This window comes from Panthera pardus, unplaced genomic scaffold, assembly GCF_024362965.1.
Source record: "Panthera pardus isolate Hobbes unplaced genomic scaffold, ASM2436296v1 HiC_scaffold_20, whole genome shotgun sequence".
Classification (NCBI taxonomy): domain Eukaryota; kingdom Metazoa; phylum Chordata; class Mammalia; order Carnivora; family Felidae; genus Panthera; species Panthera pardus.
Window position 1 is genome coordinate 2,429,862 of NW_026526766.1, and position 140,265 is coordinate 2,570,126.

The 140,265-nt window shown below is 47.9% G+C and overlaps 1 protein-coding gene and 2 long non-coding RNA genes across 6 annotated transcripts; 2 read left to right on the plus strand and 1 right to left on the minus strand.

The window, feature by feature from the left end:
• Positions 1–4,467: 4,467 nt before the first annotated feature.
• LOC109275546 (uncharacterized) lies at positions 4,468–36,735 on the minus strand. The gene is made up of 3 exons (XR_008424105.1): positions 36,517–36,735; positions 6,377–6,485; positions 4,468–5,672 (listed from the first exon to the last, which is right to left on the minus strand). It is a non-coding gene; the product is annotated as an uncharacterized LOC109275546 (long non-coding RNA).
• A 36-nt stretch (positions 36,736–36,771) lies between these two features.
• On the plus strand, positions 36,772–113,180 carry SPIN1 (spindlin 1). 3 transcript variants are annotated; one of them, XM_053907715.1, is made up of 6 exons: positions 36,772–36,897; positions 73,876–74,085; positions 90,392–90,440; positions 99,587–99,840; positions 104,395–104,628; positions 109,694–113,180. In XM_053907715.1, exons 2-6 carry the CDS (start codon positions 74,034–74,036, stop codon positions 109,891–109,893), a joined length of 789 nt encoding a protein of 262 aa, XP_053763690.1. In that variant the 5' UTR covers positions 36,772–36,897; positions 73,876–74,033; the 3' UTR covers positions 109,894–113,180. The 3 variants fall into 3 exon arrangements, with proteins under 3 accessions (XP_053763690.1, XP_053763689.1, XP_053763691.1); XM_053907714.1 differs by lacking the exon at positions 36,772–36,897 and adding an exon at positions 37,428–37,561; XM_053907716.1 differs by lacking the exon at positions 36,772–36,897 and adding an exon at positions 37,428–37,561 and having other exon boundaries at positions 99,587–99,722.
• Positions 113,181–113,863: 683 nt separating this feature from the next.
• Positions 113,864–121,432, plus strand: LOC109275543 (uncharacterized). 2 transcript variants are annotated; one of them, XR_008424106.1, is made up of 3 exons: positions 113,864–116,874; positions 119,413–119,598; positions 120,527–121,432. It is a non-coding gene; the product is annotated as an uncharacterized LOC109275543 (long non-coding RNA). The 2 variants fall into 2 exon arrangements; XR_002084227.2 differs by having other exon boundaries at positions 113,864–114,835.
• The last annotated feature ends 18,833 nt before the right edge of the window (positions 121,433–140,265 follow it).

Sequence of the window (140,265 nt, forward strand, 5' to 3'; positions counted from 1 at the left end):
GAAGAAGTTATTTCTTCACCGTAAGGGAGAACTTTTACAGATACAGAAATTCACCTCGTTTTTCATTTTTTGTTTGATTTCTGTAGAAGGACTTTTTATGATGGCTGCTGCTTGATGAGAACGTGTCGGGGTTTTAGCACGCGGAGCCCCTCGTGTTGGCTGGAGGAGAGGCCACCGACCTACAGACGCCCCAAAGCCTTTGCTCAAAGCAGTGGGCGCCCTCTCCTAGCCCAGGAGGAACAGTCTCCAGAGCTGTTCCTCCAGCCGACACGACTCGTCCTGGCTGGTGCCTGACCTCCCCTGAGCCACGACGGATGGACTTGGTGTGTGCCTGCATCCTGGCGACCCAAGGGGCGTGGGCCCAGCCTGCTGGTCAGCGTCCACCCAGCGGCATCACACAGCCCACGACGTAAAAGGCCGGGCCCGGGGCTCGCCGCGGCCGGCTCAGGGTCTGTGGCGCGTTCAGTTTGTCATTACTGAAGCTAATTCATCGACACAAGAAGAAACATACCAGGTTGTAAGTCAGCTGTAGACCTCACTCCTTTCCTATCAGGCCGAAAGGTCCCTGATGCCCACAATTCTTAGCTGGTTCATTTAGATCCACATGGCAATCCAAGGTTCCCACCTCACTGACGGGGGACCTTCCCTCCACCCGGCTGGCTCACCCGCTACTGTACGTGCCTTTCATCACTTTATACAGGAAATAAAAGCGGGCCGCCTGGGTGGCTCAGTCGGCGAAGCTTCCGACCTCGGTTCAGGTCATGATCTCACGGTGTGTGAGTTCGAGCCCCGCGTCAGGCTCTCTGCTGTCAGTGCAGAGCCTGCTTTGGATCTTCTGTCCCCTTCTCTCTTTACCCCTCCCCCCGCCAAACAATGTAAAAAACGTTTGAAAAAAAAAAAAAGAAAATATAAGGACTTATTTCTGTACAGCTTTGAGCCTTTTTTGGTGGGGGGGGGGGAGGGGCCCATTTCTGGTTGTAACAAACACCACTATTTCTCGTGTGCCTGGTATTTCTGACTGAAAGTCCCTTAGAGCCTGCAGGCTGGGGAGGAGGTGCCCAGCTGCACAGTTTTCATGTGACGCTTAGACGCGTTCCTCAGGAGTTTCGCTGTGCTCCTACTGGGGGGCGGGGGGGAGGAGGGGGGCACACAGCAGTAAAACTCACCGTGAATTTGGGAGCACAAGCGAGGCAGACACACTCACCAGGACAAAACCTCTGCAATCATCATTTTGTGTTCCTTACCCCGGACCAGACAGCGGGAAGTGCCATGGCGCAAGGTCCTCCTGTCACTGGGCCACCAGGGGAGGGGCCGTCCTGGGGGAGGTCCATGTGGGGCCAGGGGGCTGGGCCGTGTCTCTGAAGGAGGCTGCGTGGTGTCTGTGTCCCCTCTGGCTCCTCTGAAGTGTGACCAAGTCCCTCCCTTTGCACGCAGGCTGGCCCTGGACAGGCCCTGACCGGGAGGGTGCAGAAGTGTGTCTGTCAAGACGCCCAGGGCTTCCCCTCCTCCCCCTGGAGCCCTGAGCACTGGATACAGAGCCACGTGTGGCCAGAGGCCCAGCCGGCTCTCAGGCTTCAGACACCCAGGTGGGGCCAGGTTTCCAGTCCCAGGGGTCCCAGCCCCTGGACCATCTGCCCATTGATGCCACGTGGAGCAGAAGTCCCCCGCTGAACCGTGCCCCCAGCTCCTGACCTACAGAATTTTGCACAAATAAACAATGATTGCTATCTCTGGGTGGTTTGTCAGCCAGTGAAACGGCCTAGTGACCCGATGTAGCTGGGGTCCCAGCAGCCTGGCAGTGAACGGTGTCGGGGAAATCCAAGCGCAGACGGCAGGAGGTGAAGCAGGACTGGCTGGGTCACCTGCCGCACGGGACAATGTTCGCTAACCAGGCCCATGCCCCAGCAGGGCAGTGAGGCTGTCACGGCAAAGAAGGCAGACAGGACTTGGCACCCTGGAGCCTCAGCGGCAGAGGCTGGCTTCTAAAACAGGCAGGGATGCTTGAACGAAGCGAGGACTGAGGTCAGAGACACTGGCATGCAGACTCAGCCTCACAGAGTGGAGGGAAGGGGCCCACAGACCCCACGGAGGATCAGAATGGGTCTTAGCCTAGGAGCTGCATGCGGGTGGGAAAGGTCCGGACCCCGCAGACCGATGGGCTACCGGCTGGAGACAAACCCTTGTGTTTATGGGCAAATGAGGCCCCTAAGGGTTCCAAGAGCATTCAGTGGGGGAAAGAATGGCCTTTAACAAAAGAAGCTGCGCGTGCAATAAAAGTGGGATCTTCACCTAACGCCATACATGAAAATTAACTCAAAATGATTCATAGACCTGAACGTGAGCGCTGAAACCCTCAAACTCCAAGGTCTTTAGGGCCTCATCTCAGGCGATGGTTTCTTAGGTACGATGCCAAAAACACAAGCAGCAAGAGAAAAACAGGTGAACTAGGACCACATCAAAATTACCAATTTTTGTGCTGCGAATGAAATCATCGAACAAGTGAAGACACACCCCAGAGACGGGGAAAATGTCAGCAAATCATACACCCGATAACAGACTTGATTCTAGAACAGACCACAAACTCCCACAACTCAACAGGAAAAAGACGAATAAACCCATTTAAAAATGGCCACAGGATTTGAATGCACATTTCTCCAGGGATGCAGCGGTCCCTCCTTCTCTGCAGGGGACACATTCCAAGACCCCCAGGGCACGGCCGAGACCCCAGACAGCACTCAACCCTGTATGCTCTGTCTTTCCTGTGTTCAGAAGTTGAATATATAAATTAGACGCAGTAGGAGATTAACAACAATAACTAATAATAAAATAGTACAATTGTGACAATAAAGCACGAGAAAAACCACGTGACTATGAGCTGTCTCTCTGCCTCGAGATATCTTACTATACTATACTCACTCTTCTTCCCGTGAGGACGGGAGACGACGAAATGCCCACGTAAGATGACGGTCAGGGTGTGACGCAGGCATGCGGTGAAGCAGAAGCCTACGTTCGGCCTTTTCAAAGTTTTTAATGGAAGTAAAATTCATACGTAATATTAAATGAGTTTCCGCTGTACAGCACGATGATTCGCCGATCACGTACACGAAGAAATGCTCACCACGCTAAGCGCGTTACAGTGCGCCTGACTACATTCCCCGTGCCGTACCTTTCACTCCTACTGACTTTGTGGTGACACTGTCAGAAGGAGGGTCACCAGCTTCAGGACCACATTTGACTTTGGGTGTCTGAAACCACGGCCGAGGGGGTCCACTGTATACATATAGCCAAAAGCTCAGGAAGAGATACCCAACATCGGTGATCACCAGGGAATGCAAAACCAAAACCGCAGTGAAAACTCACTACAAGGGATATAATAAACAAGACAGGAAAACAAACGTTGGCGAGGATGTGCAGAAATCGGAACCCTCCCACGCTGCTGGTAGACACGTAAACAGTGCCTGAGCCTGGGTTGGGGGTTTGGGGGTGAATGGGGATTAAATGCTGATAGGCGTGGAGCTTCTTCTGGGGGAGGGGAAAAATATTCTAAATTTAGACTGTGGCGATAATCTGCAACTCTATGAACATACTACTAAACGCTGAGTTACGTCCATTAAATGGATGAGTTGTGTGGGAAGGGCAGCCAAAGACGCCACCCCACACAGTCCACGCCGGCAGACAGAGTATTCTGAGCTGAAGGCCACGGAGAAGCAGCAGGCACAGGAAGAGCTCTCTGCCCTCCCCCCTTTGCCTAAAAGCAGGACATAAATCTGTACAGGCAGCCTGTGCCCCTCTATACGGGCAGGGAAGGGGGTGAGCCACAGCAGCCCCGAGACGCAGCAGAGGAACGCGGGCTGCAGCTAGCTTCCCTCTCCCGTCGATTCCCTCCACCCCACCCCGCCCCGCTGCTTCCCCCCACCCCAACCCCTGCACTTGCCCCTACCCCACCCCACCCCACCTCCCTATACTCATTCCCATCCCACCTCCCTGCACTTGCCCCCACCACGTGTCGCCGCCCCTAGAAACCCAATGTCCTCCCCGAGTCCTGTCACTTCTCCATGATTTACTGTTGTGCTGTGGACGCACTGTATGAGCGCTTTACCTCTTTGCGTTCTCCATCTCTGGGAGCTCCCAGGCCTGGACTTCTGCTTGTCCCTCTCTGGTTCATCTGTGCTTTGTCGGTCTAACTCAGAGTCCCAGCCAGTGAACGTACAATGTGCAGAGGGAAGGCATTTTCCTCCCCTCAAAAGTATGTGAACTAAACCTCAGCAAGGCGGCTGCAGAAACAGACAAGGCCCAGCCAGCTCCGGAGCCGGCAGAGATGCAGGGGGCTGAGCCATCAGGACTTCACCCTGCCTGGCTGTCCTGCCAGCCCGTCCAGGAGCGCATGGTGAGAAGAGCCAGTCCTCTGCAGGGCTGGTGCACAGAATGCAAGACTTCTAAAAAATGGTTTTCATATAGTCAAAGAAATAAAGGACCTAGACTGCAGTTTTTAATAACATGCTTTTTGTGCAGTATTTACTACACTTTCCAACAAATTGTCGGAGCAGCCAAGCGATGGGGGGGTGGGGGTAACACATGTAGACAGTTACAGCCTTGCCTGGGGCTCTAGGATTTCACTGAATGTGTCGTGGAGAAAAACGTGTCCAAATTCAAATTGGAAAGGCCAGTGTGAACTCACAAAAATAGAGCAAATGTGTTTCCCCCGTGACAACAGTGGGCTCGACGACCACTGGGTGTTTCTGAGTCTCTTCTCCCCCCCACAGAGGACCCAGGGCACGTGGGTCCACGTTTCCAGGCAGAGAAAGCTCATGGGCGGCCTGGAAGACTGTTGTTCCGGGACGTCAGACGTTTGCTGAGGGACAAGGTCTGGAGTATGGGGACTCCCCACAACGACACGGTGATGCTGGGTCTCTTCTGGGTCCTTCTCACGACCAGCCTAAGGATGAGATCAACATGAGACAGATTACAGGAGGGAAAGGAATTCAATTTCGTAGGTAAATATGTATGCGCGGGAGCCCCACGAAGACAGAAGACTCGAACAAGTGACCAAGCAGGCGACTTTCATGCCTTTTAGACAGACGAACGGGGAATTTGTGAACCACTGACAGTGGTTTGGGCTGGGGTCCTAAACAACCGGAGGAGGAGAGGTCTGTTCACACAGCCTCCATCCCTCAACTTCCCACCAGCCTCCTGTGTGGGGAGGGTGCCTCTGGCAGGGGAGATTCGTCTCCGTGGTCAGGAGGGTGGCGTGAGGGAGGCGGTCGGAGTGTCCTTCCTTCGTGGGCTGTTTCTCCAGCATCTTTAATTCAGTTATCAATATGGGGTCATGTATTCTGAACCCCACCAAGGACTAGAGGCTTCTCAAATGTAACGGGTGGAGGGGACTTCCCCCGAGGTTGCCCCTCTCTTGCCCTGTCCCTCTCCTCTCCTCCAGCCTTGAGGTTCATCCAGGAGTCAGACCAAGACCTTTCTGGCCTTGCCTCACAGGCACACCCCCATCCCCGACGTGCCGAGACTGAGCCCCATTCCCGTCCTCATCCTTGTGGTGGCTGAGCCGGTTCTGTTCGCCCACTGCACCAGCAGCCCCAGCCGTGAGGACAAGCCCGGGGAGGCAGGGAGGCCCTCACATGGCACCGACACAGGGACAGCCCACGCGGCGGGGTCTGGGGAGGCTGCATGAACGCAGGAAGCGGATCAGACAATGCGTAGCTCACTTAACAAGCAGCGCACAAAATGAAAACAACGCAGGACCACACAGACCACCCTGGATAAAGCTTGAAAACAGAATGCGGACCAAGCAAAGCTGCTGACTTTGTGACTTCTATGATACCATTCATGTAAAATTTAGAAAAAAACCACAGTGGATTGTATGCATTAAAATAAATCTTTTGTTGGGCGCCTGGGTGGCTCAGTCGGTTAAGCGTCCGACTTCGGCTGAGGTCATGATCTCACGGTTTGTGAGTTCAAGCCCCGCGCTGGGTTTTGCGCTGACAACATGGAGCCTGCTTGGGTCTCTCTCTCTCTCTCTCTCTGCCCCTACCCCACTTGTGTTCTCTCTTTCAAAATAAACATTAAAAAAAAATTTTAAGTGGATGTGTACTATATGACAGCAATGACATCTCTCAAAAAGAAGCACTCAGGTGTAAGTGGATGTTTCATCATAGTAAAAGCTGGAGCACCTAAGTGTCCGTCAGACGGGGATTTAAATTAACTATGGCCCCTTAGCACCGTAGAAAACCATGTTAGCGGCTAAAAAGAACGGCAGACCGATGACTCATGTCTTCAGTGGTGCCTGTGCCCTCTTCACCCCAGGCTCCCTGCCCACACACCCCAATGTGACGCGTGCTGGTGGGCCAGTGGGCCCCTGTGTTCTTACTCAAAGTTCACTGGAAAGATCCCTGCGGGGACATGACCTCCGTCCGAAGCAACAGTGCAAAATGCCACCAGCCACTGAGCCTTCCCGTGACAAACTTCCACAGGCCACCCTGTGCGAAATAAAGAACCTACGGTTTACAAGAGAAATACTTCTATAAAGACTGGGTGGAGGTGGGGTGTGGAAATGATTTGGGGAACCACACAGATGTTCGAAAGTCTCTCACATACTTGGAGAGACTGAGATTCTTCACCACAAAATTAAACCCGGTGAGACGGGGACTTGGTGTTCAGTGGGGACAGAGTTTCAGTTCTGAGAGATTTAAGTGTTCTGTGGGCAGATGGCGGGGGTGGCCGCACAGCCGTGTGGATGCACTTAGCGTCTGCACCACAGGCTTGAAAATGGTTACGACGGTAAGTATTATGCTACCTGCATTTTACTGCAAGGAAAAAACTAAGACATTATGAGAGGGGCGCCTGGGTGGCTCAGTCGGTCAAGCGTCCGACTTCGGCTCAGGTCATGATCTCCCGGTTCGTGGGTTCGAGCCCCGCGTCGGGCTCTGTGCTGACAGCTCAGGGCCTGGAGCCTGGCTTCGGATTCTGTGTCTCCTTCTCTCTCTGCCCCTCCCCTGCTTGTACTCTGTCTCTCTCTCAAAAATAAATAAACATTAAAAAAAAAATACCTAATATTAAAAAAAAGACATTATGAGAGATGAAAACCTAAAGACAGAGAACGGGCCTGTGACGAGTTCCTGGGGGCTGGTCTTGCTGCTGGTGGAAGCTCAGGAGGAGAAGTGGAAATTGCTCAGTTTCTAGTCTGGGGAGGCGGGAAAGGGGCACACGCCCCGGCGGGTGTCTGCGCAGACCAACAGCTGTCCTGGGACCGGCCGCTGGCCGCACCCCCTTTCACATGAGTCCTTGTGATCTGGCCCACTCTTGTTGGGGCTTATACGTGCCAAACGCAGCCCCTGACGGTGCATTCCTGGTGCCGGAGGCCAGAACTCGGGTGCTGGGCAGCTCCTGGCGGAGAGCTCTGCGGAGCGACCTTAGGGGTGATGGAGCACAGCACCACTGGGGGCCTTGTCATCCTGAAGACATAACAAAGAAAAACAGAAGGCTCCTCCCGGGAGGAGGTGCACCCCAGGGACCCCTTCATCAGGGTCTGCGAAGGGGAAGGTGTGTGGGTGATGCCCCAGCACAAGAGGCAATAAGACCGAGCCCCCCCTGTGGCTTCTTGTTCTTCGGCCCCTTGGGAAGTCAGCTTGTGGGCACGAGAGCCGGGGAGCAGGTGCCGGATCCCCCCAGCTCCCTCTGGCCGGAGGCAGGCTGCCTCAGCTGTCCCAAGAGGTGAGGACCACGCACCCCTCGGGGTGAAGGGCAGAGGAAGGTGTGCCTTTGCTCTTGGTGGTGGACAGGATCACTTATTCCATGGACACAGGAGACAAAAGAATCCTTAGCCGTCCCCACTGAAAGAAGTGTGAAAGCTACAGACCCCCCGTTCGTGGGGGACAGAACAACAATTCGAGCAGCCAACCTTCCTCTTTCCTTTCCGCAATCAGAAACTTGAGGCTGGAAAGCTAATGTTTATCACTAATTTAGAGACTCATCTGTGAACTTACATGGATGCTCAGCAGTGTAGAGGGGGAAGAGGCAGCTCCTACCCTAAAGGAGGGTAAATTCTCCTTTACCCTCTGAGTTCCTGGCTGAGACCTGCCCCTGCAACTAAAGACAGATAAAAACAAGTTTATTCATATGTGAACCTCACGTACACGTGGGAGGGACCCAGCTCCCCGGATGGCCCATGCTGCCTCGTAAAATACCATCAAGGAAGACGCTGGGCGGGGAGGCCAGGATCCAGCACAGCCCGCAAACAGGGCTTGAAGTCAGTTCCTTCCCCACCACTAAGACTCTGCTGTGGTTTGGATTCATCCTCTTCCTGGTACAGAGAGGGAGCCAGACAGTGGCGATTTCCTTTACAAAAGGCAACTGTCCTCTACAAAGGGGACTCCCAGATCCTCTCTCTTTTGTTTCTCAAAATCGTCCTCGTGCCGAAGAGGCATCTTTTGGGGTGACGTATTCTGCTACCCTTCAGCAAGCTCTAATATCTAGAATAATCCTGGTAGTTTCCCCCAAATAACTATACATTCACTATCACCTATTGTCTGTGTTAAATAACAAAAATTGAGCTGAGTATTTAAAAGATCAAATTGGCTTTACGAAAATTTGTGGATCCACAGCACCCCACCCAGCAAGTGGATGGGAGCTCTGTAGGACCGCAGAAGAGAAAACATTTTTAACAAGGCAGAGAGGGAGTGGAAGAAAGGAAATTATTAGCAAAGAACGCATTGTTTGGGGCAGGGCCGCCCTTCTGGGGGAGCAGAAGGGGTCTATCAGTGGACCGCCTAGTGCTGACCAGGAAACTGTGTCCACTGGTTGAAGGTCACATTTCTGGGGTTGGAAACTGCAGCCAGGTTAGATAAGTCCTGGCGTACTGACGAGAGGACCCTGACATAAGTGACTCCATTCTGCGCCTGCGGTTTTCTTTTAACAAGTGTATTTTGTTTTGTCGGGTTTTTAACCGATCTGGTATTTATAGTTCGGTTTCCTCAGTGAATAAAGGCTGTGGTTTTAAGGTCACTGACACCTCCCCGCCCCCCCACCCCATACACCAGCTTGTCCCTTCTCTCTTAATTTTCCTTGACAGCTGGGCCCCTGCTTCTTTTTTTTTATTTTAAAAAACATTTTAAAGTTTATTTATTTATTTTAAGACAGAGAGAGAGAGACAACCCAAGTCGGGGAGGCGCAGAGAGGGAGAGAATCCCAAGCAGGCTCCGCACTGTCAGTGCAGAGCCCGATGCGGGACTCAGGACTCACAAAAGGTGAGCTCATGACCAGAGCTAAAGCTGAAAGTCAGACACTTAACCCACTGAGCTACCCAGGCGCCCCTGGGCCCGTGCTTCTAAGCTCCAGGCCAAGGAGAAATCACACTCCAGAAAGATGATCTAAAATGTTAGTTTATGATCTTACACATTTTCTATTTGGTTTGACAGAGACCTTTTGAAGCCATAATGTAAACTGTGCTGGCTTCTCCAGCTAGACCCCGGGACCTGCCCTCTGTGGCTCACCTGCTGTCCCCACCCATCATCTGCGTCCCACATTTTTCCTTAAACTCTTCTGTCCAGCTGATCTCTTACCTCAGAGGACCCGCCGGGCACAACAAGGAAACTGAACGCCACCCCGCCCCCAGCCAAGCACTAGCACCTACCCAGACCAGAGTGAGCTGTGAGCGGGATCCCCACCTGGCACCTGCACAGAAGGACCCTACAGTGACCCACAGAGTGACCGACAGTTCCCTTTACCTCATTATAACCCTAAATTCTTCCCCCCTCCCTCAGGGAAAAGCACAAGCCTCATTTACAGGTACAGTCGTGTTTCCTTAAGAACCACATGAACTTTTATGCTGGCCTTTGTGTTCAGTGAGGAGGCTTCCCTACCTAAATATTCGTCCTAATCCTAAACAAAGGGGACCCATCCACCTTTGCTCCCGGAGTTATTCTCCACGAGCTCCTTATTTGCTGCAAATAAAGTTTCCTTGTGCGAAGGCTCACCTGCTGTAATTTCCATCTGTGACTCACCAAGGAGAGAACTCAACCCTGGTTGGGTTACACTGGATTATATTAACACATCAATTCCCTTTTCCTATATAAATCTTACTTGATATCCAAAAGAGTCTAACTGTAGAGATCACACGTTGCCTGCAAAGGGGCCCCAGGAATGATGCTCTGAACCGTCCAGGGGATCCAGTTCCTGCTCTGGCCCGCAAGCTGTCTCTGTACTTTGTGGGGGTGAAAAAAAAGTCCAGTGTGGGCTTCAGCAGCACCAGGAGAGCCTGTCTGCTTAACTGACGTATCTCCTTAGCAGAAAGACAGTTCTGATGGTGAATCGTATAAGTGGCAGCGACATTCCTACCCGATTTGTGTTTGTTCATCAATCAATCTAGCTCTGATTTCCTCCTTCCTGTCTGTTTGCAGAAGGTTTTGTTAAAAAATAAAGGGGAAGCAGATGAGCACAAATCCAGTCTTAACCAAGCAAGTAGGCCGAGGTGGAGGAGCCCCGGGGCGAGCTGCAGGGAACCGGCGCCTGTGCTGATGTCCCCACGACACCAGGGGCCGACGGACAGACACGCGTTCCCACCCAGCTCTGAGAAAGAAGCGAATTCTTCCCTGCCTACCACTGCCGTCTCCTAAGCGCCCCTTGGCCTGCACCAAAGAAGGAAGGAATTTGGGGGTGAAGCCCCTCTTCCTGCCAAGCACAGACTGGTCACTCCTAGGAATGAAAGGAGAAGAAACAAGCGACTTCGGTTTCCTTCCGCAACAAGCCAAAAGTGTCACCTGATCAAACGGTGAGGAGCTGTTATTCAAGGCCGTGGGGCAGGGGGCAGGGGGCAGAGCCCAGCTGCGGTGCTGCAGGGATGCGGGGGTGTGGGACACGCGGGGGACGGAGGGTGGGTGGGTGGAAAACCACCCACAGGCCCCAGCCAGTTGGGGGGTTCCGGCGAACCCGCCCGATGGGATGCTTGCGGCAGGCGGGAACGTGGTCTGACGTCGGGGTGGGGTGAGGGGTCCGCTATCCGCGCGGGGGAATCCGGGCTAAACCGACTCAGCAGGATTCTTTGTCGAGCTCGTCTTCAGGGGCCGAGCGAGGAGCCTGTCTGAAGGTCGGGCACAAGAGTCCCGGTGAAGCAGCAGATTTAAATCCGCAGACACCGCGTGCGCGCGTGCTTAATTTCGGAAGCGGAGGAGGCGGAGACCCGCGTGTTCCCTCCCTCGTGGCCCGGTGACTTGGGACAGCGAGGGCTTGCTGCCCCGGTTGTCCGGGAGTGCCCCAAAACCTGTTCCAGGGACGAACCAGCCCGACAGATGCAAAAATCGAGACGGGAGTGGGGGTGGGGGGACGCACACACTGGTTCTCGGTTCCACCTGCAGGACCCGCGCCGCGTCCCCACGAGGTCCCGCCCCGCGGCCTGAGCTCAGGGACCCGCGCGCCGTCCCCACCGGGTCCCGCCCCGCGGCCTGAGCTCGGGGATCCGCCCCCGGTCCCCACCGCATCCCGCCCCGCGGCCTGAGCTCAGGGACCCCTCTTTTGTCCTCCAACATTTACGGAGCACCCACTCCGAACCGGGTCTGGAGTCTCCACTGGCCGGAGCCCGTACCTGAGAGGGGGACAGGGCCCTGGAAGGGCAGGTGGGGGAAGGGAGGGAGGCGGAAACCTCAGGCTTCCCCTCCCTCTTTGACCCCCTCCTCCTCCCTAACCACGGGATAAAGCCTCCTGCTGCTGTGTTTAACCCGGTCGGTTCCCCGCGCCCGGACCCCTGCCGACGCCCCAGGCTTAGCAACAGGAGTTTGGTTCGGTGACTGAATAAACGTTTCCTGCTCTCAGGAGGTGCAAGGAGGCCCCCCTTGGTGGCACCGCGAGCTTCCCGCCCTTCCCGCCGCCGGCCGTGCCGCCTGCTCTTCCGTATCCTGGGCCCCCACCCGGCCCCCCGGACACTGATGAGCGTGCCCGGCCCCACTGTGAGCAGAGCGTTAGCTCCGCGGGGCAGGAAAGCTGCTTCCGCGCTCCCTGGGGGGTCTCCCGCTGGGCAGACACTCGAAGGGGCGGCCACCGCGGGGCTCGTGTGGCGTCCGCCCAACAGCCCACCTGTGGGGAGGGGACGGGGCTCAGGAACAGGTGTCCTGGCCCCAGCGGCGGCTGCTTTAGCAGCTTTGTCATGTAGAATCGTCCCCGGACGTCCCGGGAGACACCTTCGCAAATGCGGATTTACCTTCAGCTTTGACGCAAGCAGGGGAGCGGTGGGGAGGGGGGAGGGCGGAGAGCTTGCTTTGGCCTCCGCTGTTTCTCACTTGTCTTCAGCTCAAAATAATCCTTATGCCAAAGTGCCTTATTTGTGGGTGGAGTGTTTTGGTTCCCTACAGCCCTTAATAACCTCAATTAAAAAAAAAATTTTTTTTAAATGTTTATTTTTGAGAGAGGCAGAGACAGGATCAGAGTGGGTTAGGGGCAGAGAGAGAGGGAGACACAGAATCCGAAGCAGGCTCCAGGCTCTGAGCTGTCAGCACAGAGGGCGGGGCTCCAACTCACGAGCTGTGAGATCATGACCTGAGCCGAAGTCGGAAGCTCAACCGACTGGGCCACCCAGGCGCCCCAATAACCTCAAATTTTTAATGGTGGCCAGATGCGCTGCCCAGGTTGGAGGACAGTCATGGCGACAGGGGTCCGTATGGCACCAGTACTGCAGCGTTTAAAATTCCCTCTCTGGGGCACCTGGGTGGCTCAGTCGGTTAAGCATCCTGCTTTGGCTCAGGTCATGATCTCTTGGTTTGTGAGTTTGAGCCTCACGTGGGGCTCTGTGCTGACAGCTCAGAGCCTGGAGCCTGCTTCGGATTCTGTGTCTCCCCATCTCTCGGCCCCTCCCATGCTCATGCTCTGCCTCTCTCAATAATAAATAAACGTTAAAAAAAATTTTTTTTTTTTAATTCTGGTTCTGTCTCTTCCAGCTGAGGAGTTGTGGGTTCTCTTCAGGCCTCAGTTCACTCATTATCCAGACCAGAGGTAATAACTGTCCGTACCTCCTAAGTCTGTTTGTAAAAACAGAATGACTTAGCAATGTGAAATACTTAGCACGTCACCCAGTACGTAGTAAGCACCCCATAAATGCCAGCTTTTTTATTCCTTAGCTACAAAAGGAGTTCAGCAATAATCCGCAGCCACAGGAACCCTGTGAATTTTGGGGTGAGTGTATTCCTTTAAAGGATTATATGTGGATAAGGAAATTTCAATCTTCAGGTGCCTGGCTAGCTCAGTTGGTTAAGTATCTCACTTTGGCTTAGGTCATGATCTCACAGTTCTAGGTTTGAGCCCCGAGTCGGGCTCTGTGCTGACAGTTCAGAGCCTGGAGCCTGCTTTGGATTCTGTGTCTCCTTCTCTCTCTGCCCCTCCCCTGCTCTCACTGTCTCTCTTTCTCAAAAATAAATAAACATTAAAATAAATAAAAATAAAAGGAAATTTCAATCTTGCTGAAACAACGAACTTTATTCAGTCCCAGACAGAAAGCCGCAGGTGAAGAAAATACTGCATGAACACAATACAGGAGGAAGGGTGAGGAGGGAGAAAAGAACTTTGAAAAAAGTATGGTAGAACTTATTTCATTTAAAATGAAACACTACAGCCAGGTGCTGGTTAGGTTAATAATATTGGGAGGTCACTGAATGGCATCTCCAAGGGGCACCCCATAAATTACATACCTGCTGTTCATTGGGATTCTGAACACCTTGAGAAATAGAACAAAAAGGTAGTAAATAGTGATGTGGAAATGTTGGGGTTCATAGTGGGTGGTCAAGAAAGAATTCTAAAGACATTTTCCGTGCAAAAAGGAGGTTTTATTAAAGCACAGGGACAGGATCCGTGGGCAGAAAGAGCTGCACTGGGCACAACTGGGGTTGTGAGGGGTGACTGATTATGTACCCTCAGGTTGGGAGGGGGTCAGGCACAGTGTAAGTCTCTAAGGAATTTTGGAAGCCAGGTTTCCAGGACCTTGAGGGGCTAGCTGCTGTCAGGAAAAGGTCATTTATTACTGTTTCGTAAAAACTCAGTCACGAGATCAGATTTATATCAGGTGGCCCCACGCTTGGAGGATGATTACCAACATATATCTTGGGGGCAGAGATAAAAGAACTTTACAAAGGAATTTTTATACGTTAAAGTAGATTTACAGGATACCAGCGGTCAGGATAATGTCAACCTAAGGTTGCCTTTTGCCCTCAGCAAAGTGTCATCATCCAGGCAGCTGAGCTCCTACAGGAAGGTCACTTGGCCTGTCCCAAGGCCTTGTCAGTCGGCTGGAGGCATAAGGAAATTCTTTTTTCTTTTGGCTTTGTTTCCCACATCAAATAGCACTACCATTTAGTGCTCCTAGGAGTAATGCCCCTCTCTCCCTGTGAGACACTTGCCTTCTGATCCATTTTAATGTGAGGGGTAGCTTGTAAAGAAATTTTGGAAGAAGCTCGCGTTTAGAGAATAGCTAGGGTTCCAGAGAATGGCATATCATTCGGTGCTGAAAAGACTACAGCCAATGCTCCATCCAGTGGGGATGCTGATGGTGGGGAAGCTGCATGGGTGTGTGTGTGGGGGGGGGGGGGGGCTTGTGGAAATCCTTTGTACCTTACCCCTAATTTTGTTGTGAATCCACAGTGCTCTGAGACAAAGTCTGCTTTTATAAAATATACCGAATATGTAAAAGGATAAACTTTACGGCAAAGAGATAAGGTGCATGGTTCTAATGAAATTGCTTCCTTACAATAAAATATTCAATCAAATAGCATTTTTTTTTACGTTTATTTGTTTTTGAGACAGAGAGAGAGCATGAACGGGGGAGGGTCAGAGAGAGAGGGAGACACAGAATCTGAAACAGGCTCCAGGCTCTGAGCTGTCAGCACAGAGCCCGACGCGGGGCTCGAACTCACAGACTGCAAGATCATGACCTGAGCCGAAGTCGGTCGCCCAACCGACTGAGCCACCCAGGCGCCCCTCAAATAGCATTTTAAAAAATAGTTGGTGCTAGTGATGATGCCAACAAGATGGGTTTGTATCAGAAATATATTTCTTTGGGAGGCAGTGAGTCTATACAAGAAGGTGGACTATCTGAACAGCAATCATTTCATAAAACATGTAAATCCGGGGACGCCTGGGGGGCTCAGTCAGTTAAGCCTCGGATTCTGGTTCTTGGCTCAGGTCATGACCTCAGAGTTCGTGAGTTTGAGCCCCACGTTGGGCTCTGTGCTGATAGCGTGGAGTCTGCTTGGGATTCCCGCCCCCCGCCGTGTGTGTGTGTGTGTGTGTGTGTGTGTCTCAAAATAAATACATAAACATTAAAAAAAGAGAGAGAAAAAAGAGTGTTGTTATCAAATTAGCACTAAACCCAAATGTGACAGACAACCCCCTGAAAGCACCTCAGAGGCAGAAGGAAACCACTCTGATCTCACCGTGAGATCAGGACCTGAGCCAAAACCAAGAGTCGGATGCTTAACCAACTGAGCCACCCAGGCGCCCCACAACATTGTTTTCTTTCTTTTTGGCCTTTATGGAGGTTTTCTGGGGTGCGAAAAGATTTTGTTCTCAGTTATATCTCCAGACCACTGGGCAGGAACAACCCCCAGCACACCTGCCCCGGAGCACTGCATATGAGGCCAGATGCTTGGCCCACCCCAGGGAGTGCTCCTCTCCCACCACGGAGGCGGCAGGGTCCTCCAGTGGGAGCTCAGGCCAGTTACCGGCAATCGGAATTTCTGGGCTAGGGCTGGGATATCAACATGTTTTCCTTTGTTTTTCACTTCCCAATAGACTCCAGAGCACACGCACTGCTGAGATTTCCACTCTGGAAGACCAAACAAACCCAACTCTCGCTGGAATTGGAGCCTTCAGCAGAACCATAAGGGAGCCAGGTCTCTAGACTGCCTTCTATTTGGGGAATAATAAGCTGCCATTAATTTAATTTCACGTAACTTAGCTCACAATGAAAAATCCAAGATAGCTACCGTAAGAAAGCGTAAGGGAAGAAAAAAGTTCCTGAAAAGAAAGCAAAGACTGATGCCACAGATAAGCAGGAGAAAAGCAGACAAATGGATTTTTTGTAAGTTCTACATGACACGGGAGCCCACGTAAGGAAGTGAAGACCCACGGAAATGGTTAAGCCTGAGTGTTTTTGCGCAAGGTTTGATGAAGAGTGGACAGTCGTGGGGCCACAAGACAGGATGAGGTGGGAGGTCGGTGTAGTAAGCCAAAATCAAGGTCTGTTCATCCAGATTTTTCTCAGCGTTGCTGCTCAGGGCAAATGGAAGGCACCAGTCATATGAGGGTCTTAAGCCAGCTTCAGGGAAAGGGGAGGTCAGAGAACCCGTCTACTGCCTGTCATTTCTCAAATCCCTTCAGCTTAAAATGTTCAACATGCCCAGGCGCCAAGATACCCTGAGCCCTGTCAGAGGGAATCATTAGTTCAAGCTTTATACTGAAAAATCTAACCATGAGTTAGATTTTTTTCTAACCTTTCAAAGCTTAGAAATCCAATCCAAACTTTATAAGACTGTGGCCCTGTTAAAGAAAAAAATTTTTCTGATTCTTGTTAAAGACAGGACGATGGCAATAGGTGTCCAGACTGTCAGATATGGGCACTCCTGTGCAGCAAGGACGCTGGGGATGTGCAGCCACAGGTCATGGTCATGTGAGGTCGGTTCAGCCAGAACCCCCTTCTGATCTGTGGATCTTACTGTACCCCAAATTTTCCTTAATACACTAGCTGTAACTGTTGCTGTGGCTAGATTGTAAATGTTTGTGGGAAGGGGTTGTAGATATATTGTCAACACCCAGCATGATGACTGGTCCCCAAGATGTTTCTCAAATGTAATGAAACTAAACACAAAGACATACATTTCTGGGAAATAAAATAATAGGAAAGAGAAAGAAAGAAAGAAAGAAAGAAAGAAAGAAAGAAAGAAAGAAAGAAAGAAAGAAAGAAAGAAAGAAAGAAAGAAAGAAAGAAAGAAAAAAGAATTAAGTAAATTTAGACTATAGTTGGTTGATTACAAGGCAAAAAGAAAACTCAGGGGACTCATCATGATTTGTTCCTTGGGTCCCGAGGTCCCTTGCCAGCTGGCCTTCTTCTCTGCACTTTGGAGTCTCACCAGGTTTGTTTCACATACAATGTCCAGTTGTTTTGGTTGTACTTAGCAGGAGGGACAGGGAAACCACCACGACTCACCCATCATGAAGTGGATTGTTTGAATAGCCTTAATTACTAAAGAAACTGACACCATAATTTAAAACTCTCAATAAAGAAATATTTAGAGCCAAATGGTTTCATTGGAGACTTCTACCAAATGTTTAAAGAATGAACCCTAGGGGTGCCTGGGTGGCTCAGTCAGTTGAGCATCTGACTTCGGCTCAGGTCATGATCTCACGGCTCGTGAGTTTGAGCCCTGCATCGGGCTCTGTGCTGACAGCCCAGAGCCTGGAGCCTGCTTCCAATTCCGTGTCTCCCACTCTCTCTGCCCCTAACCCACTCGCATTCTGTCTCTGTCTCTCTCAAAAATAAATAAACATTAAAAAAAAAAAGAACCCTAATCGTACACAATCTATTCTAGAAAACAGCAGAGGTGAGAACACCTCCCAAATCATTTAATAAAGTTTGTATTACCTTTAATACCAAAACCAGATAAAGAAAATACAAAACACGAAACTAAAAAAAAAAAAAAAAAAAAAATCCACAGACCAATATCCCTTATGGGTAGATGTACAAAAATCCTTAACAAAATATAGCAAATAGAACTCTACAGTGTGCTTAAAAATTGTACACCATGACCTGGTAATGTTGGTTCCAGGGATGCAAGACTGGTTCAATGTTGGAAAACCAATCCGTGTAATCCACTACTAACAGCTTTAAAAGGAAAAAGAAGGGACACCTGGGTGGCTCAATTGGTTGAGCGTCCAACTTCCGCTCAGGTCATGATCTCACCATTCGTGGGTTTGAGCCCTGCATTGGGTTCTGTGCTGACGGCTCGGAGCCTGGAGCCTGCTTTGGATTCTGTGTCTCCCTCTCTGTCTGCCCCTCCCCGCTCTTGCTCTGTTTCTCTCTCTCTCTCAGAAATAAATAAACATCAAAAAAAATTTTTAAAGGAAAAAGGAAATCGCGTGATCATATCAATCAATGCAGAAAATGCTTCTGACAAAATTCAACATCTATTAATGATAAAAAATCTCAGAAAAATAGGAGTAAAAGGGAACCTCCTTAGCTTGTATCTTGATAAAAACCTACACATTGAGGCATCTGCGTGGCTCAGTCGGTTAAGGGTCCAGCCCTTGGTTTCGGCTTAGGTCATGATCTCATGGTTTGTGCATTTGAGCCTCACATCAGGCTCTGTGCTGACAGTGCAGAGCCCGCTTGGGATTCTCCCTTTCTCTCTCTCTCTCTCTCCTTCTCTCTGTGTGTCTATCTGTCTATCAATACCACACAGTCCTGATTGTTAGAACTATAAGTCTTGAAATCAAGTAAACTAATTTTCCTACGTTATTCCTTTAGCTATTCTAGCTCCCTTGCCTTTCCATATAAATTTTAAATTTAACATTTTGTCATACAAATTATCTCTCTCAAAACAAATAAATACACTTAAAAAAACACCTCCAACTAACATTATACTTAATAATAAAAGACAGCGATTTCCTTTTAAGATCAGGAACAAGGAAAGGATACCCACTCTACCTCTTATTCAGCACCATGTTAGAAGTTCTATGCAGTACATAAGACAAGAAAAGGATTAAAGGCATACAGATCAGAAAAGAAGAAACAGAACTGTCCCTATTGGTAGATGGTATGATTTCCTACGTAGAAAATCACGAGGTATTAAAAAACCTCCTAGAATTAATACAAAAGTCAACTGTATTTCTATCTACTAACAATAAGCATGTGGACACAATACTACTCAAAATCACTCAAAAAAATATGTACGTGTAAATCTAACAAAACATTATAGGATTTGTATGGTAAAAACTACATTATGCCAATGAAAGAAATAAAAGACCTAAATAAGTGGAGAGACATACCTGTTAATGGATCAGAGAATTTGACAAAATGGCAACTCTACCCAAATCAATACACAAGTTTCATGAAATTCCTACCAAAATCCCAGCAAGATAATTTGCAGATATACACAAGTTGATTCTAAAATTTATATGGAAAGGCAAAGGAGCTAGAATAGAGAAAGGAATAACGTAGGAAAATAAGTTTACTTGATTTCAAGACTTATAGTTCTAACAATCAAGACTGTGTGGTATTGAGAGAGAGAGACATAGATCGACAGAGCATAATAAAGAACCCAGGGATAGATTCACACACATACACCCAAATAATTTTCCATGGAAGTATGAGAGCAATTCAATAGACAAAAAATAACCTCTTCAACAGACAATGCTGGAGCCATTGGATAGCCATGAGGGGAAAAAAACCCAAAATGACTCTGAAACTAAGTCTCATACCATATAGAAAATGCCTTCAGAGTGGATCAAAGATTCAAATGTAAAATGTAAAACTACAGAACTTTTAGAAAAAGATCATAAGAGAAAATCTGCAGGGTCTGGGGCAAGGCACAGAGTTCTTAGACTGGACACCAAAAGCACTGCCCACTTAAGGAAAAATTGGATTAAGTGTGTATTAGCCTCATAGAGCTACCACAGCAAATTGCCACAATCTGGGCTGCTTAAGATAACAGCTGTCTATTCTCACAGTTCTGGGGGCCAGAAGTCCGAAATCCAAGCGTTGGCAGGGTCCCGGTTCTCCCGAAGTCTCTAGGGAAGGATGCTTCCTGCTTCTTCCAGTTGTGGCGACTGCCATCCATCTATGGCTTGTGGATACATCACTTCATTCTCATCCTCTTTCTTCACGTGTCTCTCTCTGTACATGAACACCAGTCTCGAATTTAAGATCCACCTCAATCCAGTACAACCTCACCTTAACTTGATCACATTGGCAAAGACTCTGTTTCCAAATAAGGGCACATTCACCAGTACCGAGGTTAGGACCTCGGTGTACCTCTTTCCAGGGACACACAATTAGACTGCATGAAAATTAAAACCTCTTATTCTGCTAAAGAGTCTGCTAAGAGGGTTAAAAGACAAGCTGCAGAATGGGAGGGAATATTTAGAAACCACATATTCAGAAAAAGACTAGTACCTAAAATACATAAAGAACTCATAGAACAACGATTTAAAAAACCCAAATAATCTAACCAGAAAATGGGTGAAGTCATCAAGAGACATTTCACCAAAGAGATGTATGGATGACAAACAAGTACGTGAAAAGATGCCGTGATGGTTAATTTTATTTAAAAAAAAAAATTTTTTTTTAACCTTTATTTATTTTTGAGACAGAGAGAGACAGAGCATGAATGGGGGAGGGTCAGAGAGAGGGAGACACAGAATCTGAAACAGGCTCCAGGCTCCGAGCTGTCAGCACAGAGCCTGACGCGGGGCTCGAACCCGTGATGGTTAATTTTAAAGATGCTTCGCTAAGCTGTGTTATAGGCTGAAGCGAGCACCCTCCCCCCATCACCACCAAATTCACACACTGAAGTTCTATTCCCCAGGACCTCAGACTGTGACTATATCTGGAGTTGAGGCCTTTAAAGAGGTGATTAGCTTAAAATGAGGCCATTAGGGTGAGTCCTAATCCAATCAGACTGGTATTCCTATAAGAGGAGAGAGTCTGGACACACACCAGGCCACACCAGAGGCACGCGCACAGAGGTAGGCCACCTGCAGCCCAGGGAGAGGGGCCTCCGAAGAAACTAACTTGCTGATGCTTTGATCTTGGACCTCTAGCCTCCAGAACTGTGAGAAAACAAATTCCTGATGTTAAAGCTGCCCAGCCTGTGGTATTTCTTATGTCAGCCCTAGCAAATAAATACCCCATCAGACCCAGATATTTGGTCAAACACCAGTCTAGACGTTTCTGTGAAGGTATAATTTAGATGACATTAACATTTAACTGAGCAGACTTTGAGTAAGTGAGATTGTCCTCCATGATGTGGGTGGGCCTTATCCAATCGGTTGAAGGCCTTAAGAGAAATAGACGGAGGCTGCCCAAGGAGGTGGGAATTCTGCCTCCGGATAGTCTTTGGCCTCAGACTGCAACATTGACTCTCCTGTGGGTCTCCAGCCTGACCTACAGATTTTGGAACTGCCAGCCCCACACTTGTAGGAACCAATTCCTGAAGATAAAGACATCATTAAGTACATATTTGTGTTGGTGCTATTTCTCTGGAGAGCCCTGGCTAATACAGATCACGGCATAATCAGCCATTAGGGAAACGGACCTTAAAGCCACAGGGGGCTGTCAATGCACACCTGTCAGAATGGCCATCATAAGACACTGACCACATCTAACAATGGTGAGGATGAGGAGAAAAAGGATCACTCACACAGAGCTGGCGGGGAGGGAGAGTGGTAGGGCCACTCTGGAAAACCGTTTGGCAGTTTCTTAAAACAACTTAAACCACAGGTTTTATGCAGTATCTGTACTCCCCGGCATTTGTTCCAGAGAGATGAAGACTTATGTCACTCAGAAACCTGCACATTAATGTTTATAGCCACTTTTCTCATAACAGACAAAAACTGGGAACAACCCAGATGTCTCCAATGATTGAATGGTCAGATGAGCTGCAGTGTTTCTATCCCCTGGAGCTCTACTTAGCAGTCACAAGGAACGGAGTATTTCAGCGACCTGGGGGTAACTCCCAGGAGATGGGCCAAAGGAAAAAGACGCTCAATACCAAAATGATACATACTGTGTGATTCCATTTATATGATGTTCTTGACACGACAAATTATCGAAATGCAAAAGCAGATTAGTGGTTGCCAGGGGTTGGGAAGGGGTTAGGGGTGGGAGGGAAGTGAGTGTGGTCACAAAAAAGGAAACAAGGGGAATCCTGGTGGGATGGGAATGTTCTGAATCTTGACCGTACCAACGTCGATGTCCTGATTTTGATATTATACTATGGTCTTGCAACATGTTACCTTGGGGGGAAATGGGGTCTCTCTGTGTTCTTTCTCTCTCTGTTTTTTTTAGAGAAAAAGAGGGAGAGAGAGAGAGCATGCGCGCGCACACAAGCAGGGGAGGGGCAGACAGAGAGGGAGAGAGGGAGAATCTTAAGCAGGCTTTGCACGATCAGCACAGAGCCTGATGCAGGGCTTGAACCCACGAACTGTGAGATCATGACCTGAGCGGAAATCAAGAGTCAGACACTCAACCCTCTGACCCACCTGGGCACCCCTCTCTGTTACTTCTCATAATTGCATTTCAATCTAAAATTGTTTCAAAATAAAAATAAGATATATATAATATATTTTATATACATATATATGATATACATAAGAGATATATATAACATATATATATAAGATGTATATAAGATATATATATATATATATATATATATATGATATATAATACAATTTTAAAATGGACAAACAAGTTGAATCAACCTTCTCCTAAAGATGATATACAAATGACCAATAAGCCCATGAAAGATGTTCAACATCATTGGCCATCAGGGAAATGCACGCCCACACCACGAGATACCGCTTCATACCCACAGGGATGGCTATAATCAAAGACATACTACACTAGGTGTTGTGGGGATGTGGAGACACTGGCCCCTCGTCCACTGCTCGTCCACTTCCTGGTCCTCCAGGAAGGTCCTGGAGGACTGGCCATGGATGGACCACAACAGGAGTGTTCTCTTTCTCGGAAGAGTGGGGTAATGGCACAGACTGTATCCTCTGCCTCACCCAACCATACAACAGACCAAATATAGGAAACAACTCTGCCAACCAGTGGCCCCTGGGTTACTGCCTAGAGAGTTTGATGGCCGTGGAACCGGGAGGGGGCCCAGGTGTAACCAGGGAGTGGTGGAACCCTGTGATTGGGGTGGCCAAGGGAGTTGGGCTTCACAGGGGAGCGTGCTGCGGAGGAGAGATCACAGACAACTCTAGGAATCTGTCTGCAGAGACTTGACCTGGTTCTGGTAAGTGCGAGTACCTGAGGGGACGGAGGCCAGAGAAAGGTCAGTCATGTGGAGCAGCCCTCAAGCTCATACAGTCGAGGGCAACTCACGTTCCACCAGTCAGACTGGAAAGACTCCCCCAAAACAGCGTGTTGAAAAAGGGTATTGTTTTAGCAGTGGGGACTGATTAGTTCCAGAGTAAACAAGTCTCAGAAGGGCCAAATCCTTTCCAGCATCTTCAGTGTGTACCACAACAAAGGCTAAGAATATTCAAAGGGATACAAAAACCCAAAACCAAAACAAAAAACAACAAAACCCAAACCCTGTACCCAAGGACATATTTATGATATCTGTCATGCAATAAAATATTACCAAATATGCAAAGAAGCAGGAAAATATAACTCATGATTAGTAGAAAAATCAATCAATCGAGACAGATCCAGAAAGATGCCAATGTTAGAAGCAGAAGACGAGGGTGTTACGACAGCTGAGATCAATATTTTCCAAATGTGCAAGTGGTGGGAAGGAACGCATGTGTACAAAAGAGATATAGAAAAAAGGACCTGAATAGAAAGATCTTCAAGAAACGAAAATACAAGTCTAGGATGAAAACTACCCCGATGGGATTCACAGCATCTTAGACAACTCAGAGGAAAGGTTAGCCAAGACGGAGCGATGGAAACCGTCCAAAATGTAACCACACTGAGTTGCGGGGCACGAAAGTGGCCTAATATTTTTGTATGGAGGGAGGGGATTTGATGAACACTCTAAACCCAGAGCTCAAACAAACAAGCAGGAACAAAAAACAGCTCAACAACCCCAAGCAGAAGGAACATGAGGAAAATGACTCGAAGCCATATTCTAAGAACATTGCTCAAAGCGAGTGATGAGGGACAATCTCCCTAGTATCGGGAAACATCGATGCATTGGGGGCAGAAAGGTGACCGTGGTGGGGCGGCCGGTGGCCCTGGGACCCTGTGCCTGGAATGCCTGTCCGTCCCCCTTCTCCTCCAGGGCTCAGCTCAGAGCCGGCTCTGGTGAGGGGCACGGACTCCAGACTCGAGGTTGCCGAGGTCCGTCTTAACTCTCCGTGCCTGTGCCTCTAGACCATCTGGGGAGATGAGTGCTTGGACAGGGCAGGGGGGGCAAGGTCTATGAAATATTCCGAGACAGGCCTGGTGATGGAACCAAAGGCACACTGATTTGTTAGATTTTAATATCAGGTGAACGGGCCGTCACAGGAGAAAAGTGACTGTCCTGAAGGGCAGTCAGATGCGAGAGCTTCTGTGTGTCTTAGGGGACACGTTTTTTAGGAAGGATGACTGGGCCCTAGGAAGAAAAGATGGCACATGTAATACTGTCAGAAACAAAACAAACAGGGCCCCAGATGGTGTCACGACACTGGGGCTTAACACCCAAACTCGCTGTGGGCTCGACCTCCCCAATCTTAACCCGCCAGTGAGGAATGTTCTGCACGGCACCAGTGAGGTGATCTGGCCCCTGGGCCCTTGCTGTCCCCCAGATCTGCAGGATGAGACCCTCGCCCTTCCCCTTAAAGGACCATGACCTTGCCTGCAACAGTCTTTTCTTCCTTGTGCTAATAGTTCCGCCCCTTTTCTGCCTACATGATGCTTCCCGGTGGCACAGCTCCCCAGAGGTGCCCTCTGCCTGCTAGGTGGCCGCTGCCTGGTTCCTGAGTGCAGTAAGAAAGCCAAGGAGACCTTCAAACTTACTGGGTTGCATTTTTGTTCTTTAAACAACAGTTTCGGACAAAGTCTGTCCGGCTGTGGTGGTGGCTTCTGGTGTCCCCTGCTCTGATCAGAGCCAGCCTTGCTGGTGGATGGGCTCTCAGGATGGAGGGCAGCTGTCCTCCCCTGGGAGGCCCTGTCCTCAGGCTGAGGAGCGGGGGTTCAGAGAAAGCCTCTCCCGGTGTTTGCATTTTTCAAGTGCCTTCATCTCAAAATAATCAATATTCCGAAGAGGCATATTTTTGGCTGGCGTGTCCTGACTCCTCCGAGAGACCTTTGAATTTGTGTGTGCACAGTTAGGGCCTCAGGAAGCACAGGATCCAAGAACGGTCACTTAAATATGGCCACAAAACGGCAGAAATGCTGAATGCAGAGAGGTTAGCTACTGTCTTAAAGGGAAGTCTGCAGATGGTTATCTACCACATAGAACCTGAGTCATTGGAATGTGGGCTGGGCTGCCCTTTGGCTCGGAAATATGTTCCTCGCATGGAACGGAGGGATTGGACACGGCCTGGGAAGGCGTCCTCACCCACTCATGGCTTTGCTCCCGTCACCTGTGCCAGGCGACACACTCGTGTCTCTGGTGTGTAAATGTATTTCTTTCTTTTTATAAATTTTTTTGAATGGTCATTTACGTTTCAGAGAGAGAGAGAGAGAGAGATAGAGAGAGAGAGGTAGAGCACGAGCGGGGGAGGGGCAGAGAGAGAGGGAGACACAGAATCGGAAGCAGGCTCCAGGCTCCGAGCTGGCAGCACAGAGCCAGACATGGGGCTCAAACTCACGAGCCGTGAGATCACGATCTGAGCTGAAGTCGGATGCTCAACCGACTGAGCCACGGAGGCGCCCCTAAATGTATTTCATTCCAGGAAGATTTGAGAGTAGGTGTGGACCTGCTGACACTAATCGAACACACAGCATTCATATTTTTGTGCGTAGTTGGCATTTAAAGTATTTTTAAAGTGTAAGGATCTGGGGGCACAACGGTCTTGTGATTTCAGTCTAAAATGTGAAAACAACTGAAAGGACTTTTTATTTTAAAAGGTGATCTTTCTCTTCATAAACATTATCAGACCATTTGCAAGAATCTACAGTGTATGAATTTGTGAAGGTTGCTGACTACCCTGCTTGTACACTCTCTCTCTCAAAAACCAAATAATAAATAAAACTTAAAAAAAAAAAAGTGTTTTAACAAAATGAGGGCCACATCTGTCCTTTCTTATCAAGAAAGAGTTGGACACAGAGTGCAGCTGTTGATCTGCAGTCTTGGGGGAGGGGCTGGGAGCAGCCTCCCCCCACCGAGGGTCCTGCTCCCCGCAGGGGAGGTGGCCCAGGGCAGCTGCCACCTAGCAGGCAGAGGGCACCTCTGGGGAGCTGTTCCTCTTAGTGTTCCTCTTAGTGTTCATTGCCTACTGGTCAATAACAAAACTCAATCTAGCAAATCTGAAGATCTAAGTGGCTTAGTTTTTTATTCTTATTAATTTTATTTTTTAAAATTTACATCCAAATTTGTTAGCATACAGTGAAATAATGATTTCAGGAGTAGATTCCTTAATGCCCCTTACCCATTTAGCCTAGCCCATCCCCCCTCCCACAACCCCTCCAGTAACCCTCAGTTTGTTCTCCATATTTACGAGTCTCTTCTGTTTTGTCCCCCTCCCTGTTTTTATATTATTTTTGTTTCTCTTCCCTTATGTTCACGTTTTTGTCTCTTAAAGTCCTCATATGAGTGAAGTCATATGATTTTTGTCTTTCTCTGACTAATTTCACTTAGCATAATACCCTCCAGTTCCATCCACGTAGTTGCAAATGGCAAGATTTCATTCTTTTTGATTGCCGAGTAATACTCCATTATATAGATATACCACATCTTCTTTATCCATTCATCCATCCAAGAGCATTTGGGCTCTTTCCATACTTTGGCTATTGTTGATAGTGCTGCTATAAACATGGGGGTGCATGTGTCCCTTCAAAACAGCACACCTGTATCCCGTGGATAAATGCCTAGTAGCGCAATTGCTGGGTCGTAGGGTAGTTCTATTTTTTAGTTTTTTGAGGAACCTCCATACTGTTTTCCAGAGTGTCTGCACCAGCTTGCATTCCCATAAGTGGCTTTATTTTTTAACGTCTATTTATTTTGAGAGAGAGAGAGAGAGAGAGCATGTGAGATTGCAAGCAGGGGAGGGGCAGAGGGAGTGGAAGAGAGTCCCAACTTGAGGTTCAAACTCACAAACCATGAACTCACGACCTGAGCTGAAATCAAGAGTTGATGCTTAACCGACTGATCCACCCAGGTGGCTTTATTTTATTCTATTTTATATTTGTTTTGTTTATTTATTATTTATTCACTTATTTATTAAATGAATCGGCAACGGCCAACACTCGTCCTAGGGCATAGAGTGTCGGTGTGCAGAGCCGTGAAAGGTTGTAGGAAGAGGTGGGGACAAAAATCCCTCTGCAGAAGAAAAGGACTGTTGCACAGGAGGCTGACTGCAGGGGGAGGGCAAGGGGTCATCCTCTCCGGGTGGCAGACTCCCTGGCCACTGGAAAAGCACACGTCCTGAGTGGTGGGTGAGGTCCGCTTCACAGGAGGGGACGTTGAAAGGGCAGTTAAGATTAGGAATCAGCCCTGGTTTGGGGACTCGGTCAAAGCGACACCATCTTGGGCCTACGGGTTTCCTAACACTGGCTCCCGCAACATCACCATGGGCACGGCGCAGTGCGCGAGCTGGCTTAGTCATACTGAATTGAGCTGACGTCAAAGGCGGAGGGAAAAAGCCGCCCCGCCCCAGACTTTCACGTCCTGATGCGCTCATGCGGAGCACATTCGCACGCGGGGATGTGTGTTCAGAAGGCTCTCAGCTGTGGATCACACGCGCTAGGAAGTCATCTGTTTAGAACATTTGAACCTCCTCGCCTCAAGGGAGGGGGGATCAGAAGAGCTGAAGAGAACAAAATTCTTGGCTTTTTATTTACCAAGTGGGCTTCTCAAGGCAGAGGTTGTAGTTTGAGGCAGAAACGGGAAGTGTTCGAGCCGGGTTTGAGACTCAAATGCCAGTCCCTAAGGAGACCTGGGATTTGGGGATGTGGCAAGAGCAAATGAGGACAGCCCTGCCCTCCTGAGATCAAGTGCTCTCCTCCTCCCACGCCGAGAAGTCTGGTGATGCCACGAAGGATCGAGACACTGAGAGTCAGGGGTGGGACAGATCACGGGGGAGGAGCCTCTCCGTGTTGGTCTTGTCCTGGCCGCCGGCTGCATGCCAGAGAGGTTACCCTGGACGTGTGTTGTCCTCTGGAATGCCAGTGCTCACTGTGTGTGCCCAGACTTTGCTCAGCCTCTCTGGGTCACCCTCACACCCAGAAGAGGTGTGGTGAGGCCCAGCATCATGCCTGGCAGGGACACTAACCTCACACACTGAAACTGAAGTTGGTGAAAGGCCAGCCTTGAAGGCACATTGTGAAAATAACTTGCTGAGGGTCATTGTTTGCTGGCACTGTGGCTCCACAGATTTAATCTCTCCCATTGTATGCTTATTACTCCCATTTTTAAATTAAAAAAGGGAGCCTTTATGTCCTTGAGGCCAATAAGGCCAGGGAAGAGGGTGCGGGGCTCTTTGCTCCAGCCTAGTAAACAAGGTGTGCCCCCGAGGGACAGGGACAACACACACACACGCACCACTCCAGACCCTAGGGAAAGCTTGTTCTGGATTTCTAGGGAAGTCATTTGTGAATGATACAGGCTAATATTTAAACATGATAGAGAATAAACGTAAAAGATTTTGGCTATCTGACAATGAAAACCACGTTAAAAACATGGAGATATGTTTAAAAACAAAGTCAAAATTAATCGTTTCTAGTCCTTAAAGTTATAATCTATAATTCTTTTTTAAAAATGTTTATGTATTGGGGTGCCTGGGTGGCTCAGTCGGTTAAGTGTCTGACTTTGGCTCAGGTCATGATCTCACAGTTTGTGGGTTTGAGCCCCACATCGGGCTCTGTGCCGACAGCTCGGAGCCTGGAGCCTGCTTCAGATTCTTTGTCTCCCTCTCTCTGCCCCTCCCCTGCTCGCACTCTGTCTCTCTCTCTATCTCTCTGTCTTTCTCTCAAAAATAAATAAACATTAAAAAAAATTTTAAGGGGCGCCTGGTTGGCTCAGTCAGTTAAATGTCCAATTCTCGGTTTTGGCTCAGGTCATGATCTCATCATCGTGAGTTCAAGCTCTGCATCAGGCTCCACGGTGACAGTGAGGAGCCTGCTGGGGATTGTCTACCTCTCTCTGTCCCTCCCCTGCTTGCCCTCTCTGACTCTCAAAGTAAATAAATACATTAAAAAAAATTTTTTTTAATGTTTATTTATTTTTGAGACAGAGAGAGACAGAGCATGAATGGGAGAGGGTCAGAGAGAGAGGGAGACACAGAATCCGAAGCAGGCTCCAGGCTCTGAGCTGTCAGCACAGAGCCCGACGCGGGGCCCGAACTCACGGACCGTGAGATCATGACCTGAGCCGAAGTCGGACGCCCAACCGACTGAGCCACCCAGGCGCCCCAATACATTTTAAAAATTAAAAAAAAAAGTTTATTTGAGAGAGAGGGAGAGAGACAGAGAGAGAGTGTGCGTGTGTGCATGAGCTGGGGAGGGCCATAGAGAGAATGGAGAGGGAGAATCCCCAGCTCTGTGCTGTCAGCGCAGAGCTGGGTGCAGGGCTCGAATTTACAACTGTGAGATCATGACCCGAGCTGAAACCAACAGTCAGACGCTTAACTGACCGAGCCACCCAGATGCCCCATAATCTGTAATTCTAAATTCCTAAAGAACAACAAAAAAAAGTTTTCTGAACATGAGATTTTTCCTCTCATGTATTATCTCATCATAGGTAAGGTCTTTCTAACATGGTAAAAACTGAAGAAGTGATATAAGTGATATAAGAATAATAAATTTGTATAAAACTTTTTAAAGCTTTGCATGAAAACAGATACCAGGAAAAAAAAAGGACAAATGAAAAGTTAGGTAAAAATTTTGCTAGCATATGATAAAAGACTAATATTCTTCAATGTGTAAAAAGTTTTTGTAAATAAAGGAGAAAAATAAAATAAAAATCCAAATGGAAGAGTAGACTGAGGCCATGGACAATAAATAAGAAATAACTATCCAATGACTTTTTTCTGTTCGATTCTTTTATTTAAAAATTTTTTTAAGTTTATTTCTTTTGAGAGAGAGAGAGAGAGAGAGAGAGAGAGAGAGCACAAGTAGGGGAGGGGCAGAGAGAATCCCAAGCAGGCTCTGCACTGCCAGCACAGAGCCTGAGTGGGACTTGAACTCATGAACCGCGAGATCATGACCTGAGCTGAAACCAAGAGTCAGACGCTTAACCCACTGAGCCACCCAGGTGCCCCATGTTTTATCCTTTTATTTAGCAGCTTATTTTAAGATATAATTCATGTACTAGACAATTCACCCACTTATACTGTACAATTCAATGGCATTTGAAGGGGAGTATATTCATATCATCCATCACCACAATTCTGGAGCATTTTAATTACCACCCCCCTCCCGCCACCCCACCCCGTGTTGGGCAGTCACTGGTTTACTTTCTGTCTCTATGGATTTGCCTGTTAGGGACATTTATAGAAGTGGAACCATGCCATATATGGCCCTTTTGATAGTTCATGACATTGTGCATCTTTTCCTGTGCTTACTGGCCACTTGCTGATTGTATTGGGAGAATTATCTACTCCAACCCTTGGTCCATTCTTAATTGAGTTGTTTGTTGTTTTATAATTGTAAGTTCTTTATATGCTCTATATACAAGCCCTCTATCCCAAGCAGGGTCCATGCTATCAGTATTGAGCCAGACATGGGACTTGAAATCATGACTGTGAGATCATGACCTGAGCCAAAATCAAGAGTCAGACGCTCAACCAACTGAGCCACCCAAGTACCCCTGTAGGAAGTTTCAAAATTGAGGAGTGTGATTCCTCAAATTTTATTCTTTTTTTTTCAATATTGCTTTGGCTATGCTGGATCCCTTAAATTTGCACACAAATTGGTCAATTTTTGCAAAAATAGTTAGCTGGGATTTTGATAGGGATTGCACTGAACCCAGAGATCAATTTGGGGGGGATCGCAATCTATAAACATTAAGTCTTTTAGTCTGCAACTCAGTTCTTTAATTTCAGCACAACTTATTTGGCAGTTTTCAGGGTATAAATTTGCATTTCTTTTATTAAATTTATTCCTATTTTAGTCTTTTGAAATCTATTATAAAAGGAATATTTTTAAAAAAAATTTTTTTAAAGTTTATTCTTTTTTGAGAGAAGAGAGTACACATGAACACAAATGGGGGGCGGGGGGAGGGAGAGAGAGAGAGAGAGGAAGACTGAGGATCCAAAGCAGGCTCCATGCTGTCAGCACAGAGCCCTGTGTGGGGCTCAAACTGACAAACCACGAGATCATGACCTGAGCTGAAGTCGACACTTAACCAACTGAGCTGCCCAGTTGCCCCAGGAGTATTTTTTTTAATTAAAAATTTTTTTCATTTTTCTTTAAAATCAAGTATAGTTGACATACATTACATGACTTTTCAGGTGTACAGCATCATGATTCCACAAGTCTATAGGCTATGCTGTGCTCCCCACAATCGTGGTATTATCACCATACGACACTATCATAGTACCACTGACGACGTTCCTTGGGCTGTGCCTTTTATTCCTGTGACTTAGTTATTTTGTAACTGGAAGCCTATGTCTCCCACTCCCCTTCCCCCATTTTGTCCGTCTGTCTACCCCATTCCCCTCTGGCAACCACCAGTTTGTTCTCTGCATTTATGGGTCTGTTTCTGCTTTGTGTTTTTAGATTCCACATATACGTGAAATAATATGGTATTTGTCTGGTTTATCATAATACCATCTAGGTCCATCCACAGTGTAGGAACGGTCTTTTTTTTTTTTTTAATTTTTTTTTTTTAACGTTTATTTATTTTTGAGACAGAGCATGAATGGGGGAGGAGCAGAGAGAGAGGGAGACACAGAATCGGAAGCAGGCTCCAGGCTTTGGGCCATCAGCCCAGAGCCCGACGCGGGGCTCGAACTCACGGACCGTGAGATCGTGACCTGAGCTGAAGTCGGACGCTTAACTGACTGAGCCACCCAGGTGCCCCAGAACGGTCTTCTTAATTTCACTTTCAGTTTGCTCATGGCTATTACACAAACCCACAATTGATTGCTGTGTATTGATCTTATATCCTGCAACTTTGTGAACTCCTTTATTACTTCTAATAGTTTTTAGTGGATTCCTTAGGATCAAATGACTTTTAAACACACGGAAAAAGACTGGTTTCTCTTATAATGAGAGAAAGTAAAGTATCATGAGATATGGTTTTGTTCACCTACTACATTGGCCAAGATCTAAAATTCTGGAGGCTCCTGGGTGTCTCAGTCTGTTGAGTGTCCAACTTCGGCTCGGGTCATGATCTCATGGTTTGTGGGTTTAAGCCCTGACCTGGGCTCTGTGCTGACAGCTCAGAGCCTGTTTCAGATTCTGTCTCCCCCCGCCCCTACCCTGCTTTTGCACGTGCACACACTCTCTCAAAAGTGAATAAACATTTTTAAAAAAAGATCTAAAATTCTGATATCATTGTATAGGTTGCAATCTATGAACACATGTACTTCATTCATCAACCCCACTTCCAGGGGTATACCCTACAGCACCTGTCTTCCAGGTTGCACACGGTACTGCTGGCGAGGCACGAATGCTACTTAAAGAGTATGTGGTATGCAGGCCCGTCACTGTTTGATTCCATTTTTGTAAAGTTCGAAAACAGTCAAAACTAATCTGCTGAGAGAAATCAGCAGAGTTGTATTATCCTCGTAACAGTTGATCAAGATCTTTAGGACATGTTTTAAATGAGGATTTTGTCCTTCTTAACCCAACGGTAATACCACCCAATGAAGCAGTAACTCCCTACTGTCGAGTATCCAGTTTGCTGGTGGCTTGGAAGTTATTACTATATTATCCTTCCCAAAAGCACTCCGTTCAGCCCAAATCCTGTCCCGCAGCATTATTATCAGGGCCTTCCACATCGTCTCCTGTATTTCCTGATTCTCTAAATTCTCTCGAGCTCCAGACAGACTCGGCAGCCACCCCATAAAGCCGACTGAACATCTTCAGTCGTCTCCTCCTGGATGGTGAAACTCCCTTGTGTGTGTGTAGGGCTGTACAGGGTTTATTTTGATCCTTGACACAACCTTGTGAGCATAGGTAATGAGAACTGAAACTGCCCAGTGTGCTGGCATTTGTGATCCAGTATTCCCAGAACAGGTCATACCTTCACATAATAAATAGCTGTCGGGTCCTTCCTGCCCTGTAGGAGGTATATTGATGAGGACAGCAGCTCTTGTCCCTGCCATCTAGACTTTATGACAGGGTGGGGAACAGGCAATGCACATGTAAACCAATCAGTGCGGTACGTAAGCACAAACGAGCATCGGTGCTCCAAAGAGAAATGAACAAGGACGTGTGTAAAAGGGAACAGCAGAGAACCACCCACTTGTGCAGGTGGTCATGGGAGGCTTCTGAGGAGACACCTGAAAGCATTTCTTTGCCTGCAGTGTAGAAAATGACCTGGAGGGAGGCAGGAGCCAACCGGGGAGAAAGCTGCACAGTTGACCAGACGGCTGACCTGTGCTCCTGAGGTTTCTCCTGGGGTCACTCTTTCAGCAAACATTTCCCTAGAGCCATGCGAGATTCCCTCCACCGAGCATATTCTTGTGGACTCGAACGTACTGTCCCTTTTTTCTGGTCCCACTGCTGACCGTGTCTACAGGCTCTGGTCACCTCCGCACTGGATGACAGCCCTAGACCTCTGCAGGGTGTATATTAACGTGGCTTTTGGTCAGAGATCTAGCCCCAGTGCCTTATCAGGACCATTGGAGAACAGATGCCTCTGTCCTGGCCAGGCCACCACCTCATCAGGATTCACACAAGGCTGCCTAATTAGTGTAGCCATAAACCTGTAGCCACAGGTGGGAGTGGCAGGGCCAGCAGGAGCTCTGATCTTAAGGACTGATGTGTTAGACATGGAAGAACCCTGAATGTTCCCAGTTCATCAGCCTCGGCCCCCACAGTCTGGGAGTAGCAGGGCATTGGGTCAATTGGAGGAGGTGACCCAGGTGGCCAATGGTGAGAGAGCATCCTTACCTACAAGGTAACTAGCAGACTGTCAAACTCATCCACCTAGTTACACGAATAGAGAATTATTCCTGTGTGTAGTATGCATGATGCGTTTAGAATACTTTTTGCCATGTTCAAGAATTGGATTATTTTATGATAAACGTAACTACTCTGAAAAAGCTTCTGAAGACTGGTTTCCAACGATCACATCAATGTCAGCAGGGTAAGTACACCAATACATCAAGGTCCACTGTGGGTCTGAGCTCACCCCACTCTCCCACCACAGATGTGCTCATCTCTGGGGCAGAAATTCCCTTCTCCCCAAGTGGGAGCCCAGGGACTCAATATTAAGAGACATACGCCTCGTAGAGGTTTGGAACGGTTAACATGCCAATTGATACTTGCCAGAAATAAAGTTCCCGCAGGAGGAAAAATACATGTAGGCTTTTCTGACCTAATCTCCAGAAGTCAAGTGTGGTTGGGAAACTTGCAGAAACTAGCTCTATATTTAAGTTTCTGGAAATGCTTGGTCAATGAGCTGGAAGACAGCAGGGGATGCTTACTTAGCACCCTAGAGATTCATGCGATAACTGGGGCTCCGCCCAACTTTTCCAACCTGTTATTTTGAAAAATTTCAGTTTTCCAGACTCGTTTGCATTGGTCAATGAACCACACACACTCATCACAAAATGTTAGCATTTTTGTTACATTTGCTTTATCTCTCTGTAAAATACATATATTTCTGAACCATCTGAAAGTTGTGGCCACTAGGACTCTTCAAGACAAACCTCCTAAGGACAAGGGCATTCTCGTGACAGACATCGTCACACTGACACATTAAGGATAATTCAATAATACTCTCTCTGAAATACATTCCATATGTAAAATCTTCCAACTGTTCCCCTCATCTCTTTGGTTGCTTCTTTCCTTCAAAGTAGTGTAGGTTCGAGGGTCAGGTGATGGATTTGGTTGCAGTCTCCTGTGTCTGGCCTGATTCCCCAGCTTTTCTCGTTTTCTCCCAATATTTTTGGCAGATTTAATTGGGTGTAATTTTTGACATTCAGCATGCTAATGAGCAAGGCTTCTGAGGGGCGGGGGTGAGATACTTCTGGCAGGAATGGTGGTTGCGTCCCTTGGAAGTGCCACCCTAGCTGACATAGGGTGGCTCACCTCCCTGGCCTGTGCATTGTCGATAGCTCCCAGTGACCATCGCTAGAGGCAAAATTTAAGCCAGGACTTCTCCAGGAGGGAGGGGATGGGCTGACACATTTAGCTTTGCCTGGAGACATTTCTGGTTGTCAAAATGTTGGGGAAGGTGTGTGCTCAGGGCATCTGGTCAGTAGAGGCCAGGGACGCTGCCAAACATCCTCCTTAAAAAAGAATTACTCAGCCTCAGATGTCCATAGTGGCAAGGTGGAGAAACCCAGGGGATGCCACTGCAGTGTTCAACCAGTGGACGCTTCCGCACCTGCCTCTTTCCCGCTCCTCTGGGCTCCTGATGTGCTCCATGCACGTGAAACACAAGTGAAAGCATCAACCCTTCAACACATCCCCACTGGTGAGCACAGCGACACGCTTCCGTATTTGTGTCTAAACTGGCCCTCTAGTTGGCCTGTGAACTCCCTGTGCTCGCCAAGTGTGTCACCTGAGATGAGCTTTAATTGCTTGAGCAGGCACATATCAGTCTTATTTGAGAGGAAAGAAGAAGGTGCCAGTAAAATCCCAGAGGGCATTGCTAACTAGCAGCTCGCTGGGCCGCACGTGAGAGCCTAGTGTGTTCTCCAAAAGTCCTGTCATCCGACCTGACAGCAGTCCGTGAGGCGGTTTACTACGAGGTGGCTGCCCGTTTGCGCTCGAGGAACCAAGTCCCCTCTGTGCCCTGCTCCCTGCTCGAAGACACCTCGCTAGTGGGCGGCCGGGGTGGGGGAGGGGAGAGCTCCGGAGAGTGGAGGGCTGTGCGCACAGAGCTCCAGGGTGGAGTGCGGGGGTGGGGGTTGAGACCCAGTATTCAGCTCCTGCACTCATCTCATCAGGAGTCAAAACTGTTTCTTTTTTCCTTCCTCTCCCCATGCTCCCGCAAACAAACAACAAAACACTCAAAGGGCATCTTGGGTAAAACAAGTCAAACGAGTTCTCGAGCGACCTTGGGAACGCCTGGCTCCCAATTTCGGAGGGCAGCTAGGCTACTTCTCTTGTGTGTGGCGGGGGCTGGGTTCTCAAGGTCACAGGTGGGTGGACAAGGCCCGGGTTCCTCCCCCCCATCCCCGGCGGGACAGAGGTGGGTGGGCGAGGCCCGGGTCTGGTCGGACCGGGACCCGGGTCCGCAGGGCGCCCCTCCCTCGCCCGGCGAAGAAGGTGGGTGGGCGAGAACCGGTTCTGGTCCGAACGGGACCCCGGTCCGCAGAGCGTCCCTCCGCCTCCCGGCAGGGCAGATGGGTGGGCGAGGCCCGGCGGCGGCGCAGTGCGGCCGCGGGTCCGCGCACGGGGAACGGGCCGGGCTGGGGCTGGCGCCCTACCCGGCGTGTGGCCAGTGTCAACGTAGCCACGGCTCAGCCCGCGGACGCCCCTACCACCGTACCCGGCCTCATCCACCCGGGCGGCGTGCGCGCTGCAGGACGACTTACTGCTTAGATCCAAGAATGAGGAGGGCAGGTCCATCCGCGAAAGTCCTCCCACTGAACGAAAACGAAACTTCCCAGGATGCCTGACTTCCGGCGCGAGCCCTGGCGCCCCAGGCTCCCGGGGCTCGACGCCCCGAACACCGCCCCTTCCCCGCGCACACCTGGGGGCCGGCCCCGCGCGCCCGCCCCGGGGCCCCGCCCAGCTGCCCCCGGCGCCACCAGGTGAGAGCCCCGCCCGGCCCCGCCCCGGCCGCCCACGCAGCCACCCGGAGAAAGCGGCGTCGGGCCCGCCCTGCTCCGTCCCGCCCGCCCAGCTGCCAGGTGAGCGGCGCCAGGCCCCATCGCCCACTAGGCCCGTGAGAGCCGCACCAGCCCCGCCGCCAGGTGAGCAGTTCCCAGCCCTGCCCGGTCGCTGGGCCCCTCCCGGCCCCCAGGCCCCGTCCCGCGCCGTCCCTTAGCATCCGCCCGACCGCCGGGCGAGTGGCGCCATTCCCCGCCCGGCCGCCGGGCCAGGTCCAGCTTCGTCTGGCCCGCCCTACCCGCCGCCAGGTGAGCAGCCCCAGGCCCCGCCCGCCGCCCGCCGGGCTCCACCCAGCCGCCGGGCCCTGTCGCGCTCCGTCCCGCCTCTTCCCCGCCTCGCGGCCTGGTGAGTCGCACCAGGCCCAGTCCCGCCTCCCGCCTAGCCCGGCTCCCGGGCCGTGTACCGCTGCAGCGCCAGGCCCCGCCCCGCCTGCAGGTGAGCTGCCCCCGATCCGCTCGGGGCTCCAGGCCGCGCCCCGAGGCCCTCTAGGCTCCGCCCTGCCGCCAGACCCCGCCCGCCGTCTGCGGCGCCTGCGCAGTGCGGCCCGTTGGGCCGGGGCCGGGCGGCGCGGCCGGCGCAGTCGGCGAGCGCAGTGCGCGTGCGCCGTGCGGCCGGGGGCGGGCGGCGGCGGCCGCGGAGCGGAGCGGGGGCGGGGCGGCGCCGTCTGGCTCGGTCGGGCCGGGGCGGGAGTGCGGCGCGGGACGGCGGGGCCCGCGGGCTGCGGACGGCGGCCTCGGCGGCCGGCAGGTGAGGCCCGCGTGCCGCGGGTCGGAGGGTGGAGAGCGAGGGCCGCGAGGGGGGCGCGGGCGGGGCGCGCTGCGGGGCGGCGGCGGCGCCCGGGGAGCGGCGGCCGGGCCGCGGTGCATTGTCCGGGCGCGGGCGGCGCCTGCACAGCGCCCCCTGCCGGCCGGGCCTCGGGTGGGGGGCCTCGGGCTCCGGCCGCGCGCCTTTGTTCGCCGCCCCCGCCAACATGGCGGCCGCCCGGCCCGCCCGGCCGCGGGCCCCGCGCGCTTTGTTCCGCAGGCCTGGGCGCCGGCGGGCGGGGGGCGGCGGGGGCGGGGCGCAGGAGCGTTGCATAATCGGCCGGGCGTGGCGCGGGACGGGACCCCCCCCTCCCGGGCGGGGGGAGGGGCGGGGCGCTGCGGGCTCGGGTCGCCCCCCCCCCCCGCCCCGCCCCCGCCCGGGGCCGCCCCTCGCGCCCCAGCCTCCCGAGTGACCTTGAGCGCGCTGCGCCCCGGGCGCCGGGATGGATGGGGCGACGCAGAAGCTGCGCAGTGCTCGGGGTGGGCTCTGGGGGCCCCGGTGGGAGAGGCCGCAAGGGGGGCGCACCACGCATGTTGACGCAGCGGGGTCGTGCGGACGCGGTGTCGCGTGCCGTGCGCTGGGGGACCTGGGGTCGGAGCGGGAGTTTCCATGCACATCGGGGTGGGATACGCGGGTGGAGGGGCTGCGCTAGCGGGAGCATCAGGAGGCGGCACCGGGCACACTCGAGCGTGTGACGCCACGGCAGCTGGAGACGACATACCTTCCGAGACGTGAACACCTGTAACTTTCCTGTGTTGGAATTTTCTGGAAGGAACTCTGGTCTGGAAAGGGTGGAGGGAGAGGGCTGTGACCGCTTTCCACACAGCTTTTGTTAGGAAATGGAAATCCGGCCTACCCTTGGTGGTGTATCCCGGGGCAGGTTGAGTTTGAGAATGCTCTTAGAGGTTGTGAGCATCCTTTTAGAGGTGGTGACACTTCACATGGGGTCACATCAACCAGGAACCTCCTCAGTTCCTTCCCCCAGCCTTGGCTGATGGTCAGACACCCCGAAATTGGAAGAGCCGGGAGTTTACAGAAACCATTCGTTATCAGACTTGATAACGAGTAAAGGTCGCACAATGTTTATGTCAAAATTACGGATAGTAGGTATTAGTTTCTAGTGAGAAATAAAATAGAATGTTTTTAGTTTTGGTCTTGAGTAGCGAAATGGTTACTGTTAAGATGTTGTGAAATGTGTAAGGTAAAAAAGGCCTGTAGTTCTCTATGTTTAATATATATTTGTCTATATATGTGTATATATTTTTTAAAGCCTTGGATAAATCCCAGAAATTCCACCACTACTGTTTCTGACAGTACCCTTAGTTACCAATTCAGAATAAGGCATTTACTTAGTTTTGGAATATCTGAAGTGTTGTTTAAGGTAGTGTCTCTGTGAGTCTAGGTCTAAGATATACTACAGGAAAAACAAAGGGTTCCTTGGTCACCTAAATTTGGGAAACAGTGCTGTGTTTTGCTCTCTATTAGGGTCACAATTCATTTCATCGAATTAAGGGCCTTGAGAAATACTGCAGTACTGTTCCCATGGTTGGTGGCAGATCTCTTTTTGATGTGTTTTTAATGGAACATTTGTTAACACCCATGAAATTCAGGTGACGATGAAGTGTTGATCATTGCTGTCCATACAGAGCGTGTTAGATAATGGTACCTGTCCCTGAAGTGTGAACTGGGACGTTGATGGGGTTTGTGTGTGCCTGTGCATCTTATGGCAGTATCTCAAATTTGGCTGTTAGTCATAAGATATGAGGATTATTAACTTGAAGTCATAAGTTGAGAAATTTGATAATAGTGTTTTCAGTGTCCGGTGATTTACTTGATTGTCCATCATTTACAGCTTCACTCACTGTACTTCTTAATTGTTAGCAGTTTTTTCTTGGTACATTAAAATTACATGGTAGGGATGCTGTATCTGAAGAATTAATCACATGGGTTATTTAGAGATTAAAAATAATGCTGTTGAGTATTTCTTTTGGTTTAGCTGTTAACAGGATCTTAATTTGCTGAGAAAGAGCAGTTAATACGTATCTACGTAAATACTTGCTTATGTTTATTGATGCTTAATTGAATGTTTTCTTTCCCTGTTCCTTGAATGAGAAGAACTTGGAAGAGGGAATCAACTATTTTGCCCAAGTATGTTGTTCAGTTTGGCAGACATTATGGCGTTGTGAGAAGGCTGTGGGCTCTGGAGTTGGCCATGGAGATAGTGTGGCCTTCAACTCTGCGGTGTCTGGGTGGAAATCCAGCCCCACTCCGTCCTGGTCTGAAGCCACACAACTGATTCCCACTCCCACCCCCGCCACCTCTTGGCCTTTTGAACTTGCCATTTCTGAGTTGTCGCACGAGGCCATCTTGAGCATTAACTGAATTTGTAGAGTTCCCGGTGCAGTCCTGAAATGCAACAGCCCCTGCCAGTCATTGTTGATTTCCTTTTCTTCCTGCTTTTGAACTTTGCATGGTATTTTTAATGTTGAAGTGAACAGTTTGATAAGTTGTGCCCCAGTATTCAATGCAATTTTTAATCGAATCTTTGTTCTTAATAAAATGAGTCATGTATGGGCAATAATACATAAAGATGTGCCCTTGCAGACCTTTCAGTCTGGTGGGGAAGATCTGCCTGCATGTGGTGAGGGAATTTGATGCTGAGAGCATTTGGCGGAGAAGGTGATGCCCGAGAAGGATCAAGAGTATAGAGCAGGAGAGCAGAGAAGGACAGCCACAGCAGAGGTGCGCAGAGAGTGTTTGAGACCATCCTGGATTTGAATCCCAACCAAAGATTGCCCTGTGTTAGCATTTACTCCTATGCGTGTTTATCTGTTAGATGGGATTAGAACACCTACCTCATCAAGTGCAAACTTCTAGGTCCCTGTAGTGGGTGCCCTGTGGGTACCGATGCTGGTGATGATGACATTACCAGTGCTGACACCAGCTGTAGTTTGGCAGGGCCATTCTGTGTAGCAGGAATTTGGGGCTAGGTTTGACGTAATTCTGCATACCATATCCAGGCAGTTGGTGTTTACCCTGTAGGTGGGGAAAGCCATTGGAAGGCATTAAGCAGCATGAAAGGTGGACTGAAGGAATCTGCCAGCGCAGGATCTCTAGTCCAGCCTGTGGGAGGCGGTGGATGAAGTCATTTGGGACAAGGGGAGTCAGTCTGGAGTCACTAGAATGTTGAATGTGATGAGTGTTTTGGGTGGAGGAGGTGGAGGGAGAGGGATACATTCAGCGTAGATGTTTACTTTATCCAAATATTGAGAGTGTAAATGAAGAGACTAGTAAAATATTTTTTATACCATTTTAGGTGTTGTTAGATTGTAGTGTTGTCTTTTACAAAGGCAGAACAACTTTTTAAAAAACTTAGATTGTATTTATAATAAGTTTTAGTTTGTTTATAGTCATATCCTTAGAGCCTACGTGTAATTTTTGGACGTGTATGTATATGGCCTTGTGTGTATCTATAAATGATCTCTGTAGTCACAGGCATGTGAATCTACATGTCCATATGTTTGTACATTACTTAGTCTTATATCTTAAATCATAGTAATTAATCTAGGTCCTGGCTTTGGTATATTCAGTGTTTTAATCACGTAGTCCTCATTCTTTTTCCTCAGCTTGTCTTAACTTGGGCACCATGCAGTCCCTTCAAGCTGGGTGTCTTCCCTTGGTGCCACCCCATTAATCTTTGAACCATTTCTTGCTTTCTGATACCAGATGCTTATGACTCACTTTGTGCTTTCTTTATCAGCCAGTTCTTTCAGCTGCTTTTATTGGAGAGTGGAAGTTAGATACCAAAATCTGGTTCTGTGTTTCCTTATTGCTACTGGGATGCCCCTACTTTCATTAGACAGATGTGGGAAATACATGCAACTTGATTTTGTATTGATATTTCCAATTCGTATTTAACAACTCAGGGTTTTTCCTTTGAGTTCATCCTTTTTTCTCTAACATTGAAAATTTGCATTCTTTGCAACATTACTTCCCTTTGTCCTGCAGTGTAAATGACGTTTGGAAACACCAGTAACAGCATAGTGTTGGTTTGTATTTCATTACAGTCCTTTTTGTTCGTAAAATATATCTACATAAGGATGCACAGTTGACATTTGGAATTATGAAATGATTTGAAAATATTTTCTTTCTGATTCTTACCAATTTGATTATTAATTTGGTTTATTTTCACGAAATCTTTAGTGCTTAATGATTGCGTTCATTTTGTTTAATGTATGTTTTTTCAGTATGTAAAACATTTATGCAGTTCAGAAGCCAAAGCTGTGTTACAGAGGTATGGGCACATCATTCCATTCCTGTCTCCTGCACCGTTCCCCTCGTGCCCCCTTTTTGTTAGTTTCTGGTTTATTCTTCCAGTGTTTTGTTTTTGCAGATACAAGCACTGGCATATTTTTATTTCCTTTCCTTTTTTAAACAAAAGGTAGAACTCAACACTTTTCTGTTTTTTGTGGGGTTTTTGTTCTTTTTTTATTTTAATTTAATACATTCTGGAGATTGCTTTATACAAGCTCTTTTCCATTCTTTTGTGCTTATAGTTTCATAACGGTGAACACAGGTTGTTTGTATTTTATTGCTGTTATATGTGCTGCTGTAGGGAATAACCTTGTAGATGTGTTGTTATTTTGTGTTTTTGCAGGTATAGCTTTAAGATAGATTGTTGGGTAAAAGGTAAACATGTTTGAAATTTTGTTAGTGTCAAAAAATTCCAGTTTAAAAAGGTAGATCTGATTATGTCACCTTTTTACTTAAGACTCTCAGTGGCTTCCCATTGCTTTAAGGACACAATTTCATAACACGACCTCACAGGCATGTGTAATTTTTATCCTTTGTGCCTCGCCTCACCGGCATCACATCTCCCTTTGTTTTCCTTGCTCCAGCCACGCCTGTCGCTCTTCTGTGCCCGGCACCTTCTCCGCCAGACCGCGGGGCACTGTTCTTTTCTTCTGCCTGGAATGTTTTGTTTTGGTTCTTGTTTCGGTTCTTCCAGGTTTTTTTTTTTTTTTTTTTTCTTTTTCTCCCTAAGTCTGTTTGTTTTTGAGAGAGAGAGGGAGAGAGAGAGAATCCCAAGCAGGCCCAGGGCTGTCAGCACAGAGCTCGACGCGGGGCTCATCCCATGAACCTTGAGATCATGACCTGAGCCGAAATCAAGAGTTGATGCTCAAGGGATCAAGCCACCCAGGCACTCCCCTAGTCTTTCTTTAGAGTTTGTCTTAAGTGTCACTTTTTCACGAAATTCTTTTTGTGTGAGTTCGCAGATTTTTGTAATAAGGTAGAATAGTCCAGAGAACTCTGTATATCCATTACCTGCTACCACAGCCATCAACTTTCTGAAGTTTTTGAGTTTTTTCTTGACTTCCCTGTAGTTAAGTTCTCCTATTAGAGACACTGCTGACCTTACTGCTCTTCTCAAAATTATACTGTAAATGAATGTAATGTAATGACTTTTTATTTTCTTGAGAATGTTGAGTTTCGTGAAAACAGAAATTGTTCCTGTTTTTGCCCATGATTAGTTTTCCAGTATTCAGCTTGGTGCTTGGGTCGTGACTGCTCAAACCCGTGCCCTGGGCAGTAGTTGGCCAGGTGCTTTGTGGGTATGTCTGGTCTGCTGTACAGGATGAATTGAAAGTTGTGTCAGTTCTGTTGCCTCTGACTTTGGTGCTGTGGGTGCCCTGCACAAGGTGGGCCCTTGTCCTGGAGCTCACCACACCTGTGGTACAGGGGGCAGGACTCTCTGGGAGCCTGGGGGAAGGGCAAGCCTTCACAGCAGCCTTGCAGGGCCCAGTCTGCCTGGCATCAGTGAGGGCGACCAGAAGAGCAGTGAACGCAGGCTGCACGTGTGTGGCCACAGGTGCTGCACTAGAACTCTCCCGTGGCCCGCCCAAACTAGAACCGGGGATGTGGTTCAGTCTAGCGAAGTTAAAACATTACAAAGCGAAATGATGAGCTCAGGGCTTTAAATTCTTAACTCAGATTCCACATAAGGGACCTGAAAGTTTCTTTGACTGCTGTAAAAAAATTCATCTTGAATTCCAAATTTGTAAGCAGGAGCACTGATGGATAAAGAATGGGATTCTAAGAATTGGATTAGGGACATTCGGTCAGATTCCCATTAAGTTAGAGACCTAAATTCTGCTGGGCTTCCTTTGCCAGTAGAAGCAGCGTTTCTGTCACCTGTGTGAGGAACTTCATCCCCCTTTGCCTGGAAAACCTGTAATTGCCTTCCCTCCCCCAGGGATGATCCTAGCAGGCCCCAAAGTGGGAGGTGCAGTGTGTGACCCAAAAGATAGTTTGGTTTGCCACTGTATAGGTAGGAACCTGGGGAATATTTGTGGGAATGGATCTTAAGGGGAGTGGGATTATGATGGAAGGGACCTGAAGGTTAGGCCGTATTTGTTGATGTGGGCTCATCAGCAGACGTTCTGGATCAGTGTTGTACCTTGAGGGATTAGAGTTCTGGTTGATTGCCTGAAACAAAAGGTGGTCTGTCTAAGCAAAGCTGAGATGCCAAAACTGTTGGTATACCATAGAGGAAGAAGGCATCCAAAGGCTTAGGGAGATTGGAATGTTGTGACAGGCCTGGTCACCCACTCTGGGAGGATTCTGTGCTCATGCCTTACCCTGCAGCTGCAAAGGGAGCCCCAGGATCCTAGAGGGCTCTGGTCACTGTTAAGGTCAGAAATCACAGTGGGAACTGCAGGATCCATAAATGGTGGGGATAGTTGCATCCTAGAGTGGCATGTCTGTGGAATGGTCTTAATTTAGAATTAATCTTGGTGGGGCGTGCCTGGTCGGCTCAGTCAGTAGAGCATGTGACTCTTGATCTTGGGGTCGTGAGTTCAAGCGCCACCATTGGGTGTAGAGATTACTTAACAAAAAATGTTTATAAAAAGAAAGAAAAAAAAACCTAATCTTTGGGTTGCAACTACTAGTAATTTCTTCGGTTTACTCTGGTGTTGTTTAATCCACACCAACTGTGGAATTGCCATTCATGTAACCATGTGGTCACTAGAGTTGTTTTTTTATTCACGTATGAATTGTACTTTTCATGGCTCTTCATTCCATTTTTGATGAATATTGGGTTGTTCCTGGTTTCAGACTGTTGGTTCAAGCCTCCAAAGAGCCAGAAGACAGCAAGTTTGGATCACATTTAGATGTAGCAGAGGAAATACATGTGAGGGTGCTGTCAGCACCTTGCTGGTCTGTTGCATATGGAAGAGAAAGAAATAGAGAATGTTTGGTAGGCAGAGTCTGGTGACTGCAGTGTAGTTTTAAGAAAGTTTAAGCAAGGCCAGTGAGGAGTCTTCCAGCCAGAGCTGGGAGTGACAGGAGTCTCTTGTCCTGCAGGAATAAGCCTGCTTTAGTATTCTGCCTGTGGCTGATCTTTGGCTAGAAACAGCCTGTGGGAAGTGTGGTCCTGGTGGGAAGGGTGATGGTGAGTTCAGAGTAGCGCACCTCCCCAGGGTAGGTGATTCAGGAGGCTCATTTTCGTGGCTGTCACGGGATTCACGAGCGTGGACTTGATGTGAACATTCAGGTATGTGTTTCTTTTGCATGCTTTACTGTTCAGTACACTCAGGAGTAGAATTGCTGGGTCGTATGTTCTGTCCAATATTAGTAGATAATGCCAAACTTTTCCAAAGTGGGTATACCAGTTTCTATTCACACTACGGTGAACAAATCCTTGTTGTTTTACATCCTCACCAATATTTGGTATTGTTGGTCTTTGTAATTTTAGATATTTCAGTGGGTGTATGGTAGTATCTCATTCTGGTTCCTGAGTTAGATGTGGCCATGTATTTATCTTGGTCAGTGAAATGGGAGCAGAAGAGAGTCATCACACAAACTTTAAGAGCAGTAGTGAGATTTTCCATATCCCTTTCCTCTTGCCAGTGATCATGTTTCCAGATGCAGCTTCCTACCGTGCTGGTCTTTTATGTGTCTATAGTGGGCAGAAAGCAGAGGGAAGTACAGGAAGGGTGGGGTGGAGAAAAGAAGAGGAGTGGGAAGGCAGGGGTGGGAAATGGGCATTATTTTGTGTTGAGTTTTCTTAACTAAGGTTTCTGGGGTTATCCTTACAGATAAGTCTTTATTTTTAAGAGCAGTTTTAAGTTCACAGCAAAACTGAGCAGAAAGTACTGAGTTCTGGATCTCCTGATCCCCCAGCCCCTGTCCCCAGCCTCCCCCATTATCAATATCCTGCACCAGATTGAACATTTGTTTGTTACAATTACTGAACCTGTGTTAGCACATCATCACCATTCTGAGTACATAGTTTATGTTAGGATTTACTGTTGATGGTGTATACTCTAGAAGTTTTGATAAATATGTGATATATATCCATGATAAGAGTCATACACAGTAGTTTCACTACTGTGATAATACTCTGTGCTCTACTTATATTTCTACTGTAATTCCATTGTAGCCAGAACACTAAAAGCTTATGAAAATTTTAAAGCTTGCTTTATGGCCCAACATATGATGAATTTTTGTAAATATCCAGTGTGTGCTTGGAAAGAATGTGCTTTTGCATTTGTTGGATGCAGTGCCTATATTTGCCAGTTCAACTTGGTTAGTCATGTTAAATTCTTCTGTGTCTTTACTTGTTTTTTCTTTCACTCTACTGGATGTATCGATTCAAAAGAGAAATGTATTGATACCCTGATCTTGCATTTGTCTGTTACTTCATAGTTCTGATAGTTTTTGCTTTATATATTTTGAGGATATGTTGTTAGGTGCATACATGTTTATAGTTGTATATATTCCTCATCAGTTGAGTCTTATAAAATCATTGAATGTTCCTCTTTGAGAAAAAAGTATTGTTAGAGATAAAGTTTACTTAGCTGAATATTAATATAGCTGCACTTTTTTTTTCCGGTTAGTATATGCAGTCTGTTATCTCTTTTTACCCTTTATTGTCATACTTTTCTGTGTGCTTATATTTTGAGTGATTATTTTGTCAAATGTATAGTTAGAATTAAAAAAAACCTAGTCTGACAATATTCCTTACGTTTGGAAAATTCAGTCTGTTGACGTTTAACAAAATAACTGACACAGTTGGGTTTAAATCTTAATACATGCTTTCTCTTTATTAAACTTGTTTAATGTGCCCTTTTCTCTCTTGTTTTTCTTTGGATCCTTGTTCTTTATTTTTTTGTTAACTTGGAGGTTATTTTTTAATGTTTATTTTTGAGAAGGGGAGGGGCAGAGAGAGAGGGTGACAGAGGATTTGAAGCCGGCTCTGTGCTGACAGTAGAGAGCCCAATGTGGGGCTCTCCCAAACCATGAGTTCATGACCTGAGCTGAAGTCAGATGCTTAACCCACTGAGACACCCAAGCGCCCAATTAACTTGGAAATTATTTAAAACCTGCATCTTTGACTTCTCAAAATATAATATTTGGGTATATCCTCCATTTCCTGGGCACTTAAACTCCATTTATCTCATTTTCATTGCAACTATTGTGCTGCTTTAGTTCTGTATCTATTTTATCTTTAAAATATTATTCTATAATCAATAGTTATTTAGATTTATCCTTTTTATTATTCTTCATTCCTTCCTGTAATTCCAGTCCCCCATCTTTGAATATTTTCCTTCTGCCTGAAGAATACTTTGTGTTTTGCACCTGTTGTATGGCTGCTAAGAGTGAATTCTCTGATTATGTTAGCTAAAAATTTCACAAATTGATTTTGAAGGATAGTTTTGATGTGTATAGAATTTCCTAACTTGTTTTTCTTCTGAGGCATTGAAAGAAGTTACTGAATTACATCTTCAGCTTCATTTTCTCTATGAGATGTATGTTGTCAGTTTAATATTTGCTCCCATGAGTGGAAACTGTCTTTTTTTACTTAAGACTTTTAAGACATTTTTGTCTTTGGATTTCAACAATGTTACTGTGATGTGTCTAGGTATATACTTATTTATATTTTGTTTTTTAGTTCTTAGTAAATATGTACTAAAGTAATTTTCATTCTTTTGAAAAGTTCGTAGACACCATCTTTTAAAGTTTTTCTACTTCCTGCCTCCTTCTGCCCCTTCTAAGAATCCACCGGAAGCGTATTAGACCCTCTGAATTTCTTTCTTCTTTTTAAAAAAAATTTTTTTAAATGTCTTTATTTTTGAGACAGAGAGAGACAGAGCATGAGCAGGGGAGGGGCAAAGAGAGAGGGAGACACAGAATCTGAAGCAGGCTCCAGGCTCTGAGCTGTCAGCACAGAGCCCGTTGCAGGGCTCGAACTCAGACTGTGAGATCATGACCTGAGCTGAAGTCGGACGCTCAACCGACTGAGCCACCCAGGCGCCCCTCTTTTGTCTTTTTTTTTTTAATGCTCATTTATTTTATTTATTTATTTTTTTAAATTTTTTTTTTTAAGCGTTTATTTATTTTTGAGACAGAGAGAGAGACAGCATGAGCAGGGGAGGGGCAGAGAGAGAGGGAGACACAGAATCGGAAGCAGGCTCCAGGCTCCGAGCCATCAGCCCAGAGCCCGACGCGGGGCTCGAACTCACGGACCGTGAGATCACGACCTGAGCCGAAGTCGGACGCCTAACCGACTGAGCCACCCAGGCGCCCCTTTTTCTTTTCTTTTTTTTTTTAATTTTTTTTTAAGCGTTTATTTATTTTTGAGACAGAGAGAGACACAGCATGAGCAGGGGAAGGGAATGCTCATTTATTTTTGAAGGAGAGACAGAGCATGAGCAGCGGAGGGGCAGAGAGAGAGAGAGAGAGAGAGAGAGAGAGAGGGAGAGAGAGAATCCTAAGCAGTACAGAGCCTGGTGCAGGGCTTGAACTCACGAACTAGGAGATCATGAACTGAGCTGAAGTCGGATGCTTAACCGATTAAGCCACCCAGGCACCCCAACCCTCTCAGTTTCTTACCTTCTGCATGCTTCATTCTGGATATTTTCTTCTGATCTCTCTTAGTTCGCTAATTTTTAATAAGATTAGGCTACTGTTAATGTCTCCATTAAATCTATTGTACTTTTTTCATTTCTGGAAAATTTGGCTCTTTGATAGTGTCAAAGGTTCAAAATAGCCAGAGTAAGACCAATGAATAACTGAAGTAGTAATTAGTAAATGTTTGGTGCTCACACACCAAAATGACCGTTTGTAAGCGGTCAAATCAGAACATAGAATGAGGCTTACAGGTATATTGTTATAAAGAAGCTTACATAGTGAGAAGGCAGTGACTTTATTCATAGAGATTAGTTATGATGTTAGAATTCTCTTAAATAATATGGAATCAGTCAGTGGTTGCCATGTATCAACCTTGGGAAACCGTTCAAGTTTTGCTTGTAATTTTTAGAGGCACAAGAAAGTAATGATCCAAGTCAAGTTAGCCTTGCCTGGTAAGCTGCATTAAGCTTTGCCTGCATGAGTAAACTGGTTCTGTCTGCATGGGGGATCCTCAAGGCTGGTCTTTGCCTGTCCTTGATTTTAACAATTACATCCTTTTGGTCATTGGCTTAGGCTGAGAGTATGACCAGCTATTATACTGTTATTCTTGATTACTACCGCTGAAATAGGCAGAAGAATAAGCACATTTGTTGTTTCCATTAGAGTCATCAGGCTGGAGGCCATGTAGTCACTGTTGTCATTATTCATGTGATTGTTTTTGATATCATCCAGTTGTTTGATCCTGATGGATACCATTTGTCATGTGAGTGGCTGCCAACAGGCATTTAAAACCTTCGAGAGAGGGGCGCCTGGGTGGCTCAGTTGGTTAAGCATCTGACTCTTGATCTTGGCTCAGGTCATGATCTCCTGGTTTGCGAGCTCAAATCTCACATCAGGCTCTGTGCTGACAGTGTGGAGATAGCTTGCGATTCTCTCTCTCCCTCTCTGTCTGCCCCTCCCTCATGTGCATGACTTGAGTACACTCTCTCAAAAATAAATAAATGTTAAAAAAAAAAATAGTTTTAAAACCTTTGAGAGAATATAGTGAGGAGAACAAGAGCCAAGGATTGAAAAATTCCCCAGAGCAGGGATTCCCAGGAGCTAAGATTTAACCAATCAAATAAATGGGCTATAATTAGATTCAGGTTTTACCTAAGTCAGTTTACACTTTTTAAAAAAATAATTACATAGGCACAACATAATGTCCTAGCAAACACCTATCCTCAAAATATGTAGGACAGGATGAACAAGAGGATATTGTATTTCAGGGGGTGGTGTTGGAGGCAGGTTTTCCACCTAAATTTGGCCTCTGTAAGATGTGAGTGATCAGGTAATTGAATGAGGCATTTCTTTGGTAACAAAAGAAAAAGGTTAGTAGTTCGAGCAAATTATAAATTCAGTTTTCTAAGTTTGGTGAGTAGCTAGTTAAGGTTTCTAAATACAAGGTTCTGAGCATCTTCAGATGGAGTGAGGGGCAGGCAGTGGCGAGCTGACAGATGTTCCTGGTTTGCAGTGTGAGCGTCCCTGGTGGTCTTTCTGAGCAGCCACATAGCAGTGGCATGAGGACTGTCTACACATGAACAATTGTAGTTACTCTGAAGTTTATATCAGGTTGTCCAGCTTTAGTTTATATGGCTTCAAGAAAATTAATTTTAGTTTTGTAGTGATTCCATGTCAAAAAAGTGGGAGAAAATTGGAAATGTTAGAGTTCTAGTCAAATAGTGGAGGAAACTAGAATTTGGGAACCAGTTCAGTTTACGGGTAAAAAAACACCTCAAAGACAACAGACTACAATCTGACATCCAGAAAGGTGTATTATTCAATATTATTTTTATCTTTATAATTATTACTATTTCTGTTGAAAAGAACAGGAAGACTGATTTTTCAAATTAAGTCTAGTTTTGATAAACTTGGCTTGATTATTTACATAAGTGCAGCAAAAATAGTAACTTGACCATAAAGGCTCTTTTCAAATCCACTTGGTGGAACTGTTCGTAAGGAGTCTCAGATTGAACTTTGAAAGTCTCTCTCAAGGGGAGCCTGGTGTCTCACTCAGTTAAGTGACCCACTCTTGGTTTTGGCTCAAGTCATGATTTCATGTTTCGTGGGTTTAAGCCCTGTGTCACGCTCTGTGCTGACAGCATCGAACCTGCTTGGGATTCATTCTCTCTCTCTCTCTCTCTCTCTCTCTCTCTCTCTTTCTCTCTTTCTCTCAAAATAAATAAACATTAAAAAAAAAGCTTTTAAAAATAAAACACCTTCTTTAGGCTAAAATGTTCAGCTGAGGACTTGTCTAATTGTTTCCTGTTACAAGGAGTAAGGAGAACAGATTCTTATTGAACTCACGCAGAAACCTATATTGTCAACCTTTGTTGTAAAGATAAACTTTATGAAATTGCTCTTAAGCTATAGATAAAGAGAGGAGAAAAGGGAGTCCTTTAAATCGGTAAAACAAAATATTAAAGAGCTAGCGATGTTTGAAATGAAGTCATAAAAATTAACGATTATCAGCTCATTTAGTCTTCTGTAATTCTTCATCTTTTATTAGCAGTTTTATGAATTCATCAGTTTTCACTTCAGAGTTTTAGAAATTCTTACTCTCAGTTCAGTTTTATGATTTTAAGAGTTTCAGAAATCTTTATTGTAGAGTACTCGTCAGGGTCTTTTCCATGAATCTCCTCGAAGATAAAGCATTATTGCAGGTACAGGTTTCTAAAAACATCAATAAAACAATAACTGTGATAAAAGACTTAAAATTTGGTGGTGGTTAAAGATCAGATGAGATGTTAGAATGTAATTGACGAGGGGTTTTGGTTATTTTTGTAATATACAGTTTTTAAAGATAATAGCAGGAATTATGACTTATAATGTGCCAGGATGTTTCAGATCTTTAAAAGTACTTATTTTTGAGAGAGAGTTGGGGAGGGGCAGAGAGGGAGAGAGAGAATCCCAAGCAGGTCCCAGCACTGTCAGGGCAGAACCCCACATGGGGCTTCATCCCATCAACTCTGAGATCATGACCTGAGCCGAAATCAAGAGTTGGATGCTTAACTGAGCCATCCAGGCTCCCCAGTATTACTTTTTATCTGATAATGCTTCCCATGTAATTTAATATAGCCATTCCTTGTTTTATCATGATTTGCTTTATTGTGCTTCACAGATAGTGTTTTATTTTTATTTTTAAGTGTATTTATTTATTTTGAAAGAGAGAATGAGCTAGGGAGAGGCAGAGGGGGGACAGAGGCAGAGAGGGAGACAGAGGATCCAAAGCAGGTTCTGCGCGGATACCGGAGAGCCCGATGTGGGGCTCAAATTCACGAACTGTGAGATCATGACTTGAGCCGAAATCAGGCATAACTGACTGTGGCACCCAGCTGCCCCTGCCTTTTTTTTTTTTTTTTTTTTTTTTTTAAAACAGATTGAAGGTTTGTGGCAACCCTTTGTTGAACAAGTCTGTTGGTGCCTTTTTTCTCTTTGTTGAAGATTTTATTTATTTTTATTTGTTTTAATGCTTTGTTTATTTTAAGAGAGAGCATATGCAAGTAGTGGGGGAGGGGCAGAGAATGAAGGAGAGAGAATCTTAAGCCTCTCTGTTGGCAGCACAGAGCCCAGTGAGGGGCTCAATCTCATGAACCATGACATCATGACCTGAGCTGAAATCAAGAGTTGGACACGTAACCTCCTGAGCCACCCAGGAACCCGAGAGATTTTATGTTTTTAAGCAATCTGTACACCCAACGTTGGGCTTGAACCCCCAATCCCAAGATCAAGAGTTGCACGCTCTAGTGACTGAGCCATTCAGGCACCCTGGCGCTGCTTTTCGAACAGTATTTGCTTACTTCATGTCTCTGTGTCACATTTTGGTAATCCTCACAATGCTTCATACATTTTTATTGTGGTATTTTTGTGTCGTGATGTGTGTGACCAGTTAATCTTCAATTTTACTGTTGTCATTGTTCTGGGGCACGACGAACCACGCCCATATAAGATGGTCAGCTTTAAAATGTTTTGTGTGTTCTGACTGCTCTATTTGCTCGCTCTTCCCCTGTATCTCTCCCTCTCTTCAGGCCTCCCTGTTCCCTGAGACATAGCAATATTGAAATCAGGCCAGTAAATAATCCTACGGTGACCTCTTCATGTTCAATGGAAAGGAAGAGTCACATGTCTCTCACTTCCAATCACAAGCTAGAATCGATTATGCTTAGTGAAGAAGGCATGTGAAAGCCCACATGGGCTGAAAGCTAAGCCTCTTGTACCAGTCATCCAAGTTGTGATTGCAGAGGAAGTCTTTGAAGGAAGTTAAAAGTGCTACTCCAGTGAACACACAGATGATAAAGTGCAACAGCCTTGCTGCTGATAGGAAGTGTTAGTCGTCTGCGTAGATGATCAGACAGCCACAGCGTTCCATTCGGCCAAAGATTCACCCCGATCAAGGCCCTAACTCTTCAATTCTATGAAGGCTAAGGAGGTAAGGAAGCCTCACGAAAAAGTTTGAAGCTGGTGGAGGTTATAGGTCTCAGGAAAGAAGCCGTTTCTGTGACCTTAAAAGTACAAGGTGAAGCAGCAAGTGATGGAGAGCATCTGGCTGAGAGGATTAGTGAAGATGCCTCCACTAAACAACAGATGTTCAGTATAGGTGGAACAGCCTTCTAGTGGAAGAAGATGGCACCTATGACTTTCACAGCTGGAGAGAAGTCATCGCATGCCATCAGACACCGACTAGTTTGAGGGTAATGGCAGGTGGTAACTTTAAATTGAAGCCAGTGCTCATTTACCATTTTGAAAATTTTAGGGATCTTAAGAATTACGCTAAATCTACTCTGCCTGTGCTCTAGAAATGGAACAACAGAGCGTGGGGACAGCACATCTATTTATAGCATTGTTTACTAAGTTTTTTTTTTTAATGTTTATTTTTGTGAGAGAGACAGAGTGCAAGCAGGGGCAGGGCAGAGAGAGAGAGAGAGAGAGAGAGAGAGAGAGAGACAGAATCTAAAGCAGGCTCCAGGCTCTGAGCTGTCAGCACAGAGCCTGACATGGGGCTCAAACTCATGAACTGTGACATCATGACCTGCGCTGGAATCAGACGCTTAACCAGCTGAGCTACCCAGGTGCCCCTATTTCCTAAGTATTTTAAGCCCACTGTTAAGACCTGCTTAGGAAAAAAAGTTCCTTTCAAAATATAATTGCTCATTGACAGTACACCTGGTCACCCAGGAACTTTGATGGAATGTCCAATGAGGTTAATGTTTTCATTCTGGTAATACAACATCCATCTGGCAGCCTGTGGATTAAGGAGTAATTTTGACTTTATTGTCGAAGAAATACCTTTTGTAAGGTTATAGCTGCCATAGATCATGACTCCTCTGGTGGGTATGGGCAAAGTCAACCGAAAACCTTCTGGAAAGGGCTCACCATTCTAAACGCCATTAGATTCACAGGAAGAGACCAAGATGTCAACATGAACAGGAATTTGGAAGAAGTTGATCCCAGCCCTCATGGGTGGATTTGAGGGGTTCAAGACTTCAGTGGAAGATGTGGTGGAAACAGCAGGGGAACTAGAATCAGAAGTGGGGCCTGATAAGGGGATGGAACTGCTGCAGTGTCATAAAACTTGAGCAGGTGAGGAGTTGCTGCTTTTGGATGAGCACAGAAAGTGGTTTCCTGAGATGGAATCTACTCCCGGTAAAGATGCTGTGAAGATTGTTCAGATGACAACGAAAGATTTAGAATATGACATGAACTTAGCTGGTAGAGCAGCTGGCAGGGTTTGAGAGGTTGGAAAAAAGTTTCCAATTTTGAAAAAAGTTCTGTGGGTAAAAACGCTATCAAACAGCATCAGTGCTGGAGAAATTGTTCCTGAAAGAAGAGTCAGTTCAACATGGCAAACTTCAGAGTTGTCTTGTTTTCAGAAATGCCACAGCCGCCACCTCCCTGCGGGGTCAACAGCCATCGGTACTGGGACAAGACCCTCCACCAGCAAAAGGTTACATTGTTAAATTAATGTTTTTCTTTCCTCATTCAGAATTTGATCTGGGGAAGTTTCTTAAAAATGTCAAAGTATTTAAAATACTTGATCAGACAGGATCATGGGTCTGTGAAGCAGTACTTGGTTGTCCAGTCAGTGGTGGTGAAGAGATTTCAGTGCTAAGTACGTGTAACCCCCCCCTCCCCAAATTTAGCTCTTCTAATAGAGAAGATTCTGTTATTTTTCTAGGGAATAAAAGACGTGATAAAGATAACATGGAACACAGGAAGTTGTTCTTTGAAGATATTACATTAAAGGCATGGAAAAATCTTTGATTATAATTTCTTATGTAAGAGCAGACCAGTAGTCTAAGAAAAAGCTTTGTCTATATAACAGAAACTAAATTCTAATCTTGTACTAGGGTTCTTTTGATATTAAAATTCTTTTTTTTTTTTAACTGAAATCTTAATCTTAGCTTGACCACACATAAAATTTCTAAGATTTCTTTTCCACAACCCTACTACAACTTTCTATGTCTGCTTAGGTTTTGCTCTGTTTTTTGTTTTTCTGTTATTTATTTATTTATTTTTTCTTATTCTGGGATAAGGATAAAAGTCCCTAACATCTTTTAACAGCAGTGCATCTCCATTCCTCATATCTTTTTTCTTTAACTGAAGTCCTACATCTTTTTGTATAGTCACTTTTTTTCATCCTTATTATTTCTAGTAGTACAAATGTGTGTAAAATACCTTTTTGGTAGTTGGCTGGGAAAATGCCAGAGTGGGAGGATCTGGAGCTCCTTCACATGGATACAACGAGGTAACACTCACGATAACCTAAATAGCCCAGAAATCAACGTGCAGATTGGCAAAACAGACTCCATGACTAAAGGTCGTGAACGTGCCACATGAAAGAAGGTAGGAAGGGTGAAGATGTAGTCGGGAGCAAAATGGACACTGTGGTGGGTAGAGAGCTGGCAGCAAGGAGGAGGGCAGAAACCAGGTTGCCCAGAAACAGGGAGGACGAATCCCAGTAATATTTGCTTTTGAAAGCGAGAGGGGCCAAATTTCATAAGTTCTTACAATCAGTAGGACTTAAGGCCTGGGATTTCAGTAGGCTTGGGAGAGCCTGAGGGGTGTTAGGAAGCAGAATCCCCCTCCTAAAAGAGGTAGCATGACCAGCAGCCTGAGCAGGTGCAGTGTGGAAACAGTAGATGGAAAAACAGTGGTGGCGGCCGGGAGGGAGAATGGTTTGCTCAACTCAAGAGTGTGGCCTGGGGAGACAGGGATCACAGGGAGACCTCCCTGGGGACAAAGGAGCTGACAGGCATGCTTTCTCTCCCCTGCCCCCCAGAATAAAAAATGGCCACCTGTGGGAATCAACAACCTAATTTGCTTGTGCCAACACCTATCCCCACCCTCCACCATGTTTTGGCAAATCCATCCTTCCCAGTCATGCTCCCCTTAGTCCCAGTGCTGTGGGCTCTTCCCCTAGAAGACCAACACAAACCTGGTCAACTCCCGACCCACACATTTTGTGGGACCTTAGTTCAGGTGCACATCTCATTTCACAAGTGGACCACCCCTGCTCACAATAGGGGCACCAAACTGCTCACAATAGGCAAATAGGCAGAGAGCCTCTGCAGACAACTGGACTGAAGGAAAAAGTGGCCAAGACATCGCAGCAGGGCACACGTAACACAGGAGATACTCCCCGAAGCTGCAGGCCCTGGGGAGCAGGGGACCCTGTACTTCAGGGCACAATAGGATTTCTTCATAAGGCTGTTACTGAAAAGAGAAAGAGAAGTAACCGATTCTCCTAACACAGAGACAGACATAGAAAGTCAGGCAAGATGAGAAGACAGAGAAATATCTCCTAAATGAAGGAAAGGACCAAACCACAGCAAGAGACCCGAGTGAAACAAGTAGAAGTAATGCTTGGTGGGAGTTCACAGTAATGATAACAGTGATATTCACTGGACTCGAGGAAAGAGTAGAGGACTTCAGTGATATCCTTAATGCAGAGATTAAAAAAAAAAAGACCAAGAATACAATAAAAATAAAAATGCACTGGGGAGTAAATAGGTGAGATGAAGCGGGGGAACAAATTAATGATCTGGAACACAGAGTAATGGAAAGTAATGAAGCTGAGCCAAGGAGAACAGAAAATTATGCAACTTGAGAATAGTCTTAGGGAACTCTGACTCCATCAAGCATAATATCATGTGCATTATAGGGATCTGAGAAGAAGAAGAAGGAGAAGAAGAAGAAGAGAAAAGGGAGCAGAAAATATATTTTGAAGAACTAATAAATGAAAATTTCCTGAGTCTGGGGAAGGAAACATACCCAGATTTAGGAGACACAGAGATCCCACAGAAAAATTCAACCAAGAGTGGTGCACACCAAGACACAATTACAGTAATTAAAATGGCAAAAAGCAGTAGAGAAAAAAAATTAAGGGGCGCCTGGGTGGCTCGGTTATAAATACCCAACTCTTGATTTTAGCTCAGCTCATCTCGTGAGTTTGAGCCCTGTGTTGGGCTCCCTGCTGACAGCGTGGAGACTGCTTGGGATTCTCTCCCCTCTCTCTGTCCTCCTGGCCCCTGCATGCATGCTCCCTCCAAAAAAAAAAAAAAAAAAAAAAAAAGCACTAAAAGAAGACCATTGTATGCACGGAAACAGCATAAGGCTGTGAGCAGATTTTTTTCTAGCAGAAACTTAGGCCAGAAGGGAGTGGTATGACGTATTCAGAGTGCTGAAAGGGAAGCTTCTGTAGCCAACAATACTGTATCCAGCAGGATCATCATTCAGAATAGGAGGAGAGCTAAGAAGTTTCTCAGGCAAAAACTTAAGAGTTCATGATGGGCTCAGTAGCCAGTCCTGTAAGAAATAGTAAAGGGGACTCTGAGTGGAAAGGAAAGATCATAAGGGAGAGCATGAAAAGTAATAAAAACCCCCAAACAGTAAAAATGAATATTTCCGTAAAAACCAAAGGATTCATATAATGATGTAAAATATGACACCGTATACTTAAGATGGGAGAGCAGTAAAGAATGGGTTTAAACTTAAGTGACCATCAATAAAGACTGCTACATGCAGAGGATATACACAAGCCTAATGGTAACTACATTCAATACCCAGTAATAGATATGCAAAGACTAAAGAGGTCGGAATCCAAGTATATCACTAAAGAAAGCCAGCAAACCATGACAGAGAGCAAGAGAAGAATGGATCAGAGAAAATCTATAGAAGTAACCATAAAATAAGCAAGAAAATGGCAACAAATATGTATCAATAATTTCTTTGAATGTAAATGGACTGAATGTTCCAATCAAATGACGTAAGGTGATAGAGTGGATTAAAAAACCAAGACCCATCCGTATGCTGCCTACAAGAGACTCCTTTCAGACGTAAAAACACCTGAAAGTTGAATGTGATGGGATGGAGAAACTTATCACGCAAATGGATGTCAGAAGAAAACTGGGGTAGCGATCTCATATCAGACAAAGTAGATGTTTAAGACAAAGACTGTTACAAGAGACAAAGAGGGACACTATATAATAATCAAACGGACAACCCAACAAGAGGATAGAACAACTATATGCACCCAGTGCAGGAGCACCCAAATACGTAAAAGTTAATAACAATTGTAAAGGAAGTTACCGATAATAATACAATAGTAGTAGGGGACTTTAACACCCACTTACATCAATGGACAGGTCATTGAAACAAAATCAACAAGGAAACAGTAGCTTTGAATGACACACTGTGCCAGATGGATTTAACAGACACATTTAGAACATTACATCCTAAAACAGCACAATACACATTCCTTTCAAGTGCATTGGGAACATTCTTCAGAATAGATCACATATTAGGCCACAAAACAAATAGCAACGAATTAAAAAAAGTCGAAGTCATACCATGCATTTGTTTCTGACCACAATGCTATGAAAGTAGCAAGTAACCACAAGAAGAAATATGGAAAGAGCACAGATAAATGGAGGTAACGCAAGATGCTACTAAACAATGAATGGGTCAACTGAAAAATAAAAATAAAAAATTACATGGAAAGAAATGGAAGTGAAAACACAATGGTCCAGAATCTTTGGATCCAACAAAAGTGGTTCTGAGAGGGAAGTTTATAGAAATATAGGAGTATCTCAAGAAGCAAGAAAAATGTCAACCTAACCTTACACCTAAAGGAGCTAGAAAAAACAAACAAAATGGAAACGCAGCTAATGAAAGACAATAAAGATTGGAGCAGAAATAAATGATGTAGAAACTGAAAAAACAATAGATCAGTGAAACCAGGAGCTGGTTGTTTGGAAAGATCAACAAAATTGATAAACCTCTAGCAAGGCTCATTAATAAAGAAAAAAAGGACCCAAGTAAACAAAATCAATGAGAAAGGGGAAATAGCAGTCAACACCACAGAAATACAAACCATTTTAACAGAACATTGTGAAAATATATATGCCAAGAAATTGGACAATTTAGAAGAAATGAGTAAAAATTTCTAGAAACATAATCTACCGATACTAAAGCAGGAAGAAATAGAAAATTTGGACAGACTGATTACCAGCAAGGAGATTCAATTGGTAACCAAAAAACTCCCCCCTAAAAAAGTCCAAGACCAGATGGCCTCACAGGTGAATTCTACCACTTTTAAAGAGTTACTATCTATTCTTCTCAAGCTGTTGCAAAAAATACGAGGGGAAGGATAACCTCCAAATTCATTCTATGTAGCCAGTATCACCCTGATGCCAAAACCAGATAAAGACACCAGGAAAAAAGAGAACTACAGGCTAATATCTCATTAATACAGATGCAAAAGTTCTCAACGGAATATTAGCAAACTGAATCTAACAATACATTAAAAGAATCGTTCACCATGATCAAGTGGGATTTACTACCGACATGCAAGGGTGGTTTGATATTTGTGACAGAATCACTGTGAAACATCACATTATCAAGAGAAAGAACAAAAGTCGTATGATCATTTCAGTGGGATGCAGAAAAATCATTTGACAAAGTATAACATCCATTCATGATAAAATCCCTCAACAAAGTAGGTCTAGAGAGAACATAGCTTCAACATAACAAAGACCGTATATGAGAAACCCACAGCTAATATCCTCAGTGGGGAAAATTGAGAGCCTTTCCCCTACGGTAAGGAACAAAACAAGGGTGTCCATTCTCACCACTTTTATTCAACATAGTGTTGGAAGTCCTTGGCACAGCAATCAGACAAAAATAAAAAGATATCCAAATTGGTGAGGAAGAAGTAAACCTCTCACTATTTGTAAGTGACATGATACTATTCCTAAGACTCCACTGAAAAGTACTAGATTTGATAAATGAATTCAGTAAAGTTTCAGGATATAAAAGCAGTGTACAGAAATCTGTTGTATTCCTGTACACCAATAATGAAACATTGGAAAGGGTAGCTAAGAAAACAGTCTCATTCACAACTGCACCAAGAAAAATAAAGTATCTAGGAATAGACTTAACCAAAGAGGTGAAACACTTGTATTCTGAAAACTGTAAAACACTAATGAGAGAAATGGAAGATAATGCAAAGAGAAATGGAAAGGTTCCATGCTCATGAGTTGAAAGAACAAAATTGTTGGAATGTCTATCCTACCCATAAGCTATCTACACATTTAGTGCAGTTTCTGTCAAGGCACCAATAGAATTTTTCACAGAACCAGAACAGTCTAAAATTTGTGAGAAACCACAGAAGACTTCAAATAGCCAAAGCAGTCTTGAAAAAGGTAAACAAATCTGGAGATACCACAATTCCAGATTTCAAGTTATATTACAAAGTGATAGTAATTAAATCAGTATGGTATTGGCATAGAAACAGATACATAGATTAGGGGAACAGAACAGAAAACCCAGAAATAAACCCACAGTTACATGGTCAGTTAATTTTCGACCAACCAGGAAAGAATATCCAGTGGGAAGAAGACAGTCTCTTCAACAAATAGTGTTGGGAAATCTAGACAGCAACATGCAGAAGAATGAAACTGGACCACTTCTGTACAACATATACAAAAATAAACTCAGTGCATTAGGGACCTAAATGTGACACCGAAACCATCAAAATCCTAGAAGAAGAAACAGGTAGTAAGTTTTCTGACATTAGCCATAGCAATGTTTTTCTAGATATGTTTCTAGAGGGAAGGGAAACAAAATCAAAAATAAACTTTTGGGACTACATCAAGGCAAAAAGTTTCTGCACAGTGAAGGAAACAAAACTAAAAGGCAACCTATGGAATGGGAAAAAATATTTGCAAATGACATCTGGTAAGAATTAGTATCTAAAATATATAAAGAACTGATATAGCTCAATACCCAGAAACCAAATAATACAATTAAAAATTGGGCAGAAGAGCTTGGGTGGCTCAGTCAGCTAAGCATCTAACTTTGGCTCAGATCACGATTTCAGGGTTCGTGGGTTCGAGCCCTGCACTCTGTCGGGCTCTTTTCTGATGGCTTGGAGCCTCGAGCCTGCTTTGGATTCTGTGTTTCCCTCTCTCTGCCCCTCCCCTGCTCGTGCTCTGTCTCTCAAAAATAAATGTTAAAAAAATATTTGGGCAGAGAACATGAACAGACAGTTCTCCAAAAAAGACATCCAGATATTCAACAGACACATGAAAAGATGCTCAACCTCGCTCATCGTTAGGGAAATACAAATCAAAACCACGATGAGGTATCACCTCATACCTGTCAGAAATAAAAAGCACAGGGTAAAATAAAAAGCACAGGAAACAACAAGTGTTAGTGAGAATGTGCAGAAAAAGGAACACTCCTGTGCTGTTGGTGGGAGTGCAAACTGGTGCAGTCCCTGTGCAAAACATTACGGAGGTTCCTCAAAAAGTTAAAAATGGAATTACCACATAACCCAGTAATTCCACTACTGGGTATTTACCCAAAAAGTATGAAAACACTAATTTGAAGGGGTGCGTGCCCCTGACGTTTATAGCAGCATTTCCAACAATAGCCAAACTGGAAGCAGTGCAAACGTCCGTTGACTGAGAAATTGAGGAAGATGTGGTAGAGATATGCAATGGAATATTACTCAGTCACCGAAAAGAATCAAATCTTGCCATTTGAATAACATGGATAAAGAGGTACAGAGTATTATTTTAAGTGAAACAAATTAGAGAAAAACAAATATGTGATTTCACTCATATGTGGAATTTAAGAAACAAAGCAAATGAGCAAAGGGAAAAAAAGACACAAACCAAGAAACAGGACTCTTAAGTATGGAGAACAAACTGGTGGTTACCAGAGGGGAGGAATGGACGGGATGGAGATTAAAGGGCACACTTATCATGATGAAAGAAAATTGTATACATACATACATACATAATTTTTGCTGACAGTTGCAACTTTTTTAGTTCAAGATGTTCGCAGTTTCCTAAATTTAGGACTCTTCTCTAGAAAAGAAACTTGCAGGGCAGTTGTTACAGATTACAGGTTTATTCTTAGAAGATAACAAAAGTGTTTATATATTACATTGAATGAGTACAAATTCCTTGTACATGATAGGCTTGAAATGGATCAGCTGTTTTTTGGAAATGGCAATATGAGATTGTGTCTAGATTTCTCCTGACACTGCTCTGCCCGAGTGGTAGTGACAGGACAGGTAGGGGCCACAAGGTCCCTCATCATTGCTGAGTGAAGATTTGAAAGGGGATAGCAGAGCTGTAAATATCTGGGGAGCTGTTGCCAGAATTCACAGACTTCACAATTCAGTTGGCCCTCGAACAACAAGCGTGAACTGTTCGGGTCCTCTTACACGCAGATGTTTTCCAATAATTACTGTACTGTGAACATGTTTTTTTCTCATGACTTTAAAAAAAAATTTTTTTTTTTTAAACGTTTATTCATCTTTGAGACAGAGAGAGCACGAGCGGGGAAGGGGCAGAGAGAGGGAGACACAGAATCTGAAGCAGGCTCCAGGCTCCGAGCTGTCAGCAAGAGCCTGACGCCGGGCTCAAACTCACGAACTGAGAGATCATGACCTGAGCTGAAGTCGGACACTCAACCGACAGAGCCACTCAGGCGCCCCTCTCATGACTTTTAATGACATTTTCTTTAGCTTACTTTATTGTAAGAATATAGCATATGATGTAGGTAATGTATAAAATGTGTTAAACCGACTCTATGTTATTGGTAAGGCTTCCAGTCAACAGTAGCTATTAGTAGTTAAGTTTTTGGGGAGTCAAAAGTTATATGTGGATTTTCAGTGTTGCTGGAATTCAGTGTCCCAACCCCAGTGTTGAAGGATGAATTGTAATAATAAGAAATAGGAGGGGTGCTTCATTGGCTCAGTCGGTTAAGCATCTGACTTCAGCTCAGGTCATGATCTTATGGTTCATGAGTTAGAGCCCTGCGTTGGGCTCTGTGCTGATAGCTCAGAGCCTGCAGCCTGCTTCAGATTCTGTGTCTCCCGTTCTCTCTGCCCCTCCCTGGCCCACACTCTGTCCCTCTCTCAAAAAGAAAGAAACATTAAAAGAAAAATAAGAGATGTTCTTTTACATAAAGATTGTTGCCTGGCTGCAAATCTGGAAACACAAGGCAAGAAAGTATGAGCCTATCAGAGCGTGATTGCAGCCTGGCCTTTCTTGGGGGGTTATCACTATGTGTGTACAGGACTGAAAGAGTGGCTCTTGTACTGATCTTTCCAGGTGGCTGTACAGACCTTTTTGTGGCTCAGTGTACTGTGGTTTGAGAACAGTGGCTTTCAAATATACTGGATCAATCCACAGCAAAAAATACCATGTTTGGCTCAGCATGCATATATGGAGCATGTGTATATACACTCGATAAATAACTAAAATAAAAGCTTAGTAAACTGACATGTATTTCCTTTTTTCAGTGTATGGCATGCATGCATGCTTACAATTGAGATCATGACCTAAGCCGAAATCAAGAGTTGGCTTGATTTCAGACTCAACCGACTGAGCCACGCAGGCACCCCAAAACTCTTTCCCTTCTGAAAAACTTCTTTTTATCCATGGTTAAGTGAATTCATAATCTGCTTGTAAGTCATAGATAAATTGAATATATCTTTGTCCATTTATGTGTATAGGTAGCTACAATAATGTGTATATTCTCTGTTTATTTTTTTTATTTTTATTTTTTTTTAAATTTTTTTTTCAACATTTTTTATTTATTTTGGGGACAGAGAGAGACAGAGCATGAACGGGGGAGGGGCAGAGAGAGAGGGAGACACAGAATCGGAAACAGGCCCCAGGCTCCGAGCCATCAGCCCAGAGCCTGACGCGGGGCTCGAACTCACGGACCGCGAGATCGTGACCTGGCTGAAGTCGGACGCTTAACCGACTGCGCCACCCAGGCGCCCCAATTCTCTGTTTAAATAAATGTTAATCACACCAAGGATCTGTGACCGCAGTTTGAGAAACAGGAAGTCACAGATTACTTCATAGTAGTAAAATTAATTCTGGCAATATCTTTCAGAGGTAGAAATATATCACCTCTGTGTCATGCACATAGGCATCGTAAACGTGCAGATAGGCACAAACAGATGTTACGGCTTTGGTTTTGAAAGATTTTAGTCATGTCTCAGATATAAAAGTGAAAAGAATAGTTGGACCCAGATTGTGTTTTTGGCAGCTGGACTAAGTTCAGGTTACTTGCTCAGATGGCCAAAGAGTTTACTAAAGACTTTTTATTTGTGTGCAGTAAAGACCCTTTTAGAACAGTTACAGAAGTCACTTTGTGTTTTAGGAGCTTCTGCCTACCAGTCCAACAGCATTCCATTGTCTCCCAGAAGCTTGGGGATCCACCGGCCTCTAAGGGTGCCCCTTAAGGTGGACTTCCCTGAAGCAGTTTCCCTGCAGTGGTTGTTAAATTCCAGATTACCCGAAAGTTCACCTGTTTTTCAAGAAAGGCACAAGAGCCTGGTCCACGGGCCAGGTGGGACCTATTTGCCTTTGGCGTTCCTGAGATGTCCTGTGAGGGGCCCGAGTTGCCAACAGCTGTTCCAAATCTCTGGGAGTCACGTGTTTCCCCCTCTGAACAGAATGGGTGACTTAAAGTTTCAACAAAGGGCAGTAGAAACCAGGAAGCAGGGCAGAGGCAGAAAGCAGCTGTTCATAGGTCGGTTGGAGAACTGAGAAGCCGGAGAGACTTAACATTCTAGGGAGGAAGCAGGGAACTCCATGGGCTCCAAGGGCACCAGCACCTCTTTGCTGTCTGGCTTGAGTCCCTGGGAGCCTTCTTTGCCTTCCGCTCCTGACACCTGAAATGTCAAAAGCTCAAACTAGCTGAGGACGACCAGTGGTCATAGCAGTAGCAAGTAGAAGATTATCGTGCACACACCGAAACCGCAGTTTGCAAACTGGGAGACTCGGGCCAGAACATGGAGTGAGGCTTACGGGGCGTATTACAGAGATGCTTCTCTGGTGATAGAATGTTCTTAAGTGATAGCGAATTTGGTCAGTGGTTCACGTTTTGCTTTTGATTTCCAGAGACACAATTAAGAAATGACCCAGGTCCAGTCAGTCTTGCAAAATAATCTAAACTAAATTTTGCCTGCATGACTAACTGGTTCTCTCTGCTCCGGGAACCTCCAAGGCGCTTTGCTGTCTGTCCTTGATTTTACAATGGTTTTCTGCCAGTTTTTCTGTTAGGTCTTATCCTTCGGAGCATAAATAATGCTGACAGCTGTTTTAGTTTCCATTTAGTAATTACATTGATTTCTGTACCTTTCCCCCAGCTTACTTTCAAGTATGATTTTTGCGGGGTGCCTGGATGGCTCAGCCGGTTAAGTGTCCGACTTTGGCTCGGGTCATGATCTCGCGGACCGTGGGTTTGAGCCCCGCGTCGGGCTCTGTGCTGGCAGCTAGGAGCCTGGAACCTGCTTCAGATTCTGTGTCTCCCTCTCTTCTGTCCCCCTCCCCTTCTCGTGCTCTCTCTGTCTCTGTCTCTCAAAAATAAATAAACATTAAAAATTTAAAGTATGATTTTGCAACTCCAAATACCTGGCAGCTCTGTGGGTCTGCTTTTTTCTTTATTTGTTGTTTCTGCCAGTTTTTGTCTCCTTGCGGGCTAGTTTATATGTGTGCGTGCGCGTGCGTGTGCACATGCAGTACCTTCAGGGTTGTTGGGAATAGTGTGGAGTCTGGACTGGTATTCTAGGGAAGATTTATGCTCGCTTCTGCCAGGCATCTGAGGGGGTGGGCAGTCTGGGCTCCCCTCAGCTCAGTTTTAGGAGCGTAGATACTCCACTCAGATGGCACTTCTCAGCCTGGAGTCCTGCCATCCCCCAGTTCCTGAGAGCGATTCATGATCCTGGCTCCCGGCACCCTTGGCTCCCGGCCCCTCCTCCCCTTCCTGGTCCAAGGTAGCCCTCGGGCTCTGGTCTTTGGCTCCTTGCCTCGCAAAGCTGTCAGCCTTACAGCTGCCCCTCGACACTCGGCAGCTGCTCTCAGGGACCCAGGCTGTCCCGGATGTGGGGTTTCCCTCCCTAGACCCTGTTTCTGCGTGCTGCTGTCCAGTCCTTTACGCTTTTGAACCTGGGCTCCGTGTGTGTGTGTGTGTGTTCAGGCTGTTGTCATGGAAGTCTTGAGCCATACCCAGAAGTTAAGAAAACAGCGGAAGAGAACCCTGTCTCTTGGGCGCCCCTCCAGTGACCGCTTCCTGGCTTCTGGTATGTCCACGTGTTCCAGGCTTCTCGTAGACTTCCTACACCTGACCTGCAAGCGGCCCTGGTTCCTCATCGTTCTCGTCGGGGTATCTAGGTTTCTGTGATTTTCTAGCTTTCAGGAGAATGTTCTCGGTGACTAGTCCCTCCCCACCGGGACCTGTTCATTCTGTCTACAGTGCCTGCGCGTGGCCTTTAAGGGATTCAGAGGTACCCCGTGCCCATGGTTGATACAGGGGTGGTTGTGCTGTGGGCCTCTTGGCAGTCTGCTGAAGCCTGTGGATACCTTCCGGTAGCATTTCTGAATACGGTAAATAAAGTAGAGGGTATCGCAGTAGAAATCAGTGATACTTAAATGGTTATAAAACTATGAAAACAAATTTAACAGTCAGATAAAATTTTTTATTTTAGGATACTTAAATGATGGCTTTTGATGCTCTTCAAAAAAATAATTGAAAGTGGTCTTTGACATGTCTTCCTTCATGTATCAATCAGCAGATCATCGGAGAGCAGCGTAGACCCGTGTGTCCCTGCAGCACAGCCTGGTGCAGCAGCTGCGCAGGTGAGGTCAGACAGCACAGGCGAGGCGCTGCCCTCACTGCAGCCCCCGGCCCCCTGTGGCTCCGACCAGCCAGGTACAAATTTGGGGGTTCCCACCGCCCGCTTTGGTGAGTCACTGCAACATCTTGAAGAATTCAGGCGAGCGCCGTGCAGGCATCCTTCTTCTCACTGAGTGTCCCTTCTTTGTGCCGTGCAGATACTGTGTTCTTAACAAATCGAGGTCCTTCGTCTCACTGAGTGTCCGTCCCTTCCTCGTGTCGGGCAGATACTGCGTTCTTACAAATCGAGGGCTTGTGGCGGCTCTGCTGAGTGAGCACCGCCATATTTGCTCACTTCTTGTCTCTGTGTCCTGTTTTGCTGATTCTTGCAGTATTTCAGAGTTTTTCTTTGTGTTTGTTATGGTGATCTGTGTTCAGTGATCCTGACTTGCTGAAAGCTCAGATGATGGTTAGCCGTTTTTTGGCAATAAACTTTAAGCGGAGGTATTGTTTTTTTTAGATATAATGCTGTTGCGTACTTAGTGGACTACAGTATAGTGTGAACGTAGCATTTTTATGCGCTGGGGAACAAAAGAGTTCTTTGACTTCTGGTTGTCTGGATGGAATTTGCAGGATCTCCCACGGTGTGCCTCTACTCCTGATTACAGTTCTGTTAGATCCAAATCAGGACCAGCCTTAACTAGAAACCCACAGGGTGAGGTCTGGGAGGGTCTGAATGGGCAGCTTGGGGTTCTCTTGGGTGGAGTCAGGAGCATCGCCTACTTTGCCAGTGGTTGTGTAACTGTTGGCGGGGTTGGAGCACTGCTGACCAGGGAGTCCAGCTCCGCGTCCAGAGTTTTATTGGGGTTCCTTTATGTAAGCATGGTTGACGGATCGTTGGCCATCAGGTTGAATTCGACACCTAGTCTCTGTCCCTGGAAGTTGGGCTGCCATCATGGGGTCGGAGCTCAGTCCTGTAGTGACATGGTTGGTCTTTCTGGTGTGACCAAACCCATTCTCAGTCACCTTGTTTGCATGAGTGATCAAGGGGTCACCATGAATCACAGAGACTGCAGAAGCTTCAAGGATTTAAATGTATGTTTATTTTAGAGAAAGAGAGCAATAGCGTGTGCAAGTGCTTGAACAGGGGAATGGATGAGAGAGAGAGAGAGAGAGAGAGAGAGAGAGAATTCCAAACAGGCTCTGCACTGTCAGCACAGAGCCTGACACAGGCTCAATCCCACGAACCGTGAGATCATGACTTGAGCTGAAACCAAGAGTCAGACGCTCAACCGACTGAGCCCCCTAGGCACCCTGAGAAGCTCCAGGGATTTAGAGGAACCTCCCTGGAATTTGGACCAGGGCTGGCTTGGCTCTTTGTCTTGCAGTATTACTGGTTCTGTTTTCACAGTTGGAGGAGCGCTGACCCGGCAGCCAGTCTGCTCTGGTCTGGTCCGTCCGGTCTGGTCTACGGCAGCCACGTGGCATAATTTAAAGTGTTGATGAGCTTACAAGCTACTTTGAGATCTGCAGCACGTGCAGTGGGATGGACAGACAGCGTCCTGCTGAGGAAGTCCTGGGTTCTGGCCACACTGTGTTCCTCACAGGCATTCAGGGTGGACTGAGGTGCTTTCAGGTGAAGGTTAGCAAAGTGAAGACCGACATTTCCCCCGTCCAGATTCATGACACCTGTGCATTGGTCTGTGCTTCAGAGGTCCCCGGATTGGAATGTGGTGTTTGGGTGTGTAGTGATTTAGGCCATTCATTTTGCCTGTATTGAAATGTGAGAGTTTGGGGCTCTGGAGGCCTTCAGATATCCCTCAGTATTCTAGCCAAACGTTGGGTGATTCACAGTGGCTTTATTCACTTTGAGCCTTCTATTTTAGTCTTGAGGTTTGAGTCGGGGACAGACAGCCTGCACTAGAGGCCTCTGTAATGCTGTTTAGTGCCATGCATTGGACTATCTAGTAAATTCTAGGAAGTAGATTTCCAGTCAACCTAGGAAGGTTCTGAGTTGTACTCCACTGGGTTTCTTTCCATATTTACAAAGTCTAAAACTAAAACCGCTGGTCCTTTTTCTCTCTTAACATTCTATTGCGAAAATTTCTGGGTATATAGTAAACTTGACCGAGGTTGAACATTAATCTGTTTTTAAAAATCACATTTTAGAAAGTAAGTTACAGACCTTTGAGCACGTACAGTAAACCTGTGTTGTCGCCAGTTCCAAACTTGGCTTTTCGCTTCCCTCTACTGTTCTTTTCCCCAGACTTTTTTTTTTTTTTAATTTTTTTTTAACGTTTATTTATTTTTGAGACAGAGAGAGACAAAGCATGAACGGGGGAGGGGCAGAGAGAGAGGGAGACACAGAATCGGAAGCAGGCTCCAGGCTCTGAGCCATCAGCCCAGAGCCCAGAGCAGATCTCATGGACCGCGAGATCGTGACCTGAGCCGAAGTTGGACGCTCAACCCACTGAGCCACCCAGGCGCCCCTTCCCCAGACTTTTTAAATGAGATTTTCTAGACACAGAAGAGTTGAAACTGTAGCTGCGTTGTGTCATATGCACACCCTTCTTTGAGGCCCATTCGCTGTGTTGCTGTACTAACATTTTTTGTGGAGCCATTTGAAAGCTTGCAGTAAATTGCAGACGTCGTGACGCTTCTTACGATAGGGATATTTTTCCTTGTAACTATATTGTAATTAAGAAAATTACTTCATTTCTTTTTTCAGGAATAGAATTCAGTGATTCATCACTTACATAAAAGTGTTCATCCCAGCCAGTGTCCCCCTTAATGCCCCTCACCTCTTTAGCCCATCCCCCCACCCAACACCCTGACAGCAACCCTGTTTGTTCTCTTTAAGACTCTTTAAGAGTCTCTTATGGTTTGTCTTCCTTTCTGTTTTTATTTTATTTTTTTGTTTTGAAAATAATTTCTCTTTTAATATTTAGACTCTTCAGAATTTAGTGGTATAGCATTTTTCACATAAATATTTGTGGTAATACACACTCCTTCTATCTGTGTTGAGCCATTTGTGACGACCTCTTTAAGACCGCTGTATTTTGGCCACTAGTGCTCCCGTTTGCTTTTCCAGTAGTGGTCCAGGTGTTGGGACCTAACATCTTTGCTTAGTTTTGGAGATGTATTTCTTTTTTTATAAATAGCACTGTTGGGTGGTAGCAGCTGGCAGCAAATAGTTTGATAACGTAATTTCTATTTTATGTTTATTACTAACTATACGTGAAATGTTGAAACAGTCATTTCTTACCCTTTTTGGAAATAGGATATATAGTGTCATTGATTTTTGTGGTGTTTTCTCTTCCTTTATGGAAGCAGTCTATATGTTTATTGGTAAAGTAGGAGGTTTATCTTAGCAGCGCCCCTTGCAGTCTGAATGACTGTGAGCCAAGCTACTTTAACTTCATGGGGCAATTTTTAAGTTTCTAGAGTAGTGTGGTCACTGTGTGTGCCTCTTTGGGGTTGTGAGGCATCTGGGCAGGTGCACGCACAGCAGTGTGTCATGCGCGGTGTGTATCCTGGGACATTTATTTTTCTGTGAAACCATTTGTGAGAATTGTGTGGTACCCTTTATGATTATTAATTACAGAAGGAGAATCTTGAGTTTCAAACCTAATTAATGGCACATTTTATTAACAAATTTTTTTTTTAGTGTTTATTGTTAAGAGAGAGAGAGACACAGAGTGCGAGCGGGTAGGAGCAGAGAGAGAGGTTGACACAGAATCCGAAGCAGTCTCCAGGCTCCGAGCTGTCAGCAAAGAGCCCGACGTGGGGCTCGAACTCACAGGCTGTGAGATCATGACCTGAGCTGACGCTTAACTAAGTCACCCAGTTGCCCCCTAATGGCACATTTTAAAGATTGTTTAGCAAAATTGCAAGACTGGAGAGTTGGCTGTATTTAGTAGAGATGGATTTGGCAAAAGAAAATCCAGGATTTTGTCTTCCCCAACTTTTTATTAAGAAAATTTTCAAATTAAATAAAAGTTCAAAGACTAACATTAGCATGCCTGTCAGATTCAGAAATTTGTAGTTTGCTGTTTTCACTTTATCCTATGTGTATTTCATTTTCTTTTCCTGAGGTATTTGTACTTCCCTTGCAGATATTAAAGCTGTCTGCGTCCAAAAATCTCAGCACGCATTTCCTGAGGGTGACTGTGCTCGAGTGCGCCCTCAGTATCACTGGTGTGTGCTCCCACGGTGTCCTCCCCCCTGTTTACATTTCTCCACTTGCCCTAAGTGTCCTGTACAGCGTTCCCTTCCAGACCGTGTCCTCGGGGTTCACATCTCTGGCTGGAAGAGTCCGTGGACGTTTCGGAGGGTCTGGCCTGCTTGTCTTGCGGGCACTTGAGTGTGGCTCCCGTGTCACCTGTTTACTGTAAACTGGAGGTTGGTCTGGAGGCTGGGAGGTGTGCCTGTTTGCGTGGGCCCTGCAGGGATGTCCTTCCCCACTGGTCTTCACCCCGCAGCGCCAACATCTGCCAGGCCTCTCCAAACCTAGCACCACCTTTTCTCTGTCTTTTGACAGCATTTTCTGTAAATACTTGCAAGAAACTTTGATAATTCCCAGTCTCCTGGAAATAATGAGATTTTTCTGTCTCAGCAGGTAAAGTTTTTTAAAAAAGGTTTATCTGCAATTTGTCTTCTTTACTAAATTAACCACGTTAGAGTAACATGATAAGGTAAAGGTGGTATGTTTAAAAGTTTTTTTTTTTTTTTCTTTTCCCAATAAGTTTTGCCCTTTCCAGTCAAGAGTGAGATTTTGTTTTAGGAAAGTTTTTTGAAGCATCATATGGTGAGTGTGGGGACAGCACAGTGTTTGTGTGAGTGAGAGCTCAAGAGTATGCCTCTCTTGCTTGGGCTCTCTGTTTCTGGATAAGATTAGGCAGTTGGAATATTAACTGCAACTGATCTAAAGTCTTGCTTTCTTATGTTCAGAAAGCCCCCTGTGTAGCCTTCCCCCCTGCGGCTGTGCCTTGCACGTTTTAGAGGAGTGACAGGTGGAACACGCTCACCCTGGGGACCGCAGCGGGGACTGGCACCAGGGGAAGCTGGGACGTGCCCGTGAGGAGGGCACACTTGGAACAGGAGCAGGCTTGGCCTCCCATGTTGCGGAACCAGTTAGTGCACTGGGCTCCGACCTGCTGATGTGTGCACGGTACAACGTTCCCCGGTCTTCGAAGTGATTTTGTGAAGAGCAGCAGGGGTCCGGTGCTCTCCATTTGGGAAACGGTACATCGGGTGAGGGGGGAGCAGATGGGGCAGAAGGGAACGGGGGGCGCCAGTCAGGGTCAGGTGGTGGTGGGAGCAGTCCTCTCTGGTGTGTGGGGGGCGTCCCCCTAGCAGGTGGCCACTCGCCCGCCCAGGCGGGGACTGTCGTTGGATGCTCACTCCCGGTAGGAGATTATAAGTTTGTTGGCCTTGCCTGATGGCTTACGATGTGGGCACCGTAGGAGGGGGCTGGGTCAGGGTTTTGCCAGGAGAGCGAGTGACAAGACAAGAAGAGTAAGAAAACGGAGGAAGGCAGGGGAGGAGCTGTCGTGGTGGATGTCCGAGGAATCAGAGTAGTGAGGAGGGCACTTAGTCCCCGAGGAAGACCGTGGACAGTGGCACGGTGGTGAGGCCACGGAGGGAGGGAATGGTGGCAGCCAGGAAGCGTGGGTGGGCATGTCCGTGTGACGGAAGGGGACGATAGAAGGTGGATCGAAGGTGGTTGAGGACGTTGTGGTTCTTGGTGATGAGAAGGTGCGGGCTGTGACCCTGGAGGCGTGGGGGCTGGAGGGGCAGCTGTTTTGAAGCCATGATGTCCAAGACCTGAGGGGTGAGCCGCAGAGTCCTTGTTGCCGAACACGGAAGGGGAGAGTGGGCCCTGGGCCCCCGGGTGGCTGGAGGACCGGCTGGCAGGGGCTTCGGCCCGGCCCGTGGGCTGCATTCGGCCTCCTGGAGGTGGGCGGGGTCCTGCAGGGCGGGGCTGTCACGTGACAGTTGCCAAGGGAGCCGGTGCTGCGGGCGCTGAATGAGGTCGGGGAGCAAGGCTGAGCGGCTGAGAGTGGACTCTGGGAGACGGGTGGTAGCCACTTGTCGGGCAGCCTTGGACGGCGAGGCGGGCAGAGCCCGGAACCTTAGAGGGGAGAGCCTCGTCCAGAGACGGGTGCTGTGTCCTCGCTGTGTGTGCCACCTCTGCCCTTCCTGAGCTCCACACAGTGAGCACAGCCTGCAGGGTTCCCCGGTGAATTAATTCTCAGATCCTGTCATTTTTGAGTCTGTCTTCCTCGAATAGTGAGAAAGCTTTATATTAGTTAAGAATTTTTAGCAGTAAAACGGACTCTTCTCTCCTCCACCAATTAGGCTTTTTAATTTTATTCTATTCTGTTGCATTTTTGTCTCTAGAAAATGAATTCAGCGTGGTCTTCAGTTAAACCTGTGAACACAGGGCTGTGGTTGTGCGCGTGAGGACTGAATACGCGAGAGCCGAAAGCAGTCCTGTGCGTCCGTGCAGTTTGCAGTAGATGCTCTTGTGGTCTGGAGAATGCGTGTCCCCACACGAGTTTCGTGCAGACTGACCCTGCACCGGAGTCACATTTGGTTTGCAGGATAAGCTGCTTCCCTAAGATGACTTGACTGTCGCACGGGTGCAGAATTTGCTGGTCCCTTCCTCTGGTTTCTGGAAGCCTGAGGGGCCTAAAGGGCACCGCCGGCTTGTCGGCTGTTCTCTTGCCCCGGCGGCCGGCCTGCTGACCTGGTGCCCAGCTGTGCTTCGGACCTGAACTTGACTCCTGTGCTGCCCCTGCTCCGGCTGTCCTGGCGCCCTTCCTCCCTGTGACCGCCACCCCCTCACCACCTCCGTGGGCTCGGTCTTTGTGTCCCGTTGAGGAGACGGGCCATAGCAGTGTCTATGGTCGCTGACGCCCTAGCGTCCGCCTTTCACTGATCCTGGCAGCAAGGGGGTGTCGGGGTAGGGTGAGGGGCAGGTGCACCCTCCGCTGCCTCCCCCGTGTCCTCGGCTCGCGGGTCTGAGGAAATCAGGCTGGTCGCTTCTGGGCGGGGCACTTCATAGCTGACGTCGTGTTTAAAATTTTACGTCAGCTGGCGGCTCGCTTGTGTGAATGCTCTAGTAACGAACTATTACTTCACTGTTTTTACAGAGTCCTTATGTTCACACATGTCTCTGCTGAACTTGTAAAAGAGGCACTTGGATGATGGACTGAAAGGAACGTTGAGAGTCCGTGAAAAGTTTCAAATCGGAGAGTTTTCAATTTTCACCCTAGTCCGGCAGCTGTGCTGCTCACGTACATACAGATGAATGAAGACCCCATTCGGGAAGACACCTGGCCAGCGGTCCAGAGCGGATGCAGGTAGGCGGTGGGGCCCGGCGTTCTCCAGTCAGCGTGCCACCGTGGGGACCTGCGCGGATGCGTCCGCACGGCTCCGAGGGTTGGCTGTTCTTCCAGCCCCGTGATGGCCAGTGTGTCGTACACCTACGTGTGGAAAAACAGGTTCCTTGTTTGAAAGGCAGGGACGAAGCTAGTATTTTTCTCCGCGGTCTTTTGCCTCCTGCAGGTTGGACCTCCAGCAGATTCGCCAAGCGAAGCGTAAATACCCGCTTAATGGGGTTGTAATCAGGAGAGGATTTGTCATTTCTTTTTGAAGAAAGAAGTGAAAGGGGTTTGACTAGAGGAGTAGGAGGTTTAGGGTATTTATAGTAGTTTTGATGAAAAAAGCTTTTGTATGTTGAGTTGGAAGAACTTTGTTGGAATGAAAGGGATGGAAATGAGACAGATATTTAATAGAAATTACTTCCTACTTTGGTGGCCCGCAGTTGGTGCAAGTGGAACAGAAGGTTAGACTTTGCGTGATTTTTGCCCTCCCCAGAAACCAGGATAATACAGGGTGCACTGTGGAATAGTTAAGTCCTGCTTAGGACCTGAGCTCTTCTCCATGCCAGAAATAAGTCTGTCGTAACATTTTAAGATTCTTTGATGAATGAATCTGAGAATCATGCTAGCAAAACTAATAAACCTACAGAATGGTTGCTGTTTGATTTAGAACTGTTCCTTGTTTTTATTAACCATAGTGTTTGGAATTCCTTTGTAGAAGAGCCACCGGGATTCACATTTTTAAGTACCCCTTTTCTTTTAGTTTCGTTTCTCATTTGTGAAGATAATATGGATTCCGGTGTTCGGCATTTGTCAGTGGGATTACTTTGGGCCGAGATGACAGACTGAAGTGTCAGCCAGCTGCCGGTGTGTTGTTCAGATCCGGGCCCTCGCGGCCGCGTAGACACAGGTGCACGTCGCGTCTTCTCGAGCCCTGGTTCTTACCGCCTAAGCGGGGTGTGTTGTGGTGTGTACCTGCGGAGGTTCTGAGGACGAATAAATGAGCTCGTGTGTCGGGGCGCAGTTGGGTGCCTGGCACACTGTAGCTGTTCTATGGAAAAGCATTGTTATTGTTGATCATGGTGTTTACAAGAAAATATTTTTATTTTAATTGCGAGAGTTGTTGTCAGGTGTTTTGTTGATCAGTGAAACCTCCCGTGTTTCTGCCGTTTGAAACGGTAATTCATTTTCCAGAGTTCTTTTTATGCGCTCCATTCCAAATTCAGCACTCCTGTCTTCTTCCTTGATTTTGAAGTCCTTGTCAGGTGGGCGAGCAGATTACAGCGGTGGGTCGCGGGGTGCCCGACCCCGTGGGGTCGCACCCCGTGCGACCTTCGGGGTGCACGTGTAAGTGCCCGAAGGATCTAAACTGAGATAGGCTCTTGCTCTTAAGGGAGAGATTGTTAATCCTAGCCAGTACTTTGATCTTGTGTTTTTCTTATTTCTTGGCAGTTTTAAGAGTGTGTGGTATAGGCTGAAGACAGAGTGGGTACTCTGTCCCAGGTGGCCCGTTAGATACGTTAACATGAGACCGTGGAGTCTCTTACTGTTCCCAGCTGTTGTGTGGTGTTGTTCGATTTTGGAAAATTGCCGATCCCTTGATCAGTATTGTTTATAAAATTGTCTTCAACCATTCTTTCCATTAACATAGACCAAGGCTCTGTTGCTTTTAAACTCCTATGTCAGTTATGAATGTGCCCATTTACAAATAAAGAAAATTCACCCAAAAGGGGGGGTTCTCTTTCTCCTGCAGCAGGAAACCCAGGTAGGCCTTCCAGGGTCGGTACGGTGGCTCAGCTGTGACCATAGGCTACTGCCATCTCAGAGCTTACAGCTGAGAACCTCACCGGGTAGCCTTTCTCCTCCTCTGTGGGCCTCTAGGGAGCTGGACTAACCCGAAGGCCCCCAGAACAAGTGTCCCCAGAGAAACCGGCACAGCTGCAGGGCTCTCCTGGTGAAGCCTGGAACCTTGGTGTGCACACTAGCTGACTTCTGCATTGCATTCCTGGAGGTCTTCCTGGGGGCGGACCCAGGTTCAAGAGAGGGAGCCAGTACTGTGCTTGATGGGGGGAGGGGCTGCGGGGGGGAGGAATCTGAGATCATGCCTTAAAATCCCCACAGCAGTAAATAGATCAGTAGGCGGTTCCCAGTTCGGGGATCTATGTTTGACAGAGCGTGGGTGATCAATAACAATTTGAAAGTTGAATATTTGTGTGCTCTTTATGTATCTAGTTCAACATATTAGGGATTTCTATTTTTTTTTTTTAATGTTTATTTTTGAGAGAGAGAGAGACAGACCCAGCATAAGCAGGAGAGGGGCAGAGAGAGAGGGAGACACAGAATCCGAAGCAGGCTCCAGGCTCCGAGCTGTCAGCACATAGCCCGACGCGGGGCTCGAACTCATGAGCCATGAGATCGTGACCTGAGTCGAAGTCAGACACTTAACTGGCTGTGCCATCCAGGCGCCCCAGAGATTTCTGTTTTAAAGTAAGTTAGGTTTATCTGTGTAATTCTGTTGGAATTTAATTGGTTACTGAAGTAGTAATTTATGTACACCTAATGACATTGGACAGCAAGTCCTATTATGTACTGTACTGTTACATATATATAATTATATATATATATACATACTATACGATTTTTCATGTGTTTTTTTTCCCCTAAAGTCAGGCTCCATTTTTTTACTGGTTTATCCAAGGTTTCCGTTTTTCTCCTTTGTGACATAGTTTAATCATACTGATAGGTACAGGGAATGGTAATGATACATAACCATGTACATAATGCTCAGATTTATTTAGCAACTACTTTTGCTCTGTTTAATTAAAATAATTTTAAAACTTTGATTTTACTTTCATCCAGTTGATAAAAATTTATTGTTGAAAATGTCAAGTAGTGCCAAAGACTTCTAACAGAAAGCAGGCCCTCTGTTCCTTCTGATATTTACCTTAAGTGTTCGTTAATACTATGCGGAGACAAATTTCTCTGGATTCTGACAGTGCTGAACCAAGTAAGGCAGTGCGATGACTTTTTTTTTTTTTTTGGTACATTTTATTTTCCCTGGAATTTAGCCATTTCTTAATTTTTTCATATTTGCTTAAATTTGTTTGCAACTTGGTCTCTCAAACCATCCAACAGCTTTATAAAACTCCGTGTACTATGCCACGTGGCCAGTGCCACACATGGCCCATCTGTCCGTGGATCCCCAGAGACTCTTCTCGCGCTTTCAGCTCTGTTGTCATCTGAGCCATGTCCTCTAGCTGCTGGTGCCCTGTCGTCCTTGGAACTCCATTTTCATCTCTGTAGCAGGATCCTCGTTGTTTGTGCTCGCTGTGCCTCCGGTGTTGGTGTGTGCTCTCGCCCAGGAAGAGGCTGTGTGGCCTCAAGCAGCTTTCGGAGTAGACCGTGAACGAGTTGGTGGTTAAAGTGTCAGGTGGAACGTGTCGTTTATTCCTACTCTCGACTTTTCTGCACGTGTGAAATTGTCTCTGATACGGTTTTCCAAAAGTGCACCTAGAAGATGAGGTTCTTTCTGAGACCCTGCATCAACATTGTCTTCATGCTGCCCCCGTGCTGGCGGGGCCCAGGATTCTAGGTGGAGGCCACTTGTCATTCAGAATTCTCCAGGCCTTGCTCCGTCTCGCCTTCCAGATCTCAGTGCTGCCATTGGGAAGTTGGATGCTGTTTCCAAACCTGTCTATGTGTCCAGTGGTCTTTGCCTCTCCTCTAGAAACTTCTGGACTGCTGCTTTATGTGCTATGACCTGTACTGCAGTGAATGTCCAGTTGGGTCTTTTTCACTTGGTGACATTTTCAGTCAGTCCCCCCACGGGGGTTCAGAGATCCTTCCGATGGTACCCATCCTCTCTCTCTGGCTGTATGCAGCTTGGATGTTTTGCTTCTCAGGTTGACCTTTTTTTCCCTAAACTTTGCCAATTATTCATTCCCATTTTTTCATTCTTAGGAAGTCACTGACTTTATTTCCCAGCCTTTTAAAAAGATTTCAGTAAGGGGCGCCTGGATGGCTCAGTCGGTTAAGTGTCTGACTTTGGTTCAGGTCATGATCTCGCGTTCGTGGGTTCGAGGTCCACGTCGGGCTCTGTGCTGACAGCTCGGAGCCTGGAGCCTGCTTCGGATTCTGTGTCTCCCTCTCTCTCTGCGCCTTCCCCACTCGCACTCTGTCTCCCTCTGTCTCAAAAATAAAAATAAACGTTAAAAAAAAAAGATTTCAGTAAGCGTTCTAAATTTCTAGGAGCTCTTTTTTGTTCCGTTTGCTATTTCATAGATGCAGGTAGCTTATACTTCTGAGGCTATAAATTGCATTTTTTAAAAAGTATATTTTTTAAAGTTTATTTATTTGAGAGAGAGAGCACGCATGCACAAGCGAGCAGGGGAAGGGCAGAGAGAGGGAGAGAAAGAATCCAAGCGGGCTTTGTGCTGTCATTGTGGAGCCTGACATGGGGCTCAAACCCACGAATCATGAGATCATGGCCTGAGCCAAAATCAAGAGTTGGTCACTCAACTGACTGAGCTATCCAGGTGCTCAATAAATTGCATTTTTAAGAAGACTTTCTTGGGGCACTTGGGTGGCTTAGTCGGTTAAGCATCCAACTTCATTCAGCTCAGGTCATGATCTCTGTCTTTCTCTCTCCCATTCATGCTCTGTCTTTCTCTCTCTCTCTCTCTCTCTCTCTCTCTCTCTCTCAAGTAAAAATTAAAAGAAAAACTTTAAAATGACTTTCTTGAACTAGCTTGGCCTGTTAGGAATGTCTTTGTGTTGATTTGCTTTTTAAGTCTGTTTCGCCTGGAAGTTTTCCTTAAATCTCTTAAGATCCGAGGTGGATCCTCTAGCAAGGCACAAAAAAGTTGTTTGGAAGCTGCATAGGTAAGGGAAGTGCTCTCTCTTGAGCTTATCACTTTTGCTCAGCAGCAGGGACAGGGTCTCCTTGACAGCCTCCCAGGAAGATCTCACAAGAGGCAGAGCTCCCACAGGGAGGAATGAGTGAGGTGGCAGGGCTGGGGGCCCTCAGTGTGGTGTGGACGAGATTGGTGAGGGTTCCTAATTTGAACAGGTTGCTGGAACAGACATGGGTCTTTGTGTTTGGGAAATCAGGGTCCACACAAAGCTGACCGCTGGTTACAGGCACATCTTGGAGGCGTTGGAAGTTCTGTTCCAGACCATGATAACGCGGATGTCCCCGCACAAGAAGTCAGATGAATGTTTTGGTTTCCCAGTGCATATAAATGTTATGTTTACACTGTGCAGTAGTCTGTTAAGTGTGCACTATGTCTGAACAATGCACCATAGTGTAATCAAAAATGAGTTTATTGCTAAAAACTGCTGACCATCAACTGAGCTTTCAGCGAGTCAGAAGCACTGATTCCCTGATCACTGTAACAAATATAAAAATAATGAGAAGGCTTGAAATATTGTGAAAATTACCAGAATGTGACAGAGAGACATGAAGTGAGCAAATGCCTTCGACAAAATGACGCTGATAGGCTTGCTTGACACAGGATTGCCTTCGGTTTGTTAAAAAACGGAGCATCTGCAAGGACACTACAACTACAGCAAAGCGTGATAAAGGAGGTGTGAGTGTTTTGGAAGATGGGTCCCAATGAGCTTCTGCTAGAACAGTTTGAGTGTATGTGGTTTTGTTACCCATCACGGTTTAGTCCAGTTTAAGTAACTTCTGTGAGTCATAGAACAGTTAATTTTGTAAATTATGGCTCTACTTCTTTTCACATTTCAATCAACAAATAGATGCAGCACCTAGTAAAGGGTCTCGTTCTGTTTTCTATTGGAAAATCTGTGATCCTCAGATGAGTGATGCCACCCACTTCCAGTGACAAACTGCCATCGGCGCCCAGTGACTATAAACATGCCTACCTGCTCCTCTGTCACTCTTCTGCTGAGCAGCGTGCGGTGACCACCCCTTCGCAGCGCGTAGAGCGCCTACTCCCGTCACAGCTCAATAGTACCTTGTATTCATTTATGCTTAGTTATTTGGACATTTAGGTTGTTTCCACTCTTCTGTATTAGAAATGATGATACTGCAGTGAATAGGCTTGTCTGTTTTGCCAGTGTGTCATCACTGGGATAGGTTTTTAGGAGAGCTGAATTAGATCTTACATGCATACGTGATTCTGTGAGGTGTTCATGGGCTTTGTACCATGCTGCCTTCTTACCAGCAAGCGGTGTGGAAGCGTGTCTCTCTCCCCCATCTTGCTTCTGTAGTGTGTTGTCAGCTTATGAATCTTTGTTCGTCAGATGGGTGACAAAGGAGTCTGTAGTTTCATGTGTGAGGCCTCTTTGGCCTGCCTTTTTCTGTTCTTATCTCCAATTTTCTTCTACCTTTAGAAGCTCTTTTACTTAAAACAAATTTTTTTTAATGATTATTTATTTATTGAGAGAGAGAGAGAGAGAGAGAGAGAGAGACTGAACACGAGTGGGGGAGGGGCAGAGAGAAAGGGAGGCAGAGAATCCCAAGCAGGCTCTAGGCTCTGAGCTGTCAGCACAGAGCCTGATGTGGGGATTGAACCCACAAACTCTGAGATCATGACCTTAGCTGAAGTTGGACGCTCAACCAACTGAGCCACCCAGGCGCCCCTTGAAGCTCTTTTAAAGTTGGAGTTACTAGCCTTTGCCCGTGATATATTTCTTACACTTGCTCCTGTGTGGTGCCAGCTTCTGGGAGACCACTCTCCTTAAGTCCCTGGCCTCTTACTCCTGTCTGCATGGGTCTCATCCTGTATCATAGATGTCATGCTGGACTTAAACATCTCTGGTTTCTCGGATCCTGTGTGTTTATGTTGCTTTTCTGTCTTGTTTTCTGGAGAGTATCCTCCAGTTACTTCCAGAGATTTGTGGGAGGTGTAACTTTTGAGCCCATACATGAATGTAAATGTCTATATCCTCAATTGGTAATTTAGCTGGGTATGGAATTCAGGGTTCAAAGTCATTTTACTTCAGCATTGCAGGTATTATTTTCTGTTTAGCTCAGTGTTAATGATGGAAGAATAAGTCTAGTACCTCTATTTTTTTAAAAAGTCCTTTTTAAAAAGAACTTTGCAAAAGGACTTTTCTTTTTTTCTAAGTTTTTTTTTTTTTTTTTTTTTTGAGAGAGAGAGAGAGCGCGCGTGTGCACAAGCAGAGGAGGAGGAGCAGAGAGGAGAGGCAGAGTCTCAAGCAGGCTCCGTACCATCAGCACAGAACCCCACGCGGGGTTTCAACTCACAAACTGTGATATGACCTCAGCCAAGATCAAGAGTCAGATGCTCAACCGACCGAGCCACCCAGGAACCCCAGGACTTTATTTTGCATAAAGTAGTTTTAAGTTCAAGGCAAAGTTGATCAGAATGTACATTTCTTGTATATGTCTGGTCCCCTCCCCCTCAACGTCCCCTACTAGCCACATCCTCCACCAGATAGTACACTTGTTACATTGGCATGCCCACATTTACATGTCATGATTGCTCAGAGTCCATTGTTTACTTTGAGCTTCACTCTTGGTGCTGTACGTTCTGTGGGTTTTGACAGATGTATTCAGATCCACCATTCTCGTATCATTCAGGGTAGTTTTATTCCCTGAAAATCCCCTATTCTCCAACTATTCATTCCTTTTTCCCCCAACCCTTAGCAGTCACTGCCTTTTATTGTATCCATAGTTTTGCCTTTCTTAGAATGTCATCGAGTTGGAATCTTACGTAGCTTTTTCACATTGGCTTCTTTCACTTAGCAGTATGCACTTAAGGTTCCTTCTGTCTTTTCATGGCTTGATAGCTTATTGTTACTGAATAACATTCTATTTGTTGACACGCCATGGTTTATTTATCCAGTCACCCACTATAGGACATTTTGGTTGTTTCCAAGTTTGAGCATCATAGAATGGAGGTGCTATAAACATCCGTGTGCCCAGGTTTTTGTGTGAACATGTTTCCAGCTTCTTAGGGTAAATACCAAGGATCATAATTGCTGGATCATATGGTAAGAGTATGGTTAATTTTGTAAGAAACCACCGAACTGTCTTTCAAAATGGCGACACCAATTTGTATTCCCACCAGCCATGAATTAGAGTTCCTATTGCTTCACATCCTCTCCAGTGGTTGGTGTTGTCAGTGTTCTGGATTTCAGCCATTCTGTTAGGTGTGTCGTGGTGTCTCCTTGTTTTTAGTTTGCATTTTCTGGATGACATATGATGTGTAGAGCATCTTTTTGTATGTGTTTTGCCATCTCTACATATATCATCTTTGGTGTTAAGGTGTTTGGCCCATGTTTTAATCAGGTTGTTTTTTCTTGTCGAATTTTAAGAGTTCTTGTTATATTTTGGTTAACAAGTCCTTCAGATATGTTTTTTTCCAGGTGTTTTCTTCTTCTGGCATGTCTTCTCATTTTCTTGATAGTGTCTCTCATAGAGCAGAAATTTTTAATTTCAATGAAGTACAGCTTATCAGTTAACTTCTTTCATGGATTATGCTGTTGGTGTAGTATCTAAAAAGTCATAACCAAGGTCATCTGGATTTTTCCCTGTGTTGTATTTTAGGAGTTTTATAGTTTTTCACTTTACATTTAGATCTGTGATCCATTTTGAGTTAATTTTTGTGAAGGATGTAAAGTCTCTGTCCAAATCCGTTTTTTTGTAGGTGGATGTCTGTTTATTCCAGTACCATTTGTTAAAAAGACTATATTTTCTCCATTGTATTGCCTTTGCTCTTTTGTCAAAGATCAGTTAACTATATGTGGGTCTTTTTCAGCGTTCTTTATTTGTTCTATTTGTCCATTTTTAAAGAGTCAGTACCACATTGTCCTGATGAGTGTAGCTTTACAGGATGTCTTAAAGTTGGGTAGTGTCAGTTCTCCAACTTTGTTCTCCTCCTTCAGTATTGTGTTGGCTGTGCTGGATCTTTTGCTTCTCCCTATAAACTTTAGAACCAGTTCATTGATATCCACAAGATAACTCATTAGGATTTGGATTGGGATTGCACTAAATCTATAGTTCAAATTGGGAAGAACTGACATCTTGACAATACTGAGTCTTCCTGTCTATGAACATGGAATATCTCTCCATTTAGATATCTCTCCATTTAGATATCTTTCATCAGTTTTGTAGTTGTCATGTTGATTTTGTATATGGGGTCTGTAGTGATGTCTCCTTTTTGATTTCTCATGTTAGTGATTTGTGCCTTCTCTCTTTCTTGTTAGTTATCCTGGCTAGAGATTTATCAATTTTGGTATTTTCAAACAATGATCTTTTGATTTCATTGATTTTTCTCTGTTGATGTTTAAAATATTACTGATTTCTAACTTTTATAACCGCTTTTATTTTACATTTAATATGGTTTCCTATTATAATTTCCTAAGGTGTAAGCTTAGATTTTTAATTTTAAATCTTTCCTCTTTTCCAGAACATGCATTCAGTGCTGTAGATTTCTCTGTAAGCATTGCTTTCCTTGCATCCTACAAATTTTGCAAAATGTATTTTACTTTTCATTTAGTTCCAAATATTTTTAATTTGTGTTGTGATTTCTTCTTTGAACAGTGTATTTAGAAGTGTGTTGCTTAATCTCTGAGTGGGAATTTTCCAGCTATTTTTCTGTTATTGAATCTAGTTTGATTTTATCGTGGTTTGTGAGCAGTTACAGGATTTGTTTATTTATTAGCTTTTTTAAAATTTATTTTTGAGAGACAGAGAACGAGCAGGAGAGGTGAAGAGAGGAGACACAGAATCTGAAGCAGGCTTCAGGCTCTGAGCTGTCAGCACAGAGCCTGACGTGGGGCTTGAACCCACGAACCATGAGATCATGACCTGAGCCGAAGTTGGATGCTTAACTGACTGAGCCACCCAGGCGCCCCTGTTCCTTTAATTTTAAGATGTATTTTATGCCAGAATGTTGTCTTGCTGAATGCTTCTGGGACCTTATAAAGAATTTGTATTCTGCCGTTGTTGGATGAAGTGGTCTATTGATGTCAGTTATATCCAGTTGATCAGTGGTGGTGTTGGGTTTGTGCACTCAGTGATTTTCTGCCTGTTGGATCTGTCCATTTCTGATAGAGGGTTATTGAAGTGTCCCACTGTGTAGTTGTACAACTTTGACCTCCCTTGATTTGATATTCTGTTGTGAGGTACATACATGTTAAGGATTGTTGTCTTCTTAGAGGATTGATTGCTTTATAATAATGTATCTCTTAAAATTTTTTTAACATTTATTAATTAAAAAAAAAATTTTTTTTTTTTAACGTTTATTTATTTTTGAGACAGAGAGAGACAGAGCATGAACGGGGGAGGGGCAGAGAGAGAGGGAGACACAGAATCAGAAGCAGGCTCCAGGCTCTGAGCCATCAGCCCAGAGCCCGACGCGGGGCTCGAACTCACGGACAGTGAGATCGTGACCTGGGCCAAAGTCGGACATCTAACCGACTGAGCCACCCAGGCGCCCCATTTATTAATTTTTTGAGAGACAGAACGTGAGCAGGGGAAGGGCAGAGGGAGAGAGGGAGACACAGAATCCTAAGCAGGCTCCAGGCTGTGAGCTATCAGCACAGTGCCCAACACGGGGCTCGAACCGATGAGCAGTGAGATCATGACCTGAGCTGAAGTCGGACGTTTAACCGGATTGAGCCACCCAGGCACCCCATCATAATCTATCTCTTTATCCCTGATGACTTCCCTTGCTCTGGAATCTGACTGAAATTAATGTAGCTACTCTCGCTTCTTTTGATCAGTGTTAGCATGGTATATATTCTTCCTTCCCTCTATTTTTAATGTAAGTATGTATCCTTAAAATGGATTTCTTGTGAGAAGTGTACAATATGGTCTTTTATTTTGATCCACTATGACAGACTTGGTCTTCTAATTGGTGTACTTAGATCATTGACGTTTAAGGTGATTATTGGACTAATATCTGCTATATTTGTTACTATTTTCTATTCATTGCCCTTGTTCTTTTACTTCAAGAGACTGCCCTAGAGTCTGCAGGATCCTTTTACAACTAATCCAGTTCACTTATGCGTGAGCTATAATCATCTAATACATTGTTAATATTCTGGAAAAATGTTACCATTTTTGTTAAGAAAGATGGTCTTTAATGATCTTTATGTAGATTCGAGTTTTTCAACTCATTTTCTTCTCTGAAGAATTTCTTTCAACATTTCTTGAAGTACAGGTCTTCTGGAAACAAATTCTCTTAACTTCTGTTTGTTTGAGCAAGTCTGTTTCTTCTTTACTCTTGAAGGTTAGCAGAATACAAAATTCTGGGTTTTTAGTTTTCTCTCAGCACTTAGATACTTCACTCCTTTCTGCTGCCATGCTTCCTGAGGAGAAGGCGGATGCAATTGCTCTTTGCTCTGCTTCTCCATCCATAAGGCGTGTCTTCCTCTGGCTGCTTTCAGGAGTTTGTCTTTGCCCTGGATTTGCGCTGTGAATATGATACGCTTATATGCGGTGTTCGGGCATTTATCCTGCTTGGCGTTCTCTGAACTTCCTGTGTCTCTGGTTTAGCGTCTGACGTTAATCTGGGGAAATCCTCAGTCATTATTGCTTTGACTGTTTTCTTCTGTTCCTCTGTCTCCATCTTTTCTTCCTGGCATTCCCCTTGTACATGTTACTTCTTTGTAGTCGCCCCACGGTCCTTGGATATTCTGATTTGTTTTTTCCTGTCCTTTGCTCTGCTTTTCAGGTTTGGACCTTTCTGTTGGCGTGTCCTGCGGCTCAGAGACTCTTTTCTCAGCTGTGTCTGGGGCTCACTGGATTAACGTCTGCTCTGTTTCTTACTGTGCCCTGTTCCTTGCCCTGTATTTTCTTCTACTTTCTCTCCCACTTTTCCCTGCTTTTTGTAGTTTGGATTGCACTTTCTCCATCATGAGTCCCTCATACATTCTTCATTTCTGTTCTGGTGTTTTGACCTCTGCCGTCTTTTTTTTCCCTGGTAATTTCTACCTTTCTTTTTACATTACTCATTTTTTTCTTGCACGTTGTCTACTTTTTTTCATTATAACGTCTAGCTTAATTTTGACAGTTACTTGGAATTCTTGGAATGATCGTTCCACCACCCGTCATGCCAGAGTCTGGTTCCTGTGCTTGCTGTCTCTTCAAACCGTGTTGTTTCCTTTTTCATGTGCTTTATAAGTTTTTGACCAAGTTGGACAGGATGTGCCAGATGAAAGGAGCTCACAAGCCTTTAGTGACCTTCGATGGGGCGTGGGGGGCGGGATACATTCTGTAGTGCTCTAACTAGGCCTCGTGTCTTAATGGGTCTGTGCCACTGGCTGACCCTCGTGTCCTCCTCCTGTCCGCTGTGGGACAGGACCCGCGGCAGCTGGACTTTTAATCTCCCTGCCCTTGGGCAGGGATTGGGCTCTTGGGGATGGGCCTTGTTAAGAACCAAACACTGTGTTCTGTCTCTGAATGGCTACTTTCTCCCCTCCCTCTACTGGGGGCTGGAGGGGAGTTTTCTCTCCCCTTCCTCCCCCACCTCCCCCACCACCCCCCCCCCCCCACCCCTTGCCTGGAACTGCGGCACTCCCAGAGGTGAAACCCGGGAGCACGTGGACCCTCCCTCCCTTCCTGCCAAGATTGGCCACTGGGGGCTGGGCCCCAACTTGTGGGCGCGGAGGCTGTGGGTCGGCTCTTCCACCTGCTCCCCCCCCGCAGGCTCTGCCCGAGGCGCCGTGTGGGTCCCTCTGCAGGCCTGTCTCTGTTCACCCTGGGACTCCTCCTCTGGCCACTTGAAAGATTCCTGATCTTGTGCAGCTTCTCCCCTGTTCGGGCAGAGGGAGGACTCCGCTCCTCACGTGCAGGCTTCGAGAGCTCCCGCTCTCCGTGTTCGTGCCTCTGGCGCTGTGTGGTGACTGTGAAGGCCTCGGTGGCCTTGAGGACCGCCGTGCGTCCTCCTAGTCCATCTGCAGAGCTCCGGGGTCCTTGCACATGTGGTGGTGCCCCCAGCCTGGAGCGTTTGCACCCAAGGGGCCGTGTCTCTACGAGTGTCGATGCCCGTTCGCCAGAGCAGAGGCTTCCCTGGGAGCGGCTCGCTCCTCTCCGGTGATCTTGCCACAGCCCTCCTGTGGCGGGAGAGCGAGCCCCGTCGGGACACGAGGTGACAGGTGGGCCCCAGCGTTGCCTGGCATGTGGGGGCGGGGGCAGACAGGTGCAAGGCCGGCTGCCCTGTCCCAGTGAGCTCCATGTGGGAGGCAAGGCGGCCCTGACACCAAGGGGGTAGGGTAGTTTCCGTGGACCCCCAGCGATCCTGTACCGTCGGGTCTGTTTGCCTGTCCGCTCTCCTCATCCTGTCCACCCCAAGCCTAGAGACATTCCGGGGTGACGGCGGCGGGGCGGGTGGGGCGTTCAGGAAAGTTTGGTGTCCTTCCAGGCTGTCTGCCATTGTCTGTGAGCTGTCTGCTTGTCTGCGTGGGGGTGCCCGGGCCGCTGGGGACAGCGGGGAGGACGGCGCTGGGCACCCGGGACCTGCCTGTCTCACCGTCTTCATGAACAGGGACAGACAGCCCTGCACTGACCGGTTGGCCATGTGTCTGCTTGTTCGCTTCACTTTGGAATTGTAAGTGGAAGTAAGGAAGTGTGTGTCAGCATGCACGCTCTCAGGGACGGCCGGGGATGGCGGATTTGCAGATAACCCCGGAGCCGCCTTCTTCCAGTCAGGGGACCGCTAGACTGAGCTTGTGGTCACACGTTCTTTGTTTTCTTTATATTTTGCTGCCTAGCGTGGATTTTGATCACTGTAGTCAGGGGTGCTTTTGCCGCATCCCACGGATAGCGTTTCCAGTTTGATTTTCTTCAAGGTCAAATTTCATTGTGATTTTGTCCTTGAACTGTGGATTAAACAAGATTGTCGTTTAATTTTCAAAAACGGGTGTTTCCAGATATTATTAATTTCTCTTTCCCTTCTGACGTGGTAAGAGAACAAACTTCCTAGGAGTTCACGTTGTTGTAAGTGCATGGAGGGTTTGTGCTATGGGTAGCAGATGGTGTGTCTGAGTGAACATCTCAGGTGAACTTGGGGGAAAGAAACCCGTGTAGGCTCTTTGTGGTGTTCTGGTCTTCTGCGTCCTGTCTGATTTTCCACCCACTCCTTACTTCCGTGACTGAGAGAGGAGAGCTCACATCTGAATGTCTGATTGTGGATGTGTTGATTTTTCCTGTCAGGGCCGTCGGGTTTTGCTTCATGAACTCCAGTGTTCTGTACCCAGTGCACGTACCGTCAACCTGTTAAATGTGCCGGCTTCTTGATTGACTCTTACCGTTTTGAAATGTTGTCTTGATCCCTGATAACTTTGTCCTGAGGTTAATTTGTGTGATGCTAGCAGTTGTCCCATCCTTTTTTACATAGTCTCTGAATTCGTGTTTGGACAGTCTTCATCTGATGCCATTATCTGTACCGTTGAGGCTAGAAGCTCCTTTGGCCGGAGATAGTGCTCTGAGTCCATGAGTTCTACTCCACTGTCTTCTGTTTGGGCTCACGCTCTTTCTGGCAGTGGATCTGGAGCCAGTATTGTCTTTGTTTCTCTGTGTTGTTTCTTTTTTAAATTTACTGTTTATTTTGAGAGAGAGAGTGTGTGTGTGAGCAAAAGAGGAGCAGAGAGAGAGGGTAAGACAGAATCCCAAGCAGGCCCCGCAATCTCAGCACAGAGCCCAACGCAGGACTCGAACCTGTGAATCGTGAGATTGTGACCTGAGCCAAAGTCGGACGTTTCACTGACTGAGCCACCCAGGCGCCCCTGTTAGGCTGCTTTAAAGTATTTCACCGGCCACTGGTTTCCAGAACTGTGATTAGGATGCGCCCTGGCAGGTTCATCCTTGTTTCCATCCCACGTGGGCGTGGCTGAGCTCATTGGCTGTGTGGCCACGTGGCTGTGTGCGCACCACATCTGGAGAACTCTCTGCCACTGCTGCTTCTAGCTCTTTCTTCTCTCCCGGTGTGCTCCTCTCTTCGTGGGTGTGGTAAACCATCCCATTTGCCGTGTGTCAGGCCAGTTGACACCGGCTGTGAGGGTCCCCACGGCCGCTCCTGCCTCCACCGTCTTTGGGTCTGGTCCGCTGTTAACCGTGTCCACTCGTCTTCATTTCAGATCATGTGTTTTCACCACTTTCATTTATTTCTTTCCTTTTCTTCCCCACATTTTTCTGTTTTGAGTATTGTCTGTCGTCCTTTATATATTTGAGCAGATTATAGCTCTTTTAACATCTTTGCTGTTAATTACATTCTGGTTGTAACCCCCTTGGCGTGGGGTATGGTCTGCCACTTTCCTGCGTGTCGAGTGGCCTCTGTTGGGGTGTGGGCCATTTGAGACGTGTGGTGGCGCAATGGGACTGTGTGGCCGTGCTCGGACTTTGTTCTGGCCACCAGATGCCCGGGTGGGTCTGGAGCAGCCCTCTTGCTGAGGGGTCACCTCTGTGTGGTTTTTACCAACTGCCCTACGGGTTTGAAGAGGTGGCTGGCCGGACTTTGAACAACTGCCATCCCTTTCCACCCCCAGATGTTTGGAGTCCCTCTGAGACCCCATTCGCCAGCACTCTGCGCCCCCCCCCCCCCCCCGCCCCCGCCCCTTTGTCCTCCCAGCCTGGGGCACAACCATCCCATTCTCCTTGCTCCCCTGTGGGCCGGGTCTGCACATCACTCTGAGACCGCGGGCCGGGCGGGTGCACAGCCTTCTGGTGCTGTGGTCCTGTGTCTCAGCCGTGTGGTGCCTGGGTCTAGGTGTCTCACATCTGCCCGCTTTCTAGTGGCTTGTCGCAGGAAGACAGCTTCTGTAACTTAGTACTTTACGGCCAGATTGTCACTTATGTTGTGTTTTTTGTTCCATGTGATTTTGGGTTTTTTATGGCAGATCTGGGGAGATGAGCTGTTGTCCTTGCTATCTTATTTTCCTAGAACCCCTTTTATTTCCTTCTTAACAATGAAATAAACAAATGACTTCCTACAGGTTGGCTCTTTATGGCTTATTTTCATTTCATCCCTTTTTTTTTTTTTAATGTTTGTTTGTATTGAGAGAGAGGCACACACACAGAGCCCTAGTGGGGAAGGGGCAGAGAGAAAGGGAGACACAGAATCCGAAGCAGGCTCCAGGCTCTGAGCTGTCAGCACAGAGCCCAATGCGGCAGTCAGACCCATGGACCATGAGATCATGACCTGAGCTGAAGTCGGACGCCTAACCGACTGAGCCACCCAGGCGCCCCATTTCATGCTTTGCATAGCAGTTTTTTAGAAGTTCATTTTTTCCAAGGTCTGAAGTATTTTTGTGTCTAGTTTTTATTGACTTATGCTCACTTCTCTTTTAGGCCATGCTGGTGTGTCTGCAAGCATGATGAAGAAAAGGACGTCCCACAAGTAAGCAATTCTGAAACTTGCTTTTAGATAACAGGTTGTGGCCTTAGGTGACGGAGGACTTGAGATGCCATTGTGCTGCCCTCTTCTCTGTGCTGAGCAGGTCATGCCCCCTGTCTTTGGCCTGGCCTATGGCTGCCTAGGCCTGTCCTTCCATTCTTGAAAGCCTCCGGGCGATGATTTCCCCTCCAGCTCCCAGGGGTTGCGCTGTCTGCCGGAAGCCCCAGTGGTGAGGGCGGCGCTCTCCCGCTTCCCTCCTGGGAAGGGCTGCGTGCTCTCGGCATGCAGGTTCTTGGCTGCGTCTCGGATGCGCTGCTGACAAGGAGGGCCTTGTGGCCAGAGGCCTTAGCTCCTGCTGGAGGGCCTGAGTAGTATGCCGACAGCTGCTTGCTCACTGCTTTTCTACATTTTCAAGTACATGAGAAGCTTGAAATCTAGAGAAAGAATATGCCTGTTGAAAGATATTTTAAAAGGCTGTGTATTTCAAGTGACCAGTATAAGTCCTAAATTCTGTAGGTACCAGAGCGAACAAGCCACTTTTCCCTCCCTTTAATCTTTGTGTATGACATAGTTACGTTTACAAAGAAAATTGAGGTACTGTCTTAAATAAGACTGTGCTTGTACTGAGTTACATATTTGAATAGATTGCACAAGTACCCACCGGGTCCTGGTCACAGCTGCTGCACCATGGGCGCTGCTCTAACAAGTAGGTTCTGATCGTTTGGTCTTGATCGTAGATTGTTAACTACAGACCAGGCCCTCTGACCCTAGCTGGCACCTCCCAAGCCTCGCAGTATAGCAGTTCTTTCCAAATTGTTCATACCGAAGTCACCACCCTGTGTGGTCGAAGGGCCCAGGGCGCCTTGGCTGCGATGGCACATCTGGATGACGTTAAACACGCCCTTCCGTAATGTCGCTGATCCGAGCACACGTGCCTCCCGTGTAAATGCGTGCATGCATAGCGATGTAAATATTTGTCAGGTTAGGTTCACGAAGTGTCCTACAGTGTAAAACTTCACAGTGTAAAACAGTGTGAAGTTGAGGTCTGTGTGTCCCTGAGGGTTGATAAGGCATTTCCCAGATTTCATTGATATGCCCATTACTAATGTTCATGGTTCTGCCATGCCCACCGAGCTGGTAATCTACTGTATCTCCACTCATGTTGCACCATTGCCATAAGTAATCAGCCATCTCTTGGCCCAAGTGGGAGGTAACAAAACAAATACAAGCTGTAATATCAGGTAATGATAAAAACTTAGTGGGGAAGAGAAGCAAGTTAGATGTTGATTTGCAAGACCATAACAGTTCATGCAAAATAGATTTTACCAGTTAGTTTAAAATAACTGGCTTTCAGAGTGTAATGTGCATTCAGTTTTACCCATTTTTACACATTCCTGGATATCTCTGGTTGGAAGTTCCTTTAGTTAGGATTTCAGGCATTCTTGGGTTTGTGCGAGGGTTTCACATGCCTGCTCGTAAGCACTGCTTTCCATGGACTCGTGGCTCTGATGTGCTGGTAATGCCGCCACCACCCCCCCCCCCCCCCCCAGCACAATGAATAAACGCCTATCTGTTAAAACTTCTGAGAATCTGCTCCCCTGTGCTCTGCAATGCAGGGAGCTCAGTCGGGTGCTTGTTTCAGTGAAAACAAGCTTTCAGTAGACAGCCTTGAACTTGGTACCCTGTAGCCAGAAGGCGCCACGGGAAGAAAGGACACACTCTCAGTCCTGTTCGCCTGTCTTCTGATCTCTGTGCACATCTGAAGACGGTTGGAAAGAAAGAGTCTGCACGTTTCACAACAGGTGGCCATTGCTCACTGCCTCTGGATGGGCCCACAAGGCTGGTGGCGAGGCCCCTGGGCGGGAGCTGACTCGAAGCGGGGAGCTGGGTGGTTCAGCTGGGCGTCTTGGCACGTTCCTCTGTCTGCCTGGGACCCTGCTTACCGCGTCTAAAAATCCTGGTCTGGACTGGAATGGTGGGGCGTCAGCTTTTCTCTATAGACCAGGCTTTCTGCCAGCAAGATGTTTATGGAAACCACGAACAGAAAAGCAGACCCGGAGCCTCACTCTGCCCTTGCTGCCTCCACTGTGGCCCAACAGCGAGCGAGGAAAGGCACAAGGGACCCACCGCCTGCAGCCGCTGACCTGTGGCCTCGTCTCCTCTCGCCTCCTGTGTTTCTGGGAATCTGAGCAGTAACTGCACGTGTGGAGGGAGTCATAGGAGCTCCAGGGGACGAGTGTGGCAGCCCTGTCCCCGTGGGTATCAGCAGGACTCAGAGTTGGGTCCGTGGCAGTGGGAGCATTGCTGCAGCAGACCAGGGACATTGTGTAGCCACATCTTGTTCTGGTTTTTAAAGTGAAGGCAGCACACTTCCATGCCTCCTGCCGACCAGGCCCCCCACTACATTTTGGGAACAAGTTGGTAGGCAGGCCTTTCCCAGCTTTGCAGGACGTCGTTTGGGAAATGCATCTATAGGGAAAGTGTATTTGGCCCTTGAACAACATGGGATCAAGCAGCACAGGGCCACCTGTGCCCGGATTTAAGTACGGCACAGAACTAACTATGAGCGTATTTTCTGTTCCTTGTGATCTTTCTTTTCTCTTTCTCCTTTCTTTCTTTTCTTCTTTCTTTCTTTCTTTTCTTCCTTCCTTTCTCCCTCCCTCCCTTCCTCTCCTTCTTCCTTTCTTTCCTCTTTCTCCTTTCTTTCTTCCTTCCTTTGCTTTCCTTTGCTTTCCTTTGCTTTCCTTTGCTTTCCTTTCCTTTCCTTTCCTTTCCTTTCCTTTCCTTTCCTTCTTTCCTCTTTCTCCTTCCTTCCTTCCTTCCTTCCTTCCTTCCTTCCTTCCTTCCTTCCTCCTTTTCTGCCTGCCTTTCTCCTTTCCTTTCTTTCCTTTCCTTTCTTTCTTTCCCCATTTTTGAGAGAGTGAGGACGAGCAGGGGAGGGTCAGAGAAAGAGGGGGACAGAGGATCTGAAGATAGTTTGATCTGGGGCTTGAACTCATGAACTGTGAGATCATGACCTGAGTAGAAGTTGGATGCCTAACGGACTGAGTCACCCAGGTGCCACCCCCCCCCCCCCCATAATTTTCTTGATGATATGTTCTTTTCTCTGGCTTACTGGATTGTAAGAGTACAGCAGAGGTTACATACAGTGTACAAAGTGTGTGTAAATCGTTCATGTAATTGGTAAGGCTTCTGGTCAAGCTATCAAGTTTTGAGGGAGTCAGAAGTTATACTGGGGTCAACACCCTGACCCCTGCTTTAAGGGGCAGCTGTGCATCTTGAAGGGAAGGTAGAGTGGGGGGATCTCAGGCGAGACTAGCCGTAGCGGTTCTTTGTTGCAGTTTTCAAACAGAAATCTGGTTCTTTGTCTTCGCTAGTTGGAGTAGTGGATGCCTTTCCATTTCGAGGCACTGTCAGAAAACACGACGGGTTTTGGTGTTTGTTTAGAGAAATGGACCAGGGCTGTTACACACTAAATAGAGGGATTTCCAGCCAGTGCTTTCCATTTGTTAAATCACAAGTACCAGTCACTGACCGCAACAGTGACAGAGACAACTCCCCTCCTCCTCCCCCTCCCATCCTCCTTGTCCCCCCTCTTCCTCCTCTCCCTTCCTCCTCCTGGAGTCCCCGGCATGGGCTCAGGTACTTTTCATGGCACCCCTGTCAAGTAGGAACCCTGGGCCCTTTGATACAAGAGGTTAACTGACCAGTTTGGGGTCATGCAGCTGAGAAGTGACTGAGCCAGGGCTCCCAGAGGGGACAGCAGGATTCTAGAGCACATAACCACCACACTGTGCTTCCTCGTGGAGTGGTTGCTTGTCTCACATTGGAAAAGCAGGTTACACACACAAAGTAACAGTGAAGCAGGCATCTGCATGAAGTGTGGTGCTGTCTTAAATTGGACAAAAAGAATAATACTTTTGAATCGACTTTTAAGTGCTTTTTACACCAAGGAAGTGAATAGTGTATTGGAAGGCCTTGGCATTGGGAGGTTGCCGCAGACAGCTCTGGCATTCTCTGGGACAGAGTAATGAAAGAACCCATAGTGTGTGGATGGAACCCCGACTCCCCATCTTGTTTTTATATTGTCATTTTAAGCCAGCAATGGCAGTATCAGCTGTACAACTTTTATTAAGCAACAGGAACCAGAAAAACTTTTCTCCTTACTGGTGTGCATCTTGTAAAAAGACAATTATGTTGATACAATCAGTAGTTTCTTCTGAAATGTGCTGCAACACGAGTAAGGGAACTGCTCTTAGAAGACAGTACTAAATAGAATAAGGAAAGTGTCAGTAATTAATTTGTGCAACATAGTACACGGTGCTTGAGTGGCATTTCCTGGTTCACGGCAGAATGGTGCTGGTTGAAGCTGAAGAAGTGTGGTCCCTTTAAATACCGACCACCAAAATAAGATCTTCCAGTCCCGGGGAGGAGGATGTGCTTTGAACACAGAATCTCTTTTCTGGGTGACAGAACAATTAGCGGGGTGTGTTCCAGACTTCCTTAAAGTGTCCGGCAAGGCACAGAAAATGCCCCTGCAATCCAGCTTACCTTTTAGGGAACATGGGTACGTGGAAACTAGTGTTGGTTTTGACTGGTGTCCCCTAAGGTATGGTGCCTGGGGCAGCGGCGGCCCGGAGCGTGTGCTGGAAGGTCTGGGATCGAGGAATCTGGGGCCAGGTCCGGGCCTTGCCCACACGCTCCGGGTGGTCGCTCGCCTGCCAGTCTCCTCCGAGGCCCATCTGAGAGCTACTCGGGCTCCTGGGGAAATCCGCTCCTGTCGTACAGGGAGAGTGGCTTTCTGCCGAGGGGTTGGCCGGCCCCGTCTGCTCCCTGGGGAATCCCCGTGGGCGTATGAGAAGAGCCAGTCCCAGTCGTGAGGACCAACAGCAGCGCGTCCCTCCACAGCCCGGGGGCCTGTCTGTTGTTTCCAGAGGCGGCTGTGGAGAGAACCAGCAACGCGCTCACAGGCGCGTACCTCTGGCGTTCTGTGCTGTCCTCCTCGAATTGTTCGGATCGTGACTCAGTGCAGCCCTTTATTTGCGCGTGGCGGCGAGTTCAGCCGTCCTCCCGGAGCGAGGTGTCTGCCGTCCGCGTGCGGCAGCGCTGTGTGTGTGTCGGCCTCTGGAGGCTGGGCCTGGAGAGCCCCCTAGACTCTTCGCAGGGACGCACACGAGCTCGAGGGCTGTTACGAACACGTGTATCCAGGGAGAATGTAGGTCCGCAGCGCCATATTCAGGCAGCCCTTAATTTCTTTTAAGTTTGTTTATTTCGTGAGAGAGACAGAGCGAGCAGGGGAGGGGCAGAGAGAGAGAGAGAGAGAGAGAGAGAGAGAGAGAGAGAGGGAGGGAGACCGAGAATCCCAAGCAGGCTCTGCTGAGAGCCCGGAGCCTGCTTTGGATTCTGCGTCTCCCTCTCTCTCTTTGCACACCCCCACCCCCGCTTGCGCTCTGTGTGTGTCTCTCTCTCTCTGTCTCTCAAAAAAAAAAAAAAACCAAAAAAAACAAACATTAAATTAAGCTGAGCTGAGGAGCTCTCTGCCACTTTGAGTTGAAAAGGAAGCCCTCCGAAAAGTGCGGATCCAGAGTGGACCCTGGAGTCTGTACAGGTTGGAGACTGCAAAGGCTGGCTGCAGCCGAGGTGGCCGGAGGAGAAACCAGCCGTGGAGGAGGTTCGCCTGCCCCTCGTCTCCGTCCCAAGGCTTCTGCTCGCTCCGCTCCCGGCCACTCTGCAGCCCCCTGGGTCACTGCTGCTTCTCCGATCCCACACCTCCTGCTCAGACGTCGGGGCCCAGCTGGGCCTGAAGAAGTACACCCATGCTCAGACGCCGTGGTCTCGGCTGGCACGGAGCACAGGAACGCCGGCGACTGTCGGGCACCTGAGGAGCACTGACCGCATGAGAGAGGGTCACACACGGCGGGAGAGCTAACCAGGAGTCTGCGGGCGGCACCACCGCACCCAGACGAGGCCGACCCGCAGAACTCACAGAGGAATCGGGAGAGGAAGCGAACGTTTTCGCCCGATATAGGAAGGCTTGTTAATTAAAGAGACACGGTTCAGGAAAAGGTGAAGAAACATTTGTTTCTTATCTATCGGTTCGATAGGCTGAAGTTCAAGCCTGTACGTTTTACCTAATTCAGGAGAGCTTGGTCTGAGGCTTTCTGGAAGGTGAGCAGTGTCAGGGGAGTGGGATCATGGAGGAGAGCCGGGAAGTGCTGTGTTCCTCTGCTAAGGAAGGGACAGTGGGTGAAGGATCCAGAATAAATGTAAGAGAGAGGCACCTGGCTGGCTCAGTCGGTTAAGCGTCTGACTCTCTATCTCAGCTCAGGTTAGCTCACGATCTCACAGTTGTGAGTTCAAGTCCCACGTTGGGCTCTGTGCTGGGTGTGAATCTACTTCTTGAAAAATGAAATGGGGTGGGTAATTTTGCACAGCTGTCTTTAGATTGGTCAACTGCTAGTTGAGGGGTTGAATCCAGGATAGAAGCTCTTCTGGTTGTGATCTGTATTCTCCAAAAAGCCAGGACCGTGGTGATTGTGTGCCTGTGCACGTACGGAGAGAGATCAGAGGCTGGTGTGGCAGCTCCGGTCCCAGGGCAAAATTGCTTCCTGTGAGAACACTTCTTCTTAAGACCTTCAACTGATTGGATAAGGCTCAGCTACATTATGGTGGGCCATCTGCTGATTTACAGGTTGCCTTTCTAGAAAAATGCCTTCACAGAAAACATCTAGGGTAATGATTGACCACATAGCTGAGTACTGTGACCCAGCCAGGGTGACAAATTTAGATAAACCATCACACTGGCAGAAATGCTGTATTTGCTTATAATTTTGGTAGTAATGGTGGAATGTTTGTGTGAATTAGGAAACGGTGCATGTGACTGCATTCCTTAGTCAGCGAGGTTGGGAATCAGCCTGTGCCTTTGCTGTGAAGAAAGCCTGATGCTGTACACAGCATGTATCGCTGGGACTTCTGCTGAAATCTCACAGATGGTAACTGGTTGTCTGAGGAGACACATGATGCTGAAGATCCCTGTGCTCTCCCGGCAATACGTAAGGGCTGAGGTTCGTGGTGTCTGCTGCTGAGTTCCTGGGCGGGCAGCGCTGACGTGAGCTCTTGGCCCTGCCTCTTCCGTGCATCCAAGGGAGGGCGATTGTCCCAGCTGCTCTTCTGTCCGGCGGGTGGCCCTGCCTTGCGCACCCCTCTCTTTCCCTTTCCTCGTGCAGCCGTGGGGACGCACCCAGGGCCGGCGGGGGGCCGCCGTGGGGCCGCCGTGGAAGCTCCCGGGCACTCCTCGGTTCTCCGCAACCATCCTGTAACCTCCCGGGCCTCTGCGGTCAGTGTGGAGGCCTTGGCTCACATTCCCCTTGCCGAGAACCGTAAACTCTGCTGTCTGGTGGCCCCAGTGTCACTGTCTCGTTCTCGCGTGATGTGGTCCTCGTGCCTGGATGCCCACGAGATGTTCTTTTCCTTAAAGAATTTGTCTTAACTGGAGGATGTTCGCGTCAGAGGTGGGGTCTGTTTTCCCAGGGCTGCCTGTGCACACGGGTGTTGTTTCTCTCGGGGTTTTCCGCGAGTTGCGTCAGTGTCCTAATGTCCTACAACAGCTAGGAGCCCGTGTCCATTAGTCACACCTGTGTCGTGTCCTCCCAGGCGGGCCCCGCCGCGTCTGTTGGCCGTGCGCCTCTGGGTTAGTCCTCGTTTCTGAAACGGCTTCCTTTCTGGTTCTCACTCCCGGCTCTGGCCTCTGGTGTGTCCCTGGCTGTGGGGAACGGTTTCCATCTCCCTCCCTTGTGGGCAGATGGCCTGTGGGTGTGCCTCCCGACTGTTCCGTGTCATCCATGTGCGGCCGTGCCACTGTCCTCTTGGGCCCCATGTGTGAGGAGGGCTGTGGCTCCCTGGATGGCCATCCCCTGCAGAGCTCCGAGCTCCTCTGTCTCCGCAGGGCTCTGTGGGGTCTTCCCTTCTCAGCCCCCCCGCCCCCCCGCCCCCGCCTTGTCAGCCTGTGAACCCCATCCTCCTGGAAGGCAGGTCTGCTGGGCGCCTGCAGAAAACCCGCTCAGAACCTTGGGAGCCCTTTTCCACCCGATGTGAGCAGTTTTCCATCTGGGATGATCTCCCTCTTGCTGAGGAAAGGCCTGCGCCAACAGATATGGACCTCATTGGGCAGCCCTTGAGGTTCCTCTGTGTCACACTCCCTCTAGATTTACCAGCTCGCCTCCTTGAAAGTCCGTACATCGTAGCTTTAAATATCACAGCCTAAAATAAATTGTTTTTTTCAAAGTTTGTGTGTATGCCAGTCGCTTACGACTTTCGCTCGTGGTGTAGACGAGAGATCTCTGCCCACCGGACGTTCTCGGCTGAGCACGTGCAGTGCCCCGGGGCCTGGCCGTCCTCTCTGTCCACGCCCAGCTTGGTCCCTTGTCCGACTCCTAGGTGGAGCCCAGATGCCTTCCCTGATACCAGGACCCACGTGTGCTGCTTGTAAACGTTGCATGTAGATTTTCCAATTGTTAATAATCTGGAAAGAATGTGGTTTGGTGTTGCTCCAGTAATTTTTGATAATACATTAAGTGTTTGTCAAAATTCAAGTCTTGTTTCAAGTTACAACTTCAAAATTCAAGTAAGAGTCTGTTTCCTAGAGAAGTACTAACGGTGTAATGCCTGGATGCCAGCCGGCCTGGACTGCTGGTTAAAGAGAAGTTAAAGGTCTAGTTTTTTCTCCTTCATTAAGGTGGTGGGGGCTCATTATGTGGGCACCACAGTGGGTGAGATTGAACAGTTGCACGTTTCTGCTTGACGAGAAGCGGGTTCGTGTTCTGTAAAGCCGTGTGCATGTATGCGTATTTTATGCGGTCAGCCCTTCTCTATCTATGATTAACTGAGGTCACTGTGAGTTGACTGCAGTAATAGAAACTCACAGTTGAGAAAGCGATGCTCGTGTTCCATATCAGGGTGAAGTTGCTGTGGCAAAGTGCTGTTCCTGCGCCTGCCCACAGGGCGCACAGGGAGCAGGACGTGTGCACACGGTGACCCGGAGGGCCCCTGGGGGCGCCTGGACCCGGAGAGCATGCTCGCTAGCAGTAGGGTTGGGGGTCGGGGTGTGTACTTCTGACATGATACCTTACGTGTGTTATGTGTGAATGCAGAAAACATCGGAGCAGTGTGGGGCCGAGCAAACCCGTTTCCCAGCCCCGGAGGAACATCGTAGGCTGCAGGATTCAGCATGGGTGGAAGGAGGGGAATGGCCCTGTCACCCAGTGGAAAGGAACCGTTCTGGACCAGGTGCCTGTAAATCCTTCTTTGTATCTTATAAAATACGATGGATTTGACTGTGTTTATGGACTAGAACTTAATAAAGATGAAAGAGTATCTGCGCTCGAAGTCCTCCCCGATAGAGTTGGTAAGTTCTCTTTACTATTTGTGTGTTGTATTCTTTTTTTTTTTTTTTTTTTTTTTTTTGTTGTTGTTGTTGTATTCTTTACAAATGATTGTCGAAGTGATTGCTTTGTGATTATTCTTTTGCATTATTGGTATTTTTATTTTTCCTGGAGTGCAGGCACTCCCGATATACTCTTAAGTCAGTCATCTGAAACCACAGTTCAAGTCAGGGGTGTAAAGATGTGTGAAATGATTGCTGAACAAATTGACAAACTGATAATTTCTAACATTATTTCCCACGTTTTGCTCACTGTTCATGTGGACTCTGATGGGTAAGAATGTTTTCTTGTTAGCTCATATCTTGTGTACCTCTTTCATCAGATTATAGTAGCTTATGCACTTACTTTAGAATCCTTATGTGAAGTATATCTTTCATTGTGTGTTATTACATAAGTGATAACTGTATTTTCAGCCAAAATTCAAGCAGCCCAAACCCGTGGGCTTTATTCTGCATTCTTTAGATGGTTGTTTGCACAATGTGGAAATGAACGGCCCTTTCTTTTCTTAAATATTGTACAAATATGTCCCCTTATATAACTTAGTTCCTTAAGGCTTAAGGTGTCAGTTAAATAATAACGACTGATTATATTTTTAAGGATAAGGTGAAATACCATTTCTAGGATGAGTAGGACGCACCCACGTTAACGTTACTTTCTTAAAGAGTGTTCACTTTGAAGTGCTTTCTTCTTACCACGGCCATGCTGCTCGTGCCTGAGCGCTGGTTGATGCTTTTGGAATTGTCTCGAAAAGCCTCTATGTTAACAAACCCAGTCTCGGCAGATGTGGACTTGTGGGTAGAAGTGTGGGGCCAGATTGTCAAGAGGGGAAACTACTCTGTCCCCTTGTCCCTTTGTCCCTTTGTTTTTGCCATTGTGTTCTTGGGACACACGTGCTTCCCTAGCAAGTTAACTCTTTGCCAGAGCAGCAAGTTTTCTGCTTGCCTTCCCTTTAGATGACGATGCTAAGTCTATATTTATCCCGTGTAAATACAGTTCTGTTTTTGCAGAAATCTTCATGTCTTTATTATTATCAAAGGTAACTGTGTAATGTTACATCTCTGGCATTTGTCACGTCTTTACCTGTTCTTGGTGCCACTGGACCTTCCTCCTTCCTCACGAGGCACATCCTCTGTTTCCTCTTGATCTTGACGTTAGCCTATTTCCAGTGTGAGAAACTAACATTGAAGAGTCTTACCTTCAGGTTTTAAAAAAATACCTAGACTTTCAAATCCATTGTTTGTACTAAGTAATTGTCGTGTATCCTTTTTCTGATCTAGATGTTTAGTCTGTCCCTTTTGGGGTGAGACTGCCCTGCCGGCCTGTGTGAGCTCTTCTGTCATCATAGGACAGAGGAGGTCATTTCCTCTTGGTAAAAACGTGATTTGATCAAACCAAGATACCCCCAAATCTATAAGTATCTCTGGTGATGGACTTGAGTTGCTTAATGGTTTTCTTACTGTTTCCAATAGGAGATCAGGCTTGTTTTTGTAAAAAGCAAAGCATTTTAAAAAGGAAATCCAAAGGCATCTATGCAACCCAGCAGTATTTCACGTGCTGAATTTAATGAGTAGTTAATTCTGGTACTTCTCGCATGCTTCATTCTGGAAGATTATCTGCCCTTCGCTTACGTTCCACATAGGAAGGAAACCGTCTTTCACGATCAGCTTAAGGTTATACATCAGACTGTACTTGCAGTTTTGTTTGTGATAAGCTAAGGAGGGGACCCGGCCTGAAGGCCTGTGGTGGCACAGTGTATGGGTGCCCCATGTGTGGTCAGGGGCCCTCGAGGTCAGGAGGCTTGTGACATCGGTAAAAACACAGAACGTGAAATTTACTGCCTTGACCATTGTTAAGTGTTGAATTCAGTTAGTGTTAACTACATTCAGGTTGCTGTGGAGCAAATCTCCAGAACGTTTTCATCTTGTAAATCTGTCGCTCCGTCCCCCACCTCCCCCCAGCTCTTCTACTTTCTGTTTCTGTGAATTGGGTCACATTAGATACCGTTAGATAGAATATTTGTCTTGGTGACCACTTCCTTTCCCAGCATAGTGTACTCAGGGTTCACCCACGTAACATGTGACAGCATCTCCTTCCCTTTCGAGGCTGAGCGCTACTCATCGTGTCTACCCCGCATTTGGCTCACCCATCGCTCTGCTTGGGTTGCCTCCACCTTTTGGCTGTTGTGGATAGTGCTGCCATGAACATGGCGGTCAGGCACTTCGGGCCCCTGCTTTCCTTTCTTTTGAGGATAGTCCTGGAAGCAGCATTGCTGGATCATGCAGTAATTCTGTGTTTAATTTTCTAAGGAGCCCATGTACTGTTTTCCACAGTGTTTGTAACATTTCACATTCCCACCCACAGTGCACAGGGCTCCAGTTTCTCTATATCCTCAGCAACACCAGTTGTTCTTGTTGGTTTTGATTTGCATTTCTCTGGTGATTAGTGATGTCGAGCACCTTCTCATACGCTTTTTGGCCACTTGTCTGTCATCTTTGTAGAAATGTCTGTTCAGGTCCTTTGCCTGTTTCCCAATTAGGTTATTTGATTTTGTTGAGTTGTAGGAATTCTTTACATATTTTGGAGATAAGTGAGTTTTAACAGAACAGTGTGACAGGTTTACTGATAATGATTTCAGATTCTGCATGCGGTTAACCTTTAACAAGCTTGTTGAGCTGTGATGTAGTGTCACAAGAGTATCTGGAATTATCTGACAAGACTAATAGAATACTCCCCCTTTTCAACAACACATCTTTGTGAGGCTGGGTTTTATATGTCAACCAGAAGAGCGTGTAACAGATGCTTCAGAATGCTGAAGCCGATAGGAGAATCTAGCTTTCCTTTTGTGAAGTTAGACATTGAGAGATTTAAACAAATATAAAATCATCCCGCTCTTCTTACTAAATCTTTCTTAGAAAATATGGTTATTTTTTATTAAAAATGCTTTATGTAAGTATTTAAAAAATATTTTTAGACTTACTTGTAATTTCTAATAGCAGATTTTGGTAGCTATCCGTGTAAAGAATTGCTCTTTTAGATCCTCAAAAATTATACAGGAGTCCTGAGATCAAAAAGTTTGAGAACTTCTGAAGAAACGCGAGTGGGCTTTTAGTGCACGCTGGGGAATTTTGTGTAATTTTGGATAGTTATTGCATATGTAAGCAAAGAGAAGCACCATATGTGTTTAGAGTGTCCTTCTGATAAAATTGGCTAACAGTATCTTCAGAAATTCTGTGTTCCTTTGAATTTTAACAGAAGTAAAAGCACTTATGAATGAGTAAAATAGAAGTGCTTTTTTTTTAAAAGACCGTTGTCTAAAATGCGAGGACCAGAGAAACCTTAAAATCATTAGGACCTTCTGTAATTTTCCCAGTATTAAAAACAAGTTAGGTTGTGATTTTCCACCTGCCCCTTAACGAACACGGCAGGGCCGTCGATTAATTTGTACGGCGGGTGTTGGAGTGTGGTGCTCTTGGTATCGGAAAGCAGACGGAAGGGGTCTGTGCTTGCCTCCCGGGTGCCCGGGCCAAGCAGGACGACTGCCGATGGTGGGGAATGCCATTAACGAATAAAGCCGGAGGAGGCAATGGTCTCGGCAGGGCTTTCACTCCTGATCCCGGAGAGCCCCTGGGAGGAGACCGGGAGGAGGAGGAGACCGTGCAGGCAGGGCCCTGGCAGGAGGCAGGAGGGAGAGGGCGGCTGGGCCGGCGCTGAGAAGCAGTTACTCAGATGCTGAAGTGAAAGCCCTGGGGCGTTCCAAGCGAAAGCACAGCCCAGTGTGGTGTAGCGCCCAGGAGCAGTTGGCTTGCTGTGGAAACAGATTATAGACCCAGAGGAAGACCTCAGGCCTGGGGTAGGGTGACCTCTTAGTTTGAATAACTGCCCCGTGGTCACGGAAGGTGTTACCAGAGGGAAGGTGGGTGAGGAGTGCGTGGGAATGCTCCTGTTCTGCAGCTCCAGGCAAGCCTAGAATTGTCTTGAAGTTTTTGTTTTGTTTTTTTTTGTTTTAATGTTTTTATTTTTGAGACAGAGAGAGACAGAACATGAATGGGGGAGGGTCAGAGAGAGAGGGAGACACAGAATCCGAAGCAGGCTCCAGGCTCCGAGCTGTCAGCACAGAGCCTGATGCGGGGCTCGAACTCACGGACCGTGAGATCATGACCTGAGCCGAAGTCGGATGCTCAACCGACTGAGCCACCCAGGCGCCCCTTGAAGTTTAAAATAGCTATTAAACCTACCAAAACCCACTGTATACCTCGAACGAACCATTGAAAGTTCTAATTTCAAGGTACCGCACCAAGAGCAGTTGAGTTCGGAAAACAAAAAAGAAGGAAAGCAGGTTCTTGCAGTGACTGACCTGGGACCCCCAGAGCCTGCGGACTCCAGTGGGGCCTGGGCGCCAGCCCGCTGATTCTTGTGCCGCTCACACGTCAGGCCGTCACCTCGTGTGAGTTCAGTCTTCACACACAGTACATGTCGGTAAGATCCTGTGTGAACCGCTGTCTGCTTCTTGTCCCCAGCGAGCTCTCGAATCAGCGATGCGCACCTGGCCGACACGATGATCGGAAAGGCGGTGGAGCACATGTTTGAGACAGAGGATGGCTCCAAGGACGAGTGGAGGGGGATGGTCTTGGCTCGCGCCCCTATCATGAACACGTGGTTCTACATCACCTACGAGAAGGACCCCGTCTTGTACATGTACCAGCTCTTAGATGATTATAAAGAAGGCGACCTTCGCATCATGCCCGATTCAAGTAAGTGTGGATTGTCAGCTTTTATTTTTTAATTCCAAAGGAACTTGAATTTTAGAACAAGATATTTGATTAACTATTTTTTGTAGATTCATCTTTCTTACTTTGATTACTAGGGTTAAGGGATGATTCTTTTAGTCTTGCACCGAGTGTAGATGGTGAAATTTTGCACCTTTTGCCAAGACTAACGTGCTTTCTGTGTAGATCTGTCCTGGATTGTGGATGTGGGGGTGAATGGAGCATGTAACACGGGCTCCTTCGTGAGTGGCTTCCTTCACTCAGTGCAGTGTTTTCAGGCTCCTCCGAGTTGTAATGTGTCGGTGCTTCATTCCTTTACTGGCCGAGTGCAAGTGTAATCTGTGCGTGTGTATCCACCCGTCTGTTGATGGACGTGTGGGCTGTCGCCCGCCTCTTGCTCGTTATGAAGGATGCTGCTATAAACCTTTGTGCGCAGGTTTCTGAATGGATGTTTGCCTTCCATTCTCCTGGGTGGACACAGAGGTGTGGGACTGATGGGTCTGTGGTTACTGCTGTGTTGTGTGGGGGACCACCGGACTGATTCACAAGGCCACTGCACCATTCTGCACATGCTCCGACTATGTGTGATGGTTCTGATTGCTTCACACCCTCACCCCTTTGTGTTACCTGATGTTTGGCTCTGGCTGTCCTCATGGTTGCAAAATGCTAGCTCGTGATGGGTTTGGTTTGCATCTCCTTGATCGCTAGAGACATCGGGCACCTTTCCCCGTGTTGTTGTGTGTCTATTTCTGTGTCTTCTCTGGAGAAGTGTCTGTTCGCGTTGTCTGCCTGTTCAGTCAGGCCACCTGTCTGTCACTGACTTGTCTGGGTCTGTGTTCTCAGTGTGGGTCTCCTGACACGTCGGACTTGCAGACACTTTCTCCTGTTCTGTCGGTTTCTTTTTGCTTCCTTGATGGTGTTCTTTGAAGCCCAGAAGTTTTAAATTTTGATGAAGTCCAATTTATTCTTTCTCCTGTAGCTCGTGCTTTTGGTGTTTTCTCTGATAGTCTTTGCCAAGTTCAAGGTTCTGAAGATTTACCTCTTTGTTTTCTTCTAAAAGTCTTGTAGGCGTCGCTCTTACCTGTGGGTCTTTACTTCTTCTATTTAGGTCTTTGATACATTTTGAGCTAACTTTTACGATGTGGTGAGAGGGTCCATCTTCATTCTCCTGCACGTTGTCTGAGCGCCATTATTTGGAAGGACTGTTCCCTCCCCTGTTGGGTGGTTTTGCCGCCTTGTTGAGAGGGAGTTGACTGCAGACGTGTGGGGGGTGCCGCTGGGCTTCAGCCCTGCTTCGTCGCCCCAGGCTGTGCTTGCGTACGTCCGGCGCTTGGTCACACTGCTCCGGAGTCAGTGTGGACACTGGGAAGTGTTGAGCCCTACTTTGTTCTTTTTTCACCATTGTTTTGACTCTTCGGGATCCTTTGCGATTTCATGAATTTTGGTATCAGTTTGTTAATTTCTGCAAAGCAGTCAGCTGGGATTCATCCGGGGATTGTGTCGAAGCTCTCATAACTTGGGGGGTAAGTGCCGTCTTGACACCGTGACGCCTTCTGACCCACGAGCATGGGCTATACTGCCGTTGCTGAGATTTAAAGATTTCTATCAACAGTGTTTTGTAGTTTTCAGAGTAGAAGTTTTGTACTTCCTTTGTGAAATTTATTCCTAAATATTTTGCTCATTTTGATGCTACTATGAATGGAACTATTTTCTTAATTTCATTTTTGGGTAAGCCTTTTCTTTTTGAAAGTACTCTTTAGCCTTTCTTCCAACACAGGGGTGCCTGGGCCTGAACAGATGGGGCTGGCGGACGCATGATACATGAGCGGTGTGACACCCATCTCTGTTGCTGAGTTCTGCCAACGAGCCAGTCAGGGAAACTGCTCTGACGTGTGCTCATCTGGCCCTGACTTTCTGCCTTGTGTACATTTGCCACCGGTGGTAACAGGAAGTATTTAAATAGCAAGAACTTAATTCTCATGAGAGCATTCTTTAAAAGCATTTCTCTGGCCTGGGGCACCTGGGTGGCTCAGTGCATTAAGCGTCCGACTTCCACTCAGGTCATGATCTCGCGGTTAGTGAGTTCGAGCCCCATGTCGGGCTCTGTGCTGACAGTTCAGAGCCTGGAGTCTGTTTCAGATTCTGTCTCTGTCTCTCTCTCTCTGCCCCTCCTCCACTCATGTTGTCTCTCTCAAAAATAAACATTAAAAAATTAAAAATAAAAGCATTTTTCTAGCCTATATGAAGTTGATTTTTAATTTTTTGGTAGAGAAGTATCCCTGTTAGAGCTGCTGTCTTGTTGATGGAAACTGTGAAGGCGTTTGCACCATCCCCAGTGTCTCCCAGCCCCTCTTTCCCCCCCAGCGTCTCTCCCCTGTTCGCTACGTGCATTGCGAGAGTGGAAATTAAGTTACCATTGGAACCCGTGGTGATGCCCTGCTGGGGCGGCCTCTGCGAGCCCCTCACCTCTCGGCTCAGTTGCTGTGGCATGCCTGGTAACCCCACACTTGGAACTTTGTGGACGTGAAGTGCCCCTAAAGCGGGGCGGGCCCGTGCCGCTGCTGAGGAAGAAAGGACTTCCGCCTCGGGTTCGGCATCACTTCCCTGCTCAGATCGGATAGCGTCATACTTTGATGTTGTGTCGCGCGGTGGTCAGAGTAACAGGGTTAGGATTGCGTCCTCGGGCAAGAGGACCTGCCGCGGCCAGTGAGGTGGACCGTCATTAGTGCAGTTGGGCACCCAGGCCGCCAGCGGGCTGCGCGGAGCTCCAGGGCCAGACCCGGGCTACACAGAGAGGGGCTCGCCTTGCTCGGGCCCTGAAGAGTTTTCTGGAGGTGGAGTTGGAACCTCCCAGCCCCATCCCCTGTGTCTTCGCTGCTGGAGGGGACAGTTTGCTGTCCTTCCGAGTGCACTCGGGGATGCCTCGCAGCCCCTATGTGCTCGGGACGGTGTTCTCCAGCACTCAGGCTTTCGGGGGGTGGGGGTGCTCGTCTGAGAGGTGCGCTGCCTCCACGGTCCTCAGAGATCCTGTCATGGCCGGGCTGGGGAGGGGCTTCACTCGGCACCTGTTTCCAGAGCAGAAGTCTCTTATGTTGAACCTGGGCTGGGACGATGGTGTGCAGTGGAATGAGGTGGAGGAGAAAGACACTTTAACGATTCGCAGGAAAAGACCAGGGAGAAGTTTGAGCAGCGTATTCTCGCCCCCCTGTAGGTGTTGTCTGCTCTGAAGGCCTGGTTTGAAGGAACTCCAACTTACTTTTAAGAAGTTTTGTGGATTTAGGTTTTTCCCTGGACTTTTCCTTGGTGTGGTCCTCACCTCCTCAGGCAGTCACAGCTGTAGTTAAACACAAGCCTCAGGGATTTCTGGTCATGATTTTCAGAATCCTTCACATGTTATGGCCTGAGGGTGGGAGGGGGCAGCAGAGTGTTTTTGTAAATAAAGTTTTATTGGCACACAGCCACACTTTTCATCTGTATATTCTCTGAGGCTGTTCTCACTTGATAAGGCAGAGCCGAGTAGTTGGTACAAAGACCACATGGCTTCAGTCATCACATATTTATTGTCTGGCCCTTGAAGAAAAAGTTTGCTGACTCTTGGGTCTAGATAATCAGGATGAATTGGGAATGTTAAGTTTTTTAAAAAAATTTTAAATTTACATTCAAGTTAGCGTATATAGTGCAATAATGATTTCAGGAGTAGATTCTAGTCTTTTATCCTCTATGTATAACACCCAGTGCTCATCCCAACAAGTGTCTTCCTTAATGCCCCTAACCCATTTAGCCCATCTCCCCCATCCCCAACCCCTCCAGCAACCCTCAGTTTTCTGTATTTAAGAGTCTCTTATGTTTTATCTCCCTCCCTCTTTCTATATTATTTCTGCTTCCCTTCCCTTATGTTCATCTGTTTTGTATCTTAAAAGTCCTCATATGAGTGAAGTTCTATGATATTTGTCTTTCTCTGGCTAATTTCGCTTAGCATAATACCTTCCAGTTCCATCCACATAGTTGCAGATAGCAAGATTTCATGCTTTTTGATTGCTGACTAATACTCCGTTTGTGTGTGTGTGTGTGTGTGTGTGTGTGTGTGTGTCTGTGTATACACACACACACACACACGCCACATCTTTTTTATCTATTCATCCATTGATGGACATTTGGGCTCTTTCCATACTTTGGCTATTGTTGATAGCACTGCTATAAACATTGGGGTGCATGTACCCCTTCAAAACAGCACACCTGTATCCCTTGGATAAATACCTAGTAGTGCAATTGCTGGATCATAGGGTAGTTCTATTTTTAATTTTTTGAGGAACCTCCATACTATTCTCCAGAGTGGCTGCACCAATTTGCATTCCCACCAGCAGTGCGAAAGGGTTTCTCTTTCTCCACATCCTCGCCAACATGTTGTTTCCTGAGTTTATGTTAGCCATTCTGACAGGTGTGAGTAGTATCTCGTCATGGTTTTGATGAGATTTCCCTGATGATGAGCAATGAGTGATGTTGAGCATTTTTTCATGTGTCTGTTAGCCATCTGGATGTCTTCTTTGGAGAAGTGTCTATTCGTGTCTTTTGCCCATTTCTTCACTGGATTATTTGTTTTTTGGGTGTTGAGTTTGGTAAGTTCTTTATAGATTTTGGTCTTTACAGACCAAGTCTTTATCTGATATGTCATTTGCAAATATCTTCTTGCATTTCATTGGTTGCCTTTTAGTTTTGCTGATTGTTTCCTTTGCCGTGGAAAAGATTTTTATCTTGATGAGGTCCACATAGTTCATTTTTGCTTTTGTTTCCCTTACCTCCAGAGACCTGTTGAGTAAGAAGTTGCTGCAGCCAAGGTCACAGAGGTTTTTGCCTGCTTTCTCCTCTAGGATTTTGATGGCTTCCTGTCTTGCATTTAAGTGTTTCATCCATTTCGAGTTTATTTTTGTGTATGGTGTAAGAAAGTGGGGGGAATGTTAAATTAAAAAAAATTATTATTAAAATAGACCTGTGAGTTGGTACATACTGAAAAATTGACTTCAAATTCTTTTTCCTCCCCTGTTTACTGCAGATGATTCTCCTCCAGCAGAAAGGGAACCAGGAGAAGTTGTGGACAGCCTGGTAGGCAAACAAGTGGAATATGCCAAAGAGGACGGCTCTAAAAGGACTGGCATGGTCATCCACCAAGTGGAGGCCAAACCGTCCGTCTACTTCATCAAGTTTGATGACGACTTCCATATCTACGTGTACGATTTGGTGAAAACGTCCTAGATGGCATCATGGACTTCGCCAAATTTGTGGAACTATTAAATGTATAATTTGTAGACATAAAGACTTGATTGCTTTCCAGTTTAATGAAAGCTTAAATGTCCCTGCGAACCCACAATCTCTGCCAGCAGAACTGGTTTTGTTCCGAATAGTACAAATTCATGTGAACACAAAGCATTTTGTGTAAGGAACTCCTTCCTCTTAAAAGAAGTCTGTCTGTCTGGAGGGGAGTTAACAGGCAAGTTTGGTACAAGTTAGGCTAGCCCCATAGTCATTTCAAACTGTAGTAGATCTTCCCCACTTCCCCGCCACTGTTGCGCTCTCCGACTCTGCCGCCACAATGCAAGCATAGTTTGGTATTTTTGTTATTGCCTTTTTTGAGATATGTATGTATCTATATCTACCTATCTATATCTGTGTGTGTACATATGTAATATATACACACACATAGATCTGTGCGTGCGCACACATACACTTAATTGGCAGTCATTTCTTTGTGGATTGGGGCGGGGGGTAAATAATATTCTCCAGTTTAACAGGAGTACTTGTCCGAAGTCAGTCATACTTAGCATATTACTGCTGCTTATTTAAAATTAAATGTGGGCACAGGAGACACAGGGATGTTCAGCTTGTTTTCAAAGTCAGAAGTTCAGACACCTTTTCAGTCTGGAGGCTTTAAACTGTGAGTCCAAACATGAATCATTGGTGAGCAGTTGCTGGACCCACATTAGGATTTAACAAAACAGGAATCTGGGTAAAAAGCTGCCTTTAATTCTAAGCTTTGTAAATTTTTGTTTACATTTTTTACTGTACTTTTTTTTTTTTTTTTTTTTTTTAAAGCAAAGCCCAGGTACTTGGTCCACACAGTGTGATGCAGGCGTATTTTGGACGGCACATCTGGTCTGTTATTTGTACGAGTCCGCAGTCTGCATTCTAGTACATGGATTTGAGAGGCAGCAGTGCGTCAGTGGTTTGTGTGTATGTGGTAAGTTCCTGGAAGAACCTAGTGGTTTCGTATTAGAAGTTCAAGTTGAAGAATGGCATTGCTACCTTCCAACAAGTTCTCTGGGACACTTTTTTTTATTACCGTTCTTACTGATACGTGATTGTGGTCAGAAGGCTTTCCCCCCCGGCTTTTCCCCACAAAGAACATCTAGACAGATGACAGCTTCAGTCCCCTGACACCTTCTGTGGTGCTGTTACGGTCTTGCCCCCGGTGTGCTGTGGATGTGGACGCTCCCCGTCCTGTGGGCCCTACCACGTCAGGGTCCGTCACCGCACCAGCTTCTGTGGCTTATTCCCGCAAGGTTGTTTTAACCGAAGTAGAACTGCAGAAGTGGGGGTAGTGGCGGCATGGCCATCTGTCGCCTTGTGTCGGATGAGCCCTGATGGTTCGGCAGCTAGGAGAGAGGCAGTACGTGACACCAGTCTCCTGCGGAGGTTGGAAACCTTCCCTGCATTTTGGGCAGAAGGTTGAGTGCATGTGTTGTCAGTCCAGTACGAGAAGGCCACGTGGCCTCAGCGTTGGAGATCCTGTACCTCAAGGCCTCCCCACGTGTGGTTCGTGTGGCCCCCGCTTTTGCCTTCGGGAAGTCCGCGTGCCGTCGCGCTGTTGGATGGTAGCCCTGCACCCCATTCTGGTGCAGCGCCCGGTGTCCGCGGTGTGTGGCGCGCCGCGCCTCACCTCGGGCGGCGGCCGAGTGCCTGGTCTCAGACGCTCCTCCTGCTCGGACAGGTGTCCTGCTGCACGTCTGTCACCTCTTTTCCTGGTGGCTCTTCTAAGAGTCCCTGCATGTGAATCTCAAGGCTGAGCCCGGCTCCCCGAGCGCCAGTGGACAAGTGTGCCCGGAGGGTGGGTGCGGCCGGCGTGTGCGCGGCGTGAGCGCGGCACAGAGGCGTTGGGCTGCAGAACCGGTGTCCTCTGGCAGCATCCGGCGGGGCGGGTCCGTGGAGGCGTCTCCGGCATCACTTACTGACTTGCTTTGTGGTTTTTCTGCAAGTACCCTTAGCACCTTCAGTACCACACGGTCTGCCGCTCTCCAGACGAATGTGACACGTGATTGGCGTCCTCATTTTAGTCAGCGTTCCATGTATTGCCGTTAGGGCGGAAGGAAGGGGAAGGGGTTTTTTGTTGTTTTCTTTTATTTGCCCCATTCTCTTTTCTTTCGGCGGCTTAACTCCCACTTCTGTGGTGACTGATCCCACTCCTTTGCCCGGGATTTCAGGCTTCGTTTTAGGCTCACGTTTCCGATCTGCATGCATTGCTTGCCTTTTCCTGGTATTGGGATGTTGGTTCCTTGTTCTGGGAGCCCAACATTAGTTTCCAAAATTATCACGGGACTTGTGACCGCACAAGACCTGAACCTGTATAAAATGTCCTGGCCTTCCTCACTGACCTGCTGTAGTGTTCTTGTGTCGTGTGCGTGTGACGTCTGGCTGCCACGTGAAGCTTCAGAGGAGAACCTTAAGCGCAGACCATCCTTTTTTGCATGCTCTATTCTAAGTAGGATGTTCAATGTAACTAACTGAACTTGCATGTGAGAGATATTTAGGTTTTTTGTTTTCTATCTTTGTTTTTATTTGTTTTCAGCTGTCTGTATATTTGCTTCCTGTGCTGTTGTAGTGGTCGTAGGATACAGATGCACTGGTGAAGCAGTGTAGTGCCAGCAGAAGGTGATTTTCCAGCCCTGTCTGTCGTGCAGCATTTGAAGGGACTGTGCATTCTTGAAACTCTCACAGTTACTTCTAAGCCAGAGTTCATTCCTATTATTGTTTTACGTGCCAAACCCCGAAGTGCATTGGGCTTGAATCTCTGAACGCTGTGGACCCATTAGAAGACTGTTCTGATTGTCACAAATTGTAGTGCCTGAAAACATTCTTAAGCTGATTGTCTTAAAAAAAAAAAAAAAAAAGAAAAAAAAAAAAGAAAGTTCTCCAAAGACAAAACAGGAACAATTATTATAACAGAAAATAATTATGGTTGAAATGTCTGTGGTTCCTTGGAAATGCTGCGCTTTTTGTATTTTCCACCGTTAGTGCAGTTTGAACGAATGTGTATAGTTCAGAGGTCTTCGTGTTCGCATTTTAAAATTAGGTAAATGACCTCATCTTTCAAGCTTGAATTCATTTTTAATTTTAATTTTATTTTATACAATGTGTAGACAGTTCCCTGTTCTCTGCATTTAGAAGTATAAACAATATAAATCTGTTAATTCTGTAAGTAATTTTTATAATTATGATGTAACTCTATCCTATCCTTAAAACATTTAAAATAAACCCTTTATGTGCAACTTCTGACTGTAAATTTTGTGCTCATAAGCAAAATGTGATGTGTTAAACCTGCTTCTGAAAAAGTTTTTAAAGTTTTACTTTAAGATCCTTTCACCACGTGTAAATGTCAGATATATGCAGAGACAGAAAGAAGTCCGACTTTTACTTGAATGGTAACACTCAGTAATTCCCGAGGGGAGAGGGGCAGTGATCAATATCCCAAATACATTCACTAGTCCAAAATATTCAAGTTTGTGATTCGCCGTTAATGAGAAAATTTATCATAAAATTTTAAACTGAATTGTTTTAAATAGAATTAAATAATATGTATTTTATACTTTCACATCTAGTTCTGCTTTGTATATTGCCTGTAATGCTGTTAATACTTCAGTACCAACTTCAGTCTGTAGGAGGAAAGCCCCATGTCTTGACAGCAGGGACGAGGAAGCACATAGGTAATGGCCTAATGGCCGGGACGGGTGCGTGTTGTGTTTTATCTTCTGGGCGATTATAATCAGGAAGAAAGTAGATTCACAATGTGTCTGTAATCACATTTGTTTTTTGCTGTTTCCCTATTGAGTTGGGCCAAAGGATCTTGTGATTAAGGCTGGGGTGGGACAGGCCACCTTCTCACTGCCAGAGTTGGCTGCAGGAATGCCCCCCCCCCCCCCCCCCCCCCCCCCGCTGGGTGGAGGCGCCCGCCCACCCCCACCGGAGGCCGGATCTCGAGTCTTCCTCCTGCCACACCTCAGCCTTTTTGTGCTACTGCACGTGCAGCTCGGGAAGTGTTTTCCCTACAAATGACAGCAAGTCTCATCAGAAGTTGATGGTCGCTGGCTGCCGTCTATAGGCCAGCAAGCGGGTCTGCACGGCTTGGAGAATCATGGGTGGGCCTGCTGGTTTGACTGCTCTCGGCATGGCCACGGCGCTGGCGGTGAGTAAAGCGTGACAGATGCTCTGAAGTCCTTGGCCATTGCCGTGTGAGACTTCTGATGGGGGGAGGGGAGGCACACCTTTTCTCCGTGGTGCCGATGAGGAGGGCGTGGAGGCCACGTGTCTGGTCCAGGAGGATCACCAGCCTCAGTGCAGGGATCTGAAGGACCCAAAGTCCAGCCATCTCTGTGGCTAGTTTTGTACCCTTGCTTCCTAAGTGAGGGCAGGAAGTGTTTTCTTATTTTCCAATTATGCTGAAGAAATATAAATTTCCCTCTCGAGATTGTAGAAACTATTTTATAGTTAAAGATATTTTAAATACGTCATTACATTCATATTCTTACAAAAGCTGCATTTCTTATGCCCACAGAACACCACAACCTCACACCTAATTTTTACAGTAATTGGTTTGTTCTGTGTCATATGTTTGTACGGTCTTAGGCTGCCGAGTCTCAGAGAATTAGGTGAGTGAGTCTTTGAGTTATTTCTGTGGACTTTGTCAGATGGTCTCTGTCTGCCCTCTTACTCACTGTGAAACCCTTCAGCTTAGTTGACTCAGCTTTTAGGGTTATTGCCTTGGCACATCATTTTGCCTAAAATTGACCTTGCATTCTTTCTGCTTAGTTTTTATGCGAGGATGCTGGACCAGGTGGTGCGTTGATCCCTGCCAGTCCAGGCGACAGTGACACTGGAGTGCGGGCACTGGCTCGCGTTTCGTTTTTGTGCTGGCCGTTCCCGTTGGGTGAGTAGGCTGCTGACTGCAATGTGGGCGCATCCCGCCGCCTCTTACCCCTGTCCTCCATCACCTTCAGTCTGTGCTCTGGACTTGGGTGCTCCTGGAGCATGGCCCAAAACAGCGCATCAACTACCCAGGGCCCTTCACTGGATCAGACATGCACGTAACTTCCAAGCTGTCTGTGAGTTGGAAGAGCTGTGGCAGGTACAATGTGAACAGGACAGACTCAGGCCTTCCACAAACGTCAGTGCTAACGTAGAGCTGCTGAGGGGTCCAGGTTGAAGTTTGCGCTCTGAATGGACTTTGGGGTGTAGACTGCGAAAGTGGCTCTAGAGCTTTGCCTTGAATTTGTGTTCTGAAGGGTGTGTGCGCAATCTGGTAGCTTCTGCCCAGGAGTGTGTGTGTGTGTGTGTGTGTGTGTGTGTGTGTGTGTGTGTATACACGTGACATGGGCTGGGTGTCCCCACCAGGGAGTTGCAGAGTGGCTCTGTCCCTAGAGGTGGTTCTTCACTGGGGACTCTGCGTGTCATGTATGGGGACCTTATTTTAGCAAATGTAGCTTTGGGTTGTCCTGTAAGGCTAAGGTCCAGTTGTCTCAAGCCCTGGGTTTGTGTCCTCTTCAGAACAGCCCTCAGGGGAGCAGGCATTAGGGACTGGAAGATTGGAGGGGATGGAACCCATGGTCTGTGTTGTCCTGCAGCTGGAGGGGAGACTGACACCTGTTACCGGGTGTCCCTTTGCTTGACTCACACACGTTCAAAAGGATACTAATGTGTGTCAGCTGTCCTCACTGGCCCTCTCTCTGTTTTACTGAGTGATTGTTTTTACAAGGGTCGTGCTCTGAGTCATCACGCATGTGGTGGGCCCCTGAAGGGAGTGTTTGCAAGGACACTGCATGCTGGTGTGTTCATTGACTCAGGTGGCTGCAGCAGATGCCAGATGGGACAGGGGCATTTAAACCACAGACCCTGTCCTTGTGCTGGTGGCTGGAAGTCTGGGATGCAGGCGTGGGTGGGGCCGGCTTCCCCTGAGGCCTGTGTCCTGGAGTGTAGATACTGTCTTCCTCCCGTGCCCTCACGGGGTTGTCCCTCCATGTGTATCTGTCCTGATCTCCTCTGCTTATAAGGACACTGGTCACACTGGGTCAGGTACCTCCCATATAAACTCATTTAATGCAGTCCCATTCTGAGGTCCTGGGGGTCAGGGCTCCAGCTGGTGGTTCAGGGGACACAGTGCAGCCCATAGCCCTATATTCAAATTTGGGTGGGCTTTCTAACAAGGAAAATAAATCTTATTGGCAGGGCATTGTTTTTTATTTTATTATTTTTTAATTGTAGAGAGCAAGTGGGGCAGAGAGAGGGAGAGGGAGAGAAGGAATCCCAAGCTGGCTCGACACTCAGCACAGAGCCTGATGCAGGGCTCGATCTTATGACCCTGGGATCATGACCTGAGCCAAAATCAAGAGTCAGACACTCAATCAGCTGAGCCACCCAGGTGCTCCGGCAGGGCATTACTTTTGACAGACTGATTATTTTTAAAGTGGCCCTAATGTTCTCTTTCAATATAAAAGGGCGGGTAAATTTCATGCCCTGGAAGGCGGGGAATCGCAGAGCTCTAGGTGTGGCAGCTGCCTCCCTGGGCGCACTTGGGCACGTCAGCTCACCCCTTCCCTTGCTCTCATGTGTGAGTGGGAGCCCTGCCTGACTCCCTGTAGATGCGCCTGTGTCCAGCGCAGTGCAGACTGGAGCCTGACGCGGAGGGGATGCACTGAGTCGTGCAGGGCCTGCCTCACACAGATGGCTTTGTCCCTCAGGCCTTGCCATGTTCCGCTCTCCTTTGTTGAGTTCCGCTCACGCTTTCTGGGTCCTGTGATGTCAGCAGGGAGGTTCTCATTGGTACTTTCTCCAGAACACTGGCATCTCCCAGTATCCCCACACGTTGTCGTAAAGCACTGTTGACGTGTCAGCGGGGTGTTCTACAGTTTCTGTTTGATCGTGATGGAGAAGTAGACTGTGACTCTGACCTTTGTGAATAAAGGGACGCACGTGAGTCTGCTTGTGTTCTCAGCGTCGTCGTGGGGGGTCCTCTACACCCTGCTGTGCAGGACCCGGTCGTGGGGGTCCTTCCTGCTTCGAGAAACGTGGTGTGGTGGTGGTTCATTGTCCATTGGCGGCCCGGTTGGTTGTAATGTAGAAAGCAGGTCTTCTTCCAGAGCGTCCTGCAGCCACACAGGGATGCCGTGTTCTTTAGATGTCCCGGGAAGAGTAGCTGTGCTGTGCAGGGGTAGGGTGGAGGCATGGTGATCCTTGCCTCGTCCACCCAGAGTTGGGCCTGATGCACCGTGAATTTCATCTCCGCTTTGCTTCTCCTTTCTACTATAATCTGAAATTGCCCCCACCTCCCCAAACTGGAGTTTTAAAAAGTTGATCAGGTTTCTAGGGGAAGAAAAATTTGCAGGTGTTAAAACTCACCTTAGTTTTTGATTTCCATCATTAAGTTTCTGGTGTGGATGATTAGCGTTGGTCTAAGGGAAGCTGGTTGTGTTACTTAAAGTATCACAGATTTTTACTCCGTTTTAATGTGCGCCCCAAAGAAATAGCCAGCAAGATACTCAGAGGAGAGACTGGAGGCTGGTGCGTACCTGCATCTTCCGCGGAGTGCGGGCTCCAAGAGCACATTCTTGTCCTGAGGAAGCAGATACTGGAATGTTTTAGAACTTGCGGGTCTCCATCTGGAGGAGAGGGTTTAATTGAACTTCTTAAGACGGGCATTTCAAACGTTGCTGCCCTGCGAATCTTTATTACAACTTAGAAGCAAGTTAGTTCTGACCTAATTGAGCTTTAATGCTGTTCAGTGGCAAAAGCGTACGTTTTCTCTAGTCTGTTGTGTAAATGTGGACATATACCAACAACTGCATAAGGAACAAAACGGGTATACTTACTTAGTCTGAAAGTCCCCCATCCTTTAGTTGTGAATTTTTAAGCAGTGCCACGGGAGATGGCTTTTCTTCCAGATGACATGGGTGTGGTTGCCACCATCCCAGAGCTGTGACCCCCAAGGGGCAGTTGACCAAAACTGCTCCTAAACCTTGTGGTCACTGGTCTGTGATTAAGACATGCCAGTGTGTGTGGTTACATGGTGCTGTGATTGGGGGAAATGCAAAGTGTGGTGCCTGGCCTTCACGGGGCCAGTTTACAAGGCCCCAGGAGACCAGCCTGGCAGGGTTTGGGGTCTGGTCTCTTTTCTCTGTTTGAAAACGTCTCTGAGCCCCAGCATCTCTCCCTATATGGTTTATTTTAACCTCCAAACTTCTCATTTGTTTATCCAGAATAATACTACAATTTCCCCTTTCTTTAAAGCACTCAGGAAAGATGATCAGTGTTTGCAAAAATGCGTCATCAGTAAGTGACAGTGTTGTGTGCACAGTGGTCAAGCTCATGCCTGCCCTGAGGATCCCTGCATCAGGCTGTCCGCTGATCACCTGGTCAGCGAGCTGCCTCGCACCCCATTATGTCAGGGTGCTGGCCGATGAGCCCGGGGTCATGACAGCATTTGTTACTAACCAGTGTCCTCCCTGCTGCGCTGTGCTCCCGGAGGAGCTCTTGTCCTCTGGCTGTCGCTGGGGCAGTTTACTTCTCTGTGCAACCAGAGAGCGGCATGGGACACAATGCAAAGCGCAGATTGCCGCGTGTTCTGGGTTTGCACTGTTCCCAGTTGTCCAGCAGCCATGCGAGCGAGCATTCAGAGTGCGGAGTCCACCAGGGCCGCTGGAGCAGGGCCAAGGCCCGGGCCTTCTACTGGCCGCCTCCCAGGGCACGTGCACACCCCTGCAGCTTCAGTGTGGATCCCAGAGAGCTGTCCTGCCATTTCCCGTTTACCATCAGAAAAGTCCGAACCCTTTTTCCTAGTTTCCGTGTCTACGTTATTCGAAACATCCTAAAAGTATGTGTCTTGTGCTTTCCCTGTTTATCAGTAGTTTATGTAGTTGCCACACTGAGCTGGCCGTGGGGTGAAGAGCTGTGTGATTTCGGCTGGACACCCATCCTGATGGCAGCTGCTGAGTTAGCAGGGCTCCGTGGGGTTACCTCCACTCCTTTGGAAAAAAGACCAGCCTTCCCCTTCTGATGGGATATTGTTCAATTTGGTGGATTTCAAAAACATTTAAGTGTTTTGAAGAAAGAAAATGGGACTTTTGAAAACCAAGGCACTTTGATGTTTTCCTGATACTCTGGAAGGAATTGTAGGTTTTACTTAGTAGTTTACATGCCAGTTCAGCCCTGAACTAAAGGTAAATTAGAAAGTTTTTGAAATTGATTTTAGAGGTCATCATAATCATCTGCTTTGTTCTGAGACTAGTTGTTAATTTTTCCAAGAAAATGAAGTTCCTTTTATTACTAACTAAACATACTACCAGAATTCCTCTGCACTTTGTGAAAATATAGTGTCTGTAAATAAGGTAAAATTGTCATGTCTTTTTTTGGGATCCTTTTTAAGGATCATGTTAATTCAGTTTTGCGCTTGATTTGTTTCTTATGATGTTTAAAGGCAAGATTTTAAGAATCTTGTGTCTTGAATGTTTTCAGATGGGTTAAGACCTAGTTCCCTGGGAAGTACTATCTAGAGTATCCTTTGAAACAGTTCTGGGTTCGAGTGACTTGAGAAGAAAATCCTCCCAGTGGGACATAGACGGAAGCACTTTGCTGGAAGAAGGAAAGTCGTTCATGCAGCACTGGGGCACCTGTGAGTGTTGGACAGAATGCTCGGAACAGGTGCGTCCCAGGCTCACCCGGGATACCACCCTTAGTGCTCCCTGCTCTGGTCGGCCGAGTGCTCAGCTGAGACCGTGTTGGAATTGGGAAGCTCCCCAGCTGTCCCATTCTCTTTCAGGGGATCTGGCCACCGGCCAGCATTCCCATAACATCGTGGTGGGCGTCCCGGGCCACCTTTGTGTTGGTGCTGCGACGTCTGCGGCACGGCCCAGGCCGGTAGCCAGTGTGAGTGTAGTCCCTGGGAAGATGGCCGTGTGGTCAGCGGGGCACAGAGACAGAAGGTGGGAGATCCACCTGCCCCGGTGGCTGCTCGGCCTCCCTCAGGCCACTGTGTCCCTTAGGCTGTCAGCACTGAACATACTTATGAAGGCCATTAAAATGGTCGTCACAACCCCAAATAAGCCCTTCCAGAAAACTTAGTTGCTACCTTCCCGTCTGTGAAAAGTGGCTTTTATGTGCTTTTGCCTTAGTGTCTGACATGGTGCTTTAAGCTGTGGACTCCTCTGAGGCAGACGGGTTCAAGACCCAAGATATAGGAATTTACTGTACGTAGATGTTGTTAATCATCAGAAGTGAATGATCATTAAAAATGATCAGCAAGAAGGAGATGCTAACCCACCTGGGTCCAGTGTTCCCGATCACAGTGTGAGGAGGTCTGGGTGAGGCATAGTGAAAATGCAGATCCCTGGACTTCACAAGTGCACAGACATCAGGGCCCAGGAAACTGCAGTCTAAGAAAACTCCTGAAACACAGAATAATTTGATGCACATTCATGTTGGAGACTTGCCATCATGGGTCTCAGGGCCACTTAAAAGTCACGGGTTTGGTTTTTTAGTATTCGCAGAGCTGTATCTCTGGGATGATGAGGCAATGCTTTTATGTCTCTAATGACTGTGACCTGACTCTTCCTCTGTTTTTAACCTCCAGATTACGTTTTACATCAATACAAGAATCTTATTCTTAAAGGACGTTGGAACTCTGGAAATGGCTCAAGTTGCGAATGCTTTCCGCGGTTGCTCAGATTATCGGCTTGTGGCATTCCTGTGTTAAGCCGTCCATGAGCCAGGCTGTGGGTTCCCCTGTGACCTCAGCCAGGCGGCCCTGGTCTGCTGTTGGCCTTCTGGATGGAGAACCACCCTCCGGCATCGGCACCCTAATGATATTGATGGCTCCATCTGAAACAAAACTGCCTTCTAGATCAGCTCTGTTCTCTTCCTGAAAGCCTAACTGCTGAGTTTTAGAGCAACGCAGGAAGAAAACCTGAATGGCCGGTCAGAAGGAACCCCACACCAGAATGATTTTTATTCGCAGATGCTCTTGCATCCTTGTGTTAACATAACCCTGGAAAATGGATTGATGTTGCCTTATGACTTTGGAAGATATGTATTATTTATTATAAGAAACAACTACTTTATTATAGGAACAAAATAATAGTATTTATCACAGTGCATTTGTCATCTACCCTTGGAATTTCTGTGAGTAACCACCTTATCTGTGTGTTTCACAGAATTGATGTTTGTCCGTAAGAGGGTGGAACTCAACCCACAGACCATCCCAGTTATGACTTGGGTGTGTGTGTGCAACGGCATAGTACCCAGTGCATCCATGTTTACTCTCCAGAGAGCTCACACCAGCCTGCTTCCTGGACTGTGCAGAGAAAGAGAGATCATAATATGCTTAATGTGACTTTCCAGTATATGCGATACAGAGTTGAATTAGTCAGCTATAACAATCTTATGTTTTATATTAAATTCCTTGCTACCCTCCTGGAAGGGAGTTTGACTATAGCAAAAACTATAACAAGTGATCATCAAAGAAGTGTTTATAAATTGATTATTACTTCCTAGTAAGCGTTAATCACAACACGGTACCTCAAAAATCTATGAGATGCAGCTACACCATGCTTAGAAATTTATAGCTGCAAATACTCTGTTAAAGAGATTTTAAATCAATAGTCTAAGATTCTACCTTAAAAAAATTAGAAAAAGAGAAGCAACAGAAGTCCAAAGGAAACAGAAGGAAAGAATAAAGATTAGTGTGGAAATCCGTGAAATAGGAAACAAAAACAATGCGGAAGAATCAACGAAACCAATAGCTGGGTCTTCAAAAAGATCCACAAGTTTGGCATACTTTGAGCTACAGTGACAGAGAAGACATGAATTGCCATTACCAAGAACGAAAGAGGGGACATTACTAACAACCTTACAGAAGTTAGGGTTGTAAATAAATGCTGTGTACAACTTCATGCCAACACACTGGACAAGTCAAATGAGATGGAAAAATCTTAGACACAAGCTACCAAGATGTAGTCAAGAAGAAATGGAAGGTTTTAGTAGGCTTTTAACAAATTGAAACAAAGCCAAGGGCCAGATGGCTTCACTGGTGAATGCCACCAAATGTTGACAGAAGAAATCATGCCAATCTTTTCACAGATTTAGAAAATAGAAGAGAGGTATACTTACTAGCTGTGTGCTCTGAGGCTCCTATTACCTTGATAGTAGAGCGAGACAAAAACGTAATGAGAATATTGTGGACCGGTATCCTTCATGAATTCTGAGTATAGCTACAGAAACTTCATCAACTCTAGTGACACACAGGCACATCTCTGAGATACTGCAGGTTTCTTTCCAGACCACTCTAATGAAGCCAATATCACAATAAAGCGAATCAAATGAATTTTTTGGTTTCCCAGTACATATAAAAGTTACGTTTACACTGTAATCTGTTAGTGTGAAATAGCATTATGTCTAAAAATAGGTACATACCTTATTTAAAAATACTGCTAAAAATGCTAACCATTATCTGAGGTTTTCAGGGAGTTCTAATCACTAATCCCAGATAGCCATAACAAATATAATAATAATGAAGGTTGAAATACTGTAAGAATTACCAAAATGTGCTGCACACATAAGAAGTGAGTAGATGCTGTTGAAAATGCCGATAGACCTCCGATGCGGGGTTGCCACAAACCTTTGATCTTAAAAAAAAGCAGTACTTGTGAAGAGCTATAAACAAGGTGTCCCTGTATAGAATGGTTAAGGTACATGACCAAGTGAGTTTTAATATCAGAAACCAGATGTATTCATTCCATCATATTAACAGAAGACAGAAGGCACAAGTCAGCTCAACAGGTGGGAAAAAAGCATTTGACAAAATGTAATACCCATTCATAATAAAAACAAAAAATGTGGGAAAGGAGGGAATTTTCTCAGCCTGATAAAGAGCCTCCATAAGAAATCTACAGCTGGGGCACCTGGCTGGCTCATTCCCCGGAGCGTGCTACTCTTGATCTCAGTGTTGTGAGTTCAAGTCCCAAGTTGGCCGTAGAGATCACTTAAAAATAAAATCTTAAAAACAAAAAAATCTACAGCTAACATCGCACCCAGTGATGGCAGAATGACTGTGTTTCTCGTAGGATCAGGAACGTCAAGGGCATCCACGCTCATCCTTTCTACTCAACATTGTACTGGAGTCCAGTGAGAACAAAATAGTGAGCATCCAGAGAGAAAAGGAAGAAAAAGTTGTTTTTATTGCAGATGACATGATTCTGTGAAAAATCTTAAGGGCTAATGAATTCAACATGATGGAAACCTAGATCTACATGTAGATGTCAACCACGTTTTCCTATATACTAGTGAACTTTCTGAAATGAAATTAATTCTATCCATACAACATCAAAAAGATTAAAGTACTTGGGAATAAATTTAATACAAGATCGTACACTGAAGACTGCAAACATTAGGGATTTCATGTTCGTGGGTTGGAAGACTCATTGGTTATTAATATGGAGATCGTTCTGAGAATCCCTGCAGGCTTTGTTGCAGAAATTAAGCTGACCCTAAAATTTGTAGGGACATACAAAAGCCTCCCAATATTCCCAAAGGAATAGTGAAAACAAAATTGGATAAAGTTCTTCCTGATTTCAGAGCTTCCTGTAAATGTACCATAATTAAAATAGTGTGTTAGTGGTATAAGGATCTGTCTAGATCAGTCTCTCTCTGGAATTACAAATGAGAATCCTGAAATCAGCACTTAACATTCACGGTAAGTTGACTTTCCTCAGAGGCACCAAGGCAGCTCAACAGGGAGAAGAGGAGTACATGAAGCTGGAAAAATTTGATACCCACATGCGGAAGGATGTAGTTTGGCCCTTTACTGTATACAAATACTAACTCAGAGTGCCCCATGGACAAACCTGAATGTAAGGGCTAACACTGGAAAACTCGGAAGAAATCCTAGGTGAGAGTCTTCATGACCCTGGGTTCGCAGAGATTTCTCCTATACTGCCCCCCAAAAGCGAATCCATAAAAGGCCGGGCTGACACGTTAGATGTCACCAAAGCCAAAAAGTTGTATCCTGAGCCACTGTGAATGAGAGAAGCTACAGACTGGGAGAAGTGTTGGCGGATCATGTCGATAAAAGGATCGGTATCCAGAATCTAGAAGGAACGCTAACAAGACGGCCCAAGTGAAGATGGGAAGGAGTTGAGTCCGACGCTCCTCTAAAGAAGGCGTGCGAGCACCGGAAAGAGGTGCTCAGCGTCCTCGGTCCCTGGGGAAAAGCAGAAGAGAGTGGGGTTGCCGCTTCTGCTGGGACAGCTGTCCTGTGCAGGACAGGCGGTGATGGGTTGAACGTGGGAAGGACAGCGTCGCCGCTTGCTAAAAAGTCACAAAGCTGAGACCCTAGTTCCTAGGGGCGTACCCGTGAGGACCGACCCGTCTACAGAAAACACGCGAACCGGTATTGGCATTTACAGCAGCCCCAGGGTGGACGTGGGGCAGCTTTCCGGTGGCCACTGTGCAGGGGGGCAGCGTGGCCTGTCGTGGGGTGGAGCCCTGCTCGGGGACGGCAGGATGTGGCTGGAGGAGCCTCAGAAACACGAAACCTGAGAGGAGCAGGTGGGAACGACCACTTACCGGGTGATTCCGTTTCTGTGTAAGGGCTCGAGGACGGAAAAGGAGACGGAGAGCGGACTCTGGGCCGAAGGGCTGCGCTGGGAAGGGGGAGCACCTGCTGGTGGGCGCGGGCGTTTCGGGGTGAGGGAAGGGTCTGCAGTTAGATCCTCGGGACCCCCGTCACCCCCGCCACAGGGGCAGGCTTCTCGGCCGTGCTGTCCTCCCGCGGCCGCGTGGGCCGGGGACACCCTCTCTCGTCACGAGAGAACCCCAGGACAGGCCCGTGGCACCGCGGGTGAGAGAGACGGTGAGGAGACGCGCTGCGGGGCCGCGAGCCACGGGCGGGGGCGGGGGTCCCGGCGGCCGGCTTCCCCTCGTGGCCCCGCGGAGGCACGAGGCACGGCACGCGCTGCTCACGGGGCGGGGGCGGGGGCGGGGCCGGCCTTTGTCCTCCGGGAGCCGCCATCTTGGGCCGGGGCGGCGGCCCGGCTGCTGGCGCGGCTGCGACCTTCCGACCTTCGGTCCCGCTGGAACCTGCCAGGCCGCCGCGCCCGCCTCCTCGAGTGCCCTCGGGGGGCGTCAGGCAGGTGGTGGCCGAGGGCCCGCGGCGCCGCGAGCGAGCTCGCCGCGGGCGGCGCTGCGGAAGAGCGCTTGTGAGGCGACGCCGCCGTCCGCCTTCCGCCTTTGCTACCCGGCGTCTCCGGAGTCCTCCGTGATACGGCTGCTCGGCGGTTGCCGTGAAGACCCCGGACTTGGCCGTGTGTCTCTGAGTGAGTGTCTGTCTCGGCTGAAAGCGGTTCGGCCGTGTGGTCGCGAACCTGGAGAGACCAGCCTGGCGCTCCGGTTTTGGCGGAGACCGCGGGGGAGGAGGCTGCGTGTCACGCACGGCCGCCGCGTGTCGCCTGCGGACGGCCTCCTGCGGGAGCCTCAGCCCTGACCTGCTGGCTGCTCTGGCCTTGGGTTTCGGGCAGGGGGACAACCGTGTGCGGGACGGGGACGTGGCCGGCGTCCCTGAGCTGATGGTCTCCCTTGGGTTGGGGGCAGGGGGACGCCGTGCGGGACGCGGACGTGGCTGGTGTCGCCGAGCCGACTGTGTCTCTGCGCACAGACGTGTCTCTAGCCCTGGACAGAGTAAGGCCCCGGGGAGGAGCGGGCCGTCCGTCCACCTTAGGTCATATCCGATGGTGACCAGTGCGGCCTGTGCGGGGTTACCTCTCAAGGCCGGAGCCCCTAAAGAATTAGTGTCCTCCTGAGAGGGGCTCCAGGGAGCGCTCTTGCCCACGCACCATGCGGGGACAGAGGTCGCCATCCCTGAACCTGGAAGAGGTCACACTCTCTCTGGACCTCAGCCTGCAGAGCTGAGAAGCGTGATTCCACCGTGCAAGCCCCCAGCCCAGGGAGTCGTCACGGCCGCCCGCACGGGTGAAGTCTCGCTGCGGCGCCGTGTGTTCCCGCTGGGAATCTCACGGTGACTCCCAGGTGGCGGTGGGCCCCCAGAATGTCTTGTAGGAGACCCGGACCCGCGGGGAGGGTCTTTCTCTGAGCGCCTGACATAGGGCTCTGCCCCAGAACCTTCTGTGATGAGTGGGGCATGCCCAGTGCAGTGGCCACACTGACTTCCGGGACCCTGCCCGGGGCTGACGAATGTCGTGGCTCTGTTTGGGCATTACCGACCTTGTGGCGTGCGGCTCAGAGCGGCTGTGGTGGCCCGTGCAGGTGAGGCACTGGCAGTAGCTGGCGGTCGTCTGTCTCCTTGCTGTTCTGGAGCTGCACAGGCGGGCCTCACATACTCGCTGGTGTGTGTGGTAAACTCCACGCCTTCAAAAGGCAGGCATCTGTCTCCTTCCCGTTTCTCCCCTTCGGTTCGGCCAGACTTTTCCAGGGGCTTCGGTTCAGGCACGAAGGGGCCTTATTCTGTGACGTAAGAGACCCTCCCCCCTCCCCCCCACCGTTTCTGACCGTGAGCCAGCAGGGACCCTGTGCAGACACGACCCTGGGGGACGGTCCCGGTGGCCACCTGCAGCAGAGGCAGTGCATTCTCAATGCCTGGGGAGCAGGCCAGCTCAGGGCCACCCCCGCCTGCCCACTGGCTGCGCCCCAGATGACCTTGAGCCCTGAGACCACCCGAGGCTGGGCTCCCAGGGTCCCAGCCCCACTGTGAAGAATGGTCTCGTTGCCACCTATTCCTTACTTCCCTCTGGGATTGTCCACGTGGAGGCAGACTCGTGCCGAGGGCTCCATGGCTCTGTCAGGCACAGCATCAGACCCAGAGCAAACAACAGTGCAAGCCCCATTCAGGGCGTGGAGGAAATGGAACCCCATCTGTGCCGTTCAGCCCCTGACCTAGCTGTGTTTGGGTCTGAGCAGTGTATGAGTCCCTTGGGAAACCTTTGATATCCCAGGGCCTACCTGTGGCAGTTGTGGGAAAGACCCCCCAGGATGCCTACCTTCAGGGCAAGGTGACAGTGGCGGTGCCCCCACAGGACTTGGGCCTCAGGGAGCATCCACCATGAGGGCCTGACCCTAGGCGTGTCTGCTTCTGCCCACCTGCCCTTTGCTGGCCCAGCCGCTGGCCGGACTTGTGTGAGCGCGTGTCCTGTGTTCATGGTTTACAGAGACAGAGGCAGGGGGGCACCTCTTGCCAGTGAAGAAGTGCACGCCTGAGGTCAAGGGTCTGTCCAGTTGGGGACATCCACCTGTGGAGGGCAGTGCAGGGGTTGGTTTCTGTCCTATGCATGTGCTCACGCTTGCCTGTTCATTGTAACCTGATGACCGTCACTGTCCATGCAGCTGACTCTCGTCAGCTGTCACTGTGTCTTAAGTACATATTTACAAAACAAGCTCGAACAGACAGCCTGGAAAGTTCTGATCTCTCTCTGAAGACGGGATGGTGTCTTTTACCCCCAGGTTGTACAGTCGATGCACGTTAGAATCAGTCGTGATTTTTCCTGTTCTTTGCCAGTCCCAGAGATTGAGGACAGGTGTATGTGCTCACTCGAGTGTGCATGTGTACAAGATATATGCAACCATGTGTTTAAATGTGCATGTGTATGTGTCTGTGTGCATGTGCATGAGCAGGTGAATGAATGAGTGTGTGAGCATGGGTAGGTGAGTGTGCACGGGTGAGTGTGTGTGTGTACGTGTGGTGAGGGCCTGTCTCTGAGGACTGGGGGGTGAGAACACAGGTGGAGGAAGAGCAGGCCAGTGAGGAGGAGGACAGAGTGCAGGCTGAGATGCGCAGATTGGGGCCAGGCACCCAGAGAATGGATTGTTTCCAACTAGGCCTCTGTTGAGACAGTGTGTGTGTCCAGGGGTGCTCTGGACACTAGGGGGTGCTGCACACAACGCTCCTGGAGGTAGGAAGTGCATGTTCGGATTCAGTGGGTCTGTTGCGAGCATTTCTCACCAGCTGCAGGGGCAGCTGCCATTCTGGGAGTGGCCGGGTGTGTAGACGAGGGGCCCCCAGAGAATCGGGAGACCTGGGGAGGCGGCCAGCCTCCAGAGCTGTTGTCAGGCCAGTCGAGTGAGACTCCTGGAGGCTGAAACGGCTTGTGGGTGAGGGTGGGGAGGCTGGGCCTCCAATCTGCCAGAACACTGGAACCCACCCCCTGGGGCTGGGTGGGGGAGCCTCTGTGGAGTAAAACTGCGGCAGTCACCAAGATGGACACTACCTCACCAACCACGTTAACTAGTGACCATGTGGCTGCTTAGAAAGCAGTCACCGGGCCTGGAGGACAGGTAGCCTCCACTTGGAGGGCACAGCCTAGTAGGAAGAAGCCGGGGCCTGAAGACAGAGCTGTGGAAAGGCCCTTCCCCTGAGCGTCTTTTCTGGGCAGCCTGCTGGCCAGCCTCAGGCCCTGGGAATGCTGTGGGGTGAGTGTGCACCCCACACTTCATGGTCAGCAGTCAGAGCCTGGAACGTCACAACCAGAGGTCAAGCACAGACGTATGAGGGCCTCCCTCGGGCCTGCACCCAGCTGGCGGTCTTACAGGGGTGTCCCTGGGTCGTGGGCACTTGGCTGGGTCACTGTGGTCTCTGCTGTGACAAACAGAGTCACCGTCACTTGTGGGAGCTCAACAGTACCAGTCAATGTTATAAGAACAAAGAAAACAGAATATCTTACTATTTGCCGGTTACTTTTCCAGACACATTGCATATTTTCTCACGAAGTCTTTATAGCAGACGCTACCTTCTCTTTCACAGATGTGGAAACTAAGGCAGAGAGCCAGGAGGTAACTTGCCCAAGGTCACACCACACACGTGGTGGTCCCACGTCCCTCACCTCCACAGATGTAGCGCTCACGCCATAGCCCCGAGGGACACGCAGCCACATGCATGATGAGGGGTTGTGACTGCATGTCCTTGGCGCTGCGCTCACATTGCGCTGTGGTGATGAGAGGGGGAAACTTACTCAACACAGCATATTCACGCTTGTTTCACACATGCCACGTTGGCATGGCTCAAAACGACACGACTTGGTGTGGACGTGGGGGCGGCGAGCCTCATTCGCTGCTGCCAGTCTGCAGGGGGTGAGGCCTCCGCAGAGGAGTCCCTGTGAGACCCAGCATCCTGCCCCAACAGGTGTCAGCCCAGCAGAAGTGAAACTTGTGTTCGCATCACGTCCGTCCGTTCAGCTGCGGTCAGAGTATGTTTGCAGGGGCCAAGAAGTGGACCAGCCCCTGTGTCCGTCAGCTGATGCGCGAGCAGTGTGGCCTGTCTACACAGTGACTGGTGTGCAGCCGCAAGAGGGGTGACCTAGGGGTACTGGCCACCACGGGGATGAATCTTGAAACGTCGCAAAGTGTGAGAGAAGCCAGACCAGGGGCCACATGCGTGTCCTGTGCTTCTGTTTCTGGAACGGCCTGGAACCGGCAGAGCCTCAGAGACTGGGAGCTTGGTTGGGGTTCCTTGGAGACCCTGGAGACAAATGAAAGTACACAGTGATCATGGTTGCACAGCCAGCCCACGGAATCACACTACTGCGGGGTGGACTTTATGGTCAATGAACTGTGTCTCTAGTTTTAAAAGGTCTGCGATGGGCCCTGGGGAGGATAAAAGCTGCAGCCGCACTCACTGAGTGGAGCCTACGGGCTCACGTGGAGAGCCGAGGGACAACAGCTGAGATGGCACCGGGCTGGCAGGAGGTGTGCGCCCCAGCCCAGATTCACGGTAGTGTCCTTCCTGGTCCTGAGGACATAGGTGACCCGTCAGCTGTCATACCCCAAGCTTTACACCAGCAACCTGGGATGAGGAGTTACTGGAAAGCTGGCATCGGGCATGGGAATGTCTGGAGCACCAACCCCAGAGAAAAGAGAGCGGTGACAGGTCTGACTCCACACACGGCCCCCAGGACTCCCCAGTGTGAACAGCCTCACCCTGAAACTTGCCAAGACAGGCTCTGCCCTGGGGGAGAGTTGGCATGTGCCAGAAAGGGGAGAAATTGGATCAGAAACTGTCTAAATGAGATCATAAAATAATCCATCATGGTCATTGCTCACGTTCACGGAAGGCTGGAACAAACTACTGCTCTGAGCAGTTTGTTAAATAAGTAGGTTTAAAGGATTTAGCAGAGTAAGACACTGAAGACATAGTGGGCAGATCTGAACTAAAGAAATAAGATTCTGGACGTGGCAGATACAGTCACGGAAATAAGCATCCGGTGAAATTGTTAGTAGAGTGGACGTCTGGGGAGAGACAGTGAACTGGACGGCAGGTCTGAGACATCTGGGGTGGGGGTGGGTGTCCATGGATGGGACACGGGACATGTCCCTCAGCGGTTCTGAAAGAAGAGCGTGTGGGGTGTGGGTGCGGGGCTGACTTCTCAGTCGGTGGCTCAGAATTCTCCAGACTCTGGGAGAGCTGGAACCTTAGGCTGATGAAGCACAGTCAGACCCAGACAAGGTAATCAGATCAATAAACCAGCAGCAGAACGGTCAAAACAGAAGAGTGAAAGCTTGGAAGCGAAACGCAGACCGCTTACCTGCCCAGATCATTCCAGAAGGAGGGAGAAGAGAATCTTTTCAGAAAAGCAGGAATAAGAGTATTTCCTATTGTAAATACTTGTTGAAACCACTGGTAAGTGGCAGACCGTTTGTAGCACAACGAAGACGGTGGAAATAAATCTTGGTCTGTGGTGATTGCCACACATGCAAGGAGGCTGAGCCCATCGTCGAGAAGTGAAAGGTCCTAAGGCTGGAGGAAGAAGTCCAGGTTCCTTCCTGCTTGCACACCGTGTCATGAAAAAGGAGTTTAATGTAACAAGATAAAACAGGCTGATACTCTCCAGAAAGGGGTGGCACAGCTGTGTGAACATCAGCCTCCCTTAAGGTTAAAAGCATCAACAAGAATAGAACAACGAATAAAGTCATGACTGCTACTTGCTGACGCAAAGGAGAAACCTATGAGGCATGCAGGATCATCTTAACCACGCACGCGCTCAGAGTTCATCAAAGATGGTACACGGCATGACGAGGAGGTTGACAGCTGGAAAAATGAGACGTGCTTCTGGGAGATTAGTGAGACAGAAATGAATACCGGCAGATGAGGTCTGAATCATAACAGTTGGTGAGTGTAGACCCCTGTGCCAAACGGGGTAATGTGTCCTTGTTTTCTAAGCACACTTGGTGCCATTACACACACCAGCCAGGTGGCAGGCATGCAGATAAACCCCAGCAGATCCCCCACAGGCTGCATCATGCAGACCCCTTGCTCTGACCACAGTGTGATGAAATTATGAATCCGTAAACAGAGGCACCAACCCTGGATAGTAAAACCATCTTTCTAAATATCAAACGAGTTGAAGAAGAATCCATAGTAAAAATTACAGCATATTTTGAATTTAACAAAAATTGCCCATCAAAATTTATGGGATGATCTTAAAAACTTTCAATGGACGTTCAGTGGGAATTGACACGGCCTTAAATCCATCTATGAAAGAATAATGATTGAAAACTGATAAATATACACGAAGATAAGCCCGAGGGAAGCAGAGAGATGGACGCAGGTGTGGATAGATAGCACTGAGCCACGTAGCCGGAGTGAGGGAGGACACGCATGAGAAGGGAGAAGCCGCAAACGATTTTTAAAAGACCCAATTATGGACAAAATAGGTATTTTTAGTTTCAAGGGAAGAGTATGAACAATTGGATGTCTCTGAATGAGGCCCTTAGACAAAATGGGCGGTTTTCTAGAAAAATAAAATAAAACTCACTGAATAAACTAGGAAATCCTAGTAAACCTATAACCGCTAGAGAAACAGAATGAAAAGCTCACGATCTGTGCACAAAAGTGAAACCAGGAAGGTAAGCCACAGTGGTTTTGTTGGACCTCAGGGCACAGGTCCTCCGCAGTTCGTACAGCTGTCCCTGAGGACCATGGGAGAGAGGCCCTGCGTCCGTCCCACAAGGCTCAGATGCTCCTGGAGCATCCCACATGGGTCCCAACACCTCTGCTCCCCAAGGATGAGCGGCCGCCACCTGATGGTTGAAGGAAGGTGTCGGGGAGCCAAGGAAGCGAGGAAGAGCCTTGTAAGGTTTTCATTTGAGTTGGGTGGGATCACTTAAAAATTTTTTTTAGTGGGTCGCCTGGGTGGCTTGGTCGGTTAAGCGTCCGACTTTGGCTCAGGTCATGATCTCACGGTCCGTGAGTTTGAGCCCCACGTCAGGTTCTGTGCTGACAGCTCAGAGCCCAGAGCTTGTTTTCAGATTCTGTGTCTCCCTCTCTCTCTGCCCCTCCCCTGTTCATGCTTTGTCTCTCTCTGTCTCAAAAATAAATAAACGTTAAAAAAAATTTTTTTTTAGTGTTTATTTTTGAGAGCGAGACACAGTGCAAGCGGGGGAGGGGCAGACAGAGGGGGAGACACAGAATCCAAAGCAGGCTCCAGGCTCCCAGCTGTCAGCACAGAGCTTTAAAGGTCTTCTTTCTTGAAAACACTATTTTGATCCCCAGTGGGATGGGTCCTAAGGACAAAAAAGCCAGAGGGACATCTTAAACTGTATTCAGGTGACTTCTTTCTAGTAGCAATATTGTCACCATTATTTTGAAGCTATTATGTTTCTAATATAACGTTAGTCATTTTGGATTATTTGGAATAAAACTTTATCACGCAAAGATGACAGTTACAGGTATAAAATTAGAAATATCAGCATGAACTTGAGATTGAGTTTTCTCTTTTCACAACATCTGTATCCCCTAGCTGTGTCCATGACCGTGCCTAGGAGCAGTGTAACCCTGCAGGGGCGAGCCCCTCTATGCCAGTGCACTCACAAACATGCCTCTGGAAGTGGCCGGGCTCTCTGGAGAAATGCCTCGTTCTGCATCTCGGGCAGGAAACGCACACAGTGAACTGATAAACTGGGCCTCCTTCTGTGCCTGAGAAAAAAGACCACAAGGCTCACTTAAAAAGGACACACAGGTGTCAACTTGTAAGGGGTCCCACCGGCCAAAGAAGTGACAGTTTGAACACTAGAGAGAAAAATGACTACACTGGATCAGAACACATGAAATTTATAAGTTTCATTATGATACTTGATAAAATGCACTGGTGGTCTTCCCGGGTTGCTAGGCACCAACTGACTGTGAAAACTGGTAAGAATCGTGTATTGATCCAGGTCTTTCTCACGGACCTCGGGGTAACCACTGTAGAGAAAGGACAGACTGTTTTTACAGAAAAATTCTGGTGCCTGAGGCCAAGTGGGGGATAGATTTAAGAAATGGTCATTTTACAACACAATGGAACAGTGGGTCAAGATGGGAGTCATCAGTAGATGCTAGACCGGTTGGGGAAGGTCTGGTGGAGAACTCTACACTGGGGAAGGGGTGTCCATACCTGGACCACAGATGATCCATCTGTGTCAGCAGAAGTGAGGCAGGAAACCCGTGGCATCACGTAGGGAATCGTCCCACCAAGATGACCTTCTAGTTCGAAGCAACCTTTCCTCGAAACCAGGGCTAGAAGTATTAACTTGGTATTACCACCAGAAGGCAGTCCACTGGCTTCTTCCATAAATAGCGTGGACAGGAGTGGGGCCATAAATAGCGTGGACAGGAGTGGGGCCATAAATAGCGTGGACAGGAGTGGGGCCATAAATAGCGTGGACGGGAGTGGGGCCATAAATAGATAGCGTGGACGGGAGTGGGGCCGTAAATGATAGCGTGGACGGGAGTGGGGGCCATAAATAGATAGTGTGGATGGGAGTGGGGCCATAAATAGATAGCGTGGACAGGAGTGGAGTGACCAGAGAAAGGGAGCTTTTGCAGATTGAAACAGACTTAAGGGACTGACCATATTTGTAAGGGTGACTCTTCTGTGGATCCTGATCTCAGCAAACCATGTGTAAGAAGATGTTTGTTTTTTTAACCATTGGGAGATTTGAACGTGGCCTGCTGTTCGATGATATCAAAGACTTAAATTTTTGTGAGGTGTGACAGTGGCATAGCGGTTGAATGGTGAAGACGCCTTATGTGTTTAGAGACACACGCCGAAGCGTTGGCACGGTACGCACAGTGTCTGGTGGTGCAGATAAGTCTTAGTCCCTCGTTTGGGTCTAAGAGTTGAGAAGCGTGGGTTTGACCTAAGGGTCAAGAAAGGCACCACGGACCCTTTAGGATCATGTCTACTTTCCGGTGACAGGAAAGGGTACCCCAGCCCTGGTCCAATCATGACATCCAGGGGGTGTCTGCAGATGAAGCAGGGTGGGGCTTGGACCCTGGAGTGTTCCCTGTGGGGTGCCGTTCTCCTTCCAGCAAGGTTTCAGTTGCACAGGAAATACAGTGGGTTGAGGCCGTTGTGTGCCCATGACCAGGGCTGGCCCTCCTCCCTCATGAGGCTGTGCCCACGCCGAGATGTGGACGGTGCCAGCTGTCCCGCTGGGACCTGGTGGAGGCACCCCAGCTGCGCACCGCGAGGCCTCGCCTCTGCTCTGGCCCCCACACCCGCCGGAGGGCCAGCTCCATAGTTACTCTGAACCCAAGTGGGGGCTCAGGAGAGCATCCGCTGCCTGTCAGTTCACGAAACTGCCACCTTTCAGTTGGCAGCACACAGCCATTCCTGTGTTTTCGTGCTTTTTTTCCTCATGTGGAGACCCTTTTCCCCTCGCAGACACTGCTAGTGACCGGCTTTCTTGGAGCAGAGGCATTGCGTGTGCGTGTGCGTGCGTGTGTGTGTACTCGAACCTGTGTTGGGAGCTGGTCCGAGAAGGGACACTGGAGACCCAGCGGGAGGGAGAAGTTTCAGCTCTGCTTTCTGGAAGAAAGCTGGGTTTTCCCTTTGACCTGCATCCCTGGTTTTCGTGGGATCCTCTTTGCGCTGCTGAGGGGTGACCTGGGGACTGGGCCAGAGGCAGCTTGAAATGAGCAAGTCAGCAGCCCTGGCCGCGGGCAGTGACGCATAGGGGCCACTGTCTGACGGTGGCACTCCCTCTGGCTGGCGCTTGTCTCACCTGCAGGGTCTCGCGGGCAAAGCGGGAGGCAGGTGCATGCCGTTTCTCTTTAAAAAGGAAAACTGGGAGTGGTTTTCAATAGCTGTAATTGGGGATAAAGAAGTGTTGAGGCGGATCCCCTTGTTGGGAGGCTTGGAAGGAGGGAAAAATGGGGCGTCTCCCGACGTCAGGCCTGGACCCAGCAGGCGAGACCCCGGCAGAGCCTGGGTCGGGCCTGGACACGACTGCCAGGCGGCCCTCTCAGGTGGCCGCTCTGCTAGGGCAGTGACTCCTGTTCCCACGTGAATTAGGGCACAGCAAGTTGTACACCGTGTAGTTTTGGCTTTGTTGCCATTGTCCTGCCAGTGGCCGTGGTTGTGAGGCCACCCGCCCCTCCAGGGACCACGGGCCCCCCCTTTTCCTCACCAGACCCCAAGAACTGCCCTCTGTGAGGGTGCCCAGCTGTGTGCTCGTACTGAGCCCCGAAATCACGTCTGTCCCTGCAGTGACTTGCCTCATCCCTTCTCGTGTGCACAGTGGGGAGAAGGATGCTGGACACCCCAGGGGCCGGCCTTCACTGGGGGGCTGGGAGGGGGCCGCCATCCAGCAAGCAGTTCCCGTTCCAGTAGGACAGGAGGACTCGAGGCCAGAGGGCACCCCGGGCTGGCAGGTGATCAGGACCCGAGGCCAGAGGGCACCCCCGGGTGTCGGGGGGGAGGGGGGGGCAAAGCCGCTCAGGGACCTGGATGGGGTGGCGGGACTGTTTTTTCTAAGAGAGCTGCACATTTGTTTCATGTGGTTTTCGGGATCTTTCATTTTACGGTAAAAGCTCACCCACGGGTGAGGTATGAAAACAAACCATGCAGCGGCCAGAGAAAGTAGCAGGAACCATGCATCCACGGGCCTCTGGACAACACATCTGGGAGACGTTTCAGGCTGACAAGGTTTTACACAGACACACTTGCCTTTGTGACCTTGTTAATTAAAATTTGGAAGCAATTTTCCTCGGCGGTGGGTGCCCTCCGGCACCAGGCAGGGGGTTCTCGAGAAATTCCCTTCATATCAGGGAGAGGAATACCATTCCAGGAAGAGCCTCACATCTCACTGGGCAGGTATTGAGGAGGGAGGTTGGGGAGGGTGTTGGGATTGTCCTAACACCATGTGGTGGGTGGCAGGCAGGGAGAATGGGGTTAGCAACAGGAAGCACAGTACCTGAACAGTACTTTGGGATTTCACTCTCGTTTTAATAAAACCAAAGTCCACATTTCCAATTTCATAGTTTGTTTACAAAGAGAGGAGCTACATTTATTACTGTGTTTTTGCAACACCTCGTAAGCCTTTTGTGAAGATTAGATAACACCAAGTAGGTAAAGTGCCCGACACGGTGCCTGGTGCATGGCGTGAATGCATACCACCCACTTTGCCATGTACCGGGCGCCTGGACCTCCACGAGCTACCACAGCCCTCCTTCCCTCGTCCTCTATCAGCTTCCTGCACACGGCCGCTGCAGCCACGTGGAGATGCTTGCTCTTTCCTGTCCCCAGCCCACCCGAGCCCACCCCCTACCCCCCACCTGCTCCTGGGCCTGCCCTCGTATGCCGCCTTCCAGTCCTGCCCTGAAGGTAACTGTCCGTCCTCAGCGCTGCTGTTAGGGGTTGAATTGTGTCCCTTCAGCAAAGGTGTGCTGACATCCTGGCCCCCAGAACCTCAGGATGACTTGGAAAGCAGGTTGTTGCAGATAAAAGTAGTTAAATGAAGCCACTGTCGTGTGGATGTCCTGCTGCCGTGTTGGGAGCAGGTCCAGCATCGGGTGTGGACTCCTGCAATCTCAGGGGCTCAGACCTCGGCTCAAGCACGCTCCCACCTCCCACTGCCCCACAGCCTTCTGGGAACGGGTTCCAGACTGCTCCGTCCTCCTCTGTTGGTGTCCCTTAGTGTCCCGACTCCACCGGGGTGTGGGGTGCAGGGTCCCCTTGGGACATGAGTCTCGCTGAGTCTCAGGGTGGGCACGGTGGTGGGAGCAGCTGGCAGGACAGAGAACCCAACAGCTGTGCGGCCGCTCATGGGCCAGCCCCCTGGGCCAGTGTGAAGGTCGTGTTCACCCTGTGCCCAAGACAATGGAACATTCAACCATGACGGGCCAAGCGAGAGCCACTGGAGAAAGGGAAGAGCTTCTTGCACACTTGAGTGTGGCCACCAGCCCCGGGTTTTCATTTTGCGCCAGGCCTAGCAGCTGCTGTGGCCAGCCCTGGTTGGGAGCCGTGGAGAGGTGCCCCAATGCAGAAATGATGCACAGATCCATTCGCTGCAACTGGGAGCGGTTCTCGTGACTTGGAACCTGGGCACACAGCCTCACGATGACACAGGTGTCTGGGAGGTGTCCGCCACCAGGTGGTCGCCCTCCCTGGGGAGGGGCGGTCTGACCGCCAGACCTCATACCCGGTGTGCAGGGTCGGCCAGGCTGCTCCTGCAGAGATGGGGCAGGGGTTGTGAGCCGCATCTCAGATTCCACAGCCCTTGGCAAGGGCACCCCCAGCCTGGTGCGACCCCCACCTCACTGGGTACATTTCTGAGGACGGTTTGGTGGGATATGGGGGTGAGCTTCAAAAAGAGAAAATGAAGCCGTGTCCTGTATGGCACGGAGCCTTGTCCCACATGATTAAAGTCTCTCCGGATCCTGGCACATAGAAGCCATTGTGCAGTTGTTGAATGCCTCCCCCCACCACCTGTCCACCTGAACTACTGTCACCCCCTGCTGGGTTTACTGTTGACTTGGGACAACCATAGGACTGCTCTTTCCCTCCACACCTTACTTTCCCTCGTTCAGAGGGCACTGCAGCCCAGGCTTTCTTTCACACTAGACTTAAACATTTGGGGTCAGGGACACGCACTGCTTGTGTATGGGTGGAGCCGTGTCCCCCAATTCCACGTGCTGAAGCCCTAACCCCCAATGGGGCTGTGTCTGGAAGTAGGGTTTTTAGGGGGTAATGATGCGTAAACAAGGTCCCGATCTGATAGGACGTACCTTTAAAGAAGAGGAAGACAGCTCTCCCCACTGCCATGCAGGGACACAGAAGGTGGTGGTCTACAAGCCGGGCAGGGGCTTACCAGCACCTCGATCTCCGACTTCCCACCTCCAGAGCTGTGAGATGCGAGTTTCTGCTATTGCAGCCACCGGCTCTGTTAGGGCAGCAGGGGAGCCTGAGGCACACTGTCACCTTCTCTCTGTGCCTGCGTTTTGTGTTTCAGTCCATCTGCTGGAGCAGCACAAATGCTTCTAGAACCATCTAACACATTACTGGGAAGAAGCTGGTGGGGCCAGGGAGCACTTCCTCAGCCCAAAACCATGTCTGTTTTGACCACTTCTAAACACGAAGTTGTGTCTGGGAAGCTGGGCCTGTGGGGTGACTTGCTTGTGACCCCGTAGCTAGTCACTGAGAAAGCCAGCCTTCTGTTCGTCACTTTGCCGCCCGTTCCCTGCAGGTGGTCAACCGCCATTTTAAAAGTGAGCCATGAAGACCTCATGTCATTCCCTGAGAACAAATACTTAAGCACAGGAAAATAAATAACTCCAGCATGAATATTTAAAACCAGGAAATTCAGAGTGTGATATTTGCACACTGGGAGGTCTAATTTGTTTGCTGTGCTGATCAGAGCAGAAAAAGCTTCCATGAGAATATTTGTGTATTCATAACTAGTGGTAGAAATAAATGAATCTTCCTGTGTACATCTTGTAGTGGAAAAAAAAAATCTATTTCATGGCAAGTGGCCTCAGGTCCTGTTTCTTCGGTGCCTCTCTTCTGGAACATAGATGCAACTCGGTATGCAGCATCCAAAGACGGAGTGGGGAAGAGGCATGCTGGCTGGGGACTTCCCGGGTGTTCCTGCTCAGAAAAAATACTTCCTCTGAGAAACAGCCTCAGTCAGAAGTGGGGAGAGCCTGTGTGCCGAGCACAGACAGGCAGAGCCATGATCCTACCACAGTGTTTCTTTCCAGAGAGGCTTTGCAGTCTCCTGTACCAACCAGCCAGTGTTAGCTCCAGGAACATTCTGCCCCACAGTCAATGCCCTGGCTGTGAGCCAGCTGAGGTATCAGAGCTCTTGATAGCTGCTCGGGAGAAATAGAGCTGGATGCCAGTTAAAGGTGATGAACAGATTCTATTCAGTACCACTGCACCGGCGAGGGGGGGGGGGGAGGGGGCGTGGAAAGCTGAGCTCAACTCTGAACACAGGCCAAGGGAGGGTTTATGGCCAAGGGAGAGGGTGGGGTGGGGTCAGTGTGTGGAGGCGGATGGAAAGCCAGTTAGAGGAGACACCAAGGGCGGGGGATTGTTGGTGAAGGTAGGCGGGGTGATCAAGAATGGGGGCTGACTCAGTGGGATTCTTGGCAGGCAGGGGCCGGGGCCCAGGGACCAACCTTAGGTGAGCGTCCTGGGAGCCTCCGGGGACTTTTGTCATCAGACAGGAGGAGATGCAGTTTGGGTGGGGGATGGATGGTAGGGCAGAATCTAGGTCACAAACTGTGCAGGTGTGGCAGGGGTTAGGGGGTTCGGGGAGGGGGGCAGACCCAAGAAGGCCCTCCTGGAGCTGCTCACAAGCCTCAGGAGTAGGAGCGCTGTCCAGCGTGGCTGGGGTTATCCAGGGCATGTGAAGCTGCTTAGCAGATGCCCTGTTCAAGGCACCCTTCCATGCCCAGAAGGAAGTCCAGTACGAACTGACTTTGAGCGTCCCAGCGGGGATTAGGGACAGCAAGCCCTGTTTCTGGGACTGCATTTGTGGCTGTTCCTGCTTTGGGTGGAGGAAGTTGTGCAGGACGCTGACAGCAGAGGCAGGAGAGGGTTCTGGGTTTCCTTCTGCGTCTCATGGCTCCTGTAGTCCCCTTCCACCTTAAGGAGTGGCCAGTGGGGTGGGATGGTTGTCTGAAGACACAGGCTCATGCCCCAGGAACCGCCCTGAGAAGTCCCTTGACAATGGGTGGAGCAGGTGAATGAGCAGAACAGCACCAGTGTCCCTTGCTCCCTGGAGGAGCTCTGGAGGGCCGGCCCCATCCTTCACACACACACTCAGAGCAGCCAGAGGAGGGTCCCCTGGTGAGGAGGGGTGCTCCCCCACATCTCCTCTCCCTGGAAGGCTGTGCAGGCTTCACCGCGGCTGCAGGAAGGCACCTCAGTATTTATACAGATAACTGGAAATTTCCCCCGTGGGAGTGTGTCGCTGAAAGGAACGTTCTCTACTTCGCTCACTGTTGAGATAAAAGGGAAAAAAGCCAAACAGATCAAGACAGTCTTGACATTCACAGTTTTAGCTGCATTCCATTCATCATATTCCTGAGTTTTAACAAAAGTCGGACCT

Bases quoted from the DNA above. Each gene is read 5' to 3' on its own strand.
- SPIN1 (XM_053907715.1), top strand. From the start codon at position 74,034: ATGAAGACCCCATTCGGGAAGACACCTGGCCAGCGGTCCAGAGCGGAT. The intron at 74,086-90,391 runs GTAGGCGGTGGG...CTTCTCTTTTAG, and splicing joins GCGGTCCAGAGCGGATGCAG to GCCATGCTGGTGTGTCTGCA. The intron at 104,629-109,693 runs GTAAGTGTGGAT...TGTTTACTGCAG, and splicing joins TCGCATCATGCCCGATTCAA to ATGATTCTCCTCCAGCAGAA.